This window comes from Pyrus communis, chromosome 6 (genome assembly GCF_963583255.1).
Source record: "Pyrus communis chromosome 6, drPyrComm1.1, whole genome shotgun sequence".
Lineage (NCBI taxonomy): Eukaryota > Viridiplantae > Streptophyta > Magnoliopsida > Rosales > Rosaceae > Pyrus > Pyrus communis.
Genome location: NC_084808.1, coordinates 12680062 through 12824240, shown reverse-complemented (window position 1 = coordinate 12824240; position 144179 = coordinate 12680062). Strand labels below are relative to the sequence as shown.

Below are 144179 nucleotides of genomic sequence, written 5' to 3'. Positions count from 1 at the left end.
GTTAACCCTCCCAACTTTGGCAAACCTCCATGGAAGATCTAAGTGCTGCCCCATTGAAGCTTAGAGTTGACCTTGAGATATGCCCTCCAACTGCTCGATTTAATGCCTCAATGAACATTCCATAGGGCAGGGCATCGTATGCAGCGTGGGTGAAGGTTGCAGCGCGCAGCTCCTTTGCTTCTGATACAAGGTCTCTTTTGTTGCTGATGCGCAGCTTTGCAAGCATCTAACCCAGGCCATTTTATAAGATTTCTTAATAATAAAACCTGGCCACTTAAAAATTAAAAAAGAACTTATGCCTCTAGTCTAGACATATATAAGCCCAACTCTTAAGAATCCTAATTTCTATCAAATCCTAACCCAAATTCTAGATCTTTAAAATTCCAATTTTCCTTGTATTAATAATGTAGCTATGATACGACATTTCAAGATATGGAACCGCATCGTGAACAATTGTCGTTTGTAATGAACAATTGCAGTTTGTAAAGTTATTTATTTCATGAATTATGAATGATGGAGTTATGATTTAATTTTTAAGTCTATTTAATTGTCTAAGAAATGTTTGCCAGTTTTTACATGTGACACCCAAACAATTTTTCTAGATCTGCCATTGACCGAAGTACCCCTCATTTTCTAGATTAATCGCTCTTGATCATATCATATCGATACTTCACTATCATATCCATGTTAACACTTGATGCAGAGTATGAGTTTCCTAGTTTACATGATGCTTATAGGATTGTTAAGGAAATGAATTAGCAAAATAAGGTGTTTAAGAAGAAAGTGTATACCCCTCATGCGTATTTGGGGGAGGCCAAATCCTTGAGTGCTAGGGTTCCTTGCATCTTTTATAGGAAACAACAATTAGTGGTACATGAAAATGGAGGAAGGGTTCTCTAACACTCTTAGCCTTGTTGTACCTGAATCATTAATGCTTATGTGATCAGATTTCGCTGAATAAAAATATATGAATACTTTGTGTGATTAGATAACTTGTCAAGATTTAGGTTTCCAACTATTTAACATTTTTAATTGAAGAATTTTTTTTGTTTACTATTGTTCCAGACAGTTTTATAACCTTTTGTTTTTCTTTGAACTTGGTGGAGTCTGTTCCATATTGTATATGTACCCTGTATCCATATCCATGTTTCCTGGTGTCTAAGCAAGCTGCTGCTGCTTATTTAAAAGTTCGGACATTCTTCATAGCTATTACATTTGATTTCCGTTGTCCTCAAAACTTATACCTCTATGGCCTACAGTGTCACCTTGCTCAGTGATGAATTGTTCCTATTTCATGAATAGTATTTAAATTTCTTGAAATCAAGGAAATATATGGCACAGTTCATTGCCAGTGCAGGGTAATTGCTTTCTCAGTTCCTGATGAGAGAAATGGGCAGCCATTGCACGCCTCTCATGCCTGTCCTTAGATCAACCTGAGGGTTATGGTCTGAAGAAACTTTACCTGTTTTCACATTTTCAACGGTTTTTTTTACTCTTTTTTGTTTATTTATTTTTTTTTACAAATGATAGGATAATCTACAATAAATTCATGTAAACTACAGAGAGGGGGAATCATATAGGGAAATGCAAGTGCACGGACGAATGTTCTTAACCAACTGAGCTACAAGCCACTAGCAAGTAAAATTTAACACACAAAAAGAACAAGTAGAAGCATCATAACCTATATGAACTCTCCTCGACTACCCTACCCTCACTTTCATCTAGCAGATAGACAATGAACTAGAAATTTCCATGTTAAGATTTCAAAAGAGAATATGTGACAACCCATCCCTACTTTCACGATTTTATTAATTTTAAAAGAGTGAATTGACGAAAATGCCCTTCGAAGAGAGATTGTTGACTTTCATAGACTGTTATTTTATGATGTGTACAAGTTACCATTTTACTGTATTCTCAAAGTACTCGATGATACGAATGCGTATGCGCAAGAGGAAGCGAATTCGGAGTTGCATTGGAAATTTTACGAAACTACAAATATGAAGGGCATTTTAGTAATTTTACGTTTTCGAAAAATATTTTCTGTTTAGTCTTTTATGGCTTTGTTTTGTGAGCTAGTGGGGCCCACACCACTCCTCCTCTCACTCCCCTATCTCCCTTCTTTCTGGAGTACCATCCTTTTTTTATTTCAAATTCTCTCTATTCTTTCTCATCTAACTCACTCTCTCTGTAAACCCAGAGACTGCCCACCATCACCTTACCACCTCGCCAATCCGGTGACCCCCAGGCCACGAAACCACCATTACTCCACCAGACCACTCATATATGTCCCTCTTTGTCTTTCGTCTTGCATCTTTTAGCTCCGTCTATCTCGGTAAATCACCACCGAGACACCGGACCACCATTTTTCGATGTCGTCTCCGGCGAGCTCCACCAACCTACCACTTGGGTTCCTTTTCTTTTTCTTTATCTTGTTAATTCCCTCACATTATCTCTCTTGACACTCTGTCTAGGAGCAGAGCTCCATTTGAATCCAAGAGATTCCGACGACGACATGACGAATCTGACCAAGGTATGGCTTCATCACCCTCCTAGTGTCGGACATCACAGCTCAATTAGGAGTCTAGGTGGACATTTCGGGTCGGGTTGTGTCATTTTGGTATCATAGCATAAGTTTGGGTAGTATTGCGTTCATCACACGCATGATGTAAACATTCTCGGATCTTGAAGCTAATTGTCGTATCTTGCCACCTCGTCGAGCATGAAAAATGTGTTAACTTTTCTTATGTTTTGGGCAGTTTAGGTGACTTATCGACATTTTAGAAGATTATTTTGGCTTACACCTTTAGACTTTAAATAGAGAACATCCCTGCCAAGGAAAACCCCGAATTGAGACAAGTTGATGGCCCCGAAGCTGAGATTTACCAATCAATTCCACTACCTTTATCTCGTTATCATCACCAACCCTTTTGAGTTAGGAAACCAAGAATAGTTTTGATTCCTTGGCAGTATCCGTTAGTTTACCATCTATTAAAATCCCTACGAAGTTTTACTTATCGTCGAAATTTTTGAAATGTTTCGAGGAGAAATGTGGTGCTATAGTGGTAGCACTTGATGGGAGAACATCTAGGGGGACAATCACTTTTGGTCCCTGGTAGCACTAATCTTCTCAAACACGCTAGTTATCATTTCAGATCTTCAAGAGGAAGATCGATTTCCGTTTAAGTACATCCGAAGGTAAGTTATTAGCAAATCCCTTTTCCCGGCCTTAGGACATTCTAACTAACATTGTTCTTAGATTTCCTTTCAATGTTGTACTCGTCATTTCAATGAGTACATGCATGGGAGTACGAGTTATTATACCTACAGTTAGTAGAAATCCTTGTGTAGCAAGCATTCTCCTTAAAATTAATGAAACCACCTCTCAGGACCAATTCCTTACCAATCGTCTGAAACCATCCACCCAAGCGAGCTCTAATCTGTGATCAGTCTATTGTGGCGCTACTAATTGACGATACTATCCGATATCCAGAAGCTGTCAACCAGTATTCAGGCAGTATGCTTTCTGATATTAAACACATGTTAGTTGTTGGGAGTGATACCTTTATGCCAGAATGCCGTTTCACAGTTTCAGGGTAACAAACAATATCAAAAATATCGAAAGTATCATAAATGCGTTAATTAGCAATGCGACTGATAGACTAATTAATAGTGACTACCTGAGTCGAAGAAACTAAATCATGAAAATTTAGGAGCAAGCTTTGTATTAGGACAATAAATTCATAGTTGTTTTAACCTTATCACCTATCTAGGTAAATAAAACCTCTTTGACTAGCCACATTTTCAATCACTTCCATAGGTAGACAGTAAAATCAAAGTACGAGTTAATTTCTCACTGTTAGATCGAGTTGATTATCGAGAATGCTGTGAAAACCTATTAGCACTTGTCGTAGAGATGGAAGTACAATGGTATGTTTCAAGGATGTATATTTCTAGTGTCATTTCTCAAAATTCAACTCGTCCTTAATTTTACGATTTTATTAATGTTAAAAGAATGAATTGACGAAAATGCCCCTAGTGGTGTGATTGTTGACTTTCATTGACTGTCATTTCGTGACGATACAAGCTATTATTTTACTGTATTCTTGAAGTTCTTGATGGTGCGAACGCGTAGGCAAAAGTGGAATCGAATTTGGAGCTACTATGGAGATTTTACTGACTTATGAACCTGAAGGGCAATTTGGTAATTTTATGTCCCAGGAGATATTTTTATGTTTCATCCTTTTGTGGCTTTGGGTTGTGTGCCATGTGGGGCGCACACCCCATTCTCTCCCTTCTCCCCGTGTCTCCCACTCTCTCGAGACCTCTCTCTCATCTAACTCTCTCTCATTTAACTTTCAATCTCCCTTACTCTCTTTCTATCATTCAAACTCTCTCAAACTCTTCTTTCTTTGTGCAACACAGAGAGGTTGAGCACCGCACAACACACTCGCCACCTCTCCGGCGAACACCACTAGAACCACCGCCCTTACCTTTTTTTTTATTTTATTTTTTAAACATAGAGAGATCCAACCATTACTTAAACCTCCATCTTCCTCACCCACTGCGTACAGACTGCACAAAAGCATAGGACCACCATTACCCTTGGATTTTAGTGAAGGTAAGTTTTAGAAATCGACCTAAATCACCCTAGTTGAGCTTCTGGGTAAAATTCTGAGTTTATACATGTGTTTTGGTGATGATTTGATGCAGAAACACCGCGGGGGAGTTTTTCCCACATTCCTAAAAAATGGAATCATGGCTGTTGTAGATATCCAAGCATGATCACTCCTAGAATGCGTATGGCCCCCATCTTGGATATACCAAGCATGATCACCCTTGTAATATGTATGGTCTCCCATCATGAATATACGCATGATCGTATAATGATTACTCCTAGAATGCGTATGGTCCCCTATCGCGGGTATACCAAGTAGAACAATATGCATAATCTAATCGTGTAGGTAGCAATCACCTATCGTGGATATGTCAAGCATGATCACCCCATCGTGAATATACCCATAAACACAAAAATTCTATAACAAATGAAACAAGAACACGTGTACAAAGTAGATTTGTATTGATGATTTTGTAAGGTTACAGTCTTTGTTTACAATTTTCCTCTGATTCAGTCTTCAAATTTGATGTAGATGCGTAGGTTGTTGATCCAAGGGTCATGATAACTTGATCTTGGACGAATGATTGAACGATTGCTTCAATTTTTGAGCTTGGATCAATGCTTGGATGGTCTTCACCTCAAAATTGTGGCAAAGGTAATGTTGATGTAGGATTTCGTTGATTCAAGGGTCTTGGCGACTTGATCTTGAATCGAACGTCGTTACAAGTTTTGAGCTTGCAACAAAATCTTGAAGGAATCGGCACAAATGCTTGTTGATTCTTCAAGGGAATGCTTCGGCTTTGGTTGAAAGAAAGCTTCAACTTTGATTGTGCGTTCTTCGAAAAGAGCTTTGGCAAAGTATTAGTCTTCAAAGATTTGGCAGAGGTTATCCTTTTGTGAGAATTTCGTCCCCTTCAATGTAGAAATTTTCAACCTTATGCTTGTCTTGGGACCTTGCTTTTGGGTGGATTTGGCTTTGATTTGTGTCTTGATTCGTCCATAGGAGAATTTAGGCATGTTTTGTGTCTTAATTTTAGCCACTTTCCCTTGCTGGGCTGAATTATAGGGTTTTCTTGCCTATTTTGTGAGCAATCTTCAATTCTTGCTTGTTTTATGAAGATGCTTTAATTTTCTTTCCGGTTTTGGGAGCAATTTGGGCCCCTAGCCAATTTTAAGGGATATTTCCCCCTTTTTGCCAAATTTTGGGGAAGTTTTGAGCTTCCTTTGCTTGAATTGTGCCACATGTCATTGATGACTTGTCCATTTGTGATGAGTCATATGCCACGTGGAGCTTTATGATACATCATTTGTATGCAACGAAATTTACATGTTTACAAATGCCCCTGCTTTAAGGCACATTGTAGGCATGTGCTTGTCATATGTAGGAAAAATGTTTTGAAGTCCTGCAATGTGAATGTTCTAACTCAAGGGTCCGTTGAAACTTGATTTTGAATTAGTTTGCTTCTTCAAGGGTTGTAGAGGCGTATTTCTTGAACGAAACATTTCTTCAACGGCCGTTGAGGCATATTTCTTGAATTGAGATGATAAATTTCGTAAAGGGCCATTGAGGCGTATTTCTTGAACGAAACATTTCTTTAAGGGCCGTTGAGGCTTGGTCTTGAATGAAAATGAAAATTGTCTTCAAGGGCTGTAGAGGCTTTATCTTTGAATGAAATGAAATTTTTCTTCAAGGGCCGTAAAGGCTTGATGTTGAAAGAAATGAAGGATTTTTTCTTCAAGGGCCGTAGAGGTTTTGATCTTGAACGAAACATTTCTTCAAGGGCCGTTGAGGCTTGATCTTGAAAGAAATTAAATTTTTCTTTAAGGGGCCGTAGAGGCTTGATCTGGAAAGAAATTTTGGAAATGGATAAATCGGCACATACTTATTGTGCGTATTGATTTTCCATAATTTTTTACAGAATACATTTGGTGTATTTTGAATATTTTCTTGTGGTTGTAGGAAAAAAATGTTTTTCATTCCTTAAGTAGGAACCTTCTTCAATTTTGGTAATGAGGGTCATTTCCTTCAAAGTGTTGGAAAGCTTTGGTGATTTGCTTCAAGGTTTTTGAAAGATTTAATGTGACACACCTCGATCGGAGTTAAGGCATGCTGGCCGTCCCACAAAGGTGACATAACTAAAGTGTGAACGATGTAAAAATGTGAATAAATTAAAGCCAAAGCTAGAACATATTTAAACTAATAAAGTGAGTGCGCAGTAGTGGGTAGAACCCATAAACTACAACTGTTCAGAGCATAGATAACATATAGTGTAGTCGAAACTAGTTAAGTACTTAGTACACAACCAAGAAAAGTCCCCTACATTAAACAGGAATATGTTAGAATCGCCGCTAATCCTTGCACACCACAGGGTAGGTCATCTATCTAGGACTTGAAAGGGCGAAAAACAGAAGGGTGAGTGGGCACAAAAATAAAGGTTTATAAAACACATTTATTTTCCGAACATACTAACCCCTTACTTTAAAACATGTAGGCCTCGTTTGGCACACCTCATAAGACACCGGATAATATTAATAATACATAGTACAATGTTTGGTGTCTGTTTGTATTAAATAGCCATCGGATTAAACAATCTGGCCCATCTATTTTATACGGTAAACGCCCGCTTGCTTATCCTCTCCAAAATCACCGTACGATTTAGTCGGGTGCTCTCTCCTTCTTCTCTATTCGCAACCGCTCTCTACTTCAGGTTAGTCTTCTCACGCTCTTCTTCACCGTTTGAATTCCAGTTCATCTTCTCATTTTTTTTCTTTTTCTTCTTCCCAGGTTCCCCTCCCTTTGTTGTTCTTCTTCGTTTCCCTTCTCTCTGTTCTTCTTCTTCGTTTCCCCTTCCCAGTTGAACTCTTTCATATCTCTCTTCTCCCTTTACACTTGCATGAAAAAAGCAAAACCCAAGTCCGTAAAAAAATTGTCAGCCATGGAGAATGGTGAAATTCCCGAAGATGCCAACAAATGTAAGCCATTTTTTCTTAATTCTCCAGAGCTTTTCATTAATTTTGTGTTCGTCGTGATTCTTATAGTTTAATTTTTGTGGGATACTACTGGTTTTTAGATTGCCTGGGTTTGCAGTCCGATTCGACTAGAAAATCTAATGCCTGCGAATAATGCCCGAACCAGCAAATTTGTGCTATTAATCCCTAGGGCCCCGACCCAGGTTTTCTTTCTCTCTCTTGCTCTTAAAGCTCTGTGCTTTTTGTTCTTCCTTTATATGCAGCTTTCAACTATTTTTTAAGTTAATTTCAGCTTGTGCTTTTTGTGCTACTGCCCCTCTCCGGCTAAGACCTTATCCCGCTCCTCGACCTCCTCCCAATATTTCCATTTCTCCATCGACATTGCACGTATTCAGCTACTAGAATTTGGCTCTTTTAGCAGCTTAGTTTAATGGCAAGAATTTGACCCTTTTTGCAGCTCAGTTTATTGGAAAATATTTTGAATTTGATGAATGGAATTTACTATTTTTCTTTGTTCTTTGACATTCCATGTTCTTATCCAATTCAGTACCAAACATAGTATAAATAATATATACATACACGAAAACAAAATGCCCACTCACTTATATGTCGATAGATTGTAGCCCCCTAGCCTCGCTTGTCCTCGAGGTATGTCTCCCCTATATGCGAAACAACTAATAATAATTAATTAAATAACACATATACGAAAAAGTTCGGAAAACTCCTCATAGTTTGCTCAAACGGAATGTTTGAATATACGAAAATGTTCTACTCGAAGTCACAGACCTGTACATGTCGATGACTTGCTGGCCAGAGGCCAGACGCGCCCTTACACGCTGCCCAATGCAAGGCCACATGTGAGGCCACACGCAGGCCAATGACCACTTGACGGAATATTCCTCGCCTTCTTCAGTAAGCCTCGTCGTCTGGTTTCGCTGGAAACTGGAAAAGGTCACCAATTTCTGAAAAATTTTAAAACTTGCATAACTTCTTCATTTCTCAACCATTTTGACCAACTTTATATGGAAATGAAGCTCTTGAGGAAAAGAACAAGATTATACCTTTCAAAAGCCCAAAAATGGACTGAAAATGGCCTGAAAAAGCCTCGCAAGTCTCGGCCAAATACTCGACTTCTTGACGTTGTCTTCACTCCAAACTTAGCCTAGGGACTCTAGGGAGTTGTGTAGAAGCTTCCCCACGTCCTAAAACCTTGTAACTTAGCTTGAAACTCATCGGATTAAAACCCACTGAGTCGGACCCTCCAAGTTGGCGAGTCAAAACTCAACCACTTCAAGATTAGTTTGTACGGTTGGGTTCATGAGGATGAGAAGATCACGATGGTGGTATTTTTAAGTTCGATCTGTGAGTGTTTGATGAAGGTCATTATAGTTGCAGAGAAGAGAGAGGTAAGGGTGTGAGAGAGAAAGAGGAAGAAGATATGAAAGAGAGAGACTAAAAGCTTCTCTGATTGGTTGAGAAAAGATTTGAAGTGATGGTGTTTGATTGGGTGCTGAAAGTGAGGGGAGAATTTGAATGGTGGAGAGGAAATTGAGGGAAAATTATTGATTGGTTGGTGAGTAAAATGAGGGACTCGGGACAGATTTTTAAGAAAAAAAAGAGATAAGGTTTTCAGATTACACGAAATACGTACCCTTATTAAGAACAATGTTTCTAACACTGATAATTTAGCGCACACGTGTATACAATTCTATCCGCTGTTAACATACTTTAATGAAACGCAACTTTTTCATTACAAGTCCGATTTAAGCCCAACTCGCAACCCCATACTCGTAATGTCGAGTACAATTTAATTACGATAACAAGAAATTTGAAGCTGTATAAACACGTCCACGTCACTTTGCCAACAAGGGCAAAATGGTCAATTTACACACTCGGGGAGAAATTACGTAGAAAATGAGGGACGGATTGTCACATAATGCTTGTCCTTGGGTAAGTAGGATTTAAATTTTTTCTTTCCCTTTCTTTATTTTTTTTGGCCAAGGGGGTGTTTTCCTTCTTGGTTCGGGAAACTTGAAGACTTGTCATTGCCTTGAAGGGATTCTTTTTTGTATTTTGGCAAGGAAAGGCATTTTCCTTTGATGTTTTGAAAATTTTAAAGCCTTTTCCTTTTTTTTTTCTTTTTCTTTTCTTTGTTGATTTTAGGTGCAAAAATAGCGTGGTTTTTTTCCTTAGTGCCGAAATTACATTGCCTTTATTGCTTGGAATTTACTTCCTTGTTTTGGTTGGAATGTATTTCCTTCTTTTGATTTTCCTTTTGCTATTTGGTATGTATTTCCCTTATAGCATTCGAAAGCAATTGACCCTTATTTATAGGACAATTGTGTGTGTGTTTTTGTCACAACAACCCTTGCCATGCACTACCATTGTGCTTGCCGTATGTGCTGCTGTTGTTGCTACCTCAGACTGCTTGCTTAGAGCTTGTTGCAGTGCGTCACTTTTTATCGTGTGGTACTATGTAGAAGACTGCAATGAGGTTTTGCTGTGTAATGCCTTTTGGTCACAGTTTTTCCTCAGCGATGATGTTGCTGTGCAGTGCAAGAAACTGCTTGCGTAATCGTTGTGGTGTTGCATAGTGTGATTACGTAGCATTTTGGTTTTCTTTGCTGCTGTAGCATGCTTTGAATGACCATCTTGCAACTGCTTTCTGTGCCGTGCTGCTTAAGCTTTGTGGCTGATTTCTTTTCATCGTTATTACTTTGTCATCGTCATCCTTCAACGCTCACGAGGTTTGTCGCACATGTCTTTTGCTTTAGTGAAGCAATCTTTTTTGTTTCTTTCTTGCCGTCCCACCTTATGCTTATGTTGTCCTTTTTTGTCTTGTTGCAGCCATGGTATTTTTCAAGTACTTTAAGAGCAATACCATCACTATTTTTGCGAAGGAAGGCGATTCATAAGATAAGGGAACGACTTTGAAACTTTGTGCGCCGTTGACTGGCCTTAAGGCGCTTGTTCTTCCTGCAAAAGACAACTCGATGCATATCAAGTCGTGGTCTTCTGAAGTCTCTTGGGAGGTGACAGATTTTGGTTGACCAAATACGAAGAAGAAGAAGGTGTGTATGTTGAGGATTTTTATCTTGAATCATTTGCACCATGTTCGTGACAATTCACTGGCTTCATTTGAGCTTATTAGTGATTGCATTGGTAGTAGAGCTGTGACTTAGAATAACACTTTTTCGATTACTGGAGAAGCCGTCTTTGTTGAGTTTTATTGGGAGTAACTTGAAGACGTCTTGAGCCGATCCAAAGATATGCTTACTAACGTGGGACTTTATTACGCTGTGTACGCATCTTTGTTTAGTTATGATCGCCATCATTCTGTCCTTCGTGCGTTCTTTAAGCATTGGTGTTCAACGACTAACACACTTCACATGTCACAAGGGGAGATGTCAATTTCACTTTGGGATCTTCACAAGATAGATGGCTTGCTGATCCAGGGTAATTTTTACGACGAGGTTGTTCTTAGCATGGAGGATTTTTTTCATCGCAATAGCCAATGATTGCCTGTGAGTTGCCGTTATTTGTTTTGGGCGTATCACAAACTTTCCCATGAGGCTCAGGGTAAGTCCAGCGTGAAGATTTCTTCATGGATCTGATTTTGGTATTAGGATGCCATGAAGTATAAGAAGCCTTTGAAGAAAGTGGCCGTAACAAGACCATTAAGCCAAAGGAAGACGTAAACACGTCTGGTGCCATTGGTTCAGCTAGGTGTCGTGCACCTGCTGAGTTGAAAGTGTTTGAGGATCTAGGTGTAGATTTAGAGCACCTGGAAGAATCTTACCTAGCTGACTTCTTAGCTTGTTGGCTTTGTAAGTTTGTTTTCCCCAAAGACGACGTCAACTTTATCCGCTCTGGAGTCTTCAAAGTGGCTAGCAAGATGGTTGCAGGTGAATCTTTTAGCTTTGCTATTCCGGTCTTAGCCAATATTTATGATGGCTTGAGTGTTATTTCGAACTCAACGAGCACTGAAGATCGTGCTGTGATACTTCCCTACCACTATGTGTATGGTTGGTTGGGTGAGTATTTTGGCACCTATTTTTCTTTGTCAACTTTAGACAAGTCGGGGCCTTCTTCATCATCTTCAGTCAAGCTGAGGCATTTGATGACAAAGTACTCTGGCGTGCTTTCTGCGAAAAGCCTTGATGATTTGCTGGAGTGAGCGTTGTTTAGAAGCTGTAACGGTTTGAGGATGGATTATCTGGCGAGAGTTGGCTCAGCGCGGCGAGGTCTCATAGATGATTCACACATTCGTTTCTCAGACTAGTCATATCTCATAAGTCTTTGCTCAGGGTATGTTTCTTTGCGGTAAGGAGACCGATGTATTGTTCAGGTGTATAGTCCTTACCGTTTCAGCAGGCAATTTGGTTTTATCCAACATGTGCCAGGCAAGCTGAAGGAAACCACACAGTCGGAATCCTTATAATCCTTATAAGCCATGTATATGCATTGAGAGTTTTGCACCCACGCATGTACAAATGCTTCTATCACCGTACTGGTCAATGACGAGTTCAAGAGTAATCCAGTGACCTGTGCCTACGTAGGTTGGTGGTTAAAGTACACCATGAAGACTTGGGGACAGAAAGTGACACTAATTCTTCTCATTCACGTAATGATGCACTGAAAGAGGATTGTTCTGTGGTTTATGCAGCTGGCACATTTTGATTATGCGAGTGCAACTCCTTTACAAGATGGACCTGCGGCTTTAGCTTCTTAAAGCCCGTGCTTGTCTTCTCAACATTCGGATGCTAATGAAGAGGCGGGTGATGAAGTTAATTCGCACAAAGATGAACTTGTTTTGCGGCAACGTTAACAAGTTTTGAATAAGTGACCGCATGAAGGTACTTTGGATAACAACGACGTTAAATTCCATCATAAGAAGAAGAAAATGTTTAGGCTTCCTCAATTTGATGGCCGTGCGTCACTTGAGAAAGATGTATGTGTTTCCTGCTTTCTTGTGATTTCTTCTACTTTCATTGGTTTAGCTTTTGTTTCTAACATCTTTCTTTGTCTTCTTTAGGCTGAGCCCTCTTGTTCTTTTGATTTGGCAAACGCGGGCGTTCATTCCTTTACGAAGATGTTATTTAGAGGCAATCTACCTACAAATGAGGAGATTGGGGATCCGTCCTGTGTATAGCTTGTTACAAATTCGTCAAGTTGCCCAAGTTTGTTGTGTGCAGGTGAAGGTATGCAAGAGCCCGTCATGCGTCGAACACCTTTGCTAGCTAGCTCCAAGATCTTTCTTAAAGGGTCGAACCTTAGTGGCACTAAGCAACTTATCCATCGCATCAACCTTCGTCTAGCCATGGATATCAAGAGTCATATTGAGAAGAAGATTTTAAAGTGCTTATTGGAGGACCTTGCGTTGCTCAATGAGGACTTGTTGAAGCTTGTTTCTATGATTGACAACCTTAATGTTGATTCCTCGTTCTTGAGAGTCAAGATTGCCGAACTTATGGCCGCCTCAACTGAGTATTATTCCTTGCATGTTATTTCCTTGAAGAAGTTAAGTCCAGAGGCTAGAGCTCAACAACTTGTGGCAATAAACTTTTCAATTGCCCAAGTTTGGTCTTCTTAGCAAGTTGCTTCGGAAGGTTTTCAAGTCATAATGACTTCTTTAGCTTTTGTCTAAGTGTGTCTAGAAGCGTTGGCACGAGAGCGAGAGCAGTTGGAAATTGAAGCTTCATGACTTTAGGGTGTTCTCTCAGAGTAAGAAACTACACTTTCTCAGCATCAAGATGATATTTTATGCCTAGAGTAAGAGAAAGGTGCTGCCATGGAAGTGACACCTTGTCTCCCACTGATGTAGAGACTTTGAAGACTTTGGAAAGCTTGCTTGGAGATCGTTGCCGTAGTTTTAAGGACATAGCTTTCAAGTATTGTCTTCCATTTTTTTGTACTTTAAGCCTTCTTTGTTTTTGCTCTTTTTGTAATAAGGCTTTGTAGCCAAATTCTTCATTTAAAGAAATAAAGTATTCACTTTTTGAATTTGCTCTTTATTCTTCAAAGTGTTTGTGACTTTGTATGTGACTGTACTTGAAGTTTTAAAGTCTTAGGTTGCCTACGTACCTTCGATTGAGGAAGGATCAAGTCATGACGTAGTTCAAATTAGTGATGGATTGTTTGACGGTTTTGGTGGTGATTTTGATGATGATTTTGATTTTTGATTTTTCTGTTCATAGTTTATGCTCTTGCGAGCCAGGAGCATTAAGTGTCACCTTTTTAGCTCATGCGAACAAAGAGCATTATGTGTGTCCTTTTAAACTCGTGCAAACCAGGAGTGTTTAGTGTCACCTTTTAAACTTATGCGAATAAAGAGCATTGTGTGTCGCCTTTTAAACTCGCGCAAACAAGGAGCGTTGTGCCGTGTGCAGTTTAGGCTTATACAGGCGAGGAGCATTATGCTCGTTATAGTTTAGGCTCATGCAAGCGAGGAGCATCATGCTGTGTGTAGTTTAGGATCATGCAGGCGATAAGCATTGCTTGTTTAGTTTAGGGGTAGTAATGCTTCAAGAATCTCCCATTGATGGGGCCGATCTTTAACCAGTTTTCTGCCATGATTAAGTAGGCGCCGTTGGTGTAGACCTCTTGTATTATGTAAGGTTCATCCCACTTTGATGTGAACTTGCCTTTTGTCTTGTAAGTTATGATGATAGGTGATAGGACCATATTTATGCTACTTAATTATGTTGTTTCCTTGCATTTAGATAGTTAATTACTACTAATTATAGTCTTTTAAGCTATTTTTGTTTGTTTGTAGGTCCTAATGGCAAAAGGAGCAAGAAAGTGCATTTTGGAGCCATTTGGAGCAGTTTTGGGCATCAATTGGATAACTTATGAGTGGAGCAAGGTGGATGGATGAAATTGAAGTCAAGAAAGGCTAGGAAATGCCACAAATCTGGAGAAACAAGTTCAAATACAAAGAAGATAAGGAAAGAGCAAGAAATAAGGAATATTATCCAACCTTATCTTATCCTAACCAACCTTATCCTTTCCTAAATCTAGCATTATCCTATCTTATCTTATCCAAATCAGTTTATGCCTTAATTCTAGCTATTTAGAAGGGATTAGTTATACATTTAAACACATAACTCAGATTTTAGAAGCCTAATCCCTTATGTGCCGCATATATGCTATTCCTTGGAGGTTTAGGAGTTGTAATCCCTATTCTACACCTATACCGTGTGTCCTTGTCATTTTAGGTCCAGAAATCTGTTCTAAAACATTCTTTCTAGAAGCCCTATCTTCCTCCTAAAAAGGTGCCAAACCTATTCCCTTTAGAAACCCTAATCCCTGCCGTGTATTCCCTATCCCTTTCCGCTTGGTTTCTGCCAAACCATAACCTTTTTCCTTTAGGATTATGCAGTCATTTTCCTTCATAAATTGTGCAAAACCTAACCTATAACTACAAGCCTTTGCCGCAGGTTTTAATCATCCATTCACTCATTCATTCATTCATACATTCAACCATCAAACACCATAATTCACACCACATTACCCTAGTGCCTCAAGCAAGGAAGGAAGGAGAAGAAGACTTGTGCAATCTACCATCCAAGAGAGTGCCGTGCATGCCATTGGAGTGTGGAGAGTTTCTGGGTTCTTTCTATCCTTAGTTTTAGCTTGATGTTTACTTTAATTTGGTTTTCAATTATGATGAACATGTGGAACTAATTTCTTTATAGTTAAAGGTGAATTCGAAGCCATGATTATATGTTTTATATGAATTGATTACATCCAGTTATTGTTTCTTGAGTCCTAAATGTGATTTGCTTATCTAAGTTATTAAAACTTGTTTATGTATGTTGGTTGAGGATTGGCACTTAATTTGCATGCATGAATTTGATGCTAGAGTATAAGGGAATTTCACGTAATAGTTATTCACTTATATTCACAAGTAGTGAAGGTTGCTAGTCACAATCGTGTTAAGTGAATCCTTGGCATAAGTCTCATGCGTTTCATAATGATGAGTGCCTTGTCAATGCTTATGATTTTCACAAAACTTAACGACTTTTGATATGTATCTTTATTATGCGTTTCATATAAAGAACTTGAGAAAGATAATTTGGTTGTAATGCGTATTCATTCAATTCAATGAAATAAGGAAAATGTGATGGTTAGTTGTGCGATGCAATTAACTTGGGGCGTTGTCATTCATAGTCTAAAGGAATAATAACTGGAAATTGGTTTGTATACATATATCATGTGTGGAGAAGGACCCTCTAACTAGCCTTTCACCCATTTAATTCACCCAAATTCGTTTTTACAAAGTGTTTTATGCAAAGTTTCTGTTTTAAGTTTTAAATTCGTCAAAAACAATCCCCCTTTCATTTAGTCTTGTTATTTGAGTCAAAATCTATTTTCTTTTAGTCTTTTGAGTCAAGTTAAGTTTTATTTTCGTCAAAATCACTTGTTAGGTCTAGAATTGAGTCTTTTTGATTGTTTGTTGCTATTTTGAGTGTTTTAAGTTATTTTTGAGTCTATAGAGTCTAGTTTAGTGATTTTCGAGTCTTATTTGTGTTGATTAGCATCCCTGGTTAATCCCCGGTCTAGAACGATCCCTACTTGCATATATACGACAATTGTCACAAATAGGGTTTAATTTGTGTGTCAAGTTAATTTTCACATCAATAGGCCTTTGTAATGCTAAGACAAGATCTCCAGCTTGGAAATACCTTGGGCGGTCCTTCTTGTTGATTGCCTTAGATAGCCGTGCTTCGTAGCATTCCAAGTGTTGAGCTTTGAGCTTTTTTTCGTCGAGTGCTTCAAACTCCTCAAGTCATAGCTTTGCATTTTCCTCTTCAGTCAAGCCTTTTTGTATAGCCATCCTTAGTGAGGGGGTTTGACTTTCGAGCGGCAAAACAGCTTCCACACCATATACAAGAGAATAAGGCGTAGCTTGGGTAGGAGTCCTATGTTTCATCCTATATGCCCAAAGTGCTTCGCTTATTCTTTCATGTCAGTCTCTCTTTGCTCGGCCAATCACATTCTTCAGGAGGTTGCATAACGTTTTGTTGAATGCTTCTGCAAAACTGTTGGTCGAAGCATGATACATGGAAGACATGTGTTGCTTGAACTTGTATCTCTCGTAGAGTTCGTCCATGAGTCGGTTAGAGAACTTTTTTCTGTTATCGATGATGTAGCGAGGCACACCATATCGATGGATGATATGCTCATTGATGAAACAGGTGACAATTTCCTTCTTAACTTCCTTTAGGGTTATGGCTTCAGCCCACTTGGAGAAGTAGTCCGTTGTGACCAGGATGCAGGTTTCTCCAGCAGATGATTTTAGTGTGATTGGTCCCACGACGTCCAATCCTCATGCATTAAATGGCCATGAAGCAACCGTAGGGTGTAATGGCTCAAGCAGTTGATGTATGAAGTTGGCATGGAATTGGTAGGCTTGGCACCTTTTGGCGTATTCCAGGCAATCCTTCATTATGCTTGGCTAGTAGTAGCCCATTCTTTTGAGCTGGAAGTGTAGCTTCGGTCTAGATTGATGCGCCCCACATATGCCTGAGTGTGCTTCTTCCATGGCTTGATTAACTTCTTCCTCACCTAGGCATCTTAGTAGTACTCCTACAAAAGAGTGTTGGTAGAGTGTTCCTTTGTAGTAGAGGAAGCGAGGTGCTCGTTGACGTATTTCAGAGTGGTGTCTAGGATTGTTTGGAACATTTCCATGCCCCAAGTAGTTAACCAGCTGCTGTCTCCACTCTTTAGTGTCGACTGGAAGTACTGAGATGACTTTGTATCATCCAGTTGAATTTCAGTGACGAGCGGGATCACCCATCTTGGCAAACTGGCACATCCGTAGCTTCGTCTTCTCCTAGCACCATACTTGAGGCTAGGTTAGCGAAAGCATCCACCATTTGATTTTCTTTTCTTGGCACATGTTCCAGCGTCACGGCCTCGAACTTTTGTAGTAGTTGGGTTGCTAGCCGAAAGTATGGGGCAAAATCATTTTTCCTTACTTCATATTCAGTCAAAAGTTGATTGATTATGGGCTTAGAGTCGCCATACACTTCTAGCGTTGTGATTTCCATGTCGATCACCATTTGGTGTCCAATAATCAATGCTTGGTACTCAGCGACGTTGTTAGAGCATAGCTCGCTTAGTCGAAAGAAATAAGGTAGTATTTGTCTTTGTGGCGACATGAACACTACTCTTGCCCCTGCTCCGTCTGCTTATGCAAATTCATCGAAGAACATTGTCTATGTCAGGAAGATGTCGACGTAGAACACCTCCTCATCAGGCAAGTCGTCTGAGATTTCCAATTGGTTGGGATTGGATGATCGGCAAGGAAGTCTGCTAGCGCTTGTCCTTTGACAGCTTTAGCTGAGACGTAGATGATCTTGTGTTGGTTGAGAAGCAACGCCCATTTAGCTAGTTGCCCTGTTAGAACAGGTTTGGACATAACGTACTTGACTGGGTCGGCTTTAGCAACCAAGTGGATGATGTAAGTATGCATGTAGTGTCTAAGCTTTTAGACGGTAAAGACTAAGACAAGGCACATCTTCTCGATCGGTGAGTAGTTAAGCTCAACACTAGTGATAGTTCTACTTAGGTAGTAGATGGCTCTTTCCTTTTATTCTTTATTTTCTTGTGCCAAGAGTGTTCCAATGGAACCCTCTTGTGCGGCAATGTATAGAATGAACAGCTTTCTAGGCACGGGAGCTCCTAAGACAGGTGGGCTTGCCAGGTAACTTTTAATGTTCTCAAAGGCATTGCGACATGCGTCATCCCATATGAATGGAGCATCATTCTTCATGAGTCGACTGAAGGGTTAACAGCGACCGGCAAGGTTAAAGATAAAACGCCTAATGAAGGCTAACCATCCTTGTAGACTTTTCAACTCATGTAGATTCCTTGGCTCGGGCATGCTTTGAGTGGCCTTATTCTTTGATTGGTTCACTTCAATGCCATGATGCTTGACAATGAAACTGAGGAACTCCCAGAGGTGACACTAAATGCACACTTCAATGAGTTCATCTGAGGTTGTAGTGCCGTAGTTTGTCAAACACCATTCGTAAATCATTCAAGTGATCAGATCTCTTCTTGGTTTTATAACTACATCGTCTACGTAACATTCTATATTTTTGTGCAGCATGTCATTGAAGATCTTCTGCATTGCATGTTGATATGTAGCCCCAGCGTTCTTCAAGCCAAAGGGCATTACCTTGTAGTAGTAGATACCTTTTGGAGTGCAGAAGGTTGTTAGTTCCTCGTCTTAGGAGCCATAGGGATTTGATTATACCCAGAGGAGTCGTCCATGCATGATAAGGCCTCGTGGCCAGTGGTCGCGTCCACCATGATTTCGATGTTTGGCAAGGAAAAGTCATCATTCAGCCAAGCATCGTTGAGGTCGCATAAATCTACATAAACATATATTTGTCCAGATTTCTTAAGGACAATGACGATGTTGGAGATCTATTTAGGGTAATGCACCTCTCACATGAAGCCTGCATTGATTAGCTTGTCAATTTCAGCTTCAATTTATAGGATGAGCTCGGATCAATAGCGTCTTTGAGTTTGGTTTATCAGTCGCGTTCCAAGCTTAACTGCAAGGCGATGCACGGTGATGATAAGGTCAAGGCTAGGCATTTCTTTGTAGGTCCAAGCAAATACGTCTTTGTACTCCATTAGCAATTGGTGGTACTTTTCGATCTTGTCCATACTTAGTAGTGCACTTACGAAGATAGGCTTCCGTTCCTTGCTTGTGCCTAAGTTGAGCTCCTTGAGATCATCAACCGTGGCTTGCCCCCCATCCTTAAGCTATGGTGACGTAACAGTGACGTCTTCCTCGGGGATTTTATCTGTTTTGTCTTCTTGGATTGTGATGTGGAAGACATCTTGGACCTCCTCTTTAGTGTCGTTCTCTTGGGCTTATTGGCGTGAAAATTGGCCAGTGTGGATGATGATGCACCTATTTACCTTCGGTTGTCCTTTTGTGTTAACCTTTAAGGTTGCTTGGCATTTCATCCTTGAAGGAATCAAGCTTCGAATATCGTCTTTTTTCTGTTAGATAGTCGAGCTTTTCTTCCTTCGGCGTTGTCTTCCTCTTTCTAGAAGGCTTCTTGGTTTCTTTAAGTCTTTCCAAGGCCGACCGTCGTGAATGAGAGCTAGCCGTGTTCCTTTGTTTCTTAGGTTTTGACAACCTTTCGAAAATAGAGCTTTGGGGTGTTGGCATGTTAAATCGCTTGAAGACGGAAGTTTGATCTTGACCACAATGCGATCAAATGCTGAAATTTTAGGTTTTGAATGATTTAGTCTATCAAAGACTGACGTTCGACAAGCGGGTTTAGGCTCCTCTTGATTTTGTTCAACCTTCACGCTAATGTGTTGAGTACTAATGTTTTTCACTTTTCTTAAAATCTTCACAGGTGTATTTGGTGTGAAGCCAAGTCTAGCTTTGTTGTTGTCATTTCGTAACCATGCTTCTTCAACTTTTTTTGAGTCTCAGAGAGGTTACGTTTTTTGTTGTTGATAGTGTTTGTATTATTCTTTCCAAGATCTGAAGATGAGACGAAATCATACCCAGCCTTTGACATGAGTTTGTAGACGTTTGGGTCAAAACCTTCTTTGGTCTTCTTGGTTGGAAGAGAGCTTGGCTCCGCCCCCTTTGGAAGAGGTTTTACGAAACCTTGTGATGGCTTTGAAACTTTAGCATCACCTAGCTATGTCAAAGGTAAAACGGCATTTGTCTTGAGCAGTTTTACATCGTCCTTGTGCAACTGTGTGTTGGCTTTGCATGTTTTAGTTTCGAATGACGATTGCCCATTTTTTCTTCTTGATATGGGGACGTATTGGAAAACGAGAGTGTTTGGTCCTTTTGAGGGCATCACACTTTGGTTGTTGTAGGTTTGGCAGACTCATCATCATCTTTGCTTGAAGATAGCAAGGCTTCATCTTCTTGCTTTTTGGGCACGGCTTGCCACTCCTGTTTCTTAGGTATGGCTTTACTGTGGATTTGATCTTTTTTGGAAAAGCTTTGGGCACCATGTCTTCATCTATGCAAAACTTGGCATCCGCGAAGTGTGATTTGGCTTCGATGAATGGCTTGGTGTCGCCTTGTATCACCTTCACCCCTTCTCGGTAGAATTTTAAGCATTGGTGGGGGTGGATGGCACCACTCCATTCTCATAGATCCAAGGCTTTCCTAAAAGCAAGCTGTATGAAGTTCTTGTGTCAATCACATGAAATAGCTTGCTTGACTTGAGTTCACCAATGGTCATCTCGACTCGGATCATACCCATTGCTCTTTGTCCTCCTTGGTTAAAACCTTGAATTAGAAGGCGACTTCAGGACAATTCATCCACCTTAATGCCGATTATGGTCATTGTTGATTTTGGCATGATGTGTATGGCCGATCCCCCATCCACAAGCATACGGTTGACTTTGTGCTCCCTCATGTACCCAGAGACAAAGAAATGACGGTTGTGAGGCTTTGACCCTAGTAGCAAGTCTTCGTCAATAAAGATGATTGCATCATGGGCGGCACAGCATGTGGCCGAAGCTTCAAGCCTTCGTCTTTGCTTTCTTGCACTTCGTGGTCGTCAGGACTCGCCAAGACCGCTACTAGTGCTTTTCACATCTCCTTGGGCAACCGTAGCGCTTCCTCAATGCTAAAGTATGTCATCAGGTATTCTTTGGGCATGAGGGTCATCTCTTCCTCGACAGCAATAGCTTTGCCTTTTGAGTGCTCTTCTATCTCTATTTCAACCATGTGACAGACATCGATAGTGCATTATTGGAATAAGTCTTTCGGGAAGTACTCATGCAAAAAGACGAGAATGCGTGGCTCTTGCTCCATAGGTTCCTTGGCGTACATTGGCTTAGTAGCTCTTACGTTTCTTTTAGGCTTCTTACTGTTACGACGACAGTGTTTTCTTCTTTGTTCCACCTTTGGCTTTGTGGCTTATGGTCTTGGCTTCCCTATCTTTTTGTAGGTCACCAGTGTCCACTATTCTTCATTGTTAGTAGGTGCATTTTGGTGGCTTACCCCCAATGATGGTTGTGCAGAAGGTGCTGTATAGCTTGATCATGAACGGGAGTGGTCAAACGTTACTTGGAGAGGCACGGGATCGAAGGATCCAAACGTAATCGTAGTAGTATGTGTTGCAACCATGTCTTCCAGGTCAAGTTTAATTCGTCCTTGTTGTGCCAGCTTCATGATGAGCTCTTTGAAAACGAAGCACTTGCCAACATGATGACTCATAATACGATAGTATTTGTAGTACCTATGATCGTTAACATGATTCATCTCTTCGGGCACTTGCATTCGGGTAGCTCGATCATCTTCTTTTCCAGCAAGTCATCTAACATTGCAGTCATGTCAGAGTCAGTAAAAGGGTACGTCTTCTGCTCTAGTTCCCTCAAGGTGTTTTTGTACCTGTTTTGGGTGCGAGAAGGCTCACCTCTCTTCATCTACTTCATTTTGTTCTTGGAGAAAATCTTAACGGGTGCGGAAGAGGTCTTGATGGGGGTAGAGTTGATGGTAAAAGCTTCATTGGTGGGCTTCTTCCCAGTCTTGTCCATCTTCGGAGCAAACACCTTGTCCTTCTTGAAGTCAGTGATTGGCTCATTTTCCTATAATTGGCGATATTCAGCTCTATGTTGTGGGATCGAGTTGCCAACTTCTCAAACGTTCTAGATTTTATGCCTTGGTGGATGTAATGTAACCCCCAGTGCATGCCTTAAACACACATCTCAATGGCGAAGGTTTCAGAAAGCCAATCTTTGCAATCTAGACTTAATGAACGCGCCAATCTTTGCAATCCAGACTTAATGAACGCCATATGTTAATGTAGTCGATGACAGGTTCATCCTTCCACTGCTTTATACTTGTCAGCTTCAACATGCTTACGGTATGGTGGGTGCTGTAGAAGCGGTTGAGGAATTCCCTTTCAAGCTGGTCCCAGCTGTTAATAGACTCTGGCTCGAGGTTGGTGTACCAGTCAAAGGCGTTACCCTTAAGTGAGCGTAAGAATTGCTTAACTAGGTAGTCTCCTTCCGTCCCAGCGTTGTTGTGGGTTTCACTGAAAATGGGCAATATGTTGTTTAGGATTGTCTTTTCCATCAAATTGCATAAATTTAGGTGGCTGATAACCCCTTGGCATCTTTAAGTCATCAATCTTTTTGGAGTAGGGTTTTGAGTATAGCACAGAGTTGTGTGAGCTTCCTTCCTACTGCATTTTGATTGTGCTAATGATCATCTCTTGCAGCCGCTGGATAGAGAGAGATCTCATGAGTACCGTTGCTTGGTCCTGCTTCTCCTCGACTTTTTCCATTGAAGCTCCTTATCCTTGTCGGTTTCCTTTTTTTGTAGATAAACCTTTGGGTTGCGGTTAACTTTTTCGTCATTCTGCACTTTTAGTCTGTTGACGAGTGCGGCAATTTGCAAGTCATTTTCCTCCACGGTCTTTGTTAGCCTTGCAATTGCTTCATTCATTTGAGCCAGTCGCTCATCGATGGACGTTGCACTAGTAGTCATAACTTGCATGGCTATGAGATACGAGCTACTGCTTGAGTAGGCATAAGAAATCAACGACTTAGAGTACCTCCTGAGGCTTTCTTCCCTTAGCGTTCTTATCGAGGCCAGGGTGATCACGGGTTCATGCCTCGGGTGCTTTAACTCATTCAGCAAAGTTGATGTATGGGTGGAAGGCACGGCAAAAAGAGCTCTTGCCTTGCTTCGGGTTGTGAAGCCCAAAGTGCCATTACTTGTGGCAAGGATGTTCTTGTTATTCGCATTGGTTACTGGAACAGCTTGATCCTTTCTTGATGCTATATGTGTTTCTTGCGGATTTGAAGACAAAGATGAGAGGCAGAAATGTCCCACCGAGCATGCCAAATTTGTAAACACGAAAATTTTGTAACGAATGAAACAAGAACACGTGTACAAAGTAGATTTGTATTGATGAATTTGTAGGGTTACAATCTCTGTTTACAATTTTCCTCTGATTCATTCTTCAAATTTGATGTAGATGTGTAGGTTGTTGATCCAAGGGTTGCAATGACTTGATCTCGGACGAATGATTGAACGATTGCTTTAAGTTTTGAGCTTGAAACAATGTTTGGATGGTCTTTACCTCAAAGCTGCAACAAAGGAAGTGTTGATGTAGGATTTTGTTAATTCAAGGGTCTTGGTGACTTGATCTTGAATCGAACGTCGTTACAAGTTTTGACCTTGCAACAAAGTCTTGAAGGAATCAGCACATTGCTTGTTGATTCTTCAAGGGAATGCTTTGGCTTTGGTCGAAAGAAAGTTTCAGCTTTTATTGTGCGTTTTTCGAAGAGAGCTTTGGCAGCGTATTAGTCTTCAAAGATTTGGCAGAGGTTTTCCCTTTGTGAGAATTTCGGCCCTTCAATGTAGAAATTTTCAACCTTATGCTTGTCTTGGGACCATGTATTTATAGACTTCCAAACCCATGCCTTTAGGTGGATTTGGTTTTGATTTGTGTCTTGATTCGTCCATGGGCGAATTTAGGCATGTTTTGTATCTTAATTTAAGCCACTTTCCCTTGCTTGGCCGAATTATAGGGCTTTCTAGCCTATTTTGCGAGCAATCTTCAATTCTTGTTTGTTTTATGAAGATGCTTTAACTTTCTTTCCGATTTTGGGAGCAATTTCGGCCCCTTGCCGATTTTAAGGGATATTTCCCCCTTTTTGCCGAATTTTGGGGAAGTTTTGAGCTTCCGTTGCTTGAATTGTATCACATGTCATTGATGACTTGTCCATTTATGATAAGTCATATGCCATGTGGAGCTTTGTGATGCATCATTTGTATGCAACGAAATTTACATGTCTACAATACCAAGCAAGATCATCCATGTACCACTATTACATGGTGCAGTCACATTCACACACAACTTGCCCCTACATCAACACGTATGCTTTACAATGTAAGCATATACAATGTCAAATTCTCATATAACCAAATATCTTGTCATAAATACATACAAGTTCTATAGAATACCTCTATTAGAGTTCCAGACTCACATTTTCATACTAGTAATCATACATACCATTAAATATTTACTTTTAAGTATTTATTTGTTTACGTTTTTTTGTTAAATTAAAAAGTATTACTAATTTTTTTTATTAAATTAAAGAAATAAAATATTTAAAAGAGATATTTAAAGCGTCCATATAAGGTAAATCAAATTAAGCAAATAAATACTTAAAGTAAATATTTAATCTGGATACAAATTAAGAAAATATTTAATTCTAACATCCCTAAATGTTAAATAAAAAAATATTATAATCCAAATACATATCTAAGAAAATATTTTATTCGTCCATAACAACTAAATAAAACAACTATTGTAGTAGTGGTGCTTGTGTACCTTGGACGGCATGATGCTTCAACTCCCGGTAATGCCTCTTGAATACGTCATCGATGTAATTCAAGAGGTTAGAGTCAATATCATCAATAATAAAATCAACCTGTTGTGCGCAAAGTATTAAAATATTAAAAATTATTAATATTTTACTATAATATAAAATATTTTATATGAAAAATTCAAAATTAATTATTAAATTACTAATATATTGACAATACTAATAGCCCATTCAATACTTCTTCATTTCCTCCGAGACTTCGTAGGACATTTGTCCCACAATAATGGCCCTTAGTCATGCACAAGCATATAGTGCGTCTCCGTCTTAGATTCCTTAAGCCGCATGTCATACTTGATGCGCCTCCGCCCATCATTCATCAGCTCTCTAGCCCAGCGAGACATTTTCTTTTTGTATTTCTCTACCAAAAAAAAAAAAAAAAAACAAAATTTTTCATAAACAAACTCAGTAAATTCATAAACTTTTACTACAATAATGCAGTAAATTTTTCCAACAAAAACAACCATAAAATTTATACAAAATTGGGTATTACCTGTCCGAGATCCTTCCCCTTCTTATGTCACAATCGGTTCACTGTCGGATGCCTGTCCAGTTGAAGCAGCACCAGAATCGGACATCTACAATATTATAATTCTCATATGTTCGAAAACCCACAACTTATGAGACACGATTCAAAAAATAAAATTAATTACCGAAACAAATTTGTTCTTTATTTGGAGATATAAAGACTTTTGGAAATCGAAAATCGTTGTTGGTGAAAGTATAGGAAAAAGGAAACAAGAACAGGATATGGGGGAGAGAAAGTTTTGGAGTTTGGAGGATAGAAAGTTTTGAGTTGGGGGAGAAGAAAGAGAGGGGGTTGGGGAAAAAGACGAGGAAGAGATAAATGAGGAGAAAAGAGTTGTTCTGAGTTTTTAAAGAATCCCAAGAACCCTTTACACAACGAAGCATTCGTCGCCTAAGGTTTACAATTGTTTTTCTGGATAAATGACTCACCGACCAGTTCAAACACATTGGCAATGAAGGCATCTGTTCGTCGCGCAAAATGTAAACAGTGACACAGGTTTCCTCGCACAAGAAAAAGTTTGTTGAGTGATAAATTGGCGCCAAATCTTCATTTCACAGCATTTTCCCTAGAAATTGTGCAACGAATTACCTAGTTCGTCACCTAAGGTTTTCAAGTTTTTTTGGCCGTGACGATATTATGCGACGAAAGCCGAGCACTTGCATGGTGAAATCTGCCTCGTCGTCTAAAATTTTGTCGTGCAAATAATTTTTCTAATAATATGATTTGATATTAATATGTATCTCCCTAATATTACTCAAAAAGAAAGACTGGTCAAACTACCCAGTCTCTTAATTAAGAAACACCAAATGGGGACATTACTCGCCAGTGATTCTTTCTGAGCGGAGTGGAGAAAATTTGCAGTAACGTTATATTAACATATATATGAGCCAAAAAAAAAACTAGATAAGTTAACGTGTACAAATATTCCTGTTTCTACACGTGTTACTTATTTATCAAAACATTCAAAACTGTGTATGAAGCCCATGAAATTTATTTACAGACTAGACATGCATGAATATATATATAAACACAGATAACCCATTACCTATATATACGTACATATACGAGACCTATAACTTTGCAAAACCACTACTTTTTCTAACGCAATCTACGTGATCTTCTCAAGGGGCTTAGGCTTACCCAAGTCAACCATCGATCCTACTAAGCATATAAACCCCAATAACCTACATGTATACGTCCAACATCATGAATTTTCAATACAACCCAAAACAAAAGCGCACGCGTGCGCTCGCACACACGATATAATTAAGGGAGGTTTAACAAAACACTCCCGATACTGTTCACTTTTAACGAAAAACCACATTTATACTTTTCTCTGGCACTGTTCATTATACCATTAAAAATGACTTTTCATTAAAAAAAAAAGTTTTTTTGGACTTTTCGTTAGTTTTCCTTATAATTAACCCGATCCTCATGAGTACGAAGGCTCATGATTCATGAACATACGTAGTTTTCTTAATTTTCTTTCAACATTTTTACCCTTCACCGACTGAAGTAAGTACGGGGAGAGAAGAGGCGACGGGGTGAGAACATCCCCATATACCTCGGAGAAGCAAGGCCGTCAATTGAGCGGTACTCAGGCATGATGAACCCTCCTCTCTCCTCTCGAGGTCCGCTTCGGTTGGCCCCATTGAACGTGCCATACTTCACCAGCTTGCCCATCCAAGACTTCTTCTTTGGCGGAGTCTTGTGGCCACCATTCATTTTCTCACTAAGATACTCCTTCACTGAATGCAACCCTTGCTCAAACACCTCAGGAGGAGGAGAAACCATAGGGTTTCCTTCCACAATAAGCTTCTGAAGCTTCTTGAGGCATCCAATGGAGTCTGGTAGGGCTGTGATCTTGTTGTAGCTGACGTCCAATTCTACTAGAGACAAAAGGAGGCCAATGGAGTATGGTAGGGTTTCGAGGTACTGGAAATTTTGGCTTACATTGAGAACTTCAAGGTTGATAAGGTTCTCAAGATCTTCAGGAAGGGACCTGAGGCAGTTGAGACGAGCATCGAGTACGCGCAGAGACGTAAGATGGGTGAGGGAGCGTGGTAGAAAGACAAGCTTGTTGGAGTTCACTGATAGCTTCTTGAGGTTATTGAGTTCAAAACCAATGGTGTCTGGGAGGTGGCTCAGCTTGTTGAAGTTGGCATTCAGCTCTTCCATTGACCTGAGTCATTGTAAAATCACAATTCAGTCCAATTGGCTTTAACAATAATCTAGTCTGATGCACAATTATACATATATATATATATATATATATGTATGTATGTATGTATGTATGTATTATGAAATTAGAGATTAAAAATATATAATCAAGTTTACTGATAATATTTAGAGACTAAAACTATTCATCTCAATTGAGTATGTGTTGTAGTATCTCTTATATGTAATCAATTAAGCAAGTGTTTTAGTTTTATTTTTCACTAATTTCTTTCCTTCCCTCTTGGTGCCCTTGCTGATATAAGTGCCTTGTTAACTTGTGAGACCGCTAGTGGTGAACTATTTTGTATTGGGTTTGACCTCGTTAAAGTGCCTTAACCATTTTGTATTGTTCAGCTTACGGTTGTACGGCCTCGGGTTACAGCATGTCTTTGCGTGCGCGATACGTGCAAACTGTTACTAGAATTTTCAGTTTGACATTAATTTCACTTTTGACTTTTTTGTTGTAAGTTCACCCACACCATTCATTTGGCTCCCACAAGTCAAAAAAAGCAGTCACCGCATCAAGACGCACTTCCAAAAATATTTATAGTTTTATTTGGAAGTGATCAAATTGTTGACTGCTAAGTTAATTAGGCAATATACAAATAAGACTCACTCAAGTACTAGAGCATTCTGTGTGCCTTTGGGACATGAAAAGATACACCAACCAGAAAACAACGTCTTGTACTGGAAGGAAAAGCAAATCACAAAATGAACGATCTTCCTTGAATAAATTAACTAATCACAAAATTTACGATTTTCCTTGAATAAATTAACTAATCATAAAATTTACGATCTTCCTTGAATAAAGTTAACTATATATTTTATTCAATATCAAATTAATCTGGTCATGGTAAGGACTAGATGTTTAATTTCTGGTTTACTTAGTTGTCAATAAATTTCAAGTGACGCAATGGGGGCCAATATATATATATATATATATATATAAGAAAGGATGACATCAGAACACTTTGTGTTTATAAAAAGAATGCATGTACAAACAAACCACGAGGTTTGCAGATTTGTTAGCTAAAGATTCGCCTTAATAAGATCGCTTTCTTTGAAATAAAAATGCATGTACAAATTAATTTACAGCACGGACAAGTGTTTTTTTTTTTTTTCCCTCTCCTTGAAAGAGAAAGGTTGTATTGGATTGGCTAAGACCTCCATATTTAGTTTAATTACTAACTAGTATATTCATCCAGAATGTGCCAATAAATTAAGGGAATTCTTTCAGGTACATTCCAAATTTATTGTTTTTCATGATCCTAATTTTCAGAAAATCAATAATAAATATATAGAGATAACGCTTGTGTTAACCAAAAAAAAGGCATGACGCTTGCATATACATTTATATCAAACATTAATCAATGAAATTGTTCTTAACTTAATTGGAAAGAGGAAGAGGAAGAGATGACAACGAACCTGCAATTTTCAATAGTTTTTGGGAGATATGAAAGAAGGTTTCCTGCAACATTGAGAACCTTAAGCTTGGACAAACAACCAATTGAGTTTGGAAGAGATTTCAGCTGATTTGAGTGCACGTCCAGCACTACCACGTTTAGTAATCTTGCTGTTAAGGATTCTGGTATGTTCTGTAAAATTTAGACTAAGAAACAATATTAAAAGAAATATTTATATGAATATAATTTTTACATAAAAATTCATTCAAAACCTACATAGAACAGCGCTCTCTGAATACCTAAAAGGCTAAAAGGCAGTAATATAAAAAAAAGAATTAAAAAAAAAAAAAAAAAACTATTAAAGTTATGCCCCTTTATTCACCAAAAGATAACCGGAACCAATTCTTTCTAATGAACATTATATCCTTGTAGATGTGACGTGATAATACAAATTATGAGATAGATGATGGAGAGAATTGGACGAATAACACAAGATTTTCCCTCTAATGAAAATGGAAGCATATACAATTCAATGATTCACCTAATTACGTACCTGAAGATTGTTATTGGAAAGGTCAAGCTTGCAAATAGTCCCCAAATTAAGGGAAGGATTGGGAAGGGCATCAAGAGACATCCCACTCAAATCCACAATTTCAAGCCTCTCTTCTTCTATCGATCTCTTCCTCTCATGAGCAGCTTTTTTATTCGTGTCCATTCTAATTTGCTGCTGCTGCTGCTCGTACATCATTTCGCCAACCCGAGAAAGATTCTTCAATTCCTTCCCGAGAGAAAACTGAAAATCAAAGAGAGAAATTTACTAGAAGAGGCGTTTGTGTTTGTGTGCTGTGTTTAGTTGCGTGCTTGTTTGGAAAGAAAGAAAATTAGGTATGGATATATTTCTAGAGAAAGGAGAGAGCGTACAGAACGTACGGAAAGAAAGGGAGACAGAGGGAGGAGGTGAAAGTACTAGTTGACACGTGTGCATGACGTTTGTCAGCAAGTACAAAGCCGGATGCTTTGGGTTAGGGGTTGCGTGGCCATGTTCCCACTTGGATCAAGTCAACCCTTAAACTCCGGCCATCCGCCAATGTTGCCCACTTTGGCTTGTTCCCATTATTCTTTATTTTTAACGGTTGCATTTTCTCATTATTTTTTGCTGCCTATTCTTATCACCTAGTATTTCTTGGTGTTGGACCAAATCCAACTAGCTTTTTATTTTTATTTTTTATGTTTTAGACTTTAATCATACTACTGACATCTTGTAGTTTCCTTCAAAAATTGTCAAATGGGTAAGAAGGAGCTGTTATAAATATGTAATGGCAATATTTAGAATCGTTTAACTGAGTTGAATTATTTAATGTCCGTTTGATATTTAATTCAAAACCTTTAATCATTTTTGAAAACAACGCAAAAGAACTTCCCTTAAAAACAGTTAATTTTTTTGGTATTGAACTCATAAACTGTTTTAGATCAGGAAGCTCCCCGTTCGTATTGATAAAGTTGTTGGAGCAATATTAGAAAATACACTACTACAAAAGACATTATCACTGGTGGTGGAAAAACCAACAAGAAACCCCAATTACTGTCGGATTTTTGGTAAAAATCCGACATCAAATCGTGCAATGTCGGATAAGAGAATTGATGCTGTTGCTAGCGTCACGAAAATGGTATTGATGTCGGTTACTCTCATTAATCCGCCACCAAGAAGCAAAGTAATATAAAATAAAAAAGAACAACAGCGTCGGTTAAAAGTGACATCTAAACTTACGTCGGTTAGAAGCGACGTTGAATTCTGACATGATGGCGGTCCTAACCGACATCAAGCAACAATTAAGGAATAAAAATATCAAACCTACTGTTGGTCCTAACCGACATCATGTAACAGTTAACAACTAAATAAAAAAATCTGTGTCAGTTTTTAATTAATAATAATTAAAAAATTATATAAAAATAATTCCCACCATATGTCAATGAAAAAACAAACAAAAGCAAACTTCATATTAAAAATAAAAATTTCTACCAACTATATATTAAATTTAAAATTAACTACAATTCTTAAAAAAGTACAACCCATACAAATTCTTCCCGAACTCTTACAAAAGATTTTGAACCGGCTGTATGGTTCATAGTTTTCAATTGCCGATTACGCACTAGAATTATCACTAATGCATTTTCCAAACGAATCAAATGAACAAGGTTGTTCTTTCCTCACACTCTCTCATCTTCTCCTTCTCTCTTTATCCCGAGACTCTCTCTTCTCTACAACACCGAGGATCATCATCAAAACCTTATAGATTGAGCATAAAACCACCATCCTCGTGATCCTCTCATGATCCCTCTGACGAGTTTCATGCCGAGTTACAAGGTTTTAGACATGGGGAAGCTTCTACACAACTCCCTAGGGTCCCTAGACTAAGTTCGAAGTCCAGTTGAAATCGAAACAAGCGAGTTCAAGGAGTCGAAGTTTAGGCCGAACCTTTCAAGGATTTTTCAGGCCATTTTCCATCCATTTTTGGACTTTTGGAAGGTAAAATCCTGTTCTCCTTGTCATGGGCTTCATTTCCAAATAAAGATTGTTGAAAATGGCTGAGAAATGAGCAAGTTATGCAATTTTGAAAATTTTCCCAGAAACCGGCAAAAATTTCCAAAAACCAGTGAACCAAACGACGGCAGACGACGAGGCTCACCGGAGAAGAAGAAGAATATTTCGTCAAAGTTGACGGAATATTCTAACAGCGTCTGGTAACATAGTTACTATTTAACGAAATATTCCGTCAATTCTGACGGAATATTCCTAACGGCCATCAGTCTTTGTCAGTCACTGGCCTGTGCATGGGGGCATGTGTGGCCATGGGCTAGCTAGCGCGTGACGGCACGTCCGGCCATCGGTCGACAAGTGCTTGACACTATGGGTCCGTGACTTCGTGTAGATCATTTTCGTATATTCAAACCTTCCGTTTGAGCAAAGTATGGGAGATTTACCTAGCCTTTTTTAATATGTCCTATTTAATTTATTAGTTCAGTTATTTCACATATAGGTGAAAATTATCCCGAGGATGTAAGAGGTCAAGCAAGGCTAGGAGGCTATGATCCGACCACGTATTAGTGAGTGGGCAATTGTTTTCGTGCGTGTGTCTATATATATATAATTTATAGTTTCCACAAATGCTTTTGAATCGAATTATGCATATCATACCATTATTGTTTTTAGATTGATATTACGTCTATTATGCCATGATTAAATATGTTATAAGAAATGTTATATTGCTATGAAATGGCAAAATAATCCAACGGGATGCACAACTACGTTTATTATGTTGACTAGAATTATTGAATGGTTATGGCAAGTTTATATTTATGCATTTAGTCTGCTCATCATTGCTGCACTCCGATGTTAGTGCCCGCCCGAGGCCAGAGCTAGTCTTTCAAGTGTATGTTCACCTCTGCACCGCACGCTCGCCTTAGATCCAAGTAGGTGCCAGTCTTATCATACAGGTTGCATTAGGCAACTTCAACTCGTAGGTGACCACGATTATCACTATGCTTCACGTGATTGTAGCACTAGAGCATACTTATATATTACACCCCAGTCATGTTCATGTCAGAAACTATCTGCATGAACTCGTGTGCTAGCGTAGATTGATGAGCAACTTGTTTTCATTATGCTATTGTTGAAATATTGTAGTTTGGCATAGTCTGGCATTATTGTTTAATTACAGTTGTTTTCATACTTATACGTACTATGATTTTATGGAAACTATACATGCTTTACAGCGAGGGGTTAGTATGCTCTGAAAAATAAATTTATTTTATAAACTTTTGTTTTTGCCCACTCACCCTTCTATTTTTCGCCCCTCCAGGTCATAGATAGCAGAATTACTTTGTGGTGTATGAGGATTAACCGGTGATTCTGACATATCCCTGTTTAAATGTAGGAACTTATCCCGTTGTGTACTAAGTACTTAACTAGTTTCGACTACACACTCTTTGTCATCTATGCTCTGAATATTTGTATTCTATGGGTTCTACCCACTATTGCGCACTCACTTTATTAGTTTAAATTAGTTTTAGTTTTGGTTTTAATTTATTCACATTTTTGCATCACTTACACTTTTGGTTACATCACCTTAGGGTGACGGCCAGCATGCCTTGACTCCGGTCGAGGTGTGTCAGTTTGGTATCAGAGCATCGGATTTTGGCAGTCCTGCATTTCTCATTTGTCCTATAGGTCCTAATAATTTTTGATCTTTTATGTCAGAATCATGCCATCTCGTAAAGAACCACGTGTCCCTTTTGAGACTAACTTCCTGGATTTTCGGCAACTAGGTGAGGTGATCAACAGCGCTATTCAGCCCACATTTCATCTTCCCCAAAGGACTACCTTAGAGACTATATCCCACTTGTAGATAAATAATTTCTTCGGTAATAAGGGGCCCGAGATATCCGAGATTTGGATCGACCATGTTCAGAAGACTTTCCGAGTTATGCAGCAATAAGGGAATCTTCCAGATGAGAGATGAGTCGAAACAGCAAATTGGTTCTTCCATCTGGGAGTTGGATCATGGTGGGCTCAGGAGTCATGCCCATTGTCCACTCAAGATGCCATGAATTGGAATGTGTTCAGACGCTTATTTGAGGTGAGATTCACACCTCCAGAGTATAAGGACCGGAAGAGGGAAGAATTCACAGAGCTAAAACAAGGTAAGATGTCAGCCACAGAGTATCATCAAAAGTTCACTGACTTATCCTGTTAGTGTCCTGAGATAGCTAAGAATTCCAGGTAAATGCTCTGTTATTTTAAGAAGGGGACTCGTAAGAGGTTGCATTCTTTGGTGACTTCTACTCCGTGCTCTACCTACCAAGAATTCTTTGATGTTCTGCTTCGTGTTGAGGATTCTAAGAATGTTCCTGATAATGATGATGATGATGAACAGTAATGCCCAGAGGAATAATAACAAGAGGCAATCATCTTTTGGCCTTAGAAAGACTTAGAATTTTAAGAGAAGTGGAAATAGTTCTGGATCGTCGAGCGATGGTTCAAGTTCCAATACACCGTGAAGGGGCTGCAATTCCACCGGCCATTCACGTTTTCAAAATCAGAGGAACCCTAACAACTTTAGTGCTCCGCTCTGTCGCAGATTCAATAACCGTCATCACAGTGAGTGTAAGAGAGGAGTAGTGGATGTTATACATATGACCAGATAGGGCACGTGGCTAATCAGTGTCTGCAGAATCAACAGAAACCTCAACCTCCTACTCTACAACCTGCAGTTCCTCTCCAGCAAATTTTAGGTTCTGGTACATACCTGCAAATAGGATATGGTGGTGCTTACCACTACCAGGGTGACATAGCTCAATATCCAGGAGGAGCATATCAGTACCCACCTGATCTCTACTACCAAAGCGGTTAGCCTCAATACCAGGAGGGTTACATGCCGTATATGCTGTATCATGATGGCGGAGCTCAGTGGTATGCTGGAGGGCAGTCCCAGAATCTTGATGTAGCTTCCAACAATGGCACATCGACCAGGCAGCCTAATCCAACAAATCAAAGTCAAGGTAACCAGGGATAGGGCAGCCAAGGAAACAAAGGTCGAGGAAGCCGACAGCAGGCACAGGGTCGAGTCAATCACATCACCTTGCAAGATGCGCGGGGTAACCCCGACTTGATATGGGTACATTGAAAATATTTTTGGCCAAATTTTCTAGAATATTAATTGACTCGAGTGCTACCCATTCTGTTATTTCCTATACATTTGCTTAAAAGACTCAACCATATCCCTCAGTTATGAGTTGGAGTTTTCGATGCCTAGGGGTGAACTTTGTTATGTTAGTTGGGAGTATCAAGGATGTCTCGTCCTTATCGAGCATATCGTAATGCCAACCACTCTTGTTCCTTTGGATATCATTGACTTTGACGTTATCTTGGGCATGGATTGGTTAGATTACAATCGTGTCATGTTGAATTGCCATCAGAAAATTGTTACCTTCCATCAACCGGGCATGCCGATGGTAACTTTTATCAGCGAACGTAGCAGTCTAAAACACAGAATTATCTTTGCCCTGAGGGCAAGCAAATGTTAAGGAAGGGTTGTCAAGGCTACTTAGCTTATGTAGTAATGATTGAGGAAACTCCTGCTCATGTAGAAGACATTTGAGTAGTCAGACACTTTCCGGATATTTCTCCCGACGACTTACCTGATCTACCACCGGATCGTGAAGTGGAGTTCACTATCAACCTAATTCCAGGTACCGATCTTATTTCTCTAACTCCTTATCATATGGCTCCTGAAGAGTTAAGGGAATTAAAAACTCAATTGCAAGAACTTGTTGAAAAAGGGTTTATTCAGCCAAGTACTTCCCATTGGCGAGCTCCAGTTTCGTTTGTAAAGAAGAAAGATGGAAATTTGAGACTATGTATTACAAACAGCTAAATCAGGTGACGATTAAAAATCGTTATCCGTTGCCTCTTATTGATGATCTTTTCAATCAGCTCCGTGGTGCTTGCGTTTTCTCAAAAATCGATCTAAGGTCTGGCTATTATCAATTGAAGATCACAAGTGATGACGTTCTGAAAACAGTATTCCGAACTTGATATGGTCATTATGAGTTTCTTGTGATGCCGTTTGGGTTAACTAATGCTCTTGCAGCTTTTATGGACCTAATGAATCAGGTATTCCTTTCGTACCTTGATAGGTTCGTAATTGTCTTCATTGATGATATTCTGGTGTATTCTAAGAGCGAGGCTAACCATGCTAGACATCTACGTCTGGTTTTGAAGAAGCTAAGGGAGAATCAATTGTACGCTAAGTTCAGTAAGTGGAAAATTACGGTTGAATCAGGTGTCTTTTTTAGGACACGTGACATCAGTTCAAGGTGTTCTCGTGGATCCACATAAAGTGGCAGCGGTGGAAAATTAGGAGTAATCTTAGACTATCACTGAAGTTCAAAGTTTTCTTGGTCTTGTGGGCTACTATTAACGTTTTGTGAAAGACTTTTCAACCATAGCCCTGCCTCTCACAAGGTTGACCAAGAAAGGAGTTAATTTTGAATTGAGTGATGATTATGAATGGAGTTTCCAACAGTTGAAGTATTATCTCACTCATGCGCCTGTTTTGGCACTTCCCGATGACAGTGGGAATTTCAAAATCTACAGTGATGCCTTTCTAAATGGTCTAGGCTGCGTGTTGATGTAGCATGGAAAAGTGAATGCGTATGCTTCGCGACAGTCAAAGCCCCATAAGATGAATTATCTTACTCATGATCTTGAATCGGCAGCAATCATTTTCGCTTTGAAAATGTGGCGGCACTATCTTTATAAGGAAACATGCAGAATCTTCACTGACCATAAGAGCCTTAAGTATATCTTTACTTAGAAAGAACTTAATCTTCGGCATCGCAGATGGATGAAGTTGATCAGTGATTATGATTGCACTATCGAGTATCACCATGGTCGTGTGAATACTGTAGCAAATGTTCTCAGTAGGAAATATCACAGCTGACTTAATGCTCTTTATGCATGTCATATTCCTCTTCTAACTGACCTAAGATCCACTGGAGAGGTTTTGGGAACGGATCAGCAAGGAGCTCTACTTTACAACTTTTAGGTTAGGCCAATTTTGTTGGATCGTGTTCTAGAAGCTCAGAAGAATGACTCCGAATCCCAGGAGTTAAAGCAAGCAGTATTAAATGGTAATAGGGGAAATCTAAGGATTCGAAGGCCTGATGGTATACTCATGCAAGGCGATCGGATGTATGTACCTAAGGTGGAAGAACTGAAGAAAGAAATACTAAATGATGCACATATTTCAGCTTATGCGATGCATCTTGGGAGTATTAAACTGTACCATACTATCCGACTTTTCTACTACTGGCCAGGAATGAAGAGAAAAATTGATGAGTACATGAGTCATTGTTCAATCTGTCAGCAGGTCAAGGTGGAAAGAAAGAAACCATTTGGGTTACTACAACCACTTCCGATACCCCAGTGGAAATGGCAAGATATCACAATGGATTTCGTGTACAAGCTTCCTCGTACACGTAATGGCTCTGACAGTATCTGGGTGATTGTAGATCGACTTACCAAGTCAGCACATTTCCTACTTGTTCGTGAGAATTACTCGCTAAGTCGGTTGGCCGAACTTTTCATCTCTGAAATCGTCAAGTATCATGGTGTTCCAGTTAGTATTATTTCTGACCGAGATCCCATAATTACTTCAAAATTTTGGGTAGCATTTCAAGAAGCTCTGGGATCGAAATTACTTTACAGCATTGCCTATCATCCTTAAATTGATGGGCAATCAAAGAGAACTATTTTGACATTGGAGGACATGCTAAGTTCTTTAGTCCTGCAGTTTAGAGATGCATGGAACAAGCGTTTACCTTTGATAGAATTCGCCTACAATAATAGCTTTCACTCTAGCATTGGTATGTCACCATTTGAGGTACTGTATAGGAAATCATGTCGTACACCGTTGTGTTGGTCCGAGGTAGGTGAAAGAGTTTTGGTTGGTCCTAAGATCGTGGATGAGTCGACACAGAATATTTAGGTGACTAAGGCTAACCTAAAAGCAGTGCAAGATCGACAAAAGAGTATAGTCGACAGACATTCAACCGATAGAGTATATAAGGTTAGAGATTAGGTATTCTTAAAGCTGTCGCCGTGGAAAGGCATTGTACGATTCAGGAAGAAAGAGAAGCTAAGCCCTTATTACACAGGATCGTATCAAATTGTTGAGCGAGTTGGGGAAGTTGCTTACCAACTTGATCTACCTCCAGAGTTGTCAAGGGTGCATAATGTGGTCCACGTATCAATGCTACGAAGATGTGTCTTTGATCCATCATGTGTAATTCCTCCTCAACTGTTAGAGATTAATCCAGATTTGACTTATGATGAGGTTCTAGTGACGATTCTTGACTGCAAAGACAAAGTTCTTAGGAACAAAACCGTTCGTATGGTGAAAGTTTTGTGGAGAAACCATTCAGTTGAGGAAGCTACTTGGAAGATAGAAGAGTGCATGTGAGATCTTTATCCACGTCTGTTCTTTAATTATGATCTTTAGTAATGTTGAAATTTCGGGGATGGAATTTTCTTAAGGAGGGTAGGTTACGACGACCCGTCCCTAATTTTCCATGTAATTTTATCCCCGATTATGTAATTTAACATTTGTGCCCTTATTGGTAAAGTGACGTGGATGTGGTTTTTCAACTTTAAATTATTTTTCTCTTTATCATAATTAAATAGTACTTCTTGTTACAAACGTTTGGGCCCAAGTTAGGCTTGAATCAGACTTGTAACGAAAACGTTACGTTACATAAAAGTGTGTTAACAACGGTTAAATTTGTACATGTGTGTACTAATATTCCAGTGTTGGAAACACTGGTTTCGATAGGGTACATTAGATTTCGTCTGACTTCATTTGTGCAAAATCCTATCATTTTTCTTCTTTAAAATTGGATCCGTGACTTGTTGTTCACCCACCAATCAAATCCATCCTTCACATCTCTCTATCAATCAGACTAACCCTCTCTCTTCCTTATTCCACCAATCAGAAAACATCATCTCACTCTCTCTTATCTTCTCTTTCTCTCTCTATGCTGAGACTCTCTCTTCTCTGCAACACCAAGGATTATCATTAAAAACCTCATAGATCGAGCATAAAACCACCATCATCATAATCATCTCATCCTCACAAACCCATTCGTACCAACCGATGGTGAAATGATCGAGTTTTGACCTGTCAACTCAGAAGGTCCGACTCAGTGGGTTTTGCTCTGATGAGTTTCAGGCCGAGTTACAAGATTTTAGGACGTAGGGAAGCTTCTACACAACTCCCTAGGGTCCCTAGACTAAGTTCGGAGTCAAGTTGGCATCAAAACAAGCGAGTTCGAGGAGTTGAAGTTTTGGTCAAACCTTTCGAGTATTTTTCAAGCCATTTCCCATCCATTTTTGGACTTTTGGAAGGTAAAATCTTGTTCTCCTCAGAATGGGCTTCATTTTCATATAAAGATCATTGAAAATGGTTGAGAAATGAGCAAGTTATGTGATTTTGAAAATTTTCCCAGAAATCAGCGAACTAGACGGTGGCGGACAGCAAGGCTCACCGGAGAAGACAAACAATATTCCATCAAAATTGACGGAATATTCTAATGGCGTCAGGTAACACCGTTACCATTTAACAGAATATTCCGTCAATTCTGACGGAATATTCCTAACGTCTATCAGTTTCTGTCAGTCACTGGCCTGTGCGTGGAGGCATGTGTGGCCGTGGGCTAGCAGGCGCGTGAGGGCGTGTCCGGTCACCGGCCGGTAAGTGCTTGACACGTACGGGTCCTTGACTTCGTGTAGATCATTTTCCTATATTCAAACTTTCCATTTGAGCAAAGTATGGGAGATTTACCTAGCCTATTTGAATATGTCCTATTTAATTTATTAGTTTAGTTATTTCACGTATAGGTGAAAATTATCCCGAGGATGTATGAGGTCCAGCAAGATTAGGAGGCTACAATCTGAACACGTATCAGTGAGTGAGCATTTGTTTTCGTGTGTGTGTGTGTGTGTGTGTGTGTGTGTGTGTATAAACTTTATAGTTTCCAGAAATGCTTTTAATTGAATTATGCATATCATGCCATTATTGTTTTTAGATTGATATTACGCCTACTATGCCATGATTAAATATGTTATAAGAAATATTATATTGTTGTGAAATGCCAAAATAATCCTACAGGATGCGCAAGTACATTTATTATGTTGACTAGAATTATTGAATGGTTATGGCAAGTTTATATTTATACATGTAGTCTAGTCATCATTGCTGCACCCCGGTGTTAGTGCTTGCCCGGGGTCAAGGCTAGTCTTTCACATGTATGTTCGCCTCTGCACCGCACACTTGCCTTGGATCCAAGTAGGTGCCAGTCCTATTGTACAGGTTGCATTAGGCAACTTCGACTCATGTGTGACCACAATTATTGCTAGTCTTCACGTGATTGTAGTATTAGAGTGTACTTATATTTTACACCCCAGCCATGTTCATGTCAGAAACTATCTGCATGAATCATGCGCTAGCGTAGATTGATGAGCAACCTATTTTCATTATGCTATTGTTGAAATATTGTAGTTTGGCGTAGTCTGGCACTATTGTTTAATTATAGTTGTTTTCATACTTATACGTACTATGATTTTATGGAAACTATACATGTTTTACAGCGAGGGGTTAGTATGTTCTAAAAAATAAATGTGTTTTATAAACTTTTGTTTTTGCCCACTCAACCTTTTGTTTTTCGCCCCTTCCTAGATAACAGAATTACTTTGTGGCATACGAAGATTAGCCGGTGATTCTAACATATCTCTATTTAAGTGTAGGAACTTATCCCGTTGTGTACTAAGCACTTAACTAGTTTTGACTGCACACTCTTTGTCATCTATGCTCTGAATATTTGTATTCTATGGGTTCTACCCACTACTGCGCACTCACTTTATTAGTTTAAATTAGTTCTAGTTTTGGTTTTAATTTATTCACATTTTTGCATCACTTACACATTTGGTTACGTCATCTTAGGGTGACGGTCATCAAGCCTCAACTTTGGTTGGGATGTGTCATTTTGACCCTACATTATTGTCTTTAACAATTATTATATCACATTAAATATCATACCCTTTTTAGTCATTGAACATAATCAAAGCAATTTATATAAAAGTTTACCAAACATTCACAAACTGCTTTTTTATTATTATTAAAAGTATTTTTACAAAAAAAAAAATTAGCAAACACTAAACAACTTTATTTTACAGTTGATTATTCCCACAGCATAGTAGAATCAATTTAAAATAAAAACACAATAATACCAAACTAGCCCTTAATCTATTACGTTTCGATAATTATAATGCAATGTAAAGTGAACCTCACGAGAAATCTTCAAGTATCTTGTTTGAGGAATTCTAATAGACTGCATATATTTTAGACTTTTTCTTTCCGAAGGTACGATATTTCATCGGTTAAAAAATACAATGCAAGAAGATTGGGTATTTAAAACCTTGTCAACGGTTAATCCAATTAAAAATAAAAGAACACTAAGTCGTACTGCTAGATTTAATTATAATCAATCGATGGTAGTGGTGAAGTCTAGATTTGTTGAGGGGAGGGACAAAATTCAAAAGAGTGCAAGGTTCAATCGAAGAGGTTGCTTTCACATTGGAGAGTGCAAAGTTTTGAGTCAATATTCATAGTAGAAAATAGTCTCTCCACCAAAATGGTTGTAAGCAATAATATCAAAGCCAATGTAAGCATAAAGTACAACAAATTTAGTTTCTAAAAAGTAATACAAAAAAAAGTGAAAACAAAATAATTATCAAACAATTTTTTGTTTTTAATATAATAACTGCTACGTTTATGGTTTATAATTAATACGAGTTTTCCGACAAGGGGAGGGGCGGTCGCCACTCCTCACCATCATGTAGCTTCGCCACTGATTGATGGTTGACGACACCTGCTTTTTAGTTGGCAATATTTTAAATTATTAAATATTATCTCAAGTATTCTTAATATATATGTGTGTGTGTGTGTGTGTGTGTGTGTGTGTGTGTATTACCAAACAACAATTCAACAATAATCCCAATGGTGCTGTGCACTTAACCTAATTCATCGAGGACTTTCCAATCAAACCATCATCATTATGCTGATATTCTTTGCAAGTGGTTATTTATTACAGTAGTGGAAAGATGTTGAGACTTGCATGACAGCGTAAGTTCAAAATCCATCAATGACTAATCTAACATTTAACCTAAGAAAATATATTGTTTGACAAAAAAAAATAAAAAATAAAAAATAAAAAATTCGATATTCTTTTTCGTTAATGGTTGTTAGCATAATTGGTGCCGGGAATAATGCTTTTATTATCAACATAAAATATGCCAACTAACTGTGTGTTCATGTTTGTCAAATTAAGATATGATTTAGGATTAGCGATGAAGTAATCAAGTTTAAGTGCCAACTAATTGGACAGGATTCTGATAATTGCTCAAAAGTGCATGTCTAATGCGCTTTGATTATACCTATTATATGTTTTTCTTTAGTAATTTATCAAATTTGTGTTTTATCATGTATAACTAGTCAAATAGGTTTTATATCTAATTTGTTTTAATTTCTTACTGACGTTATATTAATGTTAATGTGCAAGACTGTGAGAATGCTACAAGGCAATTAAAGGGTGAGGCACAAGGCAATAAATTGGTGATTAACTCTATGTCGGTTACAAAAAAGAAACGAAGAAAGGAGAAGGCAAAGAAAAAGAAAAAGAAATGGCCAGCCATTACCATTTCAATATGGCATTAAGGCTTTTCAATGACCATTATTCAGAGGGTTATGGGGATTGGCATTAACATATCAATAATGGGTTGATCAATGACCATTATTCGAGAAGAATATGGAGGTTGGCTGCTGCAGCAGCTCATATAATCTCCATTTGACTGTTTCCAAGGGCCCAGCTCTTTCATAATTTTAGACTTTTCCTTTTCTATTTAGTTTATGGAGAACTAATCTCCCTAGCTAAAGCTAGGGGGAAAACCTGTATTATGAGTATGTAGTTTTATTATTTTGATTCTATTTCGGAGTTTTAATGTCAATTTTACATTGTGGATTTACAATGGATTCTTATTTATTCTATTTTCGGATTGATGAATGTTGGTTATGATTCATAAGTTTAATCATGTTTTTCTTATAGTTTTGTTTCACAATCATGCTTTTAGTGAATTGAATAAACTAGTAGATTGATACGATTTCGACGGAGTAATTTTTTAATGTTTTGTTGCCGTAGGTACAAATTATATTTGGGAACTTCTATAAGAAATTGAATGGGCGTTTTGTTTTGAATATCTACAATGAAAATCACTTTTCATGAAGTTTTATATGAGGAAAACTAAATTGCTATATTTTCCGGTTGAGATCACTTGTTGTTGGTATCTTAGTTGAGTTATAAAAAGGAATCGAAATAGTGAAATTGCATAGTTGTATGTGGGTGGAACCCTGATGCTTTAGTGTTTTTAATTGTTGAACTTTTCTTCTATAAGTTACATCTAATTCGATATTATTCTTTGTTTCAGTCTTGATAATTCTGCATTCTTTTTCAACAATCTTTGAGGAATACAACACTCGGACTTCGAGTTTATAGTACTACGCAACACCTGCACTTGGGTTTAGCAAGCAAATTTTTGGCACCGTTGCCAGGAAGCGATTTGGCGAGGAGCGCATAATTTTTCCCCACCCGGTACACTCTTTCCATTTATTTCTATTTTTTTTTGTTGTTGTTTGTGTTGGTTTTAGCTTATTTTTAGTTTTATTTGTATTTTTTTTTTTTTCCTTTTTTCTTTCTTAAATTTTCATGCGATATCGTGATCACAAAGACAGATTTGCTAAGCATCCAGAAACTAAAATTGAAACTTTGTTTGGAGATTTTTTTATAGTGATAGTGAGTCTGTCAACATGGCTGACCGTGCAGTTCTTGAGCTTTTTAAGCAAGTAATCCTTTGTTAGATGCTATTAAGCAAGTTCCCGCTTATGCTAAATTTTTGAAAAAATTGTGTACTTATAAAAGAAAGCATAATGTGGAAAAAAAAAAACTGCGTTTTTAGCTGCACATGTGAGTGCGGTATTGCAAAATAAAATTCCACCAAAATATAAAGATCCAAGAAGTCCAAATTTTGCTTGTGTCTTTGGAAATAATTTTATTGATCGTGCTTTGCTTGACTTAGGCGTTAGTGTGAACTTACTACCCTATTCAATGTATTTGCAACTAGGTCTTGGTGAATTAAAGCCGACACAAGTAAAATTGCAGTTGGCTGATCGTTCCATTAAAACTCCTAGAGGGGTTATTGAGGATGTATTAGTCCAAGTAGACAAGTTTTACTATCCTGTTGATTTTATTGTTTTGGATACTGCACCTGTTCTAGACTCTGAAAATCACATTCCTGTAATTTTAGGGCGTCCTTTCTTAGCTACATGTGATGCTAACATAAGTTGCAGGAGTGGGATAATGAAACTTTGTTTTGGAAATATGACAATGGAGGTTAACATTTTTAATGTTTTCAGGCAACCACATGGAGATGATGAATGCGAAGTTGTAAATTTCATTTCCACTGCAATGCATGGACAGTTTGAGAGGAGTCGAATTGAGGATGATTTAGAACTTTTTCTTTTGAATCATGATGCACAAAATGGTACTAAAATAACTGAAATTGCTGTTGTACTTGATTCTTGTCAAGTACAAGAAGTGAATAGATGGAGACCTAATTTTGAGGAGCTTCCACCACCATCAAAAGTCATACCATCTAGTGTGGAGGAGCCCAAATTAGAGCTCAAGCCATTACCGACAGGTCTTAAGCATGCATTTTTGGGCCAGATGGCACTTTCCCTGTGGTAATTTCTTCCGAACTCAACTCTTCGCAAGAAGGTAAGTTAATTAAGGTTTTGACTGCCCATAAATCTGCCATTGGATGGACTCTTGCTGATATAAAAGGAATTAGTCCTCTTGTATGCACACACAAAATATTTTTGGAAGATGGTGCTAAACCATCTCGGCACCCACAGCGTAGGTTGAACCCTAACATGAAAAATGTTGTCAAAACAGAGGTTTTAAAATTGTGGGCTGCGGGGTATCATTTACCCAATTTCTAACAATCAGTGGGTGAGTCCTACTCAAGTTGTTCCGAAAAAGTCTGGTCTAACTGTAGTTAAAAATGATACAAATGAATTGGTTCCTACTGGTCATTTCTAGTCCACGTATGTATATTGACTATATAAAACTTAATCTTGTGACTCGAAAGGATCACTTTCCTTTGCCTTCTATAGACCAGATTTTAGAGCGGGTGGGTGGGCATGCATTTTATTGCTTTTTGGATGGTTATTCAGGTTATGGTCAAATTGAAATTGCATTAACGATCAAGATAAAAGTACATTTACATGTCCATTTGGTACTTTTGCTTTTTGTAGAATGCCATTTGGATTGTGTAATGCTCCCGCTATATTTCAAGGATGCATGCTTAGTATTTTTAGTGATATGGTGGAGCAATTTTTTGAAGTTTTTATGGATGATATATCTATGTTTGGTGATTCTTTTGATGATTGTTTGAATACCTTGGAAAAAGTTTTAACTCGTTGTCAAGAAAATAACCTTGTTTTAAATTGAAAAAAATGTCATTTTATGGTTTCATCTAGAATTGTTCTTGGCCACACTATTTCGTCTCGTGGAATTGAGGTTGATAGAGCTAAAATTGAATTGATTGCTAAATTTACCTATTCCGAAGACCATCAAAGATGTTGGATTCTTTTTAGGTCATGCTAGCTTTTGTAGGCGATTTATGAAGAATTTTAGTTCGATATCTAGACCATTGTATAATCTCTTATTAAAAGATTCTGCTTTTGAATGGACTGATGCATGTCAGATTGCTTTTGATAAATTAATTGGCATGTTAACTTCTGCACCTATCATGCAACTACCTGATTGGACTTTGCCTTTTGAAATCATGTGTGATGCAAGTGATTACACAATTGGGGCTGTGCTGGGGCAACGAAAGGATAAGAAACTGTATGTCATTTACTATGCAAGTAGAACTTTGAATAGTGCTCAAGTGAAGTATTCAACAACTGAAAAAGAACTTCTTGTTGTAGTATTTACTTTGGACAAATTTCGGGCTTATCTTGTTGGTTCTCTTATTATTATTTATACTGACCATGCAGCCCTCAAATACCTTCTTACTAAGAAGGATGCAAAAGCTCGTTTGATCGATGGATTCTCTTACTCCAAGAATTTGACATCACCATCAAAGACAAAAAAGGGGTAAAAAATGTTGTGACGGATCATTTGTCCAGATTTGTTTTTGATGATTCTTCGGAACCAACACCCATTAATGATTTTCCTGATGAGCAATTATTTTCTCTTTCGGAATTACCTTGGTTTGCTAACATAGTTAATTTTCTTGAAACAGGTGAAATTCCGATTCATTGGAGTGCGTAGGATAGAAAGAAGTTTGAGGTACGTAATTTCTTTTGGGATGATCTGTATCTATTTAAATATTGCCCTTATCAAATAATTAGGCGATGTGTGCCTGATCATGAAATCAATGCCATAATTTCTTTTGTCACAATGAGGCATGTGGTGGTCATTTTTCTATTAAAAAGACTGCTGCGAAAATTTTGCAATGTGGATTTTATTGCCCTACTCTTTTCAAAGATACTAATGTTTTTTGTCGAACTTGTGATCGTTGTCAAAAGTTGGGTGCCATAACTCGTAGAAATATGATGCCTATGAATCCAATTTTAGTCATTGAGCCGTTTGATTGATGGGATATTGATTTTATGGGTCATTTTCTTGTTTCTTTCGGATATCTATATATTTTAGTAGGTGTTGACTATGTTTCAAAATGGGTCGAGGCCATTCCATGTCGGAAAAATGATCACATAACTGTTTTGTGTTTTTTAAAAGAAAATATATTTTCTTGATTTGGAACACCTAGAGCTATTATCAGTGATGGAGGTAAACATTTTTGTAATAAACCATTTGAAGCCTTGATGAAAAAATATGGTATTACTTACAAAGTGGCTACCCCTTATCACCCCCAAACAAGTGGCCAAGATGAGCTTACCAATCGGGAGATCAAACAAATTTTAGAAAAAACGGTTAGACCAAATCGTAAAGATTGGTCTATCCGACTAACCAATGCGTTATGAGCTTATCGTACAACTTTTAAAACCCCGCTTTGTATGTCTCCCTATAGACTAGTTTATGGGAAACCTTGTCACTTGCCTGTGGAACTGGAACACAAAGCCTACTAGGCTATTAAGATGTTCAATTTTAACTTGGATGCTGCCGGTTTGAATAGAAAACTTCAATTGAATGAATTGGCAGAAATTAGGAATGAGGCCTATGAAAGTTCTAAAATTTACAAGGAACGAATGAAAGTTTTCCATGATAGAAATATTTTGAGAAAAACTTTTGAGCCTTTGCAGAAAGTACTCTTGTAAAATTTGAGATTGCATTTGTTTCTTGGTAAACTTCGTTCTAGATGGACAGGTCCTTATGTGGTGAAAAGAGTTTTTCCTTTTGGAGCTGTGGAGGTCGAAGATACAACGAATAATGTATTTAAAGTTAATGGTCAGCGGCTTAAGCCCTTTTTGGAAAGTATTGCCTTGCAGGATGAGCATGGACGGATCCACATAGGGACCCTGGAGGTCCCGGGACTCTCTGGAAGCCTGAAGAAACATTTGTGATCGATCTTCGGGACCCTCCAACAATTTGGGCAGGTGCAACGGAGAGGCTTGTTGCCTCCATGGATGTGCATGCAACAATGCTTATAAAGAAGAAGAAGATGTTTCTAATTTTTGTTTTAATCCTCCAAATCGTCTCAACCTCCCAACTTTAAACTCAAATTACCCCATCCCCTAACACCATTTGCCGTTCCACAACCTCTAGCTGCCTAATTTTATTTCTTCCAAATTCATTTAAGTTTTTTAATCCTAGACTCTAGCAATTGTAATATATATGTTACATTAACAAATTTCATCTTTGAAAAGTCATTAATTGATATATTATGTTGCTGAGGAGAATTTGTTGGTCTTATTACCTTTGATATGTTACATTAACAAATTTCATCTTTGTAAAGTCATTAATTGATATATTATGTTGCTGAGGAGAATTTGTTGGTCTTATTACCTTTGAGATTAATTTTGATTATTATTTTTTTTTTAAAGTATGACAACTAGTGGTAAGCCACGGTTATCCACCCCTTCTTGGGGCCTAGAAGACTCACAAAGACATTTCAATTTCTCATGGCCACAGTCAAGCAGACTCACTAGATTGGAGCCTCGAACCCGGGACCTCCCTGTTTTTTGTATTTTAAGAGCCAAAATCCGCGCCCTTACCACTTGGCCACTTGATGTGGTTAATTAATTTTGATTATTCAATGAACCAAATTCAATAAAAAATAGTGCTATGAAACCAAACTAGTCTAATATTTTTTTTTTTTTTGAACTTTTATTTTGGGACCTCTCGATTTTGAAATCCTAGATCCACCACTGAGGATGAGACCGTTGGTTTGGAGGATCCTGTTTATCAGAACCGATTTCTTTACTCTAGCCCATATTTTCTTTTATTTTTCAGTTCTGTTTGTTTTGTTTCTTTTTTTCAGTTTATCAATGTGTCGCCGACAAGTTGCTGGAAGAATTTTGAAGCCTTCTTAGACCTTCAGGTGTATTCTTTCCTGAATCTTTCTCTCAATTTAAATTGCGTGTGTTTCTTGCTTATTGTTCGTATGAATATTAACATTGAGGACAATGTCAGTTTTAAGTTGGGGGGAGTAGAAGTATATTTTACTTGCTTTTGGCGACATGTTGAGTTGTTTTTCATTTTATTTTTATTTTATGTAATTTTCGTCCCTTTTATTTAAATAAAAATAAAAATAAAAAAAATAAAAGTCTTTGCTTTTCTTCTGAACCGTACATTATGTTCCTTGTATAGCGTAGTCACTAGAAATAGACATTCATGATAAGAACAGGGACTTATTCAACCTGGGCTGTCATCCATTCCAATGTTTAGGAGCAATGATATCATGCTACAACATTAGCCTCTTTAATGTCGTTCATGATTTGGACATGAAGTTGCGAACTTGAACTACCAAGTCATACAGCTCCTAGTCGAGAATTTTTCTGTGTGAACAGTCCTATACAGCAGCTGCAGACAAAAAGTCGGATCATATGAGAATTTTTTTGTCGGGCGCACTTTTTTAGAGATCGAGAGCGCCTTGTGCTGCATAGAGATGCCCATATGAAAGAATTTTTCATGTTTTTCCCCAACCTATTAAGAAAAGATTTTGAATTCTATACTTTGTGTAACACGTCAATATCGCTTTCACTTTCTAATTTCTTTCATTATTCTTTTTTTCTGTTCATTTAGTTTAAAAACTAACGAAAACAAAATTAGGTAAACATTACTAGGAAGCTTCTTCATATTTCTCCTATATATGTCCATTGTTTAGGAGCTATCAACACGATGATTTGGAGATAAAAGTTGAGAAAAACATTAGCCAGTTTAATATGCGGACATACTGTATAACAAGTCTTTCACGACAATTTTTTGAGATAAAAGCTGAGAACATTAAAAATCAAACTAGTTCACGTTTTCTTCAAAAGGGACAAAATTCGTATCTTATCACATTTGCTATTCTTTTTTAAGATTAGCTGAATATTTATAAAAAGAATAAAAGAGCGTACATATAGTAGGTCTGTCAAACATAATCAAAAGATTATACACGTCAAAAGAAACACTATAACATCAAAATTACAAACTCATTAGGATACAATTTTTTTCCTATGGAGAACCCACATCTGACCAACATAAAAAAAATAACACTCACAAGAACTAAATCTTAAATGCTGTAAAACTACCGTAGACACATAATGAGAAAATGACCACACCACCCTTTGATGATCATCAGCAAAGAAGCATTGTTATGAATCATCATCAACAAACGTCAAGTTTTCTTCTTATAGTCCTTTGTTAGGCACATAAACCACGTAAAACTCAAAAACCTCTACATCAACTATGAGTAACAAATGCCGCTCAAAGGTTGAATTTGAACTATACACTATAGACTCGACAAATATTCTCGTCGACAAAGCGAGAGAGCAACCACAACCATAAAAACTCTTCTTGTCAAAGTGAACGAGCAACCAAAAGGATTTGCTGCCAAACCGGAAGCAAAACGAGCTGATGATTCTTTCTCTATTTTTCTCTCTTTGGTTAGGGTTATTTCCCTTCAGTTGATGTATTTAATTCGCACTCGGTGCCTGTGTAATTGTACCCCTCATTCTCTCATTTCTCAAATGTGTTCTCATTTCTCAAATGTGTATTTAGCTCAAAAACATAATCAAAGAAAGGAACTTATATATATAATATTTACCCTTGCACACAAACTCTTTAAATTCCTCCTCCTCCTAATATGGCTTGTCTATAAACAACAAGGAATAATAAATCAATAAATAAGTCGGAAACATAAATGTTATTAACCCTTCCTCATTCATGTATAGTTTTGTTATGAAATTAGCAACCTAAATTTTTTAAGTCACTAATTACACGTTTTGAAACTTGCAAGTGCACAAGATCAAACACATAGTATAGAAAGCAAGTACGAGATCATTCTCATGAGGATTGCACTAATATGTATCAAGATTATGATTATCTTTTTCACCTAAGCAAGTGATATACACGATGATACAAGACAATTTAGATGGTTAACACTTGTCAACCTAAAGGCATGGTATCTACTCCTTAAGTTATTGATTTCCTTAAACAATTAATGAATTACGCATGGGTGTCTACCTAACTCTTTTCATTCTCGAAGTATTTAGCATGGTATGTACTAAGTTGCACTCCGAAAAAGCATAAAACAATGGAAATCGATAAACACATGAATCCTAGGACATGGTATCTATTCCGGTTGTTTGTGATACTAATTCCATGAACCATAACTAGTTCTCTTGTTACTTGTCATACGTACAAAACTTGATCATCCAAACTTACCTATATAACAAACTCAATTACAAAGCTATTCTATGGCGATCAATCATAAAATAACTCAATAAGATTGGAATTAACCATTAAAGCATTAACAAATTGTCTCGTAACAAAAGTGTATAAAAAATACTTAAGAAAACATGATTAGGACTTCAACCAAGTCCAACTAAGGAATTTAATTACTCATAATATGAATGGGCAGCAAGGACATACAAAGCATAAAATAAAAAGGAGAAGAAGAAACTCTTCAATGACGTATTGTGAAACGTGCTCTAATTCTTCCTCTTTTTCCTTTTCTGCCGTGGATGCCTCCTCCTCTTTGGTGGCTGCTGCTGCCTCTCTTTAGGTTTTTTTTTTTTTTTTTTTTTTTTCCTTCTAATTTTGTTTTTGCACTCTGCCCTGCCGCGGCGTTGATCAGGGATAAAACCCCTTTTTCATTTGTAACAGCCCGCTTGAATACCCTTCTTTTCTTCATTCCTAAGAGCTTTGAAGTCTCATTATGTTCCCATTATATCAAAAATCCTTGTTTATTTGCTTCCAGACTTTTTGGCTTCTTCCAATAAATATGAATTTTAACCCTCCTTTAATCTGCCACGTTGATATACATTTGTAGAAAACTTTGTATTCACACGTAGCCCGACTTTCATGTACTAAAACTATCATAACTCCCTTCAGAAAAATGATATTCACGAACCGTAAAATTCTACAGAAAATAGACATCCGTAGCTTTCCAAGCATATGTGGCACATCTCCTGGTTCATCCCGAGTTGGTATAGTTTAATCCACGAACGACTGATCTGCAGAGGCTGTGCTGATGACATGGAATTGCAAAATCTTTTTTAGTCTCAAAACTTTCTTTTTAACTCCTTTTCCACTCTTTACTTTTTACAACCTACAAAACATAAATAGAATGTAGAACCAATATAAAAGAGTAAAAAAAGGTGTAAACAAGGAGAATTATTATGTATATAATAACGAATTGACGAGCATAACAAGTTTTCCTTTGTAACTTTAATTTGTTAAGCTATAAAAACCAGAAAAAGAAACAAGAACAATACCTTTTTAAATGCCCCCTTAGTATTTGCTCTAAAGCATGAAGACTAATACTAGATCCAAATAAAGATACGATCCTTCTTCGGTGACAAGAAAAGCCAAATAAGGAGCCGGGAAGGCTTTGGGAGATGCTACGTTTGCTTACATATGAATAGGTATGACAATTTCTTGTGTTACCCATTTTTTTGATATGAAATGATATGAAAATAATAGGTTTCGGGTTTAACACGTTAACGGGTCAAGTCGTTATCGGGCCACCTCTTGAAAAATCATTAACGAATCGGGTCGCATCGGGTCATCCGTTGAGATAACGGATATGCCACGTCAACAGCACGAACACGACCCGCTTGCCAGGTCTAGATATTAGGCATGTCAATTTCTTGTATGACCCATTCGCCAAACACGAAACCACACGACCCATTAACGAGCGGAGTTGTTATCAGGTCACCTGTTAAGATTGCGTTAAAATAACGGGGTTGACACGATATAATCAGTTAAGATAACTAGTATGGCACAAACACGACCTGTATGCTAGGTTTACATAAGATGCAAGTTTATATAAATCTTAATGCACTACCCCCTGCCTTCCCTAGTAATTTTCACGCTAGTAATTTGGCCTATGTATAAGATTCATATAGACCATGAATTTAATTTATTGTAAAATTTTAATTCATGTTGCATTCCTATTGGATTATGATTATGTAAATCCTAGTGTATCTAGGAGTATCTTGTACATTCTTGTTGACCCTAAAAACTACCAAGCCTACGTGGCGCGCAGGCCGAGTAACTAATGAGCTAACTACGTCCTTCGGTTAATGCGGGGCATGCCAACTCGTCGGTCGAGCTCGACCGAGGAGTAAAATTTGTTGATGTTACGTTGAACGCGCCACTGACTTCTTGATCTTGCAACTGCGACCGAGGAAGGAACATGTCTCGACCTTCAGGTTCTCGAGCCTGAAGACAAAGCTACTAGTTCTGCGAAGTTCACAAATTGTTTGCGCCGGGTTTGGTCACGGTGATTATATTCGTAAGAATATAAGCACGTCGAACCGGCTTCAAATTATACGGACACAGGTACTCAAAAGAGATGTAGTCTTGATGGTAAATGTAGTTTCGTCAAAATGCCGAACTCTGAAACTCACTTGTGAGTATCCAATCATAAAATCACTTGGCGTTCAATATGCCGAATGTATTAACTTGTAACACCTTACTTCGTTGAGAAGGCTAATAAGATGACCTCTGCCAATAAGGATTCGAAAACTCTTCTCGACCGAGACTTAGATAGTTAATCAGTCAGCCTCGACACATTACTGTTTATCCAAATTAAAGATGCTCCTCAGTCGGCTGATTTTACGGCAACAGTGTTGTTTATCCAAACTGAAGATGTTCGCCGGTTGCCTTCACAATGCTGTTTATCCAAACTGAAGATGTGTTGGCAGAAAAAGAAAATAAAAAAAAAATCTCAAGATGTTTGAGAGGTTTGTGCAGGGCAGTTGTGTGTTGAATTGGAGGGGACTTCTCATCCTGGTACGTCCTGTATTTATAGAGCTTGTATGTTTGACGACCACATTGTATTATTGTATTCCGAGAAGTACAAAAGCTGCCAATAATATTCCCAAGAATATCTTCAAATATCCCCATGGATTACTATTCAAACTTGGTTGAAATCACGCTATTTAGGCTTAGTTTGTGGCCACGTGCATGCAATCGCATCTTCAAATTAGTCTTTTGATTTGATAATGTCTGACAACATCCATCATCATCTCAAAAAGACCTAGCCTCCCTAAAGACCTAGCCTCCTTAGGCTTCTTAAATGTCATCATTATCCAAGATCTTTATCTTAGCATTACCTTATGCTTGGTGCATGCAACGAACTTGATATCAAACTTGGAAGATAAATCCAAGCTGCTCTAATCCGATGCACTGCTAACAACTCCAAATTAATTTGGACTGTTCCGCTTGCTTGGAGATATAATTTGCATCTTATCTGTCCCGCTTAAGAATATGTCAAGATAACTCATTAAAAGATAATTTTTATGGTAAAAACCATAATATTATCCTTTTAAAAAAATAGAATTATCCTCATTTTTCCATCCAACGATTGGGAGCTATGCCCATTTCAACGGCCTCAATTGCACAGGCCGATGATGTAATTTTGGGCTCAAACAATTCCCTTTAGTAGTTTAATTCTTATTAGAGATGTAATCCTGGGTAAGGATTATACCTATCCTACTACTATAAATACAGGCATAAGGGGGTGATACAACACACACCTCAGAATTACATCTATCTTCTCTCTTTGTTGCCGCCAGCCCTTCTCCCTCTCTGTCCTTTATACAGTTCAATCAAATAAACCTACAGCACGTTATCAGCACGCTCTTACCAGAAGCTAAGGAATTGAAGGATCGTAGAAGGAGGCTCTCTTCTACCAAATTCAAAGGCCTTCAATTGTTTTCTGCCAATCAGGTTCTTCTAAAATAAATTAAGATATTTGAAAAAACACCTTGAAGCATGAAAACATTCCTCATAATACATGAACACCCTATATATATTTTCCCTTCAATTATATATATATATATATATATATATATATATATCGTATATATTTTCATATATTTTTTCAATATATATATACTTCTTCATGCATTACGCATTTATGCTATATGGAATTTGTGAGTTAAAGCGTCGAAATTAATTTAGAAGCAATTAGGGTTTTCAACACTAGAATTCGAAATAAAAAATAAAAAAAACTGGGAATATTTTTGGGGCACCACCGTGGCACCATCGTCGAACCACCGCATTGGCCTGCAACCCAGCCACGTGGGGAACAGTGTCGTTTTGACACCTTGGACCATGCGCGCAACCCTTCTAGGCTTGCTGCCTTTCAAACTAAACCAGGCTTCCGCCTGGGTTGACTACCACACGGACCTGAAGCCCCCGGTCCAACCCGAGCCTACACATGCATGCCTGAAGCCAAGCTGGGTTTGTCCTTGATCGTACCTGAAGTCCCGACCCATGCCAGTACGGCCTGTTGTCGTTTGCGAGGCTTTTGCTATGCCTTGGTCCATACGCCGCAAGCCTTTGGTTTGCTGGGCTTATCCCTACAGCTCAATTGACTCAAAACCTAGCTTCGACTGGGGTTTCCTCGCACCACTCGCAAGCCAATCTTGGGCTAGGCTTGCCTCGTGTACTAGTCTCAACCTATAACACTAACAGCTTATTGCTGGGCTCCCTAGTTACTGCCCATGGCCTGCAACCATGTATTGGGCTGCTTCTACAACCACCCAAGCCCAATATGCCCTTTAGAGCTTTGCCCTACTCACAGCACCTAAGCCTAATGTTATTGGACTATGGTTTTTTTGAATCCAATGCTAATTTTTGACATTTTAAATAATTTTAACCCGAATGTTATAATTATTTTTGCTTCTACAATGGACCCCGAATGATCCCAATTTATTGAATTAATTAAAGTGACCATTAGTCCATTAATCTGACAATTAATCCAAAATTACTGGCCTAAAGCTTTCTTTTTGGCAATTAACGATTCAATAAATTATTTCATTTCTTTGAACCGTTGACCATCTTTCGTAATCTTGAAGCACTCACACTTAGGTTCCTGAAGCAATCCACAAATCCACTACACTTTATTGTATATTGTATTCTATGTTCTTGCAAGAACCCCTATATATGAATTGAACATTCATAACTAAATCGAACCTATAGTTTCGAATTTAGTGCCTTTGAAACCCGAATTTTTCGTTCAAAACTTACCACATGAAACATATAGCTCTCATGCTTAAATTAAACCTACATGTCTATAACCCGAATGTTCTACGACATATGTCTATGGCTTTCCATATGACTAACCACGTTTTGTTATACACTCTGTTTAAGGACATATCGAACTTAAACAAGCTCGATTTCACCGCTTTGGAAGTCTCTGGAAGAAACTACATGAAGCAGGTTCAAGACATGAAGCTTCACCTTATTGCAAAGAGTCTTAGAGTTACTATCGAAGAACCAATCGACGATGAACCCATCGGAGAAACTCAAAAAGCTACTGCTATCATCTTCATTCAAAGACACATCCATGATGCACTGTAGACCCAGTACCTCGCAGATGAAGATCCACGTACCTTCTGGCTTGTTCTAGCGAATCGCTTCGATCACCAGAAAGATATTTTCTTGCCTGAAGCAAGACAAGACTGGCAACATTTACGCTTTCAAGACTTTAAGTCTGTGAATGAATACAACTTTGAAGTCTGTAGAATCTAATCACTACTTAAGTTATGTGAAGAAGACTTAACCGAACAAGATCTCCTGGATAAGGCTTATTCGACCTTCAATGCCACCAATATTGTCCTGCAGTAACAATATAGGGCACAAAAGTTCACCAAATTTTTGGATTTGATTTTTGTTCTTCTTCTCGCTGAAAAGCAAAACCAGCTTTTGATGAAGAATCATCAAGCTCGACCTCCTAGCTCAAACGCCGCATTTGAAGCGTATGCGACCAATTATAGCAGCCACAACCAACGGAAACCCTGTCGTGGTCATGGAAAAGAGCGGCAAGGCCCACCACGAGCTTAAGGTCCACCGAACAGAAGCTCATCCAAGGGAGGAAACTTAACCCAAAAGCGCCAACCCCTTGCCCCTAAGGCACCAAACTTCAAGAACAAGGGGAAAGCTATCATTCAATTAGATTCCACTGAAATAGACATGTGTTATCACTATGGATCAAAAAATCATTAGTCAAGTGTATGTCGAGCTAACCCCGATGCTATTACCAAGTATCATTCCCATCGTGAGACTAACTTTGTGCATGTGGAACATCCCGAAGATGCTACTACAACTCTAGAGGTTTCAGATTTTAAGTAGGCATCTGCTCCTATGGAAGAACAAAGTTTTATTTTTCTAAGACATGTTAGGGTGTTTTTATACTCCTAGTGGCTGACCCACTAGGAGTGGCCAAACCCCCTCCTAAATTTCTTGGTTTATAGTTTAATTTTCGAACAATTTTTCTAAGTATTTGGAATTATTTGTTTGGTTTTGGTTTGTTTTGAACTATGGATATTATTTCTCGAATTGATTAATTGAATGAATGAAATTTTATTTATGCATGTGACTGATTCAATTAATTTATTTCTAGGTATGACTAGTACGGAAGTTAGTTGTCTGGCCAATAGTGCAACTACGCACACCATAATGCGTGAGAAACACTATATTAGTCACTTTATACCCAAGAATGCACCTCTAACAACCCTCTCAGGCCTATCCAACCTAATAGAAGGATATAGAAATGCCCGTATAATGTTGTCTAATGGTACTGAATTAACCATTAAAGAGGCACTATATTCTCCACGTTCCAGAAAAACGTTGCTGAGTTTTAAAGATATTAGAGATAATTAATATCATGTTGAAACCACTGAAGATAATGGTTCTAAATTTCTTTATATCACTTCTTACGAATATGGCCAGAAGCTTATTCACGAGAAGCTGGAACGTCTCCCGAGTAGGTTGTACATAACAACCATTCGAGCCCTTGAGAGACACCATGTGGTCGGCCCTATGGCTAGGTTCCAGGATACTCTCCTACTTTGGCATGATCGAATGGGACATCCCGGATGAGATATGATGCACTGTATCCTCAAAGCATCTTATGGGCATCACTTGAAATCTTATATCGGCCATCCACTTTGCAAAGTATGCTCCCTAGGGAAGTTGATGCATCGACTTGATGTTAATATGTCTACTTATTGTCCACACACAATGTTGCATTTTCAAAACTCCTAGCATAAATTATTAAGCTTAGGGTTCACCACCCTGATTATCCAATCAAGTCAATTCAATTGGATAATGCTTGAGAGTTTACATCACAAACTTTTGACAATTATTGCATGTCTGTTAAGATTAAAGTTGAACATCATGTACCCCATATTCACACCCAAAACAGCCTAGTAGAAGCTTTCATAAGGCACCTTCAAATGATAGCTTAGGCTTTGGTTATGCGAACCAATTTGCCGGTATCTACCTAGGGCCACGCAATATTGCACGCCACTGTGTTGGTTCGCCTGAGGCCCACCGTTATCCTACCTCATTCACCGTTACAATTGGTTACTGAATACAAGCCTGACGTCTCACATTTACGTGTGTTTGGGTGTGCTTTCTATGTGTTAATAACGCCACCACTACGTACCAAAATGGGTCCTCAGAGAAAAATGGGAATTTATGTCGGTTATGATTTGCCATCCATTATACGTTACTTAGAGCCCTTGACAAAAGATATTTTCACTGCACGTTTTTTGAATTGTCACTTCGATGAGACAATCTTCCCATTGTTAGGGGGAAATAAAATCCCTAATGTTTGTTACGCCCCGATCCCGACATACGTCCAGGATCGACACGTAACTTCACCAAATACCTGTATCTCTAACATACCCTGCCTCGGGGATATGAGGAAAGCACAACTTGAGATCTAACTGCATAATAATTTTTTGTATACTTTATGACTGCATCTAACATCCTTGTTAGACTACTTACGTACCCTAAATAGGGATTAAGCCATTCGTAATTCGTCTTTCACTACACTCAAACAATCATCACATAAATCACTACGTCTCAACATAATACCACACAATAGGCATGCAACATCACGAGGAACATTCGACGAAGCGCAACATAATCTTTAGCTATATTAGTCAACGAATCTAATCATAACAACAACAATCACAACCAACATCGTTCCACAATCACATCAATCAATAACACATATCATACACCGAAATGCAGGGCTAAAGCGACACAGTTCGACAGAAGCCTACATCTCTGAAGCTAAAATAGAATCCAAGGAACCAACAAGTCAAATGATGCGATTTTGGACAACTCAACAAAATCCATCAACATCGGGTTTCGGACCACTCAATGGAACCAAAACACCAAGTGGGATTCCAAACCACTCAACGGAATCCAAACCAAGATACAATTCCGGACCACTCAATAGAATCTTAGAATAGAAGGGATTCCGAGCCTCTCAACGGAATCCGAGTGGATATGATTCCGGACCACTCAACGGAATCGCAGAGCACAATGAATATCGAACCACTCCTTGAAATCCAAGCTGGATAAGATTCCGAACCACTCAATAGAACCACGGATCATGAAGGATTCCAGACCACTCAATGAAAACCCAATTCCAGATCACTCAACACAATCGAGCAGAAGTCCAATGAACATATCAAAAGCTCGAAGAAACAATACAAGAACCAAGTACTCAATTTAGAAGGCTAAACAAAATGAAACAAAGCGCAAGTACTAAGTTTAGAACGGATTAACGAAGCAAGATATGAAACGATATCAAAGCAACGAATCCCCATGACAATGGGTTAACGGTCCACTACTAGCCCTCACATTTCATCACATCATACCAATCATACAAATCAAACCATATTCCACAAACATTTTCAATGCACAAATCAAAACATACTTAATAAACAAATATAATATAATACGATGCCATTAGTACGCGAATCGAGTCACACGTAATCTAAGGAGACATGTCATCATGATAAGCCATCAAGCTTCATGAAATCTCAACTGCACTCTAAGATAACCGACACACTGGAAGAAATCGGGCTAGTTGACTAAAAAGCCAACCGTCAATCAAGGTCGAGAGTAGCGTCCACAACCTTATAAATCTAAATCAAAAGATCCGCCGATCAGATTTCAGATCGTAACTTCTTGAAGTCCACATTATGCTTCTAGAACAATATACTAAAATTTCATTACGATCCAACAGTTGGATCTCCGCCGATTGCAAATTCAAGTGGTGGTCAACGTTTGATTTTTCAAATTTAGAAATTCAATTCAGGAAGATCCGCACTTCAGATTTTTGATCCGTCAGTTCCTAATGTTCTCAAATATTACATATTATTACTTATTAACGTTTGATGCTGATCCAACGATCGAATCATTAATTCATATAATAATCAAGTGACGGCCAACTAGGCGGTCAATTACGAAACTATGTTAAAACATTGGAATTTCACTAAACGGATGTCAAATATGGAATCAGGGCATCGAAATTAGCCTAGGATGGTCCGATGGATTCTCGGCCCAAGCGCTGCCGCCACGTGCTGTCGCACACAATGGCCGGCCACTCTGACTCACCAAAAAATTCAACTAACTCCAAACATTACCAAATTTTACAAATATGTAGAACAGGTTAAGGGGAGCAATTTTCATACTTGGTCTGAAGTCTAATTCAACCAGGAAACGCCTGAAATCACCCTCGATTCACATGAACCGTAGAATTAGGTGTTTCTTGATTCGTCCTCAAATCGACTCTGATGCTCCAACCAATGATTGGTCATTGTTCCTGAGCTCAAGGGAAGTTATTTGATGGTGGGGATTGATAGGGAGGGTTGCAGAAAACGGTGAATCGCCACCAGGTGTCCTCGGAGTCGCCATCGCTGCATCCAACAAAACAAAGTCAAATCTCATCAATTTTGTGTGGGAAATCGAAGAATGAGGGCCGGCAAGAAGTTCCCAGGTGGTGGCCCAGTGAAATTTGTCAGAAAATCATCAGAGGAAGCGGCGACAAAGCTTTTAGGGGTCTGGGTCTAAACCGATTCACGGGTTGGAATCGGGTCAAGAGGAAAGCATCATGGTCGGCTGTTACCTTGCCTCTCTCATTTCCCCTTCTTTCCCCCTTCCCCATTGGTTATATCCCCTCATCCCCTACTTCTGATTGGTCGATTTCCCTACTTTTTCTCTCCTTTTTTTTCTTCTCTCCTCAATCTATCTCTCTCATTTCTTTCTTCAACTCTGTATCATAGCCATCCACGTGTCACTTCCTCACTGTTCCAGATTTTGCTGGAGCTTTCTAGTAATGAAGGTTAAATTTACTAAAATTCTCCCGACTTTAAACGTTAATAACTCATTCGTTATAGCTCCAAATTACATTCCGTTTGCGCTCACACGCTCGTATCGACAAGTACTAACCAAATATGTAAGAAAATTTGGAAAATCATGAAATGATCAAATACGTCCATGAAGAATTCCGTTTAATACAATAGAGGCAATTTTGTCCTTTTACTTATCAAAAAAATATACGTCGTAAATATGAAAGCGTCAAAACTATGAATATGAATATGAAATATGAGTTACGAAATTTTAAATAGGGAAATCCAGGGATAGGATTTCACAACGTTCTTGTAGAACGCCACGAATTATCGTGGATTACTCCCAATATGTCTTATTTAGATCCCCATACTTCTCAGTCTGAAACTAAAGTGTGACGCATTCTAGATCTTCAAAGCATTACTCAAAGCATGCCGAATGTTTTTACTGTTCTAGCAAAGGTGACAAGATCACATATACCTGCTACAAACACACCTGCAAGGATGGACGTACTTAATGTACACCATAGCACCGTCTTGGAAGGCTGAACTATCCCCGACGGCCTCCCACACGGTAAGGTACACTAGCAGCTAGCCAATCACCTACTTCTACCCTGAAGCGCGACAAGCCTTCTGGTTCTAAGGATTCGCAACCTGGAAGAAGAAAACGGCACAAACTAGTGACCCTAGTTTGAATCCGACCATTGCCTACTCATCTATTCCAACGCATAAGGTTATTCTAAATTACGGTGATGTCTTAGATGAGACATATCGACCTACCGAGAATCGTAAGATTTCCATCCATTACGCAATATTGGATGAGGTTTGAAATCGAAATAAGATGATTGTTGATGATGCATTCGCGTATACCGTTGTTTCTGACATCATGCTTAGTGATGACATTAAACCACGTTCCGTTGATGAATGTCAACTTAGAACAGATTGGTTAAACTGGAAATAAGCAATCTAGGTCAAACTTGATTCGCTCACGAAACGTAAGGTGTTTGGGCATGTGGCTCCTACTCCACCACATGTGAAGCCCGTGGGCTATAAGTGGGTTTTCGTGAGGAAGCGTAATGAGAATAATGAAATAATGCGATACAAAGCACGCCTTATAGCACAAGGCTTCTCTCAATGCCTTGGGATTGATTACGAAGAGACATATTCCCCCATAATAGACGTCATAACGTTCTGTTACCTTATCAGTTTGGTAATTTTCGAAAAACTAAATATGCAGCTTATGGACGTGGTAACCGCATATCTCTATGGGGATCTAGATACATCAATGTACATGAAAGTTCCAGAATGACTTCCATTGACTGGTTTAAATAGTTCTAGACCACGAAACACTTTCTCAATTAGATTAAGGATATCGCTCTATGGATTGAAACAATCCGGGTGAATGTGGTATAACAGTCTGAGTGAAGATTTGACAAGTCAGGGTTATGTGAACAACGAACTATGCCCATGCATGTTCATTAAGAAGCCATATTCTAGATTTGCGATCGTTGCACTTTATGTCGACAACATGAACCTCATCGGAACTCCTGCAAAGCTTGAGGAAATTGCTGCTCACTTGAAATCGAAATTCGAAATGAAAGATCTTAGGAAAACTTGATATTATCTCGGCCTGGAAATCGAGTATTGTTCGGATAGAATCCTAGTATATTAATCGAACTACACCCAAAAAGTTTTGCAACATTTTAATGAGGATGAAGCGAAGCCTTCAAGTACTCATATGGTCATTCAGACTCTAGATGCTAAACGAGATCCTTTACGTCCGAATGAGGATGAGGAAGAGATTTTGGAGCATGAAGTTCCATACCTAAGTGCAATTGGTGCTTTATTGTACTTGGCTCAATGCACTAGACCCGACATCTCCTTCGCTATTAATCTTTTGGCTAGATACAGCAATGCGCCTACACGCAGACACTGGAATGGTGTTAAAGACATTTTCTGCTACCTCAAGGGTACGACAGATTTGGGCTTGTTCTACACCCACAAATCCTCAAGAAAAGCTGCCGCCCCCTCGATCTTCAAGTTGATTCTTGCCTCGTTGGTTACGCAGATGATGGTTATCTGTCTGACCTACATAGGGCACGTTCTCAAACGGGTTATGTCTTTACCATTGGAGATACTGCTATATCTTGGAGGTCTATCAAGCAAACTCTAGTTGCGACTTCTTCGAACCATGCTGAGATTCTCGCCCTACATAAAGCCTCACAAGAGTGCTTTTGGTTGAGAGCAGTTATGGAACATATTCGAAGCACTAGCCATCTTTCTTCCGTCGTTGACCTTCCTACGATGATTTTTGAAGACAATGCAGCATGTATCGAGCAATTAAAGAAAGGATACATCAAGGGAGACAACACCACGCACATAGCGTGCAAGTTCTTTTATTCTCACCAACAATAACAACATCAAAACATTGAAGTCAAGCAAATTCGTTCCCAAGACAACTTGGCCGATCTCTTCACCAAGTCATTGCCCAAGTCTAATTTTCAGAAGCTCGTCCAAGGAATCTGTATGCATAAATTATCTTAGTTGAATTGCTTGTAGTTCTCTTATTTAGAAGTTATGTCTAACTCAGAGGGAGTATCCTGAAGCATACTCACTTGATCTTAATGTACTCTTTTTCCTACGATTAGGAGCATTTTTCCCATTGGGTTTTTGCTACCTAACGAGGTTTTGATGAGGCACCCATCCAGGGATGTTCATACTTCGCTGAGTTCGCTACTTTCGTCATGTTTGACGTTTGTTTAAGACATTATGCATACTTCTCACTTTTCTCCTTAGTCTATGGGTTTTCCCCATGCCTTGGATTTTACCATAGCGAGATTTTGTGAGTTTTACTACGCCAATGCATACTTATTTTCTTATATCTGAGACTCGCATTCACCAATTGTGCCAACGACTTCACCAATTGTTCTACCTCGTATGCTAAAGATCTAATGCGACGTTTTGTTTAAGTATTTACACACTCAAGGGGAAGTGTTGCAATCCTATTTGATTAGGAATGTGATTGTGTAAATCCTAGTATATCTAGGAGTATCTTGTATATTCCTTTTAGTAGTTTAATTCCATTTAGAAATGTAATCCTACTAAGGTAATGATTCTACCTATCCTAATAAATAAAGGCATAACAAGGTGATACAACACACGCCTCAGAATTACATATCTTTCTTCTCTCTCTATTGTCGCCGACCCCTCTCCCTCTCTGTCCTTTATACAGTTCAGTCAAATAGGCCTACAACAATTCCTATATTATTTAGCTACTTAATACAACGTTATGGTGACATTCCTCTTTATTTGTAAATGACAGGTCTTTGATTTTTGTCAAAGATGAATTTAAATCACATCATTACTAATGTATTGTGAGACTTACTCCTACGTCCTTTAGTGTAAATAATATTTTTTGTTAAAAAAAAATTATATATTATTTACCCTTAATTTTCCTGAAACTAAGGATGAAATGCTTCCGATTTGAGGAGTCATATAAAAATAAATAAATAAATAATAAAAATAAAAATAAAGTCAAAAGCAGAAGCAGTGAACAAACCTCCTGGCTGAGCGCGCGGAGCTCTCGAAGCCAACGGAGATGGCGATGACTGTGGCAACTTTCCAACCCAAAACACTTCGACCCAAAAGCCCTTACCTTCTTCCCAATCTACCCAGAAGAGTCTGCAACTTCAAGGCCTTGTCCCTCCACAATCCCCAGCTCCCATCACTCGTGGGTCAGTTCGAACCCACCATCCCAATAGAGAGAGCAGGGACTCCTCCCAGCTCATGGTATACCGATCCATCCTTTTACTCTCTCGAACTCGACACCCTTTTCTACCGTGGATGGCAGGCCGTAGGTCAGCTTCCAATTCCATTTAATCTTGGGAAATTGACTAAAATGATCCGAAATCAGAATTTCAATTGTTGAAGTGATCAAAATCAAATCAAATGTTAGCAACAAAGCGATCAGATGTCGACACATATTGAAAATCTGATCACTTCGGTAATTGGGTTTGAAAACTGATCATTTCGGGCAGTTTCCCTTTTAATTTTACTGCTTGATATCTGTTTGGTTCCTGAGAAAAGCCCAAATGAAAATTTATGAACTTTTGAATGGTTGTTGGTTTTCAGGATATACAGAACAGATTAGTAATGCAGGGGAGTTTTTCACTGGCAGGTGGAAACTTTTTTACTAGTATTTAGTTAAGTTCTGTTTGGTTTTTGGTTTTTCTTTTGGATTTTGGGTTATGATTTATTTGTTAACTCAGCAGATTGGGAAACGTAGAGTTTGTGGTATGCCAAGATGGTGATGGAAAGCTTCAAGCTTTTCACAATGTCTGTCGACATCACGCGATGCTCCTTGCGTATGGAAGCGGCCGCAAGTCCTGCTTTGTCTGCCCTTATCATGTCAGTTTCACTTACATTGCTGTTTGCTGATTGCTTCCAAGCAGATTCTTAAGGAAAAGAATATTAAATTTAATTAACTAATTACAACAGTAGAGAAATTACAGTTTTTTTTAATCCATTTTTCGAACTCTGATTAGCTGCAAAAGTTTTACCTTGTGGGTTTTGATTATAGTACGTCATTACATATGGGCTGCTCTGGCCACTCTATGTTTGCTTATCTTGGAAAAACTTTCAGTGCTTAGAAATAGGGTTTTGTTTATAAAAAATTTTGCTAGTCGAGTTAACTTTCCTATGGTTTTACCTTCTGATTAAATACTTAAGCATGCAATCCCTTTTGCAGGGATGGACGTATGGGTTAGATGGTGCACTTCTCAAGGCAACTAGGATAACTGGAATACAGAATTTCAATGAACACGTATGTTGTAACATTATTTTGGATGCAATTACATTCCCGCTATTGTTCAATATGGAGGGATAATTTGATTGATTTGTGTGGCCATGAAGGGTAGGAGTTTGGACTTGTACCACTAAAAGTAGCAACTTGGGGACCGTTTATTCTTCTCAATATGGAACAGAATGTTGACAGTGATCCAGGCAGTGTGCAAAATGAATGGCTTGGCAGCTCCGCAGAAGTACTGAGTAACAACGGGATTGATACTTCATTAAGTTTTGTTTGCCGACGTGATTATGTGATTGAATGTAACTGGAAGGTATGCTCCATGCCTGTTCGCTTTAAAGTTTTCCTTACTGGATGAGTTTCCAGTGGTGATGATAATCTTTAATGACTCCTTGTTTAGGATGAAGGAGTCGACAACTGATTACTCTTTCTTTTTGTAGGTCTTTTGTGACAACTACTTAGATGGGGGATACCACGTGCCTTATGCACATAAAGGCCTTGCATCTGGTCTTAATCTTGACGGTTACTCTACCACAGTATGCTTCCGTTAACAACTCTTCTTGGCATATGTACTTCAATTGCAAAAATAATTCTATTTACAACACTGAAGGTGTTTGGAATTGTACTATGGATTACACGACTTTTTCTTCGAGCACAATCAGACCAAGGATTCATTATCTGGAGTTCTGTAAAGAGCTTTTATTCTTGCAGCATAGATCCATCTAGTAACGTTGTCTTTGGTCCTCAATTTTTTTATTGTTCTGCTTCAGTGTTGGTTGCCTTTGCATCTGACGTATTGCTGTTGGTTATATAGATGTATGAAAAGGTCAGCATTCAAAAGTGTGAAAGCGGCTTGACAGAAAGAAAAAATGATTTTGATCGGCTTGGGTCAAAAGCGCTGTATGCTTTCGTGTATCCAAATTTCATGATTAATAGGTAATTGATCAGTGACTTAAAGTGCAATGATTGCTACATTAGTTACTCGTACTAAGTTAATTCTTCAATGAACTTCGTATAACTACGCTTTTTATGGTTTCTCATAGGTATGGACCTTGGATGGATACCAATCTAGTATTGCCGCTGGGACCACGGAAATGTCAAGTGAGATTTGATTACTTTATTGAAGCTTCTCTTAAGGTAATACTTAATTTACTCTGCTTGATAATCCATGTCTCTCTTATCCACAATATTAAGTTAGGATGTCGTTATCCAGTTTTACTGTGGTCTTCACACCGAATTATTTAGGGTTACGTTTAAAATTGAAGGTTTCTAATGTCGTATAAACTTACAATCATCTGTCGTCGAAAAATTGATGTTTAAAATGTCATAGCACGCTAACTGATTTGCTCCTTCCAAGTAATATGAAGTCACACAAGAGCCAATTAAGATTCGCACAGCACGCAGCATACTTATTGTTTCGTCGTGTTGATTTCTGCTGTGCTGTCTTCTGTTTATTTGATCTTTTGGTTCTCAGGATGACACAGATTTTATAGAGAGAAGTTTGAAAGACAGTGAAAGAGTACAGGTATAATCAGTTCGCTCCTGGTTCATAGAATGTAATTTGTATTATCCGCGCTTAACTCACAACTGGTTCAACAGATGGAAGATGTCATGTTATGTGAAGGCGTTCAAAGAGGTTTGGAATCGCCCACGTACAATATCGGTAGATACGCCCCGACTGTAGAGAATGCCATGCACCATTTCCATTGCCTGCTTCACAAGAGCCTAACAGAATGATGAACTCATTGCCTTTGGGTTCTCACTCTCTTTAGAGGAGGTATTATTCTAAGTCCTTAATGTCGCATGTGTACCTAATGGGAATTCGTAGGTGTAACCGGAGGTATATCTGTATATTTACACCGGAGGTATACTGTATACATTACATCCGAGTGTATTTTGCAAGGCGACACACGGTCTAAATATTTCTTTTTTACAGACATCCAACATTCGAAAACAAGTCAAACTATTAAACCCCAGATCACTCTTTAGGTACATAAACCGCACAAGTAAATTCCAGCGAGCAGAGACCAAACCGACTATTGCTTCTGTAAAGCTGAATGCTGCAAAAGTACATTCCCTACTTAACACATGATTAGTTCGTGGATTCTGTGAAATGTTATCTGTTGTTAGCCAAAAACCGAAAAAAGAACGATGCAGACCCGGAAAGCTATGAAGCCGCCTCTGTAACTGCAATATATCTTCACACTTCCTACTGACTAGCCTGAAAGACGAAAGGGCAGGTGACTATTAATCACGGGCTCGGAATATACTAGTACATTTTAATCCTGAAGCGAAATATACAAGAACTCCTACCTCTGAATTGTTTCTTCGCCAAGGGATCATTCTTGTGAAATACTTGAATAACGGAGTTTCTGGAACTGGAATCAGTTTCCCAACAACAGCGAGAGGCCAACTGCAACGGAGAGGTGTTGTGTCAACCAAACAGAAGAAAACTAAACACTCTCAGAGTGTCTTACTTATTTTACAAAACACGGCATAATCATAGGTTCGTTTGGGACAAATAATAAATATCATTGTAACGTCAATCAAACTTTAAACGTATCTTCACCAACTCACCTGATAAAAGCTATTACAGCTGAAATCAGCCAAAGATCCCAAGTAAGGGGTTTTGTTTTAGTGAACTTCCCAAGGAACTCGACGATGATAATCTAAAGAAAAGCAAAGCCAGGTGTAAACAAATGCAAACTTTCACCAAAGCCACATGAAAAAAACAAAAGCACTAAACTATCACCTGAAGTACGAGAGTTGCTCCTACTATTCCCATAAAAAGTAAGTTCTTGGTTATCCCTTGGAATATATTGAACTCATCGGGCTTTCGAGCATTGAATTCATTGAAAATCTGCAAGTTGAACATTACACTTATTAAAGACGTTGTATGTTGAACATTACACTTATTAAAGACATACTTTTGATAAATCAGACTTAAAAATACAAACGAATAAACCCTAGTAGCTTCATCCTCAACCAATTGGTAAACAACACTAGAAATGCATACAATATTCCATTAGAGCTGAATTGACATGATGCATATCATTTTCGACAAATCCACTTTAGTAGCAACTTAGTGCAGAACTTAATAGGAAAACTCGGAAGTGAGAAGCTTATACTTACTTGACAAAGGACACCAGAAAAAAAAATACAACAAACGTAGACTACTTAATATTAACCAGGTATGACTTACTTGACATAGGACAAATGTATTGAATATCAGAGTATTCTTCACAGTGGTAGCATTGGGACCATGCAGCTTCAGTATACTTATTCCTCGGAAGTTGAAGACAAGTAGGACAGTGACTTGGTAGAAAGCCTGAAGTTCAAGAACAATATATCAAATATACAAACGACAATGTAGAGTATGTAGCACGACAATACACGTTATAGGGCACCAATACTTCAATTTACATAAACTTAATAAACGCATGTACCTGAACCAACAAGTTCCTCCACATTATATTTGTTATGAGCGGCTCTCTGTAAAACATTGTACCATAGGTTCATTACTATAACCATCCCAAAAGCAAATAGACTGCTTAATGACATGAAATATCCAACAATATGGGCCAAGAAGAAGGCAAGCACATTCAAAACAATAAAACTATACTTTTAGATTCTGTGCACAAAAACACAGTAAAAAAGAGTTGGAAATTTCTCTCGCAATCCCACTGACGCCTTGCAATTTCAGAATTTAGTTCCTCCATGTAAATATATATGGCTATGGTAAGCATTGTCAAAATGACTTGTTGACAAGGACTTGAAAGATAAATGTAACTGGTAAAAAGGAAACCTAACAGAAACACACTTTGACACAAAATATTGTAACTATTTTTGTCATAGAAAAGATCAAGTCTTGTTCCCTCGCCTCCCTTTTCAGGGTAGAGATCCGGTGCACTACGAAAACAAGAACTTTATCCAAAACAGCATGACAAAATAATTATAAAAAAAAGGGAAGAAATGATATTGTTAAATCAACTAAAACAAGATGCACACAACTTTTCAGAAACTTTAGGTGACTAACGAAGATTAAGACAGCATATTTGGTATAATAAGCGATTTTATTTTATTATTTGTTTTGTAAAAAGAAGCCATCATCACAGAAATCTTACCTTCGACCAACAGGGGTTCTGTCCATCAAGTGATCTGTAGGTGGCTCCGTAGCCAATGCTAGAGCTCCAAGAGTATCCATGATAAGATTCACCCACAGAAGCTGCACCAAGCACAAGAAAGGCATCCACAGGTGTACACATGGAGGCGAGAGATATATGTGTGTGTGTAGATAGAGATACAGATATATATATATATATATATATATAGAGAGAGAGAGAGAGAGAGAGAGAGAGAGAGAGAGAGAAAGAGAGATCAGAACCTGAACAGCATTTAGTGGAACGTCACCAGATGAAATGGCTGCCACGACATTTATAATTAGTGCTGCAACATTGACTGTAAGCTGGAATTGGATGAATTTCTGAATATTTGCATATACAGATCGACCCCATCTAACAACCTACAACCATTAGAAAAACAAAACACTGTTAAAGATTAGCAAATTTGGGTTTCTGAATCGGCACTTGAAATAATAATGAAAATATAGACCAAGATAGATACACATACGGTCAGTTTGTCACCATGCTGACACTCCCTAAACAACTGCTTTTTTTGTTTAATCAACTTTTTATTCTTTCCCACTTTTCGATCTCAACCAATGTTTTAAAAGGCTCGCCTCAAGGCACGCCTAGGCACCCTGTGAGGCTGGGCTTGAGGGTTGCCACCTCTGTATTGAGGGAGCGGGCGGAAGGCGTTGCCGGAGCCACCTAGGCGCACCTCAGGGGATTATTTTTTTTTTTTTTTTTTTTTTTTTTTTAATTTTACTCCCAAACCCAAATTTTGGGTAGGGTTTTAACTGCCTCATACCTTTTCCTTGCACTATCATCTCTTTGCCTTTTTTTCTGATTTTTATTTTTTTTATATAATGGATGTGTGTTGTCTGCATTGTTATATGTGTGCTCATTGTGTTTTTCATCCTCTATTTTATATATATATATATATAATATATATGTATATATATGTGTGTGTATTTATAATATATGTGTGTATGCTTAGGGTGATTATTGATTAATAATCTTCCTTTTTTTAATGTAATATATGTGTACGCTCAGTGTATATATTAAAAAATTTAGGTCCCGTGAGGCTCCTAGACTGGGCTATCCCTCGGACACCTCGCCCACACCTCATGCTTTTAATACATTGATCTCAACATATTTTCTGTTAGATTCATGTTCTAGGAATTAACTCTCAGCCATCTCCAAAGCTATTGAGATCTCTCAGCCTGATAACACCAATTTCACAATGCAAAACAAACCCTCCCTGTAGGTATAAATGGTTCCCAAATCAAAGAGACCAGATTGGAAGGCTAAGACGAATGATTTCTTGGATGGTTCTAGAAATAGTCAAACCATTTTCACAACATGACTTGTCATGCCTTTTCTACCTAAGCAGAACCAAAGATTTCTAGTTCTAAACCACCATAAAATTGCTTTGATGGGCTAATCAGTTATAATCTCAATCTTTTTCAAATTCTCATGTTTTCTGGGCATTAATTTCTTTCAGTGACGCTGTGGTACTGAGGATGAATAGGTCACTGATGTTCTCAGTTGTTTGCCATTTTCGTCTAGCAGTGAATCAATTTATTGAAGCAATATTCTTGACAATGCACTCTATATGCTATTTTGCTGCAATTGTATGACTAAACAAAAAGCAAAATTCAGTGCATGCGAGCCTAATGTGGAAAAGTTATACATCTGGACACCATATATGCACACTGAGTGCTATCCTATTCACTGAAGGGTGAGGGGGATGCAAGAAAAATTAGAAGTGAGAACTGAGAGTGAACAAAGTAATAAATTAATTAAAAGTATGTATCATCCGTTGGATGGAATTTACCGAATGAAACACCTGAACTTTTGTTACAGTCCAGTTAAAAGAATGAGCTTGTGTTTATGTTACTGATTAATTAAAGCACTAGACAACATGTCTATTAAAGAAAGGAGTTATGAACAGAAAGATAGAACAGAGTGCTACAATACAATAGACAACGACATTACTAAGAAAAACTGCAAAATGTTCATACAGTTACTAACCTTCACAACTGAAGCAAAATTATCATCCAAGATAATGATATCTGAACTCTCTTTGGCAACTTCAGTCCCTTGAATACCCATTGCAAGACCAATGTCCGCCTGAACTCGTATGTGGATTATTTCCAAAAGAAAAAAAACCATCAGAACATAAACTCATTTAACACCACAGCTAAAAGGGACAAAAAATGACCCGCTACAAAACTAGTGCAGGGATTCAAACACATTAGACTGCTACAATAAAATCAAAAAAGACAACAAACAAAAACTGAAGTTAAAACATTTGACAAACCTCATGCAGTGCAGGAGCATCATTAGTGCCATCTCCGGTTACAGCAACAACATGACCCCTTCTCCTCAATGCTTGCACAAGCAGAAGCTTGTCATTTGGGGAAGACCGCCCCATCACCTGTACATTACACAAAAAAGAACCAATTTTCCTCAAATCTGGTGTTCACACTTCAATCATCAAAATATGTCACCAGAAACAATATGCAAGTAAATACAAGTAGATATCCAATTACTCAGATCATACCGAAATCTTTTCAGCATAATCTTCTCTCTGCTTATCCGAAAGTTCACGGAAAACTTTTCCTTCAATGAGTGTTGGCTCGGTAGCATCTGAATCTGGAGCAAGTATGCCACATTCCATAGCAATTGCTTTCGCAGTTTGAACATTGTCACCCGTGACCATGCGCACCTACAAAATTCTCAGATTGGAAGGAGAATTTAAGATACAACATCCAGTTGTTCACTTTCTCCAAACAATATTTAAAATGATACCCAGAAAATAATTTATGAAAAGAATATTTAAACACTACCAAATTTCTATAAATGAAATTGATTCTTCTGATTTACAGTTACTGTACGACTAAACTACAGATACAGATATGTACCTGAACCTAACTAAATTTTAACCATAATAGGACATACATTGACACATAATGACATTACAACCAGTGCAAAAACAACTGCATTTAGACCAAGTGTATAAAACTCAAAATAATGATACAATTTTTAAGAGCAAAGAACTGAGGGAGCAAGTGGAGGCTGAAAAAATATAAAGAAAAATAAAAAACCTACAAAACAATATAATAAATAAACATGCATAGGACAGCCCTATGAAAAACATAGAGGCAAGTTGATCTACCATTGTTGCACAATAAACAAGCAATTTATACAAGTTGACAGCTGAACTTATTAAGCATAGAATCTTTGGGCTTTCTACAAATTGGGGACTGAACCCTTTCTGTTCTCTCCGGCCTAATAAACACTCTTAATCTGAAAATAAACACCCTTTTTATGAAGATCAAAAATCCGAAAGACCATTCACATAGATGTTACTAAATAATACCTTAACACCAGCTTTTTGGCATAGTCGCACTGCATCTCCCACCCCAGGCCGACAAGGATCCTGCAATTTTTTCAATTCTCTAAATAAATTTAAACAAACTACAAGTGAATGCAAATCTGGAAGGTGCCAAAAGAAGCAACATATCAGCTTAGAACAGAGGATGTTAAATGTTACATGCTCCTCATCTAAGTTAGCAATACAATGTCTAAATTTATGAACGCACTACCTTTATACCAACAATAGCAAGCAAGACAAGGTCATCATCAGGCAATGCCCACTCAGATAGTTGTCCATCAGTTGGAACATCTTCCAATTCATGTGGTCTATAAGCAATGGCAACACAACGCAAACTGCGAGCCGCCATATCCTCAATTGATTTCCTGAAAATTTTTGACTGCAGACAAAGGCATATTTCATTAAAATGAAATATTAGACAAAAACTTCCAAAGTTCAAAGTCACCATAAAAGGAACACAAAAGTAGTGAGAAAATAAGTTTAGGAACAAGATTCATACAATTGATATTAGGGATAATTTGTACAAGTTCAAATTTTGTCTTTTAAGCTTAAAAGAAGGTTATAATGTCTTGCACGATCACAAAAAATTAAAAGGGTGTTAAAATCATCTCAAGCTGGAAAGGAATGACTAAATTAGAGGAAGAAAAAATAGACTGTATTATACAAGTGTTTCACTAAAGAAGATGCAGAAATTAACTATCATTTTATTACGTAAAAGCCAAAGTTTTCTCCTACCTTCTCATCATCCATAGCTACCAAATTGTCATTTGGATCCAGGTACTTTGTACAACAGGCCAAGACTATTTCAGCAGCCCCTTTCCAGTGTATATGAACTTCGGAATTGGGCTGTACAGATAGAAAAAAGGAAATCAACCATTACTTGCAGCTCCCTTGAATGCAAAAGAAGTTATAAACAATGAATACTAATATTCTTCCCCATGTACTGTAACTGATATATGAAGACATTTTACAAAAGAGAACGTATAATATTAAAATCATCCTGATTCCTGATATGTTTGTTGCAACCAGGAAGGTAACAAATAAAACACAATAATGAATACATAACTACTAAAACAAAATTCAAAACGTACTATCTTAAGATCCGCATAATATAACCATATAATCAAGAACTCTTAGTGTGGCAAGGTAAGATTCTTAAGTTCCCTACCAATTTAACTGCAGCACCACCTCGTTTTTTCTCAGAGTTGAATGGGAACACGTGAAGAAGTGAAGACTCAGACCTTATGGCATCAAAATTCATTCCGAGCTGCAAACCAGTTATCAATAATTAGTGGTGAGTTCAAGGGACGAAGTAACCCATGAGCAGTAGCAAGATACATGAATTGGAAAACCAAATGAAAGAACCTTGATTCCCAATTGCAGAATTGCCTTTTCAGTTGGTGATCCAGAAACCTCTATATCACCACCAGTCTACAAAAGGGAAGAAACAGCAAATTACAACCTTACTGAACCTAAGCCTTCACCACTCAATATTCTGCTTAAAAATCTTAACAAGAAAGCAACACAAATACTTTAAGCATACCTCAGGCATATAAACACTGCCATTTGTATTCAATGCAATGCCTTCAATAAGCAAAGATGATAGCATTGGAGACAAGTCTGGCTTATCGCCAGAGAGAACAATTTTCCTCCCACCCGTAAAAGCCTCAACAACAGCCATCTATACTCGAAGAAATGTAGAGAAAAATATCACTCATTAGCAATCTTAAGCTAGAGAACAAAAGAATGAGAGGGAGAGAGAGCAAGAGAGACAATTAGAAATAAATGTCCATAACATTTGTTCTGCTCACGCCCACCACCATTTTTTAATCTCAAAACACCCACACCAATTGACTAAAATTTTCTCTTAGTGAGACAACACTTAAGCTGATTTGAACGCTCAAACTAACTTCATCTGAACTAGCCTAGTTGATGAGACCTCAACACCTCGACCGTCATATATTTTACAATGAAAGAGAAACTGGGCATTTAGAACTCCATTTAGAACCTCATTGTAGTGTAAGTTATACCCACCTGGTTTAATGTTAAGGTTCCAGTCTTGTCGCTGCAGATTGTAGTTGCAGAACCCATGGTTTCACATGCAGACAGCCTCCGCACCTTCATTTAGAGATCCATTGTCCCAAAATTATTATATGCTAACCCTAAGAAAAGTACATATACTTAAAAATCTATGAAGGCACAAGACTGAAAGACAATTAGACTTACCAAGGCCTTATCTGCCATCATTTTTCTCATTGAGTAGGCAAGCCTGTGTCATAGCCAAAGAATGAAAGGGGGAAAAGTAAGGAATGAGGAACGTAGAAAGATGAATGTGTGCAATAAAAAAGTATCCTTTTACAAAAGAAGATAAAAGAATAGTTTTATATTTTATGTTTGGCTTGCGGGGAGCCCAGGGCCACAACACATTGTACAGAAAACTTAGTATCGAAATAATCATTTTTCTGATAGCAGGTTACTCAGTGTAACACATGGGTGAAATTAAAAAGGAAAAAAAGAAAAAGAAAAACAGGTTTAGCACAAAACAATGAGCAGACTTACGTCAAGGTAACAGCTAAAGGGAGCCCTTCAGGAACAGCAACCACCACAATGGTGACCTAAAACATTTTTCAGATTAATCAAATTCACAAAAACGCTTGTATTTAAACTGAATAATCAGGTAAACAATGAAACATCACGGGCAAGTATTTACTGAAAACAACACAGGAGTTATTGACATACTGCAATAGTAACAATTTTAATGGCTCCATCTAAGGCATCTCCAAATTTTGTCTTTCCAGCGGTAAACTGAGGTTTTCCAGTTGTATCTTTTGTATGGCCAGTAAAGTATCTGCACAAGTTCAAGTGTCACTGTCATTGAGAAGGGGTCACTAGTGATAGTACTCTATCATAAATCAAGTCACTGTCATAGAGAAGGGGTCACTAGTGAAGATCGGAATATACCTAACCAACAGGACTATCAAGACAAGAAAAGCCACTGTGAGTCCAACAATACCAATGAAAGTCGCAACCCCGTTCAAACGCACCTATTCAAAGATGTATATGTTTGAGTACATAATTCCATACATCAAATGAAAATATTCAAGTTAAAAGTTCATCGCTGACCTGCAAAGGAGTTTCTTCACCAGTATCTTCAGAAATACTAGCCATGAGCATTCCCCATTCAGTATTAATCCCAACACTAGTTACCTTAAGAAACAATGATAATAATATTAAAACATTGACAGTTCTATTTCAAAATTACAAGGGCAGCAAATAAAGACAAGCCTCCCAAAAAAAAGTTTCAGTACCCAGAAAGATTTCAGATATTGCATTGACTGACTCTAGAAAAACCATTATGAATCTATATATGTATCATGGGAAAAGGAAAAGAGAGATTGGAATCTTTACCAGCATAGTACCATTTCCATCTGCTACTTTGCAGCCGGACATTAGAAATGGGTCCTTGGAGTCCTTGCGAACCTGAAAAAAGGAAAATATATACATCATATGATTTACAGAAAATAAATGGTCAGTGTTCAAACAAGGCTAGAGAACATGTATAGAGGCTCACAATCTTGCTCTCTCCAGTCATACTCGACTCATCTATTGCAAGTGAGTACCCAGTTATTAAAATGCCATCAGCAGGGACCTACATATAGAATCACAATATTAATAAACTTTTCAATTGGAATGCAACTGCGAAATATACATGAAACATTTACTGACAAATGCGCATACCTGATCGCCGATATTAAGGGGTACAACATCACCAACAACTAGATCATAAATTGAGACCTCAACACGTCTACCACCTCTAATGACCTGCACATTACCTCCAAAGCTAAATATCGGCACATGAGAAGAAATAAAATTCACATAAACTGACAGTGAAGAGAACCAGAAGCTCACTTCCAAATGTATATTTCTCTTTTCCTCATTTAAATTCTGGAACTGAAGAGATTGTCTGTAATCACTAACGGCTGCAGGTAAAAAATATAGGAAAAACTGATGAGTGTGTACCACTTCAGATTAATAGAAACTCCCATTTATTTTAGAATTCAAGTAATGAACTTGTATAAGCTCATGATTGACATATGCTTAAACACCCCACAAAATAGCATAAATGATTAAACATCATCCAAATTTGTAAGAAGCCCATATACGGCTACGAGTGACATGCATAGCATCCGCTCTAATAATGGCAGATATTATATATATATATATATAAGTGTACACGCATATACACACACAAACACACACACACACACACACACACACACACATATATATAGAAAAGATGAATAAATTTTGAACTCAAGGCTTTAGTGTCAAATAATGTGCTCAAATGTGGAATTGATGTATTCTGGCCACCATGAATAGTCTTCACTCAAATTAGTTTTTGGGAAATAAGTACAAAACTTGCTGAGCATATTCACAGAATTTTATTTGAATATGGAGAGGGAAAGAAACAAAACTGTTAGACATCTATAATATATATATATATATGCCTAATATTTAAAGCAAGTTGACTGGTACATCAACACACCAGCCCCTACAAGCAAATTAACTAAAACGTTGGAAACAAAAATGACAATCAAATATATACATTTTAGACATCATTGAATAAACATGCTAACTCAATACCTGTAACAACAATGACAAGGAGAACTGCAAAAGCAATGCTGCCCCCATCATACCATCCCTCCTTTATACCCTGTAAGCTTCAAAGAATGCATAAGACGAACACCATAAACAAATTTCGTATTTAAAATGAATAAATAAAATGAGATTCACAAGGGTTTGTGATATCACTTTTCTCCAAATATGATTATGAAATCATCAACATTCCCACAAAAAAGTGACAGATTTGCAACCATATAAGCACTATATCTGTGGTAATGATAGAGGTCATTTCTCTAATAATGAACACCATGGCCCTCGCAATACATGCAATCAAAATCTGCACTATTTAAGAAAAGACAAATCATGCTACAACAACAACTCAGACTCCAAAACAAACAGGACATTATCAGAATATAAAAATCACCCCAAATAGCAGATATTCATAAGAACACCCTAAAAGTTTCACATCCTACTCTCATTAAGGATGAAGCTATTAAGAAGCCAATGCCAGCTCACCTCTGTTTTTATACCCAGCGCTAAAGAAGCCACTGCAGCTACCATCAAAATGATCAGAGTAAGATCTTGCCAAGCTTCCCAAAGAAATCTCTATCAGACAGACAAAAGAAAAAAGAAATATATTATAACAGCACAAACTTTTCTTCTTCTTTTTTCTTATTATATCCAAAAATGGAAACTTCAAAATTTCACAACTGTAGCAAATTTACCCAGAAACTTCTTGCTTTTTTCCTAGGATATGTGTTCGACCCAAATGCATTTTTCCGTTTTAGTAAATCAACATCATCTCCATGAATTCCCTTGTCGAGATTTGTTTTCAATAGGTCCCCTAAGCCTGTGACCTGATGTAAGGAAACAACAGAACAAAAATAAGCAATAGTGTTGATGTACCAATTCAGATCACAAAAGAGATTATGTGGTGGACTTGCCCCCCCATATTGTTGAAGAGCAGCAAAATTATGATCCCTCGTCACTGGAACTAGTTCCTCTTGTCCAATTGGAAAATCGCCAGTAGAACTTGGTTTTGGCACTACGACTCCTAAAAATAAGAAGCAACAAGTTAACTCCAGAACTACCACAGAGAACAGTTTCCACACCAGAATTTATGCATCACGATGGTGGAGCAAATGAGAGAGATCTCTAAAACACAATCCTAAAAAAATGAAACAAGAATGCAACCTCACAAATCCTACTACAATCTAAATGACAATGAACCAGAATGAACAGAACATGACAAAAAAATTGCCATACCGCCCTAGGATTAGACCCAACAAACAGGGTAATACCCTTCAAACAACGAAAATGAATATTTACAATAATGTTGCATTTTTTTCTGCGGATAATATTTACAAAAAATCTAATGGAATAAAGAAAAAGAAGTACCAATCACTTGCTGGTCTCCAGCTTCCTTGAAAAGATATGCAGCCTATTTAAAAATAAAGAAAAATCATATGTTAGGATAGTGATAGTACACGAGTGACTTAAAGACACATTTATTTTGAAGTGATTTACTCGTATGGCTTGTGCATGGGCTCTAATCTTCCTTAGCGTCTGCTGCTTTTCTTCTTCCTTTTTCAAGTCTAAGGTGTACCGGAATCGACGAGAAGCATTCAGCACAAGTGCCGCTTGCTACAACAAAACAAAACATAGTTCAGCCAGAAGGGTCAATAAAAAAGATCAGATCAAATAAATAGAACAAAATAAATGATTTCCGGTAACAATGTAAACTACGCACCCAAAAGATATTTCCAATTCTATTGATTTTGTTATTAAAAACGAGTCCCATATCAAAAAAGATACTCGTAGAACTTTTTGCCAACAATTTTCCAATTTTTCTTTCAACTGTACAACACTACTTTATAGGTTTAATCTTCTAACCCTGGCCATACTAAACCTAACACAAATTCGGAAAGTAGTATTCCCTTCTTCTTGAAAAATTGAGACTAATCTATTCACATAGAGGGAGCAACTACACTAATAATAGATATTTACCATCCGGTACAGAATACCGACATTACAGATACACAAACAGATAGAACAGTGGACCAAAAATACACCCGCAAAACAACATAAACATATACATATCCATACATACAGAGATGAAGAACAAGTTGCAGAAACAAAACAATATATGTGTAAATACATATAAAAATGACTGTAAAACTGCAAAATGTTATATAGATTGGAAAGCATACCCTCCAGCGCTTGAGGCGCTCGACCGAAGCATCCTTAGTTCTGGCAATGTCAAAAGGACTGGACGAGGACTCGTCGTCCAAGTCGCCCGAGCGGCTGCCGCCGGCCTCCAAATCCGCCCGTGAGCCTCTCGATTGACTCATCGTTCGTTAAAAACCTGTCGCAGGAGAGATGGCGCCGTTAGTTTCTTCAACCACCGGGCCCTAACAACCACTCGAAACCCCTCTCACGCTCCCAAATTCTCACTCCCCGAACCCAATTTCCAGCTTTCTAATCTCTAATTTCGTTTCAAATTTTCGAAAACTCGAATGCTCGTCACACTAAAAACTAGTGCAACTTCCAGTCCGAAATTTCAAGACTTATCTGGAACCGCCGCTCGCTCCGCCGCACTTGGCAGAGACGTTAGGGTTCCAAACGAAAACCCGGAATGTTTGGCTACAATTTATAAGAGCTGGATAGGGGGTTCACTTGTACAGTCGAGACTCTGCCGTACAACTTCCTACTCCCTCCGTCCCTTCCTATTTTATTTTATCTCTCAGAATATATAAAAAAAAAATATTAGCAAACCACGCACAGTAAAAACAGATATTTTGGCAAGTGACGGTCGTAGTAGAGAAAAGTGTTGCTCTTACATCGTGGTTGGGTCTCTTACATCGTGGTTGGGTTTAAATTTTGTCGACTCTGTAGTCTAATATTTTTGTCGGTTGAAGATAAAGATATTTTGGAAAAGGGTTAAAAAGGTAATTAGGGTTTCTCCACTAAGCCTTCTCCACGGGACCCTAGATTATATCCTCTTCTCCACGACATGTGTATTGATATTCTAATTTATGTAGATTTTTCTTGATCATCTACGTCGGCTTATTCATGACAAAATTTAAATTAAAGAATAGCACTAGCGTATACCTTATAATGGATGCTTAGAGAGTAGCACTATGCGTTTTTTTGCATGCACAAATCAAATGGTTAGAAAACTGAATTTTAGTTTATGAAGAAAAAAGACAAATGGATATATAAGAAACGAGCACCCGAGTCAATAATCTTTCAATCAAAGTGAAAGTTTTAGCTTACAAAAGGGGAAGATAATTGGATAGACAAGAGATAGGTGCTCAAGTCAAGAATCTTTGTGACCGACTGAAGTTTTAGTTTTTCGAAAACAAAAAAAAAAAAAAAAAAAAGACGATAAGTAAATAGATAAGAGATAATCTAATGGTATTCTTCTTCAGTTGTAAATGAGAAGTTATAAGACGTCCACTCCCTCACCCCATTCATGTAGTACTATTGTTGCCTACACGAAAAAGTGACCGAGTGAGGGAGTTTTGGTGAAGAAACACGTTTGTGATTGCGAATGACACATGGTTCGGCGTGGTGGTAGTTGCGGTGGGGGAGACCTCAAGAGTCGGTGGGGGGTCACCCTAAGCACGTTGTGTCATTTGCTTAAGAGGTTTTGGATTTAGACGTACGTGGGGGTGCGTTTTCTGATTCCTTTGGTTTTCATTTGCTCACCTTTCTTTTCTTTCTTTTTTCCCTTTTTCTGTGGGATAATTAATTTCCTTATTAGGGAGCAAGTTAGGAAGATGTTTCTTGGAAGCAAAGAATCGAATCAGGTGATCGTGTTTTTTTCTTGCAAGTGAGGTCGGAATTTACATGGTGTTTGTTGGAAGCAAGGAAAGAATCAATGGTGATGCTCAAGTTTTACCTACAATAATTTTTCTCCGTTGTGGTCATGATGCAATAATTCAACTAATAAAAGTTTTCTAAAAACGGGTGCTAATATTTCCAGGGAGAAATTTGGTTGAGTGACTCCTGAAAAATGTAGAAAACTATGGCAGCAAGAAAATAAAGTCCTATAAAAGGTGTAGAAAACTATGGCAGCAATGGAAAGATTGTTGAGTCGGCCAAAAGGACACGGTAGACCCGGTTGTAACATCACTATTCATGACTTGATCACACTTGTGTTTATACTATATTTTGATGTCGATAAGGTTTGATAGATTGTTGACGTGTTGAAGGGCAGAGCTGACTGTCGAAAGTTTCGATAAGCAAACGGCGGGGCAGCATATGGAGATGACCTGTGGCAATTTGGAACAGTAACTTTGTACCTTGGAATAAGGAGTATGGGGATGACTTGTGGCAGTTTTATTAGATTTTTCTTGCTTGGTCTGAATCTGATACGTATATTTTTTTTTCTGGATATGAATGAAATGAAAGCAAAGATAAATAAATTATACTGAAATTTTAATATTACCCTTGAAACTATATTTTCCTCTACTAAAACCCATCTCATTTTGTTTTCTTGAATAAAACCCATTGACTACCCTCCAATTAAACAAATTCTTTAATTAAGTTTGACTTTTCAAATTGTGTATTTTTCGAATGCCTAAACTACCCCTATTAATACTTTGATGGGGTTTTTGGATCAGTTACTTGTTATATCCATTTAATTAATTTTATATATTTTACAAAATAATTCATGCCATTCATTGTATATTCAATGTATTAACTTTCAAATTGTTATAACGTGCCAATTGAAAAATAATAATACTAATTTCATAATTTTGTGCATTACATATATAAGTTAATTTACCTACCAACACAACAATAAACCTAAAACAGCTTCGGCTAATATTCCAATCCCTAATACACAAAACAAAAGCTATATGTTCCGCACAATTCTTACCTACAAAATAGTCTAATTTACCTATTACATCAAACCAAAATTTAAAGGGTCTAGTTTACTTTCAAAATGGTCTAATTTACCTACATGATTTATGTGCATTAGATTAAAAGTTTATTTAATTGCCTACAAGCACAAACCCACAACATTCGAACATTATCTAATATCACTAATTTTTATTTTTTTTTGGAATAGGTAAATTAATTTAAATGTAGGTAAATTAGTATAATATTAATAAGTAGGTAAATTAGTATAATATTAATAAGTAGGTAAATTAGTATAATATTTTATAAGTAGGTAAATTAATTTGTATGTAGGTAATTACATAATTCAAACAATATTATTTTTTCCGTACAAGATTGTCTTTCTCTTTTAAATTTGGTAAATTAATTTATATATGTTGCTAATATTTATGATACAAGAAAGGTAAAATATCCATATGGATTTAATTGCTCATCATAATTAGGATGAGTAATAACATTTATTGACCAAATTAGGATTCTATGGCATAAGTTGTAATTGTATTGTAATAGTTGGTCATATATTTGTCTACATGGTAGGCTATTTGAAATTTGGGTTTTATTTGAATGTTTAAATTTAGATGGGTTTTTATTTGGAAAATAGGAGTTTCAAGGGTTTATATCTAAAGAACCCTAAATTATAATACGTACCTGAAATTTGCAGAATATCCAGAACAGCTACTACTGAAGTGTTGTTCTGCGCATGCCTGATCAATATCTCCGCATCGTCAACAAGATTGAGATGTTACATATAATTGAGGTGGCCTTCATATTCCCTCTACTAAATAATCCAGCATGCATGTATATAGATTATTCTTCTCTAAGAGTACTGCGCATGCCTGAAGTAATCTCCAGTAATTAAGTATTTATGTGTAAAACTGCAATTAAAACGGACTAATGTAAACTGGATGCAGCAATTATGTATATAAGCTAAAATATCTAGGGTGGAACCTAACTCCAAAAAAGTTCTAGCTGCAGTGGATTGGAAAGGAATTTGTGCATGTATAGCTAGGTGGAAAGATATAAAAATGATGCAATAATCTGCTTATTTTAATAAAAACGTTTCCTAATTTAGAGAAAGTAATATTAAATCAATAAAGAATAACTTTGCAGTATTCGAAACCAAAAATGTACATGAATCGGCCTGAAACCTTTCATGCAGACGGTACTTAAATCAGCTAAATCAATTGGTAGTGTCTGCTGGCTTTGATTTTCACCTCCTTATAGTTAACAACTATGTCATATATGCATATATAGTATATTTTATTTTATTTTTGATAGATATGCATATATACTATAAGTGGAAAGGGAGTTCTAGCAGTTTCTTTCGATCTGTGTGCGCTGTAGGTGGGGTGACCTTTGCTTGTCAATTGGTTTTGGCACTGCTTAGGGTGCATGATTTGACGTCCAAGTAATCTGTTCTGATGTTAATCTTTTAGGTTACTCTTTATTCTGAAAGATTCTCATTAGTTAAGGTTTAGGTTTTAAAACATTCTAGTTTGTTGAGAGTACGTAGAAGACGGTCTTGATTCTTTGTCGATGAATGTACTTCACCATCTCCAGGTAAGTTGAGCTTATATTTAAGTTTAGTCTTACTTGGTAAAACTAAAGTTATTAAGACTTAAATTGATAGACAAGCGACAATGGTCTCAAAAGCTTAAGCTGTGAGAACGGCCGCCGATGAATATCAAGCTTAAATACTCTTTCTTGCGTGCAAATTCGTCTTGCACTTGGAGAAGCAGACTGAGAGAGAGAGAGAGAGAGAGAGAGAGAGAGAGAGAGAGAGAGAAAGAGAAACTTATAGGTGGAGTCTCTCATCACGGTACCATGCAAACCAACAAAGAAGTGGCATCATAAATCGAAACCCACATGTCCTACCTTCTTGCAAAGCATACCCAAATATCATGATGTTAGACAACCAATAGCCTTAAAAACTAAAGCTTTTAAAGAGTGAACTCTAATATATATGTATATATATATATATATATGATCATCAAGACTTGCGTTGACAGGATGCCAAATTTAGATGGTGCGGATGTCATCATTAATCATATCGGTAACATTATGAAAGTTAAATTTCCTATATATTGAATGGTTTCATTACTAATTAAATTTAAACTTTCTAAACAAAATTTATTATCTATTAAATTGATGACAGTATCACTCCTGGACTGCTAAAATGTCTAAAACTTTTGACACTTAAATCGATCACTAGATAAATGTCGCGTTTTATCTAAATAATATTGTGCCAAGGATTTTATGTAAAGATTAGCCAAAAATCAATAAAACTTTACTATTTAGCCATATATTAATGATATTTTTTTGTTTTGGACTTAATCAAGGATATATTTTTATTAACTAGGCATTTGTCAGTAATGAATGTCACATGAGCTTTAAGTCATTATAAATAGTTAAAACTTGACTCTTCTATCCTTTCTTTATAAATAGTTAGAACTTGACTGTTTTATTCTTCTCTCTATGAATGTCATATGGCCTTTAAGATATTATAAATAGTTAGAACAAGAATATTCTATCACTCCCTCCCCCCCCCCCTCGTTTACATGGAGGAGTCTGCTCAACTCAAGGAAACGGAACCAGGAAAATGGACATTGCATTGCAGTGTCTGAATCCAAATCTAAAAAATAGAGCCAGGAGACAGACACTACATTACAATGTCTTAATTCAAATGTAACAATGAGAAGTCGTGTGAGGATATGAGACATGTGAGTGATGGAAAAAACTGAACCAGAAAACGGACATTGCAACATAACGTCTGAATCCAAAAATAAAAAACAAAATCATGAAATGAACATTGTGTTGCAGTATTTGAATCCAAATGTAAAAATAAAAAATAAATAACAAAAAGAACATGTAAGAGGCGTGGGAGTGATGATAAAAAACAAAACAAGGAGATGGACACTGCAACGCAGCGTCTGAATCCAAAAGTAAAAAAATATAATTAGGAAATGAACATTACATTGCAGTGTCTATATCCAAATGTAAAAAAAAACATGTAGGAGGCGTTTGAGTGATGGAAAAAACGATACAAAAAAATAGACATTGTGTTGCAGTGTCTGAATCCAAATGTAAACAAATAGAATAAGGAAATAGACATTGTGTTACAGTGTCTGAATCCGTATCGATTTATTCCAAAATATAAAAACTATGAGAAAAGGGGTGTTAGTTGAAGTAGATGTCAGCTGTAGTGACAGATTTTGTAATTTTTGTTTATTTTAAATACATTTAAGTATCCTAATATACGATTGACCTATTTCTAATTAATATAAATATTATTGATATACTGTTAACATTGTAACTTTTTATTGATTTTATACTAAATCATGTTGTGAAACTGATTTTCATTTCTTAACAGAAATAGATTACAATTGTGTTACTTATATACATCCTTTCCTACTCACACATAACTATATTCTTCTAACTAACTTGCCACCTGTCATAATACTCTCAACTAATTATTACAGCCATGCACAGCACACATTACCTATTTCTAGGGTTTATTACAAACTGAATCTTTATTACTACAGTCCTTAACATCCCCCCGCAAACTGAAGCGAGGAGTTCGAAGAGACAGTTTGGATCGTAAAGCCAGAAACCTGTCCTTGGAGAGAGATTTGGTGTAGATGTCAGCGAGTTGATCATGAGTGCGAACAAAGTGAATCGTAATAGTGCGCGATAACACCTTTTCGCGAATGTAATGATAGTCGAGTTCAACATGTTTTGTGCGTGCATGGAACAAAGGATTCTTAGCAAGCGAGATGGCTGATTGATTGTCACACCAAAGCTGCGGAGTGGAAGGAAGAGCAAACCCGATATCAGTAAGGAGTTGACAAATCCAAGTAATCTCGGCGACAGTATTGGCGAGAGATCGATATTCGGCCTCTGTTGAGGATCGAGCAACATTTGGTTGCTTCTTAGCACTCCAACTAATGGTGGATGAGCCTAAGAATATACAGTAGCCACCCGTTGATCTGCGATCAATCGTACAACCAGCCCAGTCCGCATCAGAGAAAGCTGTCAGACAAGGTGCAGAAGGGGATTTGGTGAACCAGAGACCAAGCTCAATGGTACCCTTTAGATATCGCAGAATCCGTTTGACAGCAAGAAGATGAGATTGGCGAGGACGGTGCATGAACTGACAGACAAGGTTGACAGCAAATGAGAGGTCAGGTCGAGTCCAGGTGAGATATTGGAGAGCACCGATGATGGATCGATATTCTGCAGGATTGTCAAGAAGTGGAGAGGAATGGTCCAGCTTTGCAGTGCTGAGAGGAGTGACACAGGGTTTGGAGCCATCCATGTTAGCTTTCTTGAGAAGATCAAGAATATATTTGGTTTGCGTAATGAAGATGCCTTTAGAGGATCGATGAACCTCAATACCCAGAAAGTAGTGAAGGGCACCAAGATCTTTGATGGGAAATAGGGAGCTGAGCTGAGATATAACATGTTGGCATGCTGAAATGGATGGCCCAGTGACGATAATATCATCGACGTAGACTAACACAAAGACCAGTGGATCTTTTTTGACAAACAAGGAATGGTCGGATTGAGAGCCAACAAAACCAAGGGTTCGTAAAGCAGCATGGAGTTTCTCATACCAAGCGCGAGGGGCCTGTTTAAGGCCGTATAAGGACTTGTGCAGGTGACACACGTGATTGGGATGAGTAATGTCCTCAAAACCAGGAGGCTGTTGCATATACACAGATTCGGATAAGGTGTCATGGAGGAATGCATTGCTGACATCAAGTTGATTGAGAGGCCAGTTGAACTGAGCAGCAAGGGTGAGAAGGATGCGAATAGTCACAGGCTTGGCTACGGGACTAAAAGTCTCAGTATAGTCCAGTCCTTCCTGTTGATGAAATCCTTTAGCGACTAGCCGAGCTTTGTATCTATCAATGGTACCATCAGGTTTTCGTTTGATTCTGAAAACCCACTTACACCCCACGATGTTTTGGTGGCCGGTTGGGGGAATGAGGGACCAAGTGCCAGTTTGTTGTAAAGCAGTAAACTCGTCTTGCATGGCTTGAATCCAATGAGGATATTTAGAAGCCTGAAGATAGGTGGTAGGGACAAAGTCAAGAGAAAGATGTGAAGGGAGAGGGTGTTTAGTGGCAGAAAATGCTCTTGGTTTGTGAATACCGGATTTGGACCGGGTCTGCATGGGATGAGTATTAGGTGGGACTACACATGATGGATGCGAAGATGAGGACGATGGAGAAGAGACAGGAAATGGTGGAGATGGGTGAGAAGGAGGTGAAGATGGCCGTGTTTGTGGAAGGGAAGGATTGATGATGGGTTGAGTGAAGGTAAGGTGAGTAGGTATGGTGCTGGAAGATAGGGAAGTTGTTGATAGAGGAGAACACTGAGAGGCAGCAAGGTTGTGAAAAGGGAAGCTATCCTCATCAAAGATAACACTTCTGGAAATATACAACTTGTTTGTGGTAGGATCGAGACATTTGTAACCTCGATGATTGAGACTGTAGCCAAGAAACACACACTGCTTGCTTTTGGGATCCATCTTAGAAGAAGAATAAGGTTGCAGCCATGGGAAGCAACTGCACCCAAAAACCTTGAGCGTAGTATAAGTTGGTGTTCTTCGAAACAAACGTTCCCACGGAGATGGTCTAGAGGCAGTTGGCAACCTGTTTATGAGATACACAGCAGTGGAAAAGGCATGATCCCAATAACCATGAGGGACCTGGGAGACAGTTAATAATGTCTGAGCAGTTTCAACGATGTGCCTGTGCTTGTGCTCAGCACAACCATTTTGTTGGGGAGTGTGAGGGCAGCTAAGCTGATGATGAATACCATGTGTGACTAGAAAATTGGAGAATGAAGTACTAAGATACTCCCCACCAGAGTCTGATCTGAGAGCAACAATTTTAGTGTGCAGCAAGGTCTCAACAAGAGTTTTGAACTTGACAAAGGTAGAAAACACATCTGATTTGCATTGCAAAGGATAGAGCCAACAGTATTTAGTAAAATCATCGACAAAGATGACATAATATCTGTGTTGAGTAAAAGAAGTAGTAGGCGTTGGCCCCCAAACATCTGTATGAAGGAGTTCTAATGGCTTACTTGTGTGGCACGGTACAGAGGTAAATGGTAATCTAGAGTTCTTGCTTAAAGCACAACCATTACAAAAGGAATTAGTTGAACCACTAGATACAGAAATACAAGATTTGGCAGCCAACTTATTTAGTGTCTGTAGTGAAGGATGGCCAAGCCTATGGTGCCATAGAGTCCGAGAAGCATGAGTTGATGCAGCAAACACATTGTGAGAGTTGAGTGCTGAACTGGAAGGTTGGGATTGCAATGAATAAAAGCCATCTTTTACAGGACTTTTAAAGAGCATCTTCCCCGAAGAAATATCCTTCACAATGAAGTGAAAAGGATAAAGATGCATAGAACACCAATTGTCAACAAGAAACTGATTTGCAGAAAGTAGATGTTGTTTCAAATCAGGTACATGCAACACATTTCAAAGCTGAAAGTGATGATTAGGAGTACGTAATGTAGAGGAACCAGAGTGGAGAATAGGCAAACCTTTGCCGTCTCCAATGTAGACCTGCTCAGGACCGAAGTAGGGCGCAGGGTTCTGGAGATTGGTGTAGGAATTTGTCATATGAGTACTGGCGCCAGAATCAATAAGCCAGTTAGGTTAAGAGGACTGAGCATGTGCAGCCATAGCAGAAGGAAGGGAAGCACTGGAGTAGTGTGGATTCATGCGCTGAGGGCAGGCGAGAGCATCATGCTCAAATTGTCGACAGATTTGACAAGGATTCTTTCGGCCAGACGAGGTAAAATTGCTTCGACCACCACGAGTGTAACGCTGAGAGTTGTTACGAGAATAATTTGGACGAAAGTTATTTGATCTGAAGTTACCTTGACCTTGACCATATTTTGAAGATGAGAAGTGTCGGCCTTGAGAGAAATTGTGATCACCGCCACGACCTTGAGCAACAAAGGCTTGAGAGGTTGAAGTAGGAAGAATTCCGGCAGTGGAATTATAGGCCTGAATTTGCACAGGAGGAGAAGTTTTCTTCCGATTTGCTAACTGTATCTCCTTACTGAGAAGAAGACCGTGCAATTCATCAATTGTAGTGGAGCCAAGCCGAAACTGGATCGCATCAACGAATGAGTCATAATCTGGTGGTAATCCATGGAGTGTAACAGAAATGAGCTCAGAATCTTCAACCGGAGCTCCGGCACTAGCAAGCGCATCTGCGATCGCTTCAATTTGTTGAAGATACTGAGCAGCGGTGGAATCACCTTTCGAGATGCAACGAAGACGGGATCGAAGCTCATGGATGTGCGATTGAGAAGCTGCAGCGAGTCTTGACTCCAACTTAGCCCAAAGTTCTCTGGAGTTCGTAACTCCAACAGTGTAGGGAATGATCGATTCAGAGAGGGTGGAATTGATCCAGATGAGGATGTTCTGATCGTTTTCAAACCAAGAGACATATGCCGGATTGAGAACCGAATGTCCAGCAGCATCGGAGAGGAACTGTGATGGAGGAGGCACAGATCCATCAAGAATTCCGGTGAGGTTGTAACGACGGAAGATCGGAGCAAAGAGCGCACTCCAAGTGAGATAGTTGGTGGTGGTTAGCTTGATCGGCACCATAGATCCGATATTCTGAATTGTGATTGAAGGCGTAGTGCTTGTTCCTGAGCTAGGATCAGAAATTTGAGGATTGACCGGTGTTGCCGTTTCAGAAGAGGGAGAAGCCGAGGTCGCCATGGAAGAAAGATGAAGAAAGCTTAGCGAAGAAGCTCGGAGAGAAAGAGGAAAGCTTAGGGAGGAAGAAATCTCAGCGAAAAAAAAGGAGAGGGAGCGGGAATCAGGATGAAGTCGTTAGACAGAAGGCTCTGGATACCATGTTGTGAAACTGATTTTCATTTCTTAACAGAAATAGATTACAATTGTGTTACTTATATACATCCTTTCCTACTCACACATAACTATATTCTTCTAACTAACTTGCCACCTGTCATAATACTCTCAACTAATTATTACAGCCATGCACAGCACACATTACCTATTTCTAGGGTTTATTACAAACTGAATCTTTATTACTACAGTCCTTAACAAATCACCCCTTAGAAAAGTTGATTTGAGCCCAATTTCCAAGCGTATTTTAGGGAAACCCCGAAAAAAAAAATATCATTTTTTTAAACCCCTTGACAACTACATGACCTATTATTACTTTCATTTTTTCAGAAATAAATACTTTTATTTTTCATTCCTAATCTGCCCCTAAGTTTAAAGATGGATAGAAACATTAATTTCATTCCCAATCTGCCCCATAAGCTGATAACCTGCACTACATGCAATATATTTCTTTTTCTGCTCCTACATGTCTTGAAATTTGTTATGATGATAACCCATAGTGTTTAGTTATATATCTTTACCCTACGTACATATTTGTTTATGTATCTTTACAATAGGTAGATAATGATAGCATATGTATAATTGTTTCATATCTCTTTTATAAGTAAATGAAGATGTTAAGTTTTTATTTTCATATATGGACATTATATTATTTTAGAAAAAAAAAATTGTTGTAGTGCCAAAAATACCATTTGCCCTACTAAGATTAGTCCGGCTTTTTGTCAGGTAAATTCTCTTCGCCCGACAAAAATTAACTCTTGGTTGGGCAACGCTTTGGTTTTTCAGAGGCTTTTACACGATGGAGTAATTTGGTAGGGCAGGTCGTTGTTCGTCAGGCAAACATTTGGTGTCAAGGGAAAAAAATGGCACGAAGCCAGTCAAATCTTGCCAGATGAACTTTGAAAAATTCCATTGCGTAAAGGCTTAATTAGGTTTTAAGGTTTAGGATGACCAACCTTTCCCGAGTAATTTCCATCAAACTGCCACTATTATTTGTTTCAATTATGGAGGTCTAGGGAGTAGCATTGGTGGTAAAAATCAAAGGAGTTAAGTGCAAGAAGAAGAAGTTAAAGCCAATTGTGGGGGTTCATAGCAGCTATAAGATTTATATGGTAATATTAAAACTAGTAGTTGGAAAGAATATAAGGATCGCCGTGTGGAATACTTGAGTGATTATTCTATGGCAAAGAAGGTGATGACGAAGGTTTACTCAGATGACTTGCGTGTTGAAGAAAACGGAGAGGATACCACCATCATGATTAGACATATCCCCAACAAATACTACCTTCAATCTCTACTGTTGGATTCATCTCCACATCTATTTTATAAACACCTCTTCTTCCTCCATTTTTACAACTCACTCAAACCCATTATTCTGGTAAAATCTAATTCCCCAAAGCTTTAAACCATATGGCTGCAAAATTAATTTAACAATCCAACCATCAAACTTGTTTGTCTATACTCCAAGATCTTAGAGGCCAAAAATCACCAAAAATAAATGTCTGGAGATTAGGTAATGGGATGAAATTGTTTGACGGTTAGAAACGAAAAATCATGATTTAACAATCGTTTTAACTTCGATTTTGATGATTTTTTTTACAAATACAATCCCCAACCCTAGAAGAATACGATGAACGAACCCAATCATGAATTTAAAATATGTACACTAGTGAATACAACAAAAGCTTACATTCTACTTAATGAAAGTATAGAATAAACTCTAAGTGTTTGAGAATCTGTTCTTTTGATGAGACACGCATTATACAAAATTAAACTAGTTTCCATGATCCAACCATCAAGCATGTTTGCATATACTTCAAGATCTCGTACGCCAAAAATCAAAAAATTTAAAAAAAAAAAAAAAACGTTCGGAGATAGGTAACAGAACGAAATCATTCGACAATGAGAAGAAAAAAATCACGATTTAATGGTCATTTTAACTCCACTTTTGACAAGACCAAAAATTGAGAGTAAAATCACACACTAAAATAACATGATCGTCAAATTCGATGACTTTTTGAATCATTTGAATTTAATGTTCAAATTTGAGAAATATTGTTTTTTTTTTTTTTTTTAAATTAGGCCTACGAAATTTGTTTATATGTCGGGTTAACTTACAAAGTTTGGTCGAGTCACAGCACAATTTTTACAGGAAAATTAAAAAAATTGCCCTCAAAATTTTCCCAAAAATTCAAACTTGCCCCAAAAAATAGGTAACCAGACAAGATATTCTAAAATTTCGTCGAGCAAACTTTATGTTCCACTAATGATTTTACCGAAATTAAATACTTCAAGCAACCACTGCCCACCAAACCAATAGGGTTTGCCTGATAAAAAATTAGGGATTTTAACACGTGTCAAAATTTTAAAAACCTTCGCCCGATGAACCTTCCGTCGGGCAAAGGTCCAATATGTTGTAACCCCAGAATCTTCTTCTGTCTTCCTCCTCATGCCGCTCAGTCTCTGTATCTTTTTTTGCAACTCATGAGACACAACTCTCTCTAACCTCAGCAAATCTCTTAGGAATCTCTCTTTCTGCAACTCAGTCTCTCCATCTAACCCATCTTTGCTCCATGTGCTCTCTCCTCCAACACCCGCGAGCTACACCACCATCACTCTATGCTCTCTCTTTGACCTCATTGTCAGTGATTTCTATCTCTCTCTATTTTAATTTTTATTTCGAAACTATTCTAGGATTTGTTATGATTGGTAGGATTGTAAGGGTGTGATTTGTGGGTACGGTGGTGGTTGTGGTGTGGGGAGGATGGCTACGGTGGTGGCATAAGGTGTGGGAGGGTGGGTACGGTGGTGGTGGGGTGTGAGAAATTTTTGTGAAATTGTAGGAAATTTTTGAAAATTTGTAGGAAACTGTTTAAATTTGATAAAATTTTAGAAATATGTGAAATTTTATGAGATTTATCAAAATTTGTAGGAAAATATGAAAATTTTGTGAAATTGTAGAAATATGTGAAATATTAGTATAAAGGTATGAAAATTTGTGAAATTTGTAAGAAAATGTTTAAATTGGTAAAATTTTGGAAATATGTGAAATTGTAGGAATGATATTTGTGAAATTTGCAGGAAAATATGAAAATTTTGTGAAATTGTAGGAAAGTAATAATTTTTTTTTTCACATATGTCTTCGCGCCTAATCACTAGTGGTCGCCATTCTGCTTTCGCATTTGCTCAGAGTGAGAGGTTAACCCCCAGCGCCACCTAGGGTGCCAGCGAGACCTAATGGCCCCGCTAAGTCGTTTGCCGGCGCCATTAAGGCAGGTGGTCCGATCTACTAGGCACCCCTAAAGTCGCAGACGCCATGAGCTTCTGGCAACCTAACCCCATCCTTACCACACCTGCTTAAGGCAACCCTAGCGTAAAGGCCGATTCGACGACTGTGCAATGAATGGGGGATGGGTGATTTGTAGGGTGTTGGTGAGCAACTAGATTACTCGGGTCACATAAAAGCTGATCTGGGTTGGATACCTCTCGAGTCACCGATGAGTGAATGACAAAGCCAACAATTTGTTGACTCACGACATGGGTGCCATCATCCACACCAAATGCCCCATGGTCATTGATTCCTGGAAGACGCACAACCCTGAGGTCTGTGTCGAGATGGATAGACTGCTCGACAAGTGTGCAACTTTCTTAATTTATTATTATTTTTTCCTTTACTTATTTAATGTGGTTTAACTAAAAAATTTGTTTTTTTTTTTTTTTAGAATTTCAGGCCAACTTCGAGTGGATATGATGAACAAGGCATGTGTCGAGTAAATTGACCAATGTGGAAGGAGTGGTATAAAGAGTGGAAGTACGAGCTACACATCTACTACCAGACTTGTGTGTCGCCTAAGACAACTCATAGAGATCCACTTGAGGAATGAGGAGTTTGTGGAGGGGATGGGTGAGTGACAGTGGATGTGTACTCATTTTCAGAGTGAAAAATTTCAGGTAAGCTTTATATATATTTTAATTGGATGAGGGTTCTCTTCGGATCCTCTTTGTGGGGATCCTAGGGATCCTCACATCCTAGTAATTCATCATACATTGTGCGGTCAGTTTTCGTTAGGTACTATTTATGTTTAACTTTAAATTAAAAATTAAAAATAATTTATGGCTACCGCACGATGTATGATAAACAGTTAGGATGTAAGGAACCCTAGGATCCCCACAATTTGGATCCAAATGGGATCCAAATCCATTTTAATTCTAGTTCAATTTTTATGTTTCTTTAGTAATGTTTAATTGTATGTTTTACTTTACAGAAAAATCAGGGGTTGAGGAATGGTGAGCTACTGGTTCACATTTCCCGAAGGTGGATGTTTGGGGGGAAACACATGCCAATTATGACATCGAAATTGCGAACGGTATTTTTGTAAGTATTCTTTTCTATGATTTAATTGTAAATTTCATTACAACAAATAAGGTTTAAATTATGATCGAAAATCTTAATTGATTTCCCCTTTGTTTTTTGTAGGCTTTTATGACACTAAAGAAGGACGAGTACCTCGCCTACTCTCCTAGCAGCAACCAGACGTGCCTATGGAGAAGCTGATATGTAATCCAAAGGTGTATCTACAATTATTGATGGATGAGGTTAGGCGATGGAAAGGCAAAGAACTTCGTGGCCTATGAGCAAGTCGGGTTTAAGACTTCAGAGGTCGTCTTCTTCAGTAAGTTATATCCTTCGACTAAGACTGATTCCAGACTTCAACATGTAGAGATGGAGTTAGTGCACCAAATAAAAGAAACTGAGCGCCAAAAAGAAGAAGTGGCACAGAAAGAAGCTGTTGTGCACAAATTAATGTGCATGTACTTTGCTAGAGTAAGCCAATCCTTGTCAGCTTATGGTATAAGCATTCCCGACCCCCTGAGCAACCTTCAGAAGCCATTCCCCCAGCCACCTCAGCACCCACCAGAGTAGTTTACATTTATATGTTTAGTTTTTTTAACATAATTGTACGGACAATTTTATTTTGAATGTAATTAAATAACAATTTTAAAGTTGTCATTAATTATAGCTTTTTAAATTAATATAATTAGAATTAAAAATTATTTATTACAAATATTTTTTTAACGTTTTCTGAAAATTTTAAAAAATATTAGCCCAACAACTTTTTCGTCAGGTCAAATTTATAACATTATTTTATTTGATTCTAGGCAACGAAATATCCTAGGCTAGCAAGATGATTTCGTCAAGTCAATACGGTCAACACATGTTTGCCCGACAAATACATTTGTCGGTCTAACTTTGTTGTGGCCGACGAAATAGATATTTCGTTGAGTAAGACTTCGAGTGACAGGTTTTATCCGACTAATCTTTCTCGATAAACTTGTGTCAGTTAAAAGTTTATGGCGATGAAAACATCTTTTACTTGTCTGGCGAGGTTTTTTTTGCAGTGTTATAGACATAATTATCAAAGGTAAATAGTTGTGTAGTTATCACACTCGCTAATTGATCTGTTTGAATGTTTTTCAAGTGCAAATCATATTATTCAAATTTTAAATTAAAAAAACATATAATTAGGAATTTTCAATTTAATTTCATGTTTATTATTATGGGCAAAATAGTCACACAAATGAAAAATGAATGCAAAAATTTAATTTAATTTGAAACCACATAAATATTGGATAAAATAAAACTAACTATATATATGTTCACTGAGCCTAAAGCAAAAAACCACTAAGCTCCATGGGATCAACATCCCAAAATCCATGTGTTGAGCAAACTGTGAACTTTAATTGAGTAGCTCTAAACAACATCGTCTCAATTAGTTTCTGAGTAGCTCTAAGCCTCTAACCAACAGCCAATTTTAACAAGGATCAAGTAATGTTTGGCATTATTATCTTGGACAATACAAGCAAAGCATTCTCCTCTTAGGAGATGAGCAAATTCTACCACTTACAAATAACGTATCTTCATTGTAGAAATTTTATAATCGGAACCGTTTAATCTCTTAGTTTTCATTTGAAGATCATTCATACTAAAATTCATTTAAATCGGATATCGTTTAATCATCTAATGTATCAAATAAATCAACAATGTCAGTACCAAATTGCATGTTCATGATGAACTGTTTATTGATTTCATACATACTAAACAATATCTGATTTGAATGATTTTTTGTAGGAACGATCTTCAAGTGAAGATTAAGAGATAGAACGGTTCCAATCGTGAAACAGTAAAAATACGTCATACGTAAGTGAAGGAACGAACTCATCTCTGTAAGGGAGGAATGCAAACATTAACCTTATGCCTTTGTTTTACTTTTCTCTCTATAATTAACAAACCCATCTTTTAAAGATGTATGTTTAATTATATTTTTATATACATTCTTAGCCAAAATGATGGTTTACATCCACTTAAAATTTGTTCCTTGAAATTTTTGCATTTTGCATTCCGCCCGTTAGACATCTAACTATTTGCTAAGAATCAAATATGAAGTTGCGGCGAGGATTTGATTTCTTTTTATTCGTTTCCCATCCAAAGTGAATGCAAATTTGCATTAATGCAAAAGGAAAAACATGTATAATATACTGCAAAAAATATATATTGGAAAAGATATATATACCTACCTTAGCGAGAAACCAATAGAAGGAAATTTCCAAGAAACTTCGTGTATATATTGCTCCAGAAGGAAATTGAACTTAAAAGATCGAATCAGCTGGCCTCCGGGGAAAGTGCAGAAAGATCAGATGATCAGATATTCTTATGTTTGATATTCTATTCCATATGTCGAAAAAGAAGAAGAACAACTTCAAGAAGATAGAGTAAAAGAACATAACTTTATTGACAAACAAAGATAGCATCAAAGCACATACATACGTGTAAAAAGAGGGCTTTTGCAGCAATCTATATTCCTCCCAACAATTTCAAGACATGCATCTTCCATAAACGAGTGAATATCTTATTTGCACATATACTGACGGACTTGCAATGATTCAAATATACGGCAAAACGCGTTTCGCTCGATCTGAGAATAATATTTTTCTATCTGCTTTGTGTAATCCGATTCGATGGGCATCAAACGTAGTGCAACTTATAAGGATGACATGTGTGGACCTTAAGATGGGCTTTGTCGTAATATGATTTGGACTCCAGATATTACTGACTTTCCCGGAAGTTGCCCAACAAAAGTCCAACTCAGTCACCACTCATCACCACAAATCTATATATTTTTGTTTGTTTGGACATGTGAAATGAAGACTTACAAACGCTCCAGTTAGAAGATGCGGTTACGAGATAGAGTCTCAAGGCTAAAGAGGTATAGAAAGACCTAGGAAGACTTGAACAAAGGTTCTAAGAAAAGACTTGGACAACTTGAATCTAACGGAAGACATGACACAAAACCAAGTGCAATGACGTTCTAGGATTCATATATCAGACCTCACTTAGTGAGATAAAGCTTTGTTGTTGTTGTTGTTATTGTTGTTACATTTTTGTACTACCACATGATCTCTGTACTACACATATATATAAATCCAAGACGTCAGAAATTTGCCCAAAGGGATTAATTATATAACAGGATGTGTTTATTAAAAGATATATACATCATTCGGAATCGTAGGAACTTTCCAAGAAAAAATGAGTGAAAGAAAAACCCTTAAAAGACAATAGAATTAAAGACTTGCCATTACACTCCATAATTCAGGACCCAGCAGGTAGATATGTTTTCAATTCCTACCTGGCTAATGATAGATCAACAACTAATTAACAGGTAACCAAATTAAACCAACAACTCCATAATTTCTTCTGCTGCCATCTGGCCCAAAGCATGCATGCGTTTAAAGCAATTTTGTGAAGATCAAAGGGATCGATATATTGAAGCTCTTTCGATTTCTTTTAGTTTTTCCAAGCAAGGTAGAACATTAAGTCATCGAATATGACAGATGCAAAAATGAATGAATTCGAACGAAGTCACTAAATATACTTAATATCTCTCTTTATTCTGAGCAGGTTGAAAAAAAAGAAATCCATGTGACTGAAATTGCTCGGTAATAAGGTTATGAACTTCCCCTAATCATAATCCAAATAATTTTTTTTAATAAAGAAATATTACACACTAATTGATGCAGGTTGGCCCAAAGAAAGCATTCATGGGAATTCGAACTGGGATTGAGGTTTCTAAACCTTTACTCGATTTTTACTCCACCAATCTCTTGAGATTAGCATATGCAAATAAATTTCTTTTTTTTGGGGGCAACATATCCAAATACAGATACATGCTAGATAGTGGATATGGATAAATATGTACGTATACAGTAGTCTTCAGCTCAACGGAAAGCTTTTGATATGATGTAGAAAAGTAGAACAAACTTTAAGTTCGGGGGGACAAGGCCAGAGCATAACACGTAATTTTCTTGCCCTACAAGCTTCATTTGATTGAGGTTGCATTACAAATCAGAGACAGAGTAGATAAGCTTAAGTATATATGCAGGTTTCCTTTGCAAATGTTGGATGCATTGACACGTACGGAGCACCAATCAACAAAATCTAACTGAAGTTATTTACCATAGTACTCTAGATTGCCGATATCTGGTAGAAAAAATGGTCATTCATCCCTATAATCTACATAGCAGTATTACAATGTTCTAGCTTTCGATTACCGGCCGGCTCCGGCAAGTCTCTCATATGAGTTATCGAATGAAACTTTCCACGCGTGATCCTTGCGCAATCCTAAGACCCCGCGCGCCACTTGTATTAGCGTCTTTTCCTGGTAATTTCCCTTTTGGTAATCGAGTGGTCGTGGCAGTGTCTATAAAAAAGTTCTACATCTCTATCTACAACTACTCCACTTGATGACAATAAAAGCTATACGGCCGGGATGGACTATTATTTTTCCACTGACATCCAGCCTGCATTTGCAGGCAAGACAACGGCTACTCGGTGGTTGGTCTTCATCAATGTTTTTTCTTCTTCTAGTACCCTAAAATTTCCACAAGACTAGTTCTGGTTATGCACAAGGGATGGGCACTGTGCAGTTCCACCTAAATTGGAACCGGAACCGGAAAATATCAACTGTTCGATTTAGTGCGGTTTCGCTTAAATTTATTACTAGAACCGTACATTTTAGTCTATACCGGTTCCGATTCGGGTTCTTGCCGGTTTACGGTTCCGAATACTAAATTATTTAAACACCAAATCATCATGCATTCAAATACGTCTTCTAAAACGATTATATAAAGTTGCATACAACACAAATCCTTTTTAATGCAAATGTCTTTGGTAGTGGCACCAAGTTAACAAAAAGAGACAATTAAAAGAAATATGCATTGGTCGGTCAACAAACAAAGAAGAACTTAAGCAGCATCGGTCTCCTGATAGTGGTTCCCTGATATTGGCAGCAGTAGCAAGCAAAAACATTTTAGGAAGGGTGAGCCCTAATTGGGATGGATTCACTGCTTTGCAACTTGTTGAAACTAATTTTTCAACCTATTAAACCATGACACGTGTATATATATAATTTATTTATTAGTAAAACGGTTTGGTTCGGTTTCGATCGGTTCTTGTTCCTTCGAAACAGGAACAGGTTTGAACTAGTTTGGTTCAGTTTTTGACTCAAAGTGGATTTTTCCGATCAACGCAGTTCTTTTCGGTTTTTTCCATACAGTTCGATGCGGTTTTATGGTTTGGCAGTTTTTATGCCTACCCCTACTACCAAGTCTTCTGGGATATTATAGATTATCATATATCATTACTAGATGGATGAAATAAATGAAATATGTTTGAAGTGTTTCTGCTTAATTAACGAATAACTAAATTGGCCAGTTTTTTTTGGGAATATCGACACTCCAAAAATCTTATTATGCACTTCTCAAAATGTGGTTTTCTTTCTAAATATATAAAGTTTGGAGTGTAAAATAAGAATTTTGGAGTGCCAATAACAATTCTCTTTTTATATCCTCTTCTTTTTGGTAGAAAAAGAAAAGAACAGTTTTATGAATCTTTTTACATGATGGTATTTTGACACTACAACGTAGTGTTATAATTTTACTCAAATTATAAATATGTACATATAATATGAACTATATTTTGTCTAGGGATGACAAAGGTTTGGTTTGGGGATGGAAATGCCATATCTATTCCTATAACCACGAAAATTAACCATATTCATAACCGGAAATTAACCATCGGGGATTATCCATAACCATACCCACGGGGTAACGGATTTCTCATCGGTTAATGGTTATATCCATTTTCGTCAATGCAAAATAATTATTCGTTCAACTAACACATTAGAATTTAATGGATTCTAATTCCGTCATTAAATATCCACATTCAAATCTTAAAAAACATAACAATATTTTCTTCAGATGTTCATTATAAGCCAAATATGAAAGCAAATTAAGGCAAATTTGTCCTGAGAAAAAAAAAAAAAAAAAAAAGATGACAAAAGCAAATATAACAGCCACTAAGGGAGAAAGACAAAACAAATTATTAAATCATTTAAATACTTGAGAATATTATATTCAGATTGGATTCGGGGACAGATACGGATTGGGGACCCCTATAACCATATCCAAACTCCTAATTGAATAATATTAATGATTTTTTTCCATATCCAAAATCCGAATTTTCATCCTCAAATTTGCGCCATTCGAACAGTTATGAAGTTCAATGGGGTTGAATTATTATCCCTCATTTTATCCCCTCATATTATAATATGTGAAATGGTAACATCACGTGGCAGGGTGTTCCCGGCACACAAAATTTCTCATCCTTTTGCAACCAACCAATAGCGGAAAAAAAAAATAATTACATATACGTGATAATACATGGTGTTGGTATACCATGGTTCCATCCCATGATGAAGGATGGTTTGGAATCTCTAGAATTCTATAGAGAACTAATGATTCGTTGAAGAATACTACATTCAAAGGAATGTAATGGTTGGTTCATTCACCTTATACATTGGAATTACAAATAAGATTAATCAAAACATGAGAACTCTATGTGGTGCATGAATATATGAAGTTCCAAGGCCAATGCATTGGATGGTGCATGAATATTTCGACTTCCAATGATAGTGATGGAGTTAATTCTTTGACTCAGTAGGATGTTCCCTGTATGCATATAAATAGAAGTGGCATTTCACTATTGCTGATCATCCAAAAGCAAGCATACCACTCCGAGAGAGAGAGACAGAGAGAGAGTATTCTAAGAGTTGTTCCACGCTAAGGTTGAGAGTGAGAGTGTTTCATCATAAATTGTGTGAGTGAGATTTAGTTAGAGAATGTGTGTTATACTTTCTTATATTCATCAAGTTTTATCTTCGGCTTGGTAAGATTGTTTTGGTTGTACCCATTATTTTGATTTAACGGAAGATTGATTGTTACCCCGTGGATAGGCACAAATTGCCGAACCACGTAAATCCTTGGTGTTTATCTTTCTAATTTACTTTGTGATTTTCTCTATCCAATAGTACTGTCAATCCTAACATGCGGATCACCTCCTACCCCATGCAAATAACATATCTTCACCATTATAATCGGAACCACTTAATTTCTTAATCTTCAATCAAAGATCATCCCTAAAAAAAATCATTCCAATATAGATGGTTTATGCATTCAAGTATGGAACAAATCGACAGTATGAGACCAAGTAACATATTTATGATGAATTCTTTCATTTTTTTTTTTTTATATACATTTGGATGACTCAATGATAAAAGTCTAGCAAATGCTAATTGGTTATAACATTAGCATTAGACCAAGTAACATATTAAAAATGCTTATAACATTTTAAATCTCTCCATAAGTGCTAATTGATTTTAGAATGTATGTTTATGTTCTAACATATCATCAGACCAACAATTATACTGTCTAACATGCTCTCACGTCATGAATATGTAGTCTAAATTAAGAGTTCATCATAAACAGGTACTATTTACTATGAATAGGGTGAGCAAATGCAAAAGATTTTTTTATTTATTTAATGAAGGTGAAAAGGAACAAAATTATTTGTACAATCTTGTACACAGTAATATAAGCAAAACTCACTAATGTGTTCCACACGTTGTATTACTACATTTTATGTACAAGGTCCATGTGGCGCGCATGCTGAGTAACTATGAGCTCACTACATCATTCTTGTGAATACGGGCATGCCAACTTACAACTGAATTTGATCGGGCAAGTAGAATATATATTGTGATGATGTCAAATGCACTGTTGACTTATGTACTCGAGCAGTAAAGGTTGAGGAAGTAACACATCTCGCCTTGGGTTCTAGAACTTGAAGACTAGGTTGCCTAGATCATTGCAAAATTTAGGATCTCATGCACTATGTTCAGCTGGATCGACTATATATATTCGTGAGATATAGGTGTGCCAAATCGATGTCAGGCTGTAGGGACACAGGTACTCAAAGGAGGTGAGCATCTTTATGGTGAACGTGGTTCCACCGTCTAAATGCCGAACTGCAAAATGCACTTGAGAATAACCAATTATAGAACACTCTACTCCGTTGGAAGCTAATGAAGTAAGTTCTTTCGGTGAATAAGTTAAAAACTCTTCTCCAGCCAAGACTTGGATAGATAATTGGATAGATAACCAACTTACTAGAACTATTGTTGTTAGTACAAACTAAAGATGCTCATTGATTGCTTTATTCTACGGATCTAATATTGTTGGTCCAAACTGAAGATGTCACCGGTTGTTAACACAATGTTATCCAAACTAAAGATGTGTTGACGGGAGGGTCAAGATAATTAGTGTTTTTCTCAAGAAGTGTGAGAAGAGTTTCACGCAGAGCGAGGGATTTCTCATAGAGCGTTTGAGTTGTTTGTTGAGTTAAAGGGACCTTCAATGTTGCAGAGCCTCTTCCATTTAAAGGCAAGACTTCCATGATAAACAAGTTTGATGAGGTAGAGTCCTAATAGGACTGTGTTTGCTCAACATTTGCTTGAATATTCCTTTTATCCCCTCTTAGTCAAAACTTCATTTTCATCTAGTCTCGGTCTCCTTGATTGTCAATAGGACTCTGAATCTAGTCTCATTATGAGATTCATCCATCTTTATCTGATCATGTATGCATTTTGATCCCTGGGATAATCCATATTTATTCATGGTTTATTCTAATCCTTGGCAGTTACATGTGTGTAGGACTCGACCGAGCCACCCTTATACTTAATCTTTTTCATAATCCTACTTTCATGAGGACTCAGTCAAACAGATGTTTTCATGGGCCAAAATCCTACTGGTCTGATGGATATTTACTGGGCTGAGAATTATGGTCCTTAGGTCAATCCATCTTGGCCTAAACAAATGTATAAAACATATAGTTGATCGAGTGAAATGTTTGACAAACGCTTTCTACACATTTTGACACACGTTTTTTGAAGTCTATTCTGTAATGTATTATAACGATCAGAACAATTTATCTTTTCGATCTTCCCTCAAAAATCATGTCTGTCAAAAATCACTCAAATTTGAAACCATATGAATGTAGGAGTAAATTTAGTTTTTTTTGTAAAACCATATTTATTCATTTTCCCCATTACAAATTTATGTTTTAATGGTTTTAGATTTGTCTAACTGTTTGCAAGGATGATCTATGAATGATATACTAAAATATAGATGGTTCAGATCGTTGTAAATACATTACGAAGTGGGCTCTACAAAATGAGTTATTATATCCTAATATAAATGGTTCGGATCGTTGAAATACATTACGAAGTAAATCCTACAAAATGGGTGTCAAAATGTGGGTCAAAAGCATATGTCCCATATCCTAACCCGTGTGTGTGTATATATATGTAGTCCTCTTCCGTACGTTGAAGGATCCCTCAATTAATTTTTTTTTTTTTTTTTTTTTTTTTTTTTACAGACACATTGTGATACTCATTTTATAACATTTTTCAATGATCCAAATCATTTATATTTTAGTTCATCATTCATAAATCATTGCTTACAAAAAATTAAATAACTCCAAAATTATTAAGACATCCACTTATAGTGAAGAAAATGAACGAATACGATTTTTCAAAGAAAAACTATTATAATTACTATTTAATCCAACTGACAAATAATTTTGGATTTGAGTGATTTTTGTTAGAGATAATTTTTAAAGAAAAACCTAAATGATAAACAGCTGAATCGCTGAAATAAAATATAGAATGAGGCTTACAAAAACTCTTCAAATAAGCTTATTTGAGGAATCCCTCATCCGAAGGAGACTGACGTTCGAGTGCTCAAACCTCTCTCCCTACCTCGTTTGTAGCAGAAGATGCAGATGGCATGACACATTTTTCTTGCAGCAGGCTCATTGTCACATCCCGGCCCAGGCCCCCACCACATCCCGGGCCCGCTCCACCACCGTAGCACGATATTGTCCGCTTTGGGCTTACCATTCCCTCACGGTTTTGTTTTTGGGAACTCACGAGCAACTTCCCAGTGGGTCACCCATCATGGGATTGCTCTAGCCCCCTTCTCGCTTAACTTCGGAGTTCCTACGGAACCCGAAGCCATTGAGCTCCCAAAAGGCCTCGTGCTAGGTAGGGATGGGAATATACATATAAGGATCACTCCCCTGGGTGATGTGGGATGTTACAATCCACCCCCCTAGGGACCCGACATCCTCGTCAGCACACCACGACTAGGGTTAAGCTCTGATACCAAACTGACACACCCCGATCTAGATCAGGGCATGTTGGCCGTCACGTGGAAATGACGTAACCATGTGCACAGTGTAGAAGCTAATAAAATAATAATAATAAAAGTAGTACGAATAAATAAAAACTAGCTTTACACAAGGTAAAAATGAACAAGTGCAAGCGTAAGTGTGAACGCTAGGCTCAGAGCATGAAAGCCTAATGCAGTCCAGAAGAAAACAACACAACAAAAGCACACCCGAAGGTGGTCCTACACTTGTGGTGGTCTGTCAGATATGCCGGGGAAATCCTCAGGGAAGCCACCAAACGTGCTAGCCAACTAGAACCTGGAGGGGCGCAAAACAAAGGTGTGAGTGGGCAAAAACAAAGCTTTTCGAAAACCATTTAATAAATAAGTTCTAACCCCTCGCCGTAAAACCTGTATACTTCCCAAAAAATAACATATATATACATAATTCATGCTCAGGAATATGCTATGCCAAAACCTCAAAGAAAAATGCAAGTGCTCAGGTAATATCGCATCAATATCACATAATCTGTCAGCCGGAGTCACCTAATGTGACCTGTACGGCTGAATCTAGAGCTCAAATCTTTGTCTCACTAACTAGACCTGCACACGAGTCGGAACCACCTTAAGTGGTCTGTACGACAAGCCTGGGTGTAATATATATATATATACACTCAAGTGCTACGATCACGTGAAGATTGGGCGAATAATCGCAGGTCACCTACGAGTCGGAACCACCTAAAGTGGTTTGTACGACAAGACTGTGCACCTAACTTGGATCCAAGTTGAGCGTGTGGTGTGGGGGTGAACATCACGTGAAGGACTGTGCCCAACTCTGGGCGGGAGCACTAACACCGGGGGTGCAGGTTATGAGCTCTCTATATGCATCTCAAATCACTACTGAATGTAAACATAAATCATAACTCACCTGGTACTTACCTGTGCGTCCGCAGCACCAAACATATATAAACATATGCAACTCGTAATGCGTAAATAAATAGCAAACTATAGGCATGGCATATAACGAATAAACGTTCTAAATCAATTTCTGGGAAAAGTATAAGTATATAGGTATATACGGAAAACCAAAAGCCCACTCACTGGTATGTGGAAGGGTCGTAACCCCCCTGCCTTGAGTGACCACGCTCGTCCTCGGGATAGGTATCACCTATATGCGAAACAACTATAAAAACGTTAATTTTAAAGCACATAACCAACCTTAAGAAATAACTTCTCATACAATGCTCAAATGGGGTGTATGAATACACCAACGTGATCTACTCAACCTCAGGAACATCCCCATATTTTTAGAAAAAAATTTCACCGCCGCACGCGCCCCCACGCGCCGGCCACGCTCAGGCACGTGCCTGGCACGCTGACGGCGTCAGGAATATTCCGTTAACTTTAACGGATTCCATCAACGGCGTTAGGAATATTCCGTCCAAACTGACGGAATATTCCGTCGTCTTCTCCGGCGAGGCTCCAGTGCCGTCGCCGGAAAATCGGGAAAATTTCAAATCATGATATCTTCTTCGTTTTTCAACCAAATTTCACAAAATTGGTACCAAATTGAAGCTTACAACGAGGGGAACAAGATCATACCACTTTCAAGTGCTAAAATCCACGAAATCTCGCCGGGAAAATACCCCCAATTTCGGCCAACCTCGAAACTCACGATCCCAACGTCCAAAACCTTCAAACGAACCACCCCGAGCCTCCTAAGGACCTCACCAAGCTTCCTACAAGCTTGAAATTTCCAAAAACATAAGAATTTACGTGTGCATGAACAGTGCCAAAAATCGGGTATCCCGAGTTCGACATGAAAACGAAGGTATCCTTACCTGAAATGGGTATGGTTAAACTCCTACGGACCTCACAAGCATGGGTATGTACTTTGTTTCTTCGATCTGTGAAGATTACATGGGTTTTGGAGTGTGTCCGTACACATGGATATGAAAATGGGAAAGGAAATGGCACGGGACAGGTGCAGGGATAGGGGAAAGGGTGAGGGAAAATATGGGAGAGTGTATGTGTGGTCCACAACCAGCCACACCAACTCAAAACAACCACACAACGTAAAAATCACACTAGGAGCAAAATCGTCTTTTCATGCGTACGTTTTAAAGTTTTAGGAACGGGTTGTCACACTCATCTCGTCATGTGAAACCCTAATTTATAAAAGTCATGTAGATATGGATGCTTTGGCTAGCATTGCGTACACTTGACAATTAATGAGACGAAGACAATGTGTTAAAATTAAAGAAGAAAGAGTAAACAAAATGTATGATAGGGAGAGTAGTATTTTAAACTACATTTTATAAACTAAATGATTTAGTTGTTAATGATTAAATTATTACTTAAATGTTTATTAATGTGCTTATTTTTTATTGGTGATACATCATTTAATTTTCAAATTTAGTTTAAAATTTTGATCTTTCTAGCATTATCCAAACACAAATGGATACTCAAGGACAGAGAGCATTATCAATCTTCTCTTTTGAATTTTTCTGCGTACGTTTAAATTGTTTGTTTTAGGTCACTTCTTAAAAATTATATTTACAAAAAAAATTTAGCAAAATTTAAAATCACCTAGTCCTCTAACTTGTTATTCAATAATATATGAATTCATGTTCTTTAGTTAAACAATAAAATCATGACAACATTAATCAAACAATTAAATATTTTTTTTATTTTGTTGAATTTTGTTACTGAATATATTGATCATAAAATGGTAACATAGAAACTAAATAGTTCTAATCATCAAGTAATATTACATGATTGTACCCATAAAGAAGAACGTTAAAACATAGCAAAAAATAGTTAAAAGGAAGATTGCTAATATCTCCCGTAAGGATGAGATAAGCAATGGGGAAATTTGAACTCATATGACCTTATTTTACACTCAATTTAAACTTTTAATGTAAATTATCTTTTTTACCTTTATTACATAATTACCATCAATTATAAGATTAAATTAACAATAAAACTAAAATTTATCAGTAAACTCACACCCAATAATCAAACTCTACCATCATGCAATCTTATCATACGTTCATTCTAACATGTACTCAAAGTCCTAGGAGCGTATATATCAATTTAAGCAACGTTGAGGGCTAAAGAATGTAGGCACTAATAATACTGTAGGCTCTTGAAGGTGATTGAAAATGCTTTGATAGATACGTTGAGATTTTCTTTTATTTTTTTATTTTTTGAAAATATTTATCAGTTTTTTTTTTGTCTATTTATATTTGGGGATAGGCCTCCAACTATATCTTGCTTTGAACGCTAACACTATAAAGAAATAATTTACTTTCCGTTGCTTCCACTTTATATTTTCATAATAGATCCTTAGAAATATTGCAACAATCCTTTCATAGGGACTAAGAAACTGTTCCAAATTGGTGATCATTTCGTGTCAAGGTCCCTTCCTAATGATATCTACAATGTTCAAGCACTTCAAGAAATTTCATTACCTTCGAATAAAATTTTCGGTCCCATCAGTGAAAATATTGGGAAGCTTTCCAATTTAAAGCTCATGCCCATCCTTTACCTTTGATGAATTACACGGACATTATTAAATTAAATTTGGGATTCGACCATTTCAGAGGTAACATCTCGGCCCTTGATTTCTCTAAACTTTACTGAACTAAATAAACTGAATTTTATGAATAATCACTTCTATTGTCTCTTGCTAATAAGCCTTTACCCATGCAAATCCCTCAAAGCATTTCCACTGACTACAAACAGTCTCGACTGACTGCATATGAGGGAACCAAGAACTTTATGAACCCCAACTTCCAAACAAATGCCAATAGATAAATACAAGTAATGACAAATATGCAGCAAAAGAAGAATTAAGCACGAGACAAATATACGAGAGATACTGTTCTATTTAATCTTTGAATGAGTTGCAAAAATACTGATTTTATGTTTTTATTTTCTAAATGGGCATAAAGATAAATTTATATTGAATTGGGTTTGTTAGGGCAGTTTACGTAATAAATTTGGATTTATTGGAATAAACTGAGTGTAGAGAAAAATTATATGAGTTCAAATAAAATTGGGTAAATTACACTTTACCACCTCAAGTTTGGGGTCGATTTTAATTTCTTACAACATCTTTAAAACATTTCAATTTCATACCTCATGTACTATTTTATTTCAATATAATACATCCGTTACATTTTTTATCCATTGATCCGTTAAGAGCTGACGTAGCTGCCAAATTTATACCACATGACAAAAAAAAATTTAATTAAAAAAAAAAAAAAATTTGATATCGCATAACCCCTCCCCACCCCCTTTCTCCCTTCTCTCATCTGCAACCACCCACCCTTCTCTTCTCTACAACTAGCACCCACCTTCTTCTTCTCTATGCGACTCCAAAGCTTCCAATCCGCCTTCGTCGGCGCCCACCCCAGCTACCACCTTGAGCTCTGCTCGGCACCCACTCACCTTTCTCCCCCATCTGAACCCTGCTCCCCTAACCTGCGCTCGTAGCTCCTCCTTTCGCGACCCGACTAGGACGTTCTCGATTAACACCACCGAGTTGACTCGGACCTCCATGGAGGGGTGCTACACAAGGTGAGACAGGTAGGCGACCCGGTTCAGATCCGACGCCACAGTAGCGCAGTCGGACTCAGGGAGTGGGAATAGAACTAGAAGCGCAAGTGCCTCGTGAGTCAACTCGGACGATTCAAAATTGGTATCGGAGAACGTGAGCTCAAGAAGAATTTCGCGAGAGTTTGGAGGGGGTGGGGTGGGGGGTTGCGGGGGAGGTGGAGGTGGGGGTGGGGGTGGGGTGGGTTTTTGGATGAGAGCGGAGGTGAATAAAGTGGAGGAGAGTTGAGCTATGAAATTGAAATGTTTTAAAGATGTAAAAAATTAAAATTGACCTCAAACTTAAGATGATAAAGTGTAATTTAACCAATAAAATTTCTCTAAGCAGCATGTAGACCTACCATATAGTATAATACTCTAGGAAATTGTTCAACAACTCTGATATTTATGACTCCACCTAATTTGGGATATTTGAAAAAATAACTAAAATTTAGACCATGAATAAAATAATAACTACCCTTTTAAATGTATAATAATTATAACCAAAATTTGATATATCATTACTAATATACCCTTAATAACTAAAAACTAGCTTTTCTCTTCTTGTCTCTCTCTCTCAAACCAGAACTGCTTTCTCGCTGATCAGAAATTTTCTTCTGGTTTTGGGTTTTCAGATTCTCTTGGCTTCTGTTTGGTTGGTGGGAAAGGTAAGGAAATGAAAAATATATTTCAGTGGTTTTAATTGAAATTTGAATGCTTGTGTTTGCAAGCTCGGACCGTTGAAAAAATTCCGCTGAATATGATCCTGGTTGTTTTGTGGCTTACAATTTGATCCTGTTATTGTAATTCTGCTTAATTAAATTGGTTGTTGAATTGGTTTTTGAAAAATATTTGCATGATCAAAACTGGGTTTGAACAAATGATTGATCTATCATAATCTCCTGAAAATCTGATTGCTTTCGTACCAATATATGGAACTTTTATCTAATTGATATATCATGTTTACATTATGTTGACAGCATCTTGGGCAATTCCAGTGAGTTAGTGGACATTCGAATGCTGAACTAAGTTTGCAGATTTTTTTTGTTGAGCAAACGATATTTGCCTACGCTAAAGAGAGGGGGAGAGGTTTGTAGATTTTGGAGGAGCTCTGTAAGAGTAGAACCTCTGGCGTGTAGTTCCTTTATATGAGGAAGTTTTTATTCATTAATAATATATTAATAATTTTATATTAACTTTTAATTATAATTATCATAAAATTAAAATGATGGTTATAATCCTATACAGGTCCAAATTTTGGTTGTGTATAATTTCAGTTCATCTTCTGCTTGCTAATTAACCATCCAAATTGGTGGGGGCAATTTTGTTGATGGTGTTTGATATTTTTTTTGTGTTGAATTATCCGGGAAACGGGTCAAATGCTCATTTCTAACAACAACGATATTATTAACAATTTGATAATTATATAATTATTACTTGCACAATCCATCATGTGCTAAGTTTTATCACAAAAGACTTCGGTATTAGCAAGAATAGGAATCAAATATTTAAAGTCTTCCTTTTTCATCTTCCGCTTTCTAATTAACCTTGTGTGAACAAGTCTAGGACGCAAACCCCATCAAGTTATAAAAGAGTGGTTGAGCTGCTTCTCGAACAAGAACAACCACATTGCCTGCTTGTCTACTTATTGTCTGGAACATCTGCAAGCTTCCATGTTGTTCTCAAAGTAATCTTTTACTTTTTCTACAAATTTATCGATTCGATCCTATTTGCTGGTGCCTTCGAAATTGTCATGGAAGAAAATAACTAAGAAGCCTACTAGGAAGTAGGGGCTTCCAGCCGTATGTGCATCCGGGTGATATAATGCATACTCAAGCACCTAAACACAATTGTCTTTTAACATTTCTTCTAATGACAAGTTAGTGCAGACGTCTAATCCATTTTACAATTTGATCGTGTACTTTAAAATTTTAATTGGTAATTTTATTTTCTAATTTTACAAAAGAAAAGATTTATGCATACTCTATTTCTCCTCGTGCATATTTTGTCATTTGATTATGTTATGATTTATTCAATCGAAGCAAACAAAAGAAAAAAGAAACATAAAAAAGTAGGAATGTGCATGAGGAAAAAAGAAGTGTATAGATATCACTACCCTTTAGAATTGATGAGTCTATAGCTTAAAATATACCTACAGGATTATCGAACTCTTAAACAATCCAATTACTAGAAAATGTCACACATACACACACAAAAATATATAAATGTATATATATAGATGAAAAGGTAATTACTTTGTCCGTCACTTACTAATATGGTACAATGGTATTCATTTTTCCTCTTCACTTATAAGTAAGAAGTCTTAGGTTCAATTTTCGCCAAAGGCAAACTTGAACCACATTATCGTCAGCCTATTATAAGACTTAGCCCACTCCTCCACTTATAGATAATATCGTTTGTTAAAAAAAAAAAAAAAGTAATTACTTTGGCCTAAAGCTCCAAAAAGCTTGAATCTTACAAGGACATGGTTAACTTTAAAGTTTGTAACCTACTTTGAGTTGGAAAAGTTAGCAATCTAGTGTATTTGAAGTTAGCGAGTTTTGGTATTCTTTGTATTAGTGTTTTTAGTAGGATAAATTATGATTATTTTCTTATAATTTAGTAGGGTTTGCGATTGCTTTCTTGTTTGTTGAGATTTCAATTTTTATAAATACACCTTGTAATTTTAGTTGATAGAAATCTAGTCTAGCAATGTTCTTGGTAAATATATAGTGTTCTTATTTCTTTAGTCAATAAACATAGTCAAAATTTATAATTAATTTGTTCTTTTTCTCGTTATTTGATTTTTTCCAACACTATGGGCTCGCTATTTCAAAACAACTGCACCAAGGACACTGAAATATTACTAACCAACTGCACTGACAACACTGAAATTTCTAAGAAAACTTGCGTCCCTTGCTTCATATTCACACTATGGATTTATAGTGATTGGTTGACAAAGTCCTCCCCAAATCCCCACAAAAGTATCTTTGTATATAATTCAACTTCCAAGCTTCGCTTCAAATGAAAGCAAGGGATATATCATATATATATATATATATATATATATATAGAATGTACAAGAATTTCAAGGTTTTCTGCTTTTGGTAAGAATATCTTTAATTGCGTTTGAAAAAATTAAAGTATCTGTGTTCTTTTAATAATTCATACCAGCAATGTAGACACATGAATACAGATAAGGCATAAGATGTTAAAAATAAGATAGAATCAAAGCCCTATTACTTTCTCAGGATGCATCGAATGTAATCTTTATAAGTTACCGTTTTCCTTTTGTCGAAAGCCAACGGCATATAAGAATCTAGAAGAAAGTCAAGTGAATGTTAACTTGTTCGACTCTAAAAGTTACAAGGTCTAAGCAGGGCGCAAACAAAATAATTAGTAGCTAATTACGTTTTTTTGGTGGTTTGAATGTTGATGCGGGCATGCCAATTTGCCACCGAGCTTACCTTCTGAATCAAGCGAGTCTGGCCGAGGAAGGAACACCATCGGCCTTGAGTTCTAAAACCTAAAGATAAGATTATGTAAATCACTATGAAGTTCTGGATTCTATGTACCGAGTTCAGCAGCCTTAACTATTTTTTTTTGTTGGCCAATCAAAGTAAATTTCATTAAAAGAGAAAGATAGTACAAGGTGATAACAATTCAAAAGGAGAGTCAAGAATAGACAAACAAAAGACCAACTCCATAAAAGAAAATTACAATGAAATTGGCCCAAAAAGAGCAACCCAACACAATTAACAACCAGAAAAGCCTAGATATGAGAACGTAAAGCAGCCACCTCCACCAAAACAGCATCACCGCCACCGCAAATCCGTCGCCATCACCCGAAATAAAGGCCAAAGAACTAAATGGATGAAAAGGGAATGGGGGTAGGCAAGCTACCCGCATTGAGAGCACTCCCATAATCCTACCAAATAGTGCAAAGCGCACTTTAAATGCTACGAGCCACTAGAACCACCAAAGTACACATCTGGAGGAGATCCTAAGAAGAGACACCCAATGAAACAAGCAGCAAGGGTAGATGGTTGTAAATTCATAGTGAGGAGTGATATTTGGAGAGAAACAAAGCCTCAATTATATTGATGAAATTATAGGTCCACCGAATCGGTATCAAACAATATGGGCAAAGGTACTCAAGGGTTATGAGTGTCTTAATAGTAAAAGTTGATAATGTAACCTGAAGGTAACCAATTATAGAATACCTCACTTCTCTAAGAAGGCTAATGAAGTGACGTCTTCGCCGACTGAGACTTAAGATAAATAGCCATCCACAGACTCAAAGAAAATCCTCGTCTATCTAGTCAGTCGAGATTCCTAAAGCAAACTAACTCCACAAATCTAGCCCCGTCTATCTAGCCAGTCGCCTTCATTGGTTGCTTCTGGAAATCTTGTTTATCTAGTCGGTCGTCGTCCATTGACTGCCAACCAAACCTGAATGTGTTTATAGGAATAAATTGCTTGATGTTCAAGTTGTAAAGTCTGATAGTATTGCAACTCCTTGAAATATTATCTTAATATAGTTAGAATTACCTTTAATTTCCTCATGGCCAATCCGTCCCTTTATCTCTTTTTAACTCATGATCAAGTCCAAGTCTTATACTTGGTTATCTCGAGACTACTAGAGATAATTGCATGCACCACATATCTAGTCGTCACCTCAAGATGAGTCCTCATTGCATGAAACATTGGACTCTTTAATTATTCCTACTCTCAAGCACTTTCGGGATAATTCCAATAACACCTTAGATAATACTATGATTATTAAAACTATAAACTATAATACTATCTAGAAAAGTTATTAAAAATCATCTTCATCTTCTTTTAATCTAACGACGTCAAATTTATGGGTTGATGGTGGAAAATTGGGTATAGACATAAATACTAAAAATTTGAGAGTTTTAATGAAAAGTCCATGGTACTGTTCATTTTAACGAAAAATCATATTTTTACACTAAAAAGTCAATCCTGGTACTATTAACTTTACCTTTTATTTTGTCATTATCATTAAAACTCAAAGTTTTCAACATTTTTTCATTAATTTTTCTTAAAAATTTTGACTGAGAAAATAAGCATAGTTTATTGAGCAAATTCTTTAGGCTGCTGATATTGAAACTTTAAAAATTCATCATGGACTCTTACTTTTTGAAAATACAAACGAAAAAGTTGTACTTTAAAGAGTGCAATACTTGTGTGTGCACAAGAAGTCATTGTGCACTATTTACGAGAAGAAATTGCACCTATCATCAACAAACCCGCCCACATTTGTCGTCACTCAAGTGAAATTCGTGACTTGTCCTAACTAAAAGGGAAAGAAACGTGAACAACACGTATTGAAAGACGTGATAGCACATGAGACTATCTGTTAGAACCTTACTTTACGTCTTTTATAATTGCACAGGAATGGGATAGCAGAACAACAATACAAACAATCAATATTTTATTAATTATCTTTCCTCTTTTGTAATGTACTATTTATACTAATATTCGACTCTAACTGTAACCACAAAATGATGCCATCTCGCATCCTAACACTATCGGGCTCAATACATCAACAGAAATATCAAACCCAACTATGGGCGATGTGTGGAGACGTCGAAAATCTATCAAACTCTAACTCGTTTCTATTCTCCAATTTCGGATTACTCAATGCTTTGTTTTTCACTTTTGGCAGTACTCCTAGACCTAGCTTTGGTTAAGATTGTGGTAAAGCTCTGTGAAATTTCATCTTGTCATTTATCAAATGTTACCATTGAGTCCAATTTGGGCTTAGCAATGATTTGGTATAATCACAATTTGGTCATTGGGCTGGCAAAGAAGTAACTCTTAATTGGGCTCATTACGAGGGTTTTTTTTTTTTTTTGACGAAAGGCGATAGGAGGTTAATGGGGGTATATATTTACGCCAAGAAGTGATTAAAATTTAAGAACATTTATCTTTACGCTCGAAGCTTTCATGTGCGGTTGCACACTCCATCAATAACACGTATAAAAATGCGAAACAAGCCTGTAAACATAATTTCATATAGCAATTACTATATTTGTGAGGACATAACTTCCTTGATAAGTTCATCTTATGCGAAAAACGAAGCACCAGTCAATTTTCCTAGAGAGACAAATTTTTGAAAACCAAGAGTCTTTGGAGTTAACAATTCCTAGCCCCAAAAAGAAAGAGAGAAAAAAAAAAAGAACAAATAAATTAAATTCATTACATAAATATTTTATCGTACATCCTTCGGACCACAATTTAAGAGAAAATTAGTATCAACGGACTGGAGCTAGCCTTCCATTGGCTCATCCCATCGAGAACAAGAAGAGAGTTACAAATGAGGAATGTTTTTGAAATATCATATGAACTTATACATTTTTTTTTTCAATTTGTAATATGACTCATCGTTAAGCTTTTCATTCAAAATAGTTGCACATAACTCGTTTTTAGGGTTCTTTCGAACAATTGGCCTCATTTTAACTTCATTTCATTGTTTACCACAAGCAATGATTTTGTAAAAACAATGTATATTTTGAGGACTATATACTTTTGAAAAGAAACTCGATCAAAATTATATCATGTCATTATACTAAGTTTCATTTTGTTTTAGAATAAAAATAAGTATTCTATTGCATAATCATTTCATTTTTAGTTTGTAGAAACTCTAGATTTTTGTTTCGTCCAATGCAACCTTCTAGAAGGCTTCTAGAAGGGAGTGAAGTGTTGAAAGTCATTAACAGGCCTAAACACAAGTCATGTGCAACGTACACGACTTGTTTGGATCGAAAACCGAACAGAGTTGAGAGCATATGACAAATTGATAGTTTTAGAAAGTTGACATGACAAGTCACTTAAAATTTTAGTTCACGTGATAAAAGTATATAAATTCAAATGACATTTCAAAAATTTTGCCTTGTAAAACTCTAAATGGGCCCTTGGTTGAATTTTTTGGAAATATAAATAGATAGGTCCAGGAAGATGTTTAGTGAATACGGTTCTTGACTTGTGCCTTAAGGAAACTTTCCAGTTAATCTTCATCAGAATAATTGAACTTGACCGAGTGTGATTGCTGATCAATCTGCCCTCCTCTGTATGACCCTTGCTTCTTTTTGGTCTTTTCGTGCCGAAAATCCCTGCAAATTCAATGGAAAGCATAATTAAGAAACAAGTGCCTAGAGAGTCACTTAATACTATGATCTAGTGGTATTCCTCTTCACTTGTAAGTGAGAGGTCTTAGATTACAAAATTAAACCACATTATTATGGCAAGCCCATTGTTAAGAATTGGCCCACTTGCCCACCCCCTTAATGTAGATACTATCGTTTGTTGAAGAAAAAAAAGAACACAAGACGTTGTAGCGAGTGCATGCACATGGTGCGTTTGAGAATGAAGGGCATAAAGCTTTAAGTCTAATATGGTTCTCAACAGGAGCATCACAATCAGCTCAATAGCAATATGAAAGACACTAGTTATCTTTTTATTTTTCAAAATTTATGTTCAAAGAGTGCCAAATCATTCAGCTCTTTATGTACACCAGAAATATAACCTTTTCTCCATACTCCAGTAGGACAGATAAAAAAATTAATCCAAGAGTCCTGCCCTCCTGGGCGACAGTTTTTGCGAAACTGTGACTGGAAATTAGTTTGCACTAGTGTTGGATTACAAACAAGAGAAGTGGGGTTATTAGCCATAGAATCCATATGTTGCAGACAGGCGCTCAAAAACAGTACATTAGTTGAAACTCGAAATACATCAGAGTTTCCCCAATAAAACCAAATTCCCTATAGCAGAGGTCCACTGGAGAAAAAGAGAGGGATGGTTAGAGGTGAAGAAATAAGAGAGAGCAAAGAGAGGTGGATGCTTATCCCTGTTATTTCTGGAAATAGCTTAACCCTAACTTGTACATTAGAAAAAGCGGAAAGGCCTAAAATTTTGATTAATAAAATAAAATAAATTCATTCATAGAAGTCACATGTTATTTTTTCAACAGTATATTACATTACAATTATTTCCTAACAGACAATATGTTCGAAGGATTTATACCATTTATGTTTGTCATATCTTTCACAGCCGATCCTCTAACCCCTAATCCTTTCCCTCTTCTAGTATGATGATAGGTGTCTTCTCGGAACATTTTAATCTACTGAACCCCCATTCCATTCTTTATCCAAGTTGATTTCCAAGGCAATATGAGGGGTTTCCGTTCAAATGAATTAAGACACTAGAGACATCTAAATGTAGCTTTGATTACAAGTCAGCTAGATGATTTTTTGGTTTCACTATGAGCCCCACCAGTTGTTTACCCAATTAACACCCAAATTAACTGTCCGTCAATCTATAACCTTTGCACGGCCTGACTCCAACTTAAATCAAATTACTCCTATTACATTTAAAGCCTTTCACTAAACATGACCAAACCATCTTAAACAATTATTCCTCCAATTCATTTTATCGAGGACTGGTGCCATCCCCACCCGATTGCATATATATAGATTGTTTATCTTGACACTCATTCACATGAAATCCTTATATCAACTACACTGGCCTAGGCACAACTCAATTCAATGGGCAGGTTGGTTTGAACTTGCCAGTGATGTGCACTTTTTTTTCAAAATTACAAACATTTTTGTACCAATGAAAATAGTAGGCCATGTAGCAATCCATTAAGCTTCAAAGGTGCTTTAAAATCATAATTACTATATTTTATATATGCTATCTAATATAAACATAAAAGGTTTCACCAGTTAACTATGGTGCAAACTGCAAACTTATTTCGGTTTTAATTCAGCCAAAGACCTATAAGATTTAACAATACAAGAGGAAACAACAATTTGGACACAAAAAACCTGACCCACTCTCTAACAGAGGTGTGCCCTACCATTGTATGTGGGAGCCACCTGTATCAGAGTGTCGGTTTTGTTTATCTAACTAGCAGTACTCCAAAAAGGAAAAGAAAGATGATAATTCAAAAGAGCATAAAACAGTTTAGCATACAACAATGCGGCAATCAGAATACACACCTTCCTCGGACTTGCCCTAGAATCTCTTGTGCTTTTGCACCGTAGCCAATCTCCGCACCATCCTGCACAGAATTGAGAGGGAGAAATTAGCGGACAAAAATAAGTACGGAGTACAAGAAAATAATACAGAAGCTAATCAGTCTCACACCTTTGCCCAGTAAGAATTATCTTGAAGCTTCTCATCAACAAATTCCACCTCATCAGCTTTTACCCTATGAAATGCATTAACGGTCTTTGGCTGCGGTAACAGCATTTATCAACATTGGTTAAACTTTAACCTGAAGTTACATAAGTATAAAGCGCAAGAGAGAGATAAAGAAATAAGGAAAAGGAAACAAACATCAATCCAACAACAGCATAAAGCACCACACACAAAACTCATGCATAATATACAACAACAAAGCCTTTTCTCACTAAGTGGGATCGGCTGCATGAATCTAGAACGCCATTGCGCTCGGTTTTGTGCCACGTCTTCCGTTAGATCCAGGTACTCAAAGTCTTTTCCAAAGTCTCTTAGGTCTTCCTTTACCCCTTCAACTCTAAACGTCTGTCTCGTAATCACATCTTCTAACCGGAGCATTTGTAGGGCTTTGTTTCACATGTCCAAACCACCGTAACTGATTTTCTCTCATCTTTCCTTCAATTTCAGCTACTCCTACTTTACCTCAGATATTCTCATTCCTAATTTTATCCTTTCTCGTGTGCCCACACATCCAACAAAGCATTCTCATCTCCGCTACACTCATTTTATGTATGTGTTGATGTTTCACCACCCAACATTCCGTGCCATAAAGCGTTGTTGGCCTTATTGCCATCTTATAAAATTTTCCCTTGAGCTTTAATGGCATACGACAATCACACAACACACTACGACGATCACACAACACACTCGATGCACTCTTCCACTTCATCCATCCAGCTTGTATAATTGTATTCTATGGTTGAAGTCTCCATCCAACTCTCTATTCTTTTGCAAGATAGATCCTAGGTAGCGAAAACGGTCGTTTTTTGGTACTTCCTGATCTCCAATCCTCCCCTAACTCATTTAAGCCTTCGTTCAGACTGAACTTTCACTCCATATACTCTGTCTTTGACCGACTTAGGCGAAGACTTTTAGATTTCAACACTTCTCTCCAAGGTTAAGCTTCCTATTTACTCCATCCTAAGTTTCATCCATCAACACTATATTGTCTGCGAAAAGCATACACCAAGGAATATCACGTTAAATATGTCTAGTTAACTCATCCATTACCAATGCAAAAAGGTAAGGACTTCAAGATGAGTCTTGATGTAACCCTATAGTTATGGGGAAGCTTTCGGTATAATATGCTTTTTTCAAATCTATAAAGACCATGTGCAAATCCTTTTTCATATCTCCATATCTTTTCATAGATCTTCGTAAGTGATAGATTGCCTCCATGGTTAATCGTCCTGGCATGAACCTGAAATGGTTGTCCGAGACTCGTGTCTCTTGCCTTAGTAAACACTCAATTGCTCTCCCCCAGAGCTTCATTGTATAACTCATTAATTAATACCCACATAGTTTATGCAATTTGTACGTCGCCCGTATTCTTGTAGGTAGGCACCAAAGTGTTCTTTTGCCACTCATTTGGCATCTTCTTCGTTTTCAAAATCTTATCAAAAAGGCTTGTGAACCATGCTATACCCATCTCTCTCAAGACTTTCCATACTTCGATCAGTATATAATATAGGCCCACTGCTTTTCTATGCTTCATCTTTTTCAAAGTTACAACCACTTCTTCCTTCCACATTCGGCGGTAATAGTTTTTACACTCTTCTAAGTTACTCTACTCTCCCAAAAAAGTACTCCTTTCATGACTTTCATTGAAAAGATTATGAAAATAACCTCTATTTGTCTTTGACTGCATTCTTTGTAGCAAGAACCTTTCCATTCTCATCCTTGATGCACCTTTGGTTCAGGTCTCTTGTCTTCTTTTCCCTTACTCTAGTTAGTTTATAGATGTCCAACTCTCCTTCTTTGTATCTAATCGCTAGTACATATCATCAAAAGCCACTAGCTTTGCTTCTCTCAAAATTTTCTTCGCCTCCTTCTTTGCTATTTTATAGGTTTCACTGTTTTTGTCGGTTTTATCCTTGTATAAGGCTTTACAACATTCCTTCTTAGCCTTAACTTTTGTTTGTACCTCCTCCTTCCACCACCAAAATTCCTTTTGGTGTGGAGCAAAACCCTTAGACTCTCCTAATACCCCTTTTGCTACTTTTCGGATACAACTAGCCATGGAATCCCACATTTGGCTAGCTTTCCCCTCTTTATCCCAAATGCATTGGGTGATTACTTTTTCTTTGAAAATGACTTGTTTTTCTCCTTTTAGATTCCACCATTTAGTCTTTGGGCACTTCAAGGTCTTGGTCTTGTTTTTTTTTCTCCCTCTTTTGATATGTACATCCATCACCAACAAGCGATGTTGATTAGCCAAGCTCTCTCCCGGTATAACTTTGAAATCTTTACAAGTTATACAATCGCCCTTCCTCATTAGAAGAAAATCTATTTGTGTTTTTGAAGACCCACTCTTGTAGGTAATCACATGTTCTTCTCTCTTCTTAAAGAACATATTGGCTAAGAAGAGATTCTATGCCATTGCAAAACCCAAGATGGCTTCCCCATCCCTGTTTCTCTCCCTAAAACCATGACCACCATCAATACTCCATAGTTGCCTGTCTCCTTGCCCACATGTCCACTTAAATCTCCTCCTATAAATACCTTCTTCGTCTGACCAATTCCTTGCACCAAGTCTCCAAGGTCTTCCTAAAATTTCTCCTTCAAACTCGTATCCAACCCTACTTGAGGTGCGTACACACTAATCACATTCATGAGTTCTTGTCCTATTACAATCTTGATTGCCATAATTCTATCTCCTACCCTCTTGATGTCTACAACATCTTGTGTCAGAGTCTTGTCCACGATGATGGCAACACTATTTCTCATTCTATTTGTGCCCGAATACCAAAGTTTTAAAACTAAGTTTTCAAGATCCTTTGCCTTGAGACCAACCCACTTAGTTTCTTGGAGGCACATAATACTTATCCTTCTCCTCACAATAACTTCCACTACTTCCATAGATTTTCCTGTTAGGGTTCCTATATTCCACATTCCTAAACGCATCCTATTCTCTTGAACTCTACCCTTATGTCTTAGCTTCTTCGCCCTCCCCCATCTAATAAGGTCAAGGTACTTCTTGAACTCTACCCCTTTACTGGTTCCAAAATTCATCCATAATATAGAACACAATAATAGTTGAGAAAAAGTTTCCCAAGAACAAACTCATTTGAAATGACAAAGTGAAGTGTCAAAACAATACGACTTCAAACCGCCTCCAAAACAAAAGAGCTTGAATCAAAAGTAACAAGAGTTCAATATGAGAAAAGCTTTTCATTTATTTTCATATATAATGGAAGGAAAATGCGTTTGACAAGACATGTAACCTAGAGAACCTCTAAAGAGGCTGCATGAATAACTCACATCTCAAATGGTTCCTATCACACATAAAGATCAAGGAAATACCTCAGCTGAACCGTTGAGTTGCTTCTTGCTTTTCTTTTTCGAAGACTTCTCGGCCCTTTTCTCTATTTCACCAAAATTTTCAGCTTTTCCTTGTGATGCATCATTATTTACTAGTTGCTCACTTCCCTTGGATGCTTTTGAACCCTCTACCATTCTGCGCTTGGATTCTTCATCTTCTTTGTTGTCAGTAGGCTGTGTATCATTTCCTTCAGAAACTAATCTTTTTCTTTTTTCGGAACATTTATTCTCCTTATCGGTAGCATCCGCTTCTGATATCTTGAAATCATCTTTTCCAGAACTAGTTCCATCCATATCTCCAATACTAAGCGCCTTCCCATTCTCACCACCTAAACTTTCAGAAACCAAACCATCTTTCTTTTTCTTCTTACTTTTAGATTTGACACTCTTCTGATCCATTGGATTGTCATCAGCAATTGATTTACAAATTTCATTTGCATCATTTTTTCCTTCCAAGCCATGCTGCTCTACACCAGCACTGACAGAATCCGTACTTGACTTGGTCTTCTTTTTCTTCCTATCCTTCGGTTTCTTCTCTGCCTCAGAATCACCAACATCATTTCCCTTTAAAGGCACAGCATCTTTGATTTTTTTTTTTTTTTTTTTTCCAGTTGCACCAGGAAATTGCTCTGATTGATGTTCTTCTGCTGCATCGGCAAGAGAACCAGAAGCTATCTTGGACTTCTTTGCCTCCTGGGATAACTTATCAGCCTTTACCTGCAAGTGGAAGGTATCCTTAAATACTGTGCAGAATTAAAAAAACTAACATAAGAGCAATATAAACATAAGGCCAAATTGTAGCAAAGGTCCTTGATCTATACCACGAGTTTAGTTTTGTCCTTGAACAATACTAATAGTCTCTCCCGTCCTCGAATTATGTCATTTGTTGCACTAGTAGCCCTTTTCGTTAACTCCGACAACTTTTTTGTTAAGTTGAGGGATAAATAGGAATTTCATCAAAAAATAAAAAAATGAATTTTTTAAAAAGGGAGACTTGGCTCCTCAAAGATTGACTAGACCTTGTGACCTATTTACAAAACTTCGTGCTTATGATCGGTACTCCTTAAGGATTGACTAAACAATCTTAGTTTTAATTGATTTTTTGCAGATATGATCTTTACATTGTCATTTATAATATGAACGATTCCGATCAGAAGTACGAAATTTTGTGAATAGGCCGCGAAGTATTTTGAGGAGGAACTCCTCAAACCTTAAGGAGCCAAGCTCTTCCCCTTTTTAAATAAATTTGAATTTTTTTTTCTGTATGAAAAGGCCACTATACCCTTAAATTTGAAAGAAAGGAAGACAAATTTGACGGAATGGCCAATCATGCGACGTATAGTTAAGTAGGATGGGAAAAACTAATATGGGAGTTTAGGGACGAAAACTAAACATGGGGTAAGGTTCAAGGAACTTTACCTCATGACCTAAAAATAATGAACATATCTGCATCATGGGACTCATACTTATACGCTGGGGAGAGAGTCTTCATGCACGATGGAAAGCAAGCAAATTTATAAATTCCTACATACCTTTATCCTCGTTGTGGACATTTGTGCCTCCACTACTACATAACAAAGAAATGCAGGTCAAATTAGAATAGAGACTGTAATTTAATGTTTAATTAAATAGCACTACGATCACCAAGTGTATTTGAGGCATTATGGCATTCTGCCAGACAGCATCGGGATTCTTCCCATTGGATGTCATGCCAGTGATTGCCATCAGCATGATTCTAGAATGGCACACGAAAATCTAAGATAACCTCTAAAACCACAAGTATGTGACAACTATTGCTTAAAATATGATCTTGTAATCTAAAACTACTTAAGCATTAAAACAAAATCTATCGCCATCTAATCCCAAATATTTATGCCATGAAATATTAGCATAACACCGTCCTTCTTGCTACTTCCATATCATTGAACTTACAAAAAATCAGAAAACAAAAGTTTCGTAATTTAAGTTGCCACACAAAAACTATCATCTGTATTAAACTCATACCGTTTGAATACTATAAGTGGACGTGTGTAATGATTTAAAGAATCATTTCAAAAGTATTGAAGAAGATACCACAATTGATGACTGTCTAGTGTCTTCATAAAAATTCACTAAGAGAAGAAAAGAAAGTTGAAGCATTTGTCAAGTTACCACATCTCAGAATACTTGCAGTACATTTCTCCCAAATCCAAGAGAGAGTCCTTAACTTCACTTTTCTGCAAAAAGGTCAATAACCAAGTTTGAATTCAATTCAACATCAACCACAGAATACAGTACAAATTTATTTACAGTGTATAAAATCTAATCCTTCATTAAGGAACTGTCCAACTCCATCTTCTGGGACAATGTTACAAATACATTACTATTCAATCATATTAGATATGAACCAGGCCAAGGAAAACATCATAACGGCTACGAAAATCGATACTGGATTAATTAATTAAGATCCAAAACAAACAGTTAAAATTTCTATAGAGAATGCTTTGATCATTTAGGGAGTTTTCAAAATCGGTCGTTCGAAACAACTATCTGAGAATGCAACAATAAAAAGTCATATATGCTCTGCATTTTCCTCCGTTTCTAGACAACCAAACAGAAAATAGACAAGTGCCCACCTCGATTCCAGCTTCTGAGAGGAACTTTTTCAAGGTTCTGGAGAACCCATTGCTCCAGGAACCAAGCCACGGCGCGGAGGAATTGACCCTTCTGGTCGGGACTCGGAGTTTGGGCTCCATCGGCAGAGCTACTAGGCCTGCTGTGCTTCATGTCTCGGTTTGCGAGCAGAACTTGGCGAGGCTTGAATGCGAGAAGGGAAGGGTTGATAGCGTCCTCCTGCGTGCTTGTTAGGGATTTGGGCATGCGAGGATTTTGATTTCTCCGAGCTTTATTTGGAGGAGGACGAGGAGGGAGAAGGCTCCAACGCCGCCGAGGGTTTTAGGAGGAATTAGGGTTTATTTGTGGCTGTCAAGTTTAATATTGGGTAATTTGCAAAATTCAATTTTTGTATGTTACACCATTGATTTTTGAAACTGCACAAATTTATACTAAATCAAATCAAACGTAGCTCACTTCTTTTTGGGTGCGAATAATTGTCAAACCAAAGGATTCGTGTTTGGGGTTATACTGCCATGCTTGCGCTCCAGAATTCCTGTTTGGGAAGAATGAAAACGCGGGTTTGACGATGTAGAGCTTGCCAGGCGGTGGGCAAATTTAGTGGGAGGAGAAGAGGCGCTGAGAGAAAGTTGCCGATGATGTATATAGAAATGAACTGCGGGTTTGTTGTGCTAAAAACAGCACCAAAACCAATTGAAAACCAACTCAAGCAAACCCACAAAAAATACACCAAATGAAATGCAAGAACAAAACAAAACAAAAAAAACCACAATTTTAACGAGGGTTCGCCACAGTCAGTATAACTCAAACCTATAACAACTCATCTTTGATGGAGTGATAGCTAACAAATGGAGCAGCAACTCTTTTTGGGGCTCTCGGCAGTTCTCTCTGCTTCTCTAACAACAAAAGGCCAATCACCTTTTTCACACCAAAGAATGGTGCTAGTTAAAGTTATTGAAATTGCCGGAAGGAACATTGTTTCTCTCCTCTGTGAGAGTCCGCCTGAGTGCGAGTCTTTTCTCCCCGGAGTGATTCCGTGGGTGTGCTTCGGTTTCCCGTTGATCAAACCATCCTTAAAACCTCAGATCTGACGGTTTTGACCCGTTGCTGTGATCTGCAGAGCCTTTACTCCCCTTGAACCTCTCTGTACGCCATCAACCTTGTTTCCCCTCACGACACCCATCATAACTGTTAGAGCAACTCCAGTGTTGAAGCCCTCAGGCTATGCACTATTCAATCCACCTTATGAACAGTAACTGCCCTTAATGAATAGTAATAGCCCTGACAATAGCATTTGCATCTCCACCGTTACACTTCAATAGCCCTGGCAATAGGCAATAAAATATTAGTATTTTTTTTATTTATAAAATAATACAAAATAATTTTAATTGTAATTTAGGATAAGATTTTTAATCGTTCTCGTTGCGCCATGTGTCATTATCCGAAGTATTATTAAATAATACAAAATAATTTTATTTGTAATTTCGGATAAGATTTTTAATTGTTGTCGTTGCACCATTGTCATAAAATCCGAAAAGACAATTATTGGGGATGGATTTTCGATAAATTTTTTAATCGTACTCGTTATGCCACGTGTCATTATCCGAAAATATAATTATTGGTGATGGATTTCTAATAAGATTATTAACCAATCACGTCGTCTCACGTGTCATAATCTGTTTACAATCTTTGAGGATAGATTTCCATCAGATTTTTAATGAATGACGGCATGCAACGTGGCATTATGTACAACCTAATCCTTTCTGAATCCTCCATATAATCCACCATCCACCCTCACAAATCTCACACCAATTTTCTCAAGATCTCTATCATTATTCATAGTTTCTGCTTCATTCTTCACAAAAATCTGTATCATTATTCATAGTTTTTGCTTTTTTCTTACAATGTCTTCTTCTTCCTCAAGGATGATGTGGGAACTCGATCAAGAAGAGGAAGAATTGTTTAACCAATCAGAAGGAATGTTTAATCACCAGGGGCAAAAAATGAGAGGGAAGAAGATGATGAGCGTAGAAGGAGAGATGACGAAGTAAGAATGGGCAGAGCCTTACATTCCCGTCGAGTCATCCAAGCTGTGGTTCAGATCTGCAGGCCCAGCCGTTTCGGAAACCTTGATAGAAGCAGGCAATGACGAGGTATGGAACTCTTGGACGATTATTTTGTCCCTAATAGTGCATTCCCTGATACGTACTTTAGACATCGTTTTACAATGGAACGACATTTGTTCAACAAAATCATGATTGCTGTTTGTAACCATGATTCTTACTTTGTGCAAAAGAAGGATGCTTTTGGTGCTATAGGTCTCCTTCCTCAGCAAAAAATTACTGCTGCCTTGCGGATACTTGCATATGGAGCATCTGCAGACCAAGTGGATGAGATAAACGAGGATGGGGAAATTAACCATTCTTGAGTCCCTGATGAGGTTTTGCGGAGTAATCGAATCTATCTACACCGCTGAGTACCTCCGCAAACCTACAAACATGGACTTGGAACGGCTGCTGAAGAAGGCCGAGATGCGTGGTTTTCCTGGGATGATTGGAAGCATTGATTGTATGCACTGGACGTGGAAAAATTGTCCAAGTGCATGACAAGGCGCTTATGGGGACAGAAAAGGAGCAAAAAGTATCATTCTGGAAGCGGTGACATCTTTTGATACATGGATTTGGCACGCCTTTTTCGGGGTTCTGGAAGCTCAAAATGACATCAATGTCCTTGCCCAATCCCGAGTGTTCAATGATGTCCTGCAAGGAAAGGCACCAAAAGTCACGTATGAGGTCAACGGACGTATGTATGACGGGCCATACTACCTAGCTGACGGCATTTACCCGCGATGGTCAACATTTGTCAAAACAGTGCCACGTCCGCGAAGTGCAAAGGAAAAACACTTTGCAAGCTGTCAAGAGGGGTGCAGGAAGGATGCGTTGTTTCGGTATCTTCCAAGCTCGCTGGGCGATCGTCAGGGGTGCTGCCAGATTGTTTGATGTAGAGTCGCTTCGATCCATCATGATGACGTGCATCATTCTTCACAACATGATTGTGGAAGATGAGTACGATTATGAAGCCGTTGATGAATATGAGCCATACACGATGAATAATTCAAGAACACGTATATATTGTGCTCATGACGCCACCGATGAGCCCGTGCAACATGAGCCATTACAAAGGGATGGACGTTACAATGAAAGGCTCATTCAACGATATACTGCATTTCAAATGCCAGACATGCACAATGCCCAACAAATTGACTTGATAAAGCACCAGTGGGCATTGAAACAAGCTGAAGATAATTAAGTTTATTTAGTGTGTTTTTTTTTTAATTTGGTATGTTTATGTTATTTTATTTGATGTGTTTTATTATTTGGTATGTTTATGTAATTTTATTTGGTGTGTTTTATTATTTGGTATGTTTATGTAATTATTTTAGTGAGTTTTTTATTATTCAGTATGCTTATGTAATTTTATTTGGTGTGTTTTTGTCATTTCAATAAATATTCTCTTAGTATAAATAACTTACCAAATTCATTTGAATAAATATTCAATAAATTGGAAACAACATAAAGTACCATATTCAATAATAAATAATAAATTACAACCCAAAGTGATTGGAAAATTATGGGCTTCGATTACAATAACTACTTATTCATCATCACTTAACCAATTTGTGGTGCTAGGATGATCTTCTCTTGTGGTGCTAGGACCATCTTGGCTTGCTTTCGCTTCTCTTGCACGCCTCCTTCGCACCACGTCCGCTTTCTCTGACTTCCAAAAAAATTTAGAATTTGGAGACTTCCCTTCTAAATGCGTGTTCATAATCTCACGATCTCGTTGAGCCCGTCTTTCTTCTCTAACATGTTCCCTTTCTTGCCTAAGTAGCTCTCTTTCTCTCTCATTAGCCTGAAATTCTCTCTCAATAGCTACAGCTTTTGTGTCATTTCTGGCCTTATCAGCCTCATATTTCGCCAATTCCCGCGCCAAATTCAATTCACCTTGGCGAGTAAGTTCTTCCATGAACTTTGCATAATCATTCTTGGAAGCACTCCCTTTTCTCTTTGAAGCCTTCTTACCTTGAGGCCTAATTAGATAACGGGTCGAACCTGACGCTTGTTCAGGGAGGGGCGTTTCGAGCACTTCTTCTGCATCATCTTCATGAACATGCGAAACATGATCGGGTGTAGAGTGTAGAGGGGTGCTGTTCATGTGCACTTCTGGACCGACTGGCACAACTCTAAATTTAGGACAATCTTTGACAATATTCCAACATTTCCACCAGTTGAATGATTTATTTTTGCTTTTGGTTTTGGCAGCGTACCAAGCTTGTGCTTGAAGTTCCTAAGCAATGCGGGAGAAGAAATAATTATAATGAAAATAAGTAACAAATAAATAATACAAACAAATAATTATAATGTAAGTAAGTAACAAATAATTATAATGTAAGTATGTAGCAAATAAATAATACAAACAAATAATTATAATGTAAATTTGGGTATCAAATAAGTTATATATTGTTACCTGATCCGAGTAATTTTCCCCACTTCTAATATTACTACTAGCTTGTGCCAAGGCGTCTCTCCACGTACTAAACGATTGTCTAAGTAATTTCCAACGACTAGACATCGATTCTTTGGTTATTTTCCCACCAATTTTCTCAAGATAATTGGTATGAATAAGACTCCACATTTCTAGCAACTGCATCTCATTACTCGTAAGCGAACTATGAGTAACTTCAACCCAGCTAGTACACAACGCAACATCTTCAAGAAGCGACCAATTCGTACCTGCACCAGTAGTCATTTTGTTGAAAAAAAATGGATTGAAACTTTAAGACAAAGAAAGGAATGTGATTGAAAGTAGTTGAGAAAATATGAAATTGTTATGTAAGGTAGATGATAATGAGAAGGTATTTATAGAAAAGTAAAAACAATTTAAAAAAAAAAAGTTTAGATTTTTTTTTTTAATTTTTTAAAATTTTTTACAATTTTTTTTAATTTTTATTTAACTAATTAATCTCTGCCGTTAGATATTAAAAAAATTTGAATTTCAACACTCCAGATTGTGCCACGTGTCACAACGGTAACTTTTCTTAATTTTAAAACTATTTTTTCTTTTATTTTTTTATTTATAAAGCATATTAATATCCACCGTTGATCTCAGATCGAACGGTGGATATTAAATAAGACTTTTTTTTTTTTTTTTTTTTTACCGTTGAGATCGAATGGTCCAAGTTAAAGATTCGTTGAGATCGAACGAACTGTGGGAAGCCACGTGGCTTCCCAACGGTAACTGAAAAAACACTTTTTTTTTTCCTGATTTTGTGTCGGCGACACACCCCCACCCGCGAGTGAGATGCATGTGCCTGACAGAAAAAAAAATTAAAAATGGCCTGACGCTAGGTTGACTTCAGCGCTGGCGTCACATCCATTCGGGCTCTCGGGCTGGCAATTCTCCACGGGCCCGGAGCTCGGGCCTCCACCTCCACTCGGGCTCTTCAACGCTAGAGCTGGTCCACAGGGCCTCGGGCCCCTTTTCTTTGGCCTGTCCCCCGAGCACCCAGCAACGCTGGGCTTGCTCTTACCCACCATCTTAAATTCCCAGATCTGATTAAAGAAGCTCGATTTTTTGGGGTGTGGGGCCCCCTGGTAGTTGCTCTGATGGTTGGTAGCAACATAATGGAGAGAAGTGGATCTGTTAGACCCAGCAAAAGGAAAAGGATTATGTGGTCCAGATCAGCCTTGGTAATAAATATGGAATCAGAGGAAACAACTACCTGCGTTTTAACAACTAAATGCATCTGAAATTCAATTCTCACCAGATTAAGGTACTTTCTTCCAACGGCCTTTGTCGAAGTTCTGGTTTCCTTATATCAGACACTGGGGACCCAAGCGGGGGGAAAAAAGAAGTTTCACTATCCATCTGAAACCTTAGAGAAGGATTCTACTATTTACCTCTCGTTTACCTCTGTGAGTACCAGTCAACCCACTAGACATACTAGGAGACGAATGGCATATCAGGAAGTGGATGAATTAGTGGTCCACTTGGAGCAGTCAATGGACTTGTCATCTATGGAGCATGGTGTGAAACTGGTGGGTACGACGTTAGTTAATAGGAACCTGAATAAGTGGGGAGTCAGGAATATACTCAGATCTACCTAGAAGGAATTTGGGGAGGTTGAAATCAAGTGGCTCAAAGATAACACTTTTATCATTACGGTGAAAGATGAAAGTGTTGCAGCGAAGATTATTGAGCAGGTCTCGTGGGTTGTGATGAAACAAAACTTCTCCGTTAATATGTGGCCCACGAAGCTTGCATTAGAAGAAGTATGGAGATCATCTTTGTCTGGATCTAGATTAGAGAGGTTCCCCTATGTCTTACTACGGAGTCTAACATTCAGCGTCTAACGAAGGATACAAGGGAGTTTCTCGAACTTGAGGACCTTTGAAAGGTGCATGGTTTCTTAAGGGTGAAGATCAATATCAATACCTCGAATCCGTTAGTGAATGAGTGTTGGCTAAGAAGGGAGAATAACAGGGATATGTGGGTGGAGTTTCGCTATGAGCGCCTACAAGACTTTTGCTACTGGTATGGACAAATAGGCCACACCAACACTGAGTGCTCTTTCGAGCCCAAAAAGGGAGGTGCAGCAAGCTATGACGAGTGGTCCAAAGCTGCGCGAACCAGGGATATGGTGGAGATCAAAAGACCCTTGACCCTAGGAGGGAGGGAGATAGGAGACTTGCGAGGGCTGTAAGATGTTATACTCTGCCTTCCTCTCAGGCTTATACTCATGTTGCTGGGTCAGGAGGGGGGACATGGGGATAATAACAGTAATGTACTGAACCCTCAACCGAAAGAGAGGTCATCTTTATCAGATCGAGGGAGGAATATGTGGCATAGAAGGCCACGATCATTGGTTGGGACCGAAGAGCTTACCCACCATTGGTTTCTTTCACAGGGGGTAGTCAGACCTCTTGGAGCACCGGATAGGAAATGTTTACTTAAACAAATAATTTTGTTTTACCTAGGAAGATGGTAAGCAGACAGACGGTGACTCTGGAGGAAATAAGTGACGAAAACTAATCCCTGATATGTAGAGATGACACGGGCCTGAGTTTTCTGGTGACACAAAGGGAGGATTTGAGGGGGTCCAGTTTAGGAAAAACTAAGGATATCCATGCGAAGAAGGGAGCGGAATTGCAGAGTCTGGAGCTGATGTAGTCTCCGCAGAAAAAGGTGAAGGGTTGCGAAAGCAGGGAAGATGACAGCAAAGCTACGAGGTATAAACATCAAGGAGAAATGCTTGATGGTGGAGCGAGCCATATATACAGAGGAGGAACTACAGGATGTCCCAATCGAGTACCAAGATATATGGGAGTACATGGAAGAGGTCTTTGAGGTGGAAAAAAAATGAGATTATGGCTAGGAAATCGGGCAGGATGGCTAGGGGTGGTGGTGACTGGCCCATAATAGCCGCACGCTCTCCATGATACACCTCTTTTGGAATTGCCATGGTCTTGGGTCGAACACGGTAGTTCAGGCCTTTAATAGGCAAATAAGAAAGTTGAGACCCTCTATGATCTTTCTTTCGAAGATGAAAATGAAAGATCATAGAATTGATTAAGTTATGAGGCGTATAGGCTATCAGAGTGGTTTTAATGTACCATTAATCGGGAGGGCCTGAGGCCTAAGTTTGTGGTGGGATGATTATGTGGATGTGGAAATTTTATTTTCCTCCAAACATGTAATCGATGCTCGGGTGCAGGAGGTTGATGATCAGAGGTGGGTGCTGGTCACCGGAGTCTACGATACCTCGTATAGACGTGAGAAGGAGGAATTTTGGTGATGGATGGATCATTATGTTTATCCCTCAAACATTCCTTGGCTTTGCAGAGGGGACTTTAATGAGTTCATTTAGGACTTTGAGTAATCTGGTGGGACAGAGGTGCTATATAATAAGGCCCGCTACTTGGAGGAGTACATGAATGCCATGGAGCTGATGGACTTGGATTTCAATGGTCGTGCCTATACATGGCGAGGCACGAGAAATGGGATGTTGGTGGAAGAACGGTTGGACCGGGGGCTGATCACTAGGCTTTGGCAGGATATGTGGCTGAACACCTCGGTTACTCATTAGACGATCCTTGGTTCTAATCATTGTTCGATTGCCATACAATCTGATCTGGCTACTAGGAGAGGGAGGAATGTCTTTCGCTTTGAATCTTTTTAGGCTAAGGAGGATGAGTGCATAGAGGTAGTGCAAAGGTGCTAGGATAGGCAGGAGGAGGGGAGTGCCCTGGTGAGGTGGCTGAAAAAGTTGAATAATTGTCGCTCTTAATTAATTCGTTGGAGTCGGGACAAGTTTAAAAAAAGGGAAGACATATTCAGGTACTCTTAGACTAACTTGGGGAGTTGCAGAAAAACTGGGGTACGAACAGTAAGGCGATAAGGGAAAAATCCAGAGTGATTGATGGTTTATGGGCTCAGGAGGAGAGTTTTTTGCTGCAAAGGTCTCGTGTGAAATGGTTGAAGGAGAGGGATGCAAACACTAAATTTTTCCACCAGTCTACGCTTCATCATTGTAGGAGAACCAAAGTGTTAAAAATCAAAGACGGAAACAGAAATTGGGTAGAGAACCCATTTCGAGTCCAACAACTTATGGATGACCATTTCATCAAATCCTTCACATCGGGAGGCACTAGGAATTGGGGGACACTGCTTGATTGCTTAAACCTGTCTGTCACTGAGGCGATGAACCTGATGCTCACAACATCGGTTATGGAAGAGGAGGTAAAGGTTGCTATTTTACACATGGGAGGTCTCAAAGCTCAGGCTCTAGATGGATTTCAGGGGTTTTTTATTAGTCTTTTTGGGAGCATATCGTGGGTGATGTGAACGATCTGATCCAACCATTGACTCTTGGACAGGAAAACCCAAGCAAGCTAAACTCTACTCATATTGTGCTGATTCCAAAGGTGCAGAACCCGGAATCCGTATCACAGTTTCGTCCTATAAGCCTATGCAACTACTCATACAAGGTACTTTCAAAAGTTCTTGCTAACAGACTAAAACCCATTTTTCCGAACCTAATCTCTCATTCGCAAAATGCATTTGTGGAGGGTAGATAAATACAGGACAACATTGGGATTGCTCATGAATTGTGTCATTTCCTTAAAATGAGAAAAACTAAATGCAAGTTTGAGCTTGGCATTAAGCTAGATATGCAAAAAGCCTATGATAGAGTGGAGTGGGACTTCCTTGATGTTGTTATGGAGAAAATGGGTTTGTGTGACATTTGGAGGAAGCTTATTATGCAATGTGTGACCTCGGTAAACTTCGCAGTCTTCCTCAATTGGCTGCCTAGTAGCAAGTTCGCTCCTTCGCGGGGGCTCCGGCAAGGTGATCCCATGTCTCCATTTGATTGGAAGGGTGTTATCCAGAATGTTACAAGAAGCTGTTGAGAAGAGACTTTTGGATAAGGTAAAGATGAATGTGGGCGTCGGAGGGGGGGGCCCGTAATCTCCCATATTCTGTTTGTGGATAATACCTTGGTTTTTCTAAAAGCGGATAGGAAGAATTGCAGGAATTTGGTCTCCCTTCTTGAGGCCTATTGCTCGGCGTTGGGTCAAGGAGTTAATTTGCAAAAATCTTGCGTGTTCTTTGGGGGCAAATATTCCGGACGCAGTTTCCACTGAGCTTGGTGGCATCATTGGTATGCCTGTGGTGAACAACCCGGACACTTATCTAGGTGTCCTTGCTGTTTGGGGTCGATTGAAGAAAATGGGACTTGTATATGTGAAAGGGAGACTTTTGGGGAAGCTTTAGGGATGGAAACAAAGCACCCTATCTAGGGCGAGGGAATGAGGTTTTAATTAAAGCTGTGGCCCAAGCTATTCCTGCGTATCCTATGAATATTTTTAAGTTTTCTGCAGTAGTGTGCAAGGAAATGGATGCCGTGATTGCTAGTTTCTGGTATAGTGACACGGGTGGGGGGAGGAAAATCCAATGGGTCTCGAAGTAGATGTTGGGGCTCCAAAAACGGTTGGGTGGTCTGGGCTTTAGATGCTTTCATGATTTTAATGATGCTTTTCTTGCCAAACAATGTTGGTGGCTGATTAATGAACCTGAATCACTTTGGGTGATGGTACTAAAGGCACGATATTTCCCAAACTGCTCTTTCTTGGATGCTAGAAAGGGGGGTCGGGCCTCTTAGGCTTGGACAACCCTTCTGGCGGGGTGGGAGTTGCTATTACAGGGGGCTCATTGGTAGATTTGGGGTGGTGAGGGCGTTTGGGTTTGGGTCGATAGATGGCTCCTACTTTATTGTTGGGACATCCTTCTTCTTCTAGCGGGGTAGCGGTGACTACAAATACCTGTGTAAGCTCTCTAATTTGTCCGGCCACTTGGGATTGGGATATTAATTTCCTCCATCTTTTTTCTGTCCTCAGTGGAACAGTTAGCAATTTTGGACACTCCTATTGGGATTCCGCGTGGGAGGGATCGATTGGTGTAGGCTGCATGCAGAAATGTTAAATATTCGGTCAGGTCGGGGTATCTTTGGCTACAATTGCGGTCTTTCTCATTGAGGGAAGTTTCTCCCTCCTGTGCCGTTTCGGAGTGGGTGTGGAAAAAAATTTGGAAGGTTGAGGTACCTACCAAGATGCGCTATTTCTTATGGAATACCTTGCATGAGACCATTGCAATTATGGCTACTTTATGTAGAAGGTGATCTTCCACCACCCCTATTTGCCCAATCTGTTGCTGTCATGAGGAAACAATCGAGCATCTTCTACTTCTATGTCCCTAGGTTGAATCCATTTGGTTTGGTGGGGCTTTAAAGTAAAAAATTAATAGATGAGGTATCACAAACTGGGTGCTGTGGCTGCAATCTATATTCATCTTCAATCTGGGGTCCAATGTGAATCGATCCTGGGTGCAGGCGTGTGTGGTTTTCACCTGTTGGCATATTTGGAAGTCCCGGTGTGATTTTGTTTTCAACCAAGTGCCCATTAACGCAACAAAAACTCTTATGGCTATCTCTAACTTGATGGAGGTATTCTCGAAGGCTAGGGGGGATCTTGGGGCCATCAAGATTTTTTGCTTTGGGTAGGAATGGGCAGGTAACCCAATGGACTCCTCCTACTACCCCCTTCTATAAAGTCAACGTTGATGCGAGTTGGTCCATGGTGTCCAAAGCTGGGTTTGTCGGGGTAGTGGTGCGTGTAGCTGTTGGGGATTTCATTACAGTAGTGAGATATGCCATTGCTGCTCCAAATGTTGCATCGGCGGAGGCCTTTGTGTTACTTCAGGGTTGTGAGGTGAGCTCTTCTTTGGGTCTTAAATCTGTTGTCCTCGAGTCTAATTCCCTGGAATCTATTTCGTGCTTATCGGACTTGTTGGAGGATGGTTGTTGGGAGGCTTTTCCGATCTTGGTGAGAGTTAATGAGGTGGGAAAGTCTTTTAAGAACTGTCGCTGGTCTTGGGTTCCAAGATTAGTCAATGTAGCAGCGGATACTCTTGCGTCAGCAAATAATCCGGAGATGTGTGATGTTATTTGGGTCGATACCCCTATCTTCGTTGGTGCATGTGCTCAACAATGACGGCTTACCTTATCCACATTAATTTTGCTTTGCAATGTAGGGGGTGACGTTTGCATGGTTGTAATGTCTTTCTTAATGTTCCCTTCTTCACTGTTTTTCTAGTGCTTTGTTAGCATTTGCTTGCCTCGTAGTAGGCTTTCCTTGTACATTTTGGCATCTCTACCCTGAAATATCATTCTCAGTTTACCAAAAAAAAAAAAAAGAATGGTGCTACTTTTTTAATTTTTTTTTGGAGAAAGAATGGTGCTAGTTTGATCAAAAAAAGAAAAAGAAAAAAAGAATGGTGCTAGTACCGATTCTCTTGTTTGGATTCATAACATAGTAATTTAGAATTTCCGCATGGAAAAAAAACTTGGAATTTGGGACCTCCAAATCCCAAGTTCAAATTCCATGTAAATAGGTGTCATTTCTCAATTTCTATGATTGAGAGTTTAAAAATAACAAATTCCGTATTCAATTCCATTGTTCTTTTAGGTTAACCAAACAAGAAAATTTACAAATTCTAGAAAATAAAATCTCGTCATTTCAATTTCCGTCATTTTTAAATTTCTTAATAATCTTAAATTTCTTCACCCAAATATAGTATTATTCTCTCTGCCTTTGAAAATACCAAAAAAAGTCTACTTCCTAGTTCCTAGCCTTTACTTTTCTTCCCCAAAACAAGGAACCAACATCATGCTGCTTAGGCACCAACAACATCATGCCTTTCAATTTTTCTTTGCCTTTTACTGTTAGCAGAAAATAGCCTACAATTAGGCCACAAAGTTTCTGGGGTCAAGGAATCCCATTGCACTCACCTTGGCCCTGCTAGTGGATGACACATAATTTGGCTTAAAAATTTATTTTTCTAGCATTACCTCAAACCAGAATACAAAACAAGCATTAGTTCTCTGTAAAAAAGAGGTGATTCAACTACACCTTTCAGTATAGCTACCTTGTTACGACTTCACTCTGGCATTGATTGTCAACTTGTGCATCAAATGTGGACTCAATCTATATCGGTCCTTATTCTAAAAAAAAATTATTTGTCACGTCGTTAATTTATGCCATTTAAAATCATTTTGCCGTTTAGTACTACAGTTTAGTGATATTTCTCTTTACTTTAAAGTGACAGGTTTTAGGTTCTATTTTCACCAAAGAGGAATTTGAACCATATTATTTCTAGCCTATTATGAAACTAAGCTCATCCTCTCCCCGTTAGTATAGATAATATTGTTTGTTCAAAAAAAAAAAAAAAAAACCCCAAACTTTTATGATGCATACGCGGGTTACCCTTTTATATATGAAAAATGAATTTTGCATAACTATGAACAATAACATTATACAGGAGGAATATCCTCCAGTGCACAATCACATCACTAATTATGCATCTTATTTACACAATTTAATAATAGCCGTTATTAAAATGGATGATTGAGATGAAGATTTGTATTTCAAGTTACAAAACGGTAAAAATATCAAAAAACTAAAATCCACTTACTATTGGGTCCTTACCTTTGTACAGTATCTCAGTCTCTAAGAAAAGGCAATAACCGACTCACAACAAAATTTTTATTTGTTAACAACCTCTAACAGCTTTGACCAAAAAAAAAAAAAAAAAACAACCACTAACAGCGACACGCTCACAACTCTAAGCCTTTTTGTAGTGTTGAGTAGTAAAGAAACACCCGAAGAAAACTGTTTATTATAACACTTTAACTAAGTCCCATTTAAACGCCAACGGTACTGAATTAAAATTTAAAAAGATTGTCAGTTAATGAGTGAAAAGATAGTGTTATTCTATACTCATTTTAGCTACTTTGTGCGCACTCTTGTTAATTTTTTATCATTGTCTTCTTCAATTAAATTAATCCAACAGTCGAAAATTGAGAAGAGTATTAGAAATAAAAATAGGAGTGTGGATAACACGATGAGTGAAATAGTCCATACAAAGAACTCAAGTCTCATATTTCTGAAATGAGTAGTTGCAGTAGAGTAATAAACTGCAAGCAACGTTTTAATTCTCTGGTTTTCATTCGTTTTTTCAGGTCGTTGCAGAGAATTCAATGGTGTGTTCTTGGAAGTAAACAAGGCGAGATTGAACATGTTCCACAGGGTTGAACCCTATGTGACCTGTGGGTATGTCATTTTTTCGTTTCGAGCTTCATAGCCTCATGATATTTATTTATGGGTTATTTTGTCAATTTTAATGAACTTCAGGTGCCCTAATTTGAAGAGTGTCAAAGAGTTAATCTACAAGAGGGGTTATGATAAACTTAACAAGCTAAGAACTGTACTGACTGACAATTCAGTTGTTGAGCAGGTTGAGAGAGTATATGATTAGTAAAGTTCAATAACGTGATCAAATTTCTTTAAATTCATTGGCATTCTTTCACTAACATTGTTTGAAATCACAGGCTTTGGGCAAGTTTGGAATTATCTGTGTGGATGATCTTATCCATGATATCTTCACTGTTAGGCCTCATTTCAAGGAGGCCAACAACTTCCTTTGGCCATTTAAGCTCAAGGCGCCTCTCAGTGGTCTAAAGAAGAAGAGAAATCACTGTGTTGAAGACAGTGATGCTGGAAACCGAGAAGACTGTATTAACGAGCTCATTAGGGGGATGAATTAGATTAAAGCAAGAATTTTTCTTCTTTTTGAAATTTTGAGGTGTTTACCTATTTTATTTTTTGTCAATCAAATTTATCAGACTTTCTCTCTTATTAATGGTTACAAAAATGGTTCCGGGCTGTTGCTTGCTTGGGTTGGTGCTGAATCAAATGGCGCTCAGCGTGGAGCAAGGTTGATGCAGTGGACGGTTGAAGCAGAAGTGCAGGTAGTGGCAAAGACTCCAAAATTATTAAATGAATCGACGCGGCCTCGGATTCAAAATGAGACCTGAGTTCTTTGTATGGAAATGTTATTTCATTGAATTGAACATGACGAGAAATGTAAACCTTACCGAAAGCAACATCTAAGCAGTGATAGCCTTTGTAATTTATTGTTGGAACTAATTTGTGCACCGCCGTGAAAGGTGGATTTACATGAATCCGTTTGTCTACAAAACATAACACAACCGTGGGTTGGTCAAAGACCTAGGGGGAGGGGGTGTGCCGGTAAAAGGATCTCTGATAGTTAAGTTAGCAGTATAAGACTTAAGAGTGGGCAAGTGAATAGGAGCCAATGGGCAAGAGAATTAGAATGCGATAATTATGTTATTAGAGATAAACCCTAGAAAAGTGTAATTATACCAATCGAGGATGAGACTTTTAGGATAGGGAAATCGTATTAAACACGAGAATTCAGATGATATCTAGAAAGTAGATATTGATACCTCTTAGGAGTATGATTATGATCCAAAAACTTCTTGGTGATGGAACTTATTAATTCCTTATTGTGGGAATATGGAGTCTTGACTTATCTTTGGAAGTGGACTTCTATTAAATGAGAGAAAACTAATTAAGAAAGAAAATGAAGAAGAAAATAAAGAAACTTTGAATTGCTTTCAGAATTGCTTGTTTCCTTTCAATGAATAACTTACATATTTATACAATATTTGATTGCTAAAATTAACTAAATTAAAATAGTAAATAGGTTTTTTTTTTTTTTTTTTTAAACCAAACGATATTTTGTACACTGAGGGTGGGGGAGTGAACTAAATCTCACAATGGGCTAGTAATAATGTAGTTCAAATTCACCTTCGGCGAGAATCAAACTAAGATCTCTCACTTACAAATGAAAAGAAATACCACTATACAGTAGTACTAAGTGATAAAGTATAAATAGTTTTAAACCATAAAGAATGAATGACTTAAAACCTCAAACTCATTACAATCATTAACCTTTTTACAGTTTATAACAATTCATTATAAACCATTAGGTTCTTATGGTTTTAAGTAATTTAATAATACAATATAATTAATTATTTTGGTAGATCCTCCTGGATCATGGCTCCCCCATTTAGAACGCTTGAGCTCCTGATCAAGCTAAACCATGGGATGAGGAAACTATGTTCCTGCCTTGTCTTGATTATACCTAGGGCTGGTTCGGTATGGGATACCGAACTGAAACCACTATCCTGATTCCCAAACCGAAATTTTTTGGGACGGGATTTCAAATCCTGAAACCGAACCGAATTTATGAGATTTCCAAACTTGAGGATGCCCAAAATTTTTTTGGGATATCAGGACAAATCGGGATTGATCCTTCATGCCCAAATCCAATTCCTATGAAGCCAAATTGCACCATCACTCTGCAATTCAAAACAAAATTAAAAATAAAAATTCTGTAAAAAGCTCAAAATGATCAAACAGACAAATCCCAAAACAAAATTCAAATCAAATAAAGAATCAAATTACAACCCATTCTTATTATTTTTTGAGAAAAGACTACTACCATTAAAAAAAAAAAAAAACCACATAATTAATCATGAAGACCTGAAAGGATGGCTTTTGCTCCGATGCGGCGATGGCAGGTGGGCGAAGCTTGTAGTGAGGAACGAAGGATTTGGGTTGAGCAGAGACGGCGTGGATGAAGCTATTTTGGGGTTTTGGGAATCGAAAAGATACTGAGGAGAGGAAGAAGAGAAGGAAGAAAGGGCAACGGTAGCAGGACATGAAGAGGCAGCTGTTATGGCAGTAGTCATAGCCATTGACCTTAAAGGCAAAGGAGAGAACAGAGGCGGAGAAGTGAGAACTCGAGAGAGATGAGAGTGTTGAGGGTTGAGGCTTCAGTGAGAAATATGAGAGAATGAGAGTGTGAAACCCTGTAACTTAGATTGGACGGTTGAGATTAAATCTTAACCAATCCAACGGTCCATATAGCTTATAATTCCTAATTTAAATTAAATACATATTATATTAATATATTGTTGTTCGGTTCGGGATTACCAAACTAAAGGTATATATAAACTGAATCCCATACCGAAAGTTTTGGACTATTTCGGTTCGGGTTACTGAAGTCTCAAGATTTTCGGGTTTGGGTTTTGTTCAGGTTGGGTTCAGGATGTTCGGTTTTATTTTTTTTTCAGCCCTAACTATACAATTTTGACTTGCTAGTTGCCATTTCTTACCAATGCAGAAATTTTCAAATTCCCATACCTTGTTTCACGAACCTTTTGCTCCAAGATAATGTCCTTCTCTAAAGGATCTTTTGCTCCATCCTTAAGTCATCAACTGAATGGAGACGAGTGTCTTCGTCAGGATTATCATCCAATAGAGGTGGTTCAAAGAGCTTCAAATTCTCGGCATTGATGATCGAGTACATATGCATGTATGGTGGTAGATCGAGTTGGAAGGCATTATAACCAATTTGTTTGATAATTTTGAACGGTCCATAACAGATAGGCTTTTGTTTCTTTCCTTCTCTTTGTAACTGCTCTTTAACAAGGTGTAACCATACTAGGTCACGTTCTTTGAAGTTGCATGGCACATGATGCTTGTCATGACTGTCTTGTAGCATTGTTATGACCATTGTAATTATACCTATACCTCTTTATGGATCTTGCTTACTTGTTCAAGAAATCTTTGTGCTCAACATGTTCTTCTTCTTATTTTCCGCTAAGTGCATTGGCACTTACAGAGGATACCATATCAAAATGACTTTGTGGCAGAAAACCCAAACAAAACTCAAATGGAGATTGGAGTGTAGAACCATGAATTGCTTTATTAAAAGCAAACTGTAAATAAGGGAGACTTTCATCCCAAGTTTTTAGATGCTTGGAATTATAACCTTTATAAATGTACGATAGTCCGATTAACGACATCTGTTTGTCCATCGGCTAGTGAATGAAATGCAATGCTACGCGTCAACCTAGTATCCATCATTTCTTATAATGACCTCCACAAATGCCTAAGAATCGATTATCTCTATCTGAAATAATCGACGCAGGCAAGCCAAAATGTTTGCACACATGTTGTAAAAACAACTTAGCTGCTCATGGAATAAGAATCACCATTCTCCAGTAATGTTCGTCTTGCATAAAATAAGAATCACCATCTTGCTGAAATGATCTACTACCACAAAGAAGTAGTCAAATCCAGACTTGGTATTAGTTAATCCACCAAGAAAATTCATTGAAATGCTCTCCCAAGGTCTGCTAGGTATTGGTAAGGGAAGATACAATCCTAACTTCTTATTAGAAGGCTTCAATGTGTTGCATACAACACAACCCTAAATGTACCTTCAAAAATTGAGATGCATCCTTGGCCAATAGACATAACGATGAATATTCAGTATTGTTTTCTCTACTCCAAAATGTCCGACTATTTTGGAAGTATGAGCTTCACGAATCCACTGCAATATGTCTCCATCATCTAAATGAATAATGTGTTCCTTTGTACATTAGACCTTCTTTCAGTTGGAACTCACTAGTCTTTCCTTGTTGTAGCTTCGCATATGCTACATTAAAATCAACATATGTATCATACCCTTTGGTGTACTCTAAAGGAACAATAGGTTGGATTTGCATAGCCACCATTAATGCTGAAACTGGTGTTGGTGGTCGAGATAACATATTTGCCAACTAATTAGTCACCCCCTTCTGGTACTTGATCACTAAATTGAATTGTTGTAGGTAAGACATCCATTTATATGGTGAGCTTGTTGCAACTTTGACTGTGTAGTAAAAAATTGAAGAGGTTTATGATCTGAGTGAACCACGACTTCTTTCCCTAACAAGTAAGATCTTCAAAGATTCACTACTTGACGCAAGGCATAAAGCTCATTGTCGTAAGTTGGATGGTTCAACATTGGCCCACTGAATGTCTGAGAATGGTATGCAACTGGCTTGTTATCCTGAAATAAGTCTTTGAACTCCTTTTGCAATTTTCTAATTCAGAACATTGTGTAGGGGATAAAGATACCGTAGATAAAGTCACAGCTCCAAAACTCTAATCTTATGGTCGATCATTAGTAGAATAAATCTTCCACACAAATCAACCAACCTCTTGGCTTACAATAATTATGAAGCCTCATGCAGTGAATTGCATCACGATCTCATAGATGTAGACTGCCGAGAATGACTTGGCACACATCTAATGGAACCACCTCGCATGTCACCTCATCAATGAAAAAATTGGTGACTGCAAACTTAAAGGTACATTACTTTGTGATCTGCAAGTCAACGTCCTTCTGAATCTATCCTAATGGGTATGGCTTAGGTTGCAGTGTGGTGTCTAAGCCCACTTTCTAAATTTGAGCCTTTGCAATCAAGTTTTTATGACTTCTAGGGTCAGTGATGCTTGTGTTAGACCTAGTCACAATCTGCTCCATCAGCAAGCACGCGTGGAATACAACCTGGACAGCAAGCACTGCAACATTCCCTGACAGCACATTCCCTGACAGCACATTACCACATGATACAGCCCATGTGCTCTCATGTGCTGCAGCATGGATAGCAAGCACGCCACATTAGTTTATTGTGTGTGTAAGATGTATATAAATCAACCTAGCTTATCAGAATGTGAGATTAATAAAACATATCATTTCTACATGGTACACAGAGCTCTCTAAGTCCAACGACATCGATCCAATTTTTTTTTCCGCCCACTACCTTTCATTATGTCGTCTGACACTAGCAGCAACAACACCACCACCACTACCATCAATCCAACCATCCCGTTTTCCTCCGCCATGACCACCATCGTCAACATCAAACTCGATCGAACTAACTACCCATTGTGGTTAGCCCAGATTCTTCCTATCTTGAGGAGTCGTGATCTAATGGGGTACGTAGATGGCTCCTGTGTTTGTCCTCCT

At 37.8% G+C, this 144179-nt stretch overlaps 5 protein-coding genes, 1 long non-coding RNA gene and 1 pseudogene across 12 annotated transcripts; 4 read left to right on the top strand and 3 right to left on the bottom strand.

Moving 5' to 3' along the window:
• Positions 1 to 25484: 25484 nt before the first annotated feature.
• On the bottom strand, positions 25485 to 29995 carry LOC137737987 (plant intracellular Ras-group-related LRR protein 6-like). Its single transcript, XM_068477579.1, has 3 exons — positions 29697 to 29995; positions 29166 to 29335; positions 25485 to 27705 (listed from the first exon to the last, which is right to left on the bottom strand). Exons 1-3 carry the CDS (start codon positions 29889 to 29891, stop codon positions 27027 to 27029), a joined length of 1044 nt encoding a protein of 347 aa, XP_068333680.1. The 5' UTR covers positions 29892 to 29995; the 3' UTR covers positions 25485 to 27026.
• A 6899-nt stretch (positions 29996 to 36894) lies between these two features.
• LOC137736054 (uncharacterized) lies at positions 36895 to 47403 on the top strand (annotated as a pseudogene).
• A 16787-nt stretch (positions 47404 to 64190) lies between these two features.
• LOC137736842 (choline monooxygenase, chloroplastic) lies at positions 64191 to 67387 on the top strand. The gene is made up of 10 exons (XM_068476133.1): positions 64191 to 64508; positions 64783 to 64828; positions 64923 to 65058; positions 65399 to 65473; positions 65568 to 65768; positions 65896 to 65991; positions 66270 to 66391; positions 66499 to 66592; positions 66930 to 66980; positions 67055 to 67387. Exons 1-10 carry the CDS (start codon positions 64250 to 64252, stop codon positions 67190 to 67192), a joined length of 1218 nt encoding a protein of 405 aa, XP_068332234.1. The 5' UTR covers positions 64191 to 64249; the 3' UTR covers positions 67193 to 67387.
• Positions 67285 to 97434, bottom strand: LOC137736841 (calcium-transporting ATPase 10, plasma membrane-type-like). 7 transcript variants are annotated; one of them, XM_068476129.1, is made up of 36 exons: positions 97236 to 97434; positions 96990 to 97078; positions 83153 to 83379; positions 79810 to 79964; positions 79127 to 79243; positions 78998 to 79040; positions 78325 to 78653; positions 78116 to 78205; positions 77621 to 77690; positions 76886 to 76956; positions 76715 to 76798; positions 76548 to 76625; positions 76385 to 76456; positions 76100 to 76183; positions 75938 to 76020; positions 75716 to 75824; positions 75536 to 75591; positions 75203 to 75245; positions 75011 to 75094; positions 74520 to 74657; positions 74342 to 74407; positions 74145 to 74243; positions 73712 to 73822; positions 73188 to 73355; positions 72962 to 73021; positions 72143 to 72307; positions 71900 to 72016; positions 71611 to 71709; positions 69840 to 69977; positions 69580 to 69680; positions 68902 to 68947; positions 68658 to 68783; positions 68208 to 68315; positions 68033 to 68124; positions 67769 to 67868; positions 67285 to 67676 (listed from the first exon to the last, which is right to left on the bottom strand). In XM_068476129.1, the coding sequence occupies exons 4-36, from the start codon at positions 79948 to 79950 to the stop codon at positions 67665 to 67667; spliced, it is 3300 nt and encodes a 1099-aa protein (XP_068332230.1). In that variant the 5' UTR covers positions 79951 to 79964; positions 83153 to 83379; positions 96990 to 97078; positions 97236 to 97434; the 3' UTR covers positions 67285 to 67664. The 7 variants fall into 7 exon arrangements, with proteins under 7 accessions (XP_068332230.1, XP_068332229.1, XP_068332231.1 ...); XM_068476128.1 differs by having other exon boundaries at positions 83153 to 83340; XM_068476130.1 differs by having other exon boundaries at positions 83153 to 83340; positions 96986 to 97078; positions 97240 to 97434.
• LOC137736844 (uncharacterized) lies at positions 92501 to 96784 on the top strand. Its single transcript, XR_011068804.1, has 3 exons — positions 92501 to 94016; positions 94144 to 94788; positions 94891 to 96784. It is a non-coding gene; the product is annotated as an uncharacterized lncRNA (long non-coding RNA).
• Positions 97435 to 116418: 18984 nt separating the features above from the next.
• On the bottom strand, positions 116419 to 124431 carry LOC137738292 (uncharacterized). The gene is made up of 6 exons (XM_068477930.1): positions 124371 to 124431; positions 123752 to 123786; positions 122202 to 122962; positions 118806 to 118895; positions 118658 to 118719; positions 116419 to 116770 (listed from the first exon to the last, which is right to left on the bottom strand). Exons 1-6 carry the CDS (start codon positions 124394 to 124396, stop codon positions 116665 to 116667), a joined length of 1080 nt encoding a protein of 359 aa, XP_068334031.1. The 5' UTR covers positions 124397 to 124431; the 3' UTR covers positions 116419 to 116664.
• Positions 124432 to 136024: 11593 nt separating this feature from the next.
• LOC137736053 (uncharacterized) lies at positions 136025 to 139053 on the top strand. Its single transcript, XM_068475395.1, has 4 exons — positions 136025 to 136421; positions 138469 to 138559; positions 138641 to 138743; positions 138838 to 139053. Exons 1-4 carry the CDS (start codon positions 136025 to 136027, stop codon positions 139051 to 139053), a joined length of 807 nt encoding a protein of 268 aa, XP_068331496.1.
• Positions 139054 to 144179: the final 5126 nt, after the last annotated feature.

Coding starts and splice junctions, on each gene's coding strand:
- LOC137737987 (XM_068477579.1), bottom strand. CDS start 29,891: ATGATGTACGAGCAGCAGCAGCAGCAAATTAGAATGGACACGAATAAA. Junction 29,336..29,696: donor TTTCCAATAACAATCTTCAG/GTACGTAATTAG, acceptor TAAATTTTACAG/AACATACCAGAATCCTTAAC. Junction 27,706..29,165: donor AAAACTATTGAAAATTGCAG/GTTCGTTGTCAT, acceptor ACAATGACTCAG/GTCAATGGAAGAGCTGAATG.
- LOC137736842 (XM_068476133.1), top strand. CDS start 64,250: ATGGCGATGACTGTGGCAACTTTCCAACCCAAAACACTTCGACCCAAA. Junction 65,769..65,895: donor TGATTGAATGTAACTGGAAG/GTATGCTCCATG, acceptor TTCTTTTTGTAG/GTCTTTTGTGACAACTACTT. Junction 66,593..66,929: donor TTATTGAAGCTTCTCTTAAG/GTAATACTTAAT, acceptor TTTGGTTCTCAG/GATGACACAGATTTTATAGA.
- LOC137736841 (XM_068476129.1), bottom strand. CDS start 79,950: ATGAGTCAATCGAGAGGCTCACGGGCGGATTTGGAGGCCGGCGGCAGC. Junction 76,799..76,885: donor AGAGAAATATACATTTGGAA/GTGAGCTTCTGG, acceptor GGTAATGTGCAG/GTCATTAGAGGTGGTAGACG. Junction 75,825..75,937: donor TTGATAGTCCTGTTGGTTAG/GTATATTCCGAT, acceptor GAACTTGTGCAG/ATACTTTACTGGCCATACAA.
- LOC137738292 (XM_068477930.1), bottom strand. CDS start 124,396: ATGTACTGCAAGTATTCTGAGATGTG. Junction 123,787..124,370: donor TGCAAGTATTCTGAGATGTG/GTAACTTGACAA, acceptor TTTGTTATGTAG/TAGTGGAGGCACAAATGTCC. Junction 118,720..118,805: donor ATAATTCTTACTGGGCAAAG/GTGTGAGACTGA, acceptor AATTCTGTGCAG/GATGGTGCGGAGATTGGCTA.
- LOC137736053 (XM_068475395.1), top strand. CDS start 136,025: ATGGTGTCCAAAGCTGGGTTTGTCGGGGTAGTGGTGCGTGTAGCTGTT. Junction 138,560..138,640: donor GAACCCTATGTGACCTGTGG/GTATGTCATTTT, acceptor AATGAACTTCAG/GTGCCCTAATTTGAAGAGTG. Junction 138,744..138,837: donor ACAATTCAGTTGTTGAGCAG/GTTGAGAGAGTA, acceptor TTGAAATCACAG/GCTTTGGGCAAGTTTGGAAT.